Source organism: Cuculus canorus, chromosome 27 (assembly GCF_017976375.1).
Source record: "Cuculus canorus isolate bCucCan1 chromosome 27, bCucCan1.pri, whole genome shotgun sequence".
NCBI lineage: Eukaryota > Metazoa > Chordata > Aves > Cuculiformes > Cuculidae > Cuculus > Cuculus canorus.
This window is the reverse complement of record NC_071427.1, coordinates 2921996-3058460: the sequence shown is the minus strand read 5'-3', so window position 1 is coordinate 3058460 and position 136465 is coordinate 2921996. Positions and strand designations below refer to the sequence as shown.

General features: G+C 53.9%; 6 protein-coding genes and 1 non-coding gene across 16 annotated transcripts in view; 6 read left to right on the top strand and 1 right to left on the bottom strand.

Annotated features, from left to right (window-relative positions):
- WDR18 (WD repeat domain 18) overlaps positions 1-829 on the top strand; it is an 11175-nt gene extending 10346 nt beyond the window's left edge. The window contains exon 10 of the mRNA XM_054050542.1: positions 40-829. Coding sequence (XP_053906517.1) covers positions 40-171 — 132 coding nt within the window. The 3' untranslated portion in view covers positions 172-829. The remainder of the gene's footprint in view (positions 1-39) is intronic.
- A 3727-nt stretch (positions 830-4556) lies between these two features.
- GRIN3B (glutamate ionotropic receptor NMDA type subunit 3B) lies at positions 4557-14526 on the top strand. Its single transcript, XM_054050365.1, has 9 exons — positions 4557-5042; positions 6836-7434; positions 8372-9422; positions 9842-9987; positions 10505-10620; positions 11399-11550; positions 11988-12152; positions 13095-13162; positions 13266-14526. The coding sequence occupies exons 1-9, from the start codon at positions 4629-4631 to the stop codon at positions 13579-13581; spliced, it is 3027 nt and encodes a 1008-aa protein (XP_053906340.1). The 5' UTR covers positions 4557-4628; the 3' UTR covers positions 13582-14526.
- On the bottom strand, positions 14524-30430 carry TMEM259 (transmembrane protein 259). 2 transcript variants are annotated; one of them, XM_054050366.1, is made up of 11 exons: positions 29199-30430; positions 26195-26461; positions 25729-25897; positions 23558-23668; positions 21479-21601; positions 21030-21130; positions 20109-20166; positions 19402-19485; positions 18751-18883; positions 17952-18051; positions 14524-17173 (listed from the first exon to the last, which is right to left on the bottom strand). In XM_054050366.1, the coding sequence occupies exons 1-11, from the start codon at positions 29436-29438 to the stop codon at positions 16325-16327; spliced, it is 2235 nt and encodes a 744-aa protein (XP_053906341.1). In that variant the 5' UTR covers positions 29439-30430; the 3' UTR covers positions 14524-16324. The 2 variants fall into 2 exon arrangements, with proteins under 2 accessions (XP_053906341.1, XP_053906342.1); XM_054050367.1 differs by having other exon boundaries at positions 25783-25897.
- A 297-nt stretch (positions 30431-30727) lies between these two features.
- Positions 30728-30834, top strand: LOC128849302 (U6 spliceosomal RNA). Its single transcript, XR_008447313.1, has one exon. It is a non-coding gene; the product is annotated as a U6 spliceosomal RNA (small nuclear RNA).
- A 2317-nt stretch (positions 30835-33151) lies between these two features.
- On the top strand, positions 33152-41596 carry ABHD17A (abhydrolase domain containing 17A, depalmitoylase). Of its 2 annotated transcripts, none has more exons than XM_054050539.1 (5): positions 33152-33305; positions 35952-36467; positions 38621-38815; positions 39562-39741; positions 40668-41596. In XM_054050539.1, the coding sequence occupies exons 2-5, from the start codon at positions 36154-36156 to the stop codon at positions 40891-40893; spliced, it is 915 nt and encodes a 304-aa protein (XP_053906514.1). In that variant the 5' UTR covers positions 33152-33305; positions 35952-36153; the 3' UTR covers positions 40894-41596. The 2 variants fall into 2 exon arrangements, with proteins under 2 accessions (XP_053906514.1, XP_053906515.1); XM_054050540.1 differs by having other exon boundaries at positions 33176-33283.
- Positions 41597-51755: 10159 nt separating this feature from the next.
- REXO1 (RNA exonuclease 1 homolog) lies at positions 51756-95632 on the top strand. Of its 4 annotated transcripts, XR_008447262.1 has the most exons (17): positions 51761-52087; positions 63579-65353; positions 68835-68936; positions 71836-72037; positions 72670-72833; positions 75417-75554; positions 76800-76923; positions 78270-78383; positions 80241-80378; positions 82479-82592; positions 83551-83624; positions 87097-87207; positions 87866-87981; positions 88142-88280; positions 91507-91627; positions 92668-93092; positions 93194-95632. XR_008447262.1 is itself a non-coding variant. In XM_054050103.1 (16 exons), exons 1-16 carry the CDS (start codon positions 51934-51936, stop codon positions 92754-92756), a joined length of 3675 nt encoding a protein of 1224 aa, XP_053906078.1. In that variant the 5' UTR covers positions 51761-51933; the 3' UTR covers positions 92757-95632. The 4 variants fall into 4 exon arrangements, 2 of the variants coding, with proteins under 2 accessions (XP_053906078.1, XP_009568802.2); XM_054050103.1 differs by having other exon boundaries at positions 92668-95632; XM_009570507.2 differs by lacking the exon at positions 51761-52087 and adding an exon at positions 57845-57995 and having other exon boundaries at positions 92668-95632.
- Positions 95633-102254: 6622 nt separating this feature from the next.
- Positions 102255-128125, top strand: ATP8B3 (ATPase phospholipid transporting 8B3). Of its 5 annotated transcripts, XM_054050532.1 has the most exons (29): positions 102297-102336; positions 108019-108075; positions 108237-108311; positions 109262-109353; positions 109997-110110; positions 110982-111080; positions 111631-111692; positions 112333-112405; positions 112502-112572; positions 113107-113189; positions 113806-113964; positions 114713-114801; positions 115622-115815; positions 116822-117030; positions 119082-119116; positions 119988-120144; positions 120517-120705; positions 121116-121228; positions 121601-121765; positions 122066-122177; positions 122462-122537; positions 122985-123126; positions 123656-123923; positions 124404-124627; positions 125740-125823; positions 126120-126359; positions 126572-126710; positions 126980-127110; positions 127734-128125. In XM_054050532.1, the coding sequence occupies exons 3-29, from the start codon at positions 108257-108259 to the stop codon at positions 127968-127970; spliced, it is 3612 nt and encodes a 1203-aa protein (XP_053906507.1). In that variant the 5' UTR covers positions 102297-102336; positions 108019-108075; positions 108237-108256; the 3' UTR covers positions 127971-128125. The 5 variants fall into 5 exon arrangements, with proteins under 5 accessions (XP_053906506.1, XP_053906510.1, XP_053906509.1 ...); XM_054050531.1 differs by lacking the exon at positions 108019-108075 and having other exon boundaries at positions 102255-102336; XM_054050533.1 differs by lacking the exons at positions 102297-102336; positions 108019-108075 and adding an exon at positions 105427-105505.
- The last annotated feature ends 8340 nt before the right edge of the window (positions 128126-136465 follow it).

Genomic DNA, 136465 nt, shown 5'->3' with positions numbered 1-136465 from the left:
AGGTTCCTGATGCTTTTCCATCACATTTTTCTGTCACAGAACCTGGTGGGTGACCAGGAGCACCTGACGATCCAGGTGAGCGAGCTGGAAGAGGAAGTGAGCACCCTCCGGAAAATCAACAAGAACCTCTTTGACTTCTCTGCTCGCATCATCACCAAACCAGCCAAATGAAGAGGCACCCCCTGCCCTCACACCCCTCCGCCTCTCCCTGCCCAGCTCCTGGGGAAGAACCCAGCCCACCCTTGGGCTCCTGCGCACGCAGATGTGCCAGCGCGCCTGGCTCGCCTCCTCACCGGCACCGGCCACGCGGCACACACCGGAGCCTTTGCCCGCTCCGTCTGACATCCGTTCAATGACACAGGACTGAGAGAAGCGTGGGGGCTGCGGGGCTGCTGCGTGCAGGGCAACACAGGGACTGTTTTCACCCCAATTCGCTGCTCGGTGCCGGCGGGGGAAGACTCGGAGCGGCCGACAGCGGGAGGAGCGTCACCGGCTCTGAGGAAGGGGTTCAGGACGCAGCTCCTGCTCTTTCCTCCTCTCTTCCCTCGCCCTTATTTTTGTTTCTTTTTGTTACTTGACCCTGCAGTGCAGACAGAAAAGTGGTTTTGGTTTTTTTTTTTCCTCTTACTACATTTGAGATTGGATTTTAGAGACCCCTTCCACCCATCCCACCCTGGGAAACACTACTTGGTGTCACCGGACCCCTCACCGCTGGGGGCTTTTTCGGGGGGCTTAAACACCTCCTGCCCTCCAGGGACACCCAGGGGCAGGGTGGATGCTGCCCCCCAGGAACAGGCTTCCGCACTGCCCCATTCCTCCCAGTCCAGCGGGCAGGGGGCTCTGGGGGGAGTTGGGGGGCTCAGGGGGTGAGTGCTGGTTTTGGGGCACAGGGCTGTCTCCTTTGGGGGAGGGCGGGGGGGGCCAGCAAGGTGCTATTTCCAATCTCGTTAAGTTGACGATTTATATATATATTTGGATCCAGCTACTCTGTTTTCACCGTGTTCTGGGGAATCGGCCTTTTGTATCGTCACGAGCATGGCAGCGGGGGTTGTGGGTTTTGTTTAGGTTTATTTTTTACATAAAAGATTTGTTTTTTATAGTGAAAGATGCCTGAAGGTTTTCTCTTTAGCGCCTTGCTGCCGACCACGGAGCTCGGTAACTCAGCACCGCTTCCTCGGCGGGGAATCCTTGTCCGAGGGAAATGATGCTGCTCGCTTGCCTTTTTCCCTGCAGGTCCCTCCTTATCCCCTCGGTGCTGACAGGGGCTCCCCTGGATCTCGGGAATCCTTCACCCACGGCACTGCCTGTTTAATAACCCAGAAGAAAGCGCAGTTGATTTAAAGTGCACTTTAATAACGCAGGCGTCCGTGCGGACCGCGCTCCTGCCAGCTCGCTTAGATAATGCTTTTAGCTTAATAAGTGGTGTTGCGCTCCTCTTTTGCTCCTCTCCTTCCTCCTGACGGTTTGGATCAGCGTTAAGCGGCTGTCTCAGGAACACCAGGGGCTGCGGTGGGTGCGTGTCCCTGCCTTGGGGACACCAGATGGAAGCAGAGGCTGTGATGGGAGCGTGTCCCTGTCTTGGGGAGAGCCCTGAGCCCCCAAGGAAGGCACAGCCCTCCCTCTCGCCCGGCTCCCCAGTGGGGTTTGTGATGGGGGTTGCACTTGGGGGGACGATGGGGCTTCTCTGCGAGGCCCCTCCTGTGCTGCATTTGGGGTTTTGGGGGGGCTATTTTGTGCCAAGAGCCTGCCAGCCCCCCCCAAAGCTCCTCCGAGTGCTGTGCTGCATTTATCCCTGGTGGAAGGAGCTACCGAGGGCCCCATGGGCAGGATCCTCCTCCAGGGTGAGACCAGCACCCCTCAGCAAAGGGACCCCCCCCTATTCCCTGGCAGGATTTGCTCTGACGGCCTCCCCCCTCCGGGCCCATTTCCGCAGGGGGAATTCATTAGCTGTGAGTCATTAAATTTGTCTGGTGATCAATATTTTTTCTTTTTGCCAGCTGGTATTCGGCTTCGGCGCTCGCTTTCTTCTTCGGATTAATTTGGTGGTGGCTTCAGTCTCCCTGGCACCTGATGTTTACGCTCCGTGGCTGTGCCTCAGTTTCCCTGCTGTGGCTGAGGAGGGGGGGGACCCCCACTTTCTCTTGCTGCAAAGCTGCTGTGGAGTGGGGGGTGGGGGGCTGTTTGCCCCTGCCCCACGCAGCAGGATGGACCCCGGGACCTCCTGATTTTGGGGGCTGGGTGGAGTTGGGGGTACAGTTGGTGGCGCTGAGCCTGGCTCAGCACCCACTCTAAGGGGCTCCTCCCAGCCTGGGCTATGGCAGGGAGTGCTGACGTTGCTGCCTGGGAGGAGGAGGAGGAGGAGGAGGAAGATCCAGGTGGTCCAAAGGCAGCTGGGACCCCCAATTTTGAGGCTGTGTCTCTAATTGGGAAGGGGTGGAGGGACCTGGGCAGGGGGAGGATTGACTGCTCTGAGCCTGGCCGGGAGCACTAACATCACTATCCAGGAGGAGGAGGAAGGTCCTGGTGGTCCAAAGACCGCCAGAACCCCCAGATTTTGAGGCTACATCATTGATTGTGGAAGGATGGAGGATGTTGGGATGGGAGGGCAGTTGATGGCTCAGCACCAATCCTGAGGGGCTTCTCCCAAGCGTTGCCATCCAGGAGGAGGAAGGTCCTGTTGGTCCAAAGGCAGCCAAGACACCCCCCCCACCCCAGATTTTGGGGCTGCGTCTCTCATCGTGATGGGATGAAGGGCTTCTAAGGTGGGGTGGGTGGCAGTTGGTGGCTCCAAGCCTGGCTCAGCACCGAACCTCAGCTGGGGGGGAGAGCGTTGGCATCGCCGTCTGGGAGGAGGATGAGGAGGGTCCTGGTGGTCCAAAGCCCAATTTTGAGGCTGCACCTCTGATTGTGGAGGGATGGAGGGGCCGGTGGGGAAGGGTAGGTGACAGCTCTGAACCTGGCTCAGCACCAACCCTGAGGGGCTTCTCCCTGGCATCACCATCCAGGAGGAGGAGGAGGAGGAAGGTTGCAGTGGTCCAAAAGCAGTCAGGACCCTCGATTTCAAGGCTGTGTCTGATCATGATGGGACAGAGGGATTTGGAGTGCCATGAGGGGCAGTTGCCAACTGCAAATCCAGCTCAGCACCCACCCTGAGGGGCTCCATCCAGCCCGGGCTGGGGGGCACTGGCATCGCCGTCTGCCAAGAGGACGAAGGTTCCAGTGGTCCAAAAGCCGCCGGGACCCCCGATTTTGAGTCTGTGTCTGATGGTGATGGGATGAAGGGATCCGGGGCGGGGTTGGGGGGCAGCTGATGGCTCCAAGCCTGGCTCAGCACCGAGCCCGGATTGTGGCAGGGAGCGCTAGCATCGCCTTCCAGGAGGAGGAGGAGGAAGATCCCGGCGGTCCAAAGGCTGCAGGGACACCTGGAAGCCGCGGGGACCCCAAAATCCATCCCTCCACGGCAACACCGGGCGGGGAAGGAGGGGCTGAGGGGGAGGAGGGAGCTGCGGGAACCGGGATAGGGGCTGGATCCGGAGCGGAGCCGGATCTCGTGTGGGACCGCGGTGCGGGATGTGCGTGACCGGGAGGCGCCGGTGCGGGGCGGGGAGGTGACGGAGCCGGGAGCGTGTCTGGACGGAGCCGGGGCGGTGTCAGGAGGCGGCGGGTGCGGGTCCGGGTGTTGGATTGGTGCGGGGAGCGGGTCCAGGAGGCGGCGGGTGCGGGTGCGGATCCGGTGCGGGGAGGGGACGGGACCGGTGCGGGGTTGGGGGCGGATCCGGTGCGGGGTTTGGGGTGCGGGGACGGATCCGGTGCGGAGTTTGGGGTGTGGAGGCTGATCCGATGCGGAGTTTGGGGTGCAGAGGCAGAGCTGGTGCGGGGTTTGGGCTGCGGGGGAGGATCCGTTGCGGATTTAGGGTGCGGGGTTTGGGGTGCGGGGTTTAGGGCGTGGGGTTTGGGGTGGGGGGGAACACCCGGTGCGGGGTTTGGGGTACAGAGGCGGATCCTGTGCGGGGTTTGGGGTGCAGAGGTGGATCCAGAGTAGGGTTTGGGGTGCAGAGAAGGATCCGGTGAGAGGTTTAGGGTACAGAGGCAGATCCTGTGCAGGATTTGGGGTGCAGAGGCGGATCTAGAACAGGTTTTGGGGTGCAGAGAAGGATCCGGAGCGGGATTTGGGGTACAGAGGTGGATCCAGAGCAGGGTTTGGGGTGCAGAGAAGGATCCGGTGCGAGATTTGGGGTATAGAGGCAGATCCTGTGCGGGGTTTGGGGTACAGAGGCGGATCCGGAGGGGGTTTGGGGTACAGAGGCGGATCCGGAGGGGGTTTGGGGTACAGAGGCAGATCCTGTGCGGGGTTTGGGGTGCAAAGGCGGATCCGGAGCCGGATTTGGGGTACAGAGGTGGATCCAGAGTAGGGTTTGGGGTGCAGAGAAGGATCCGGTGAGAGGTTTAGGGTACAGAGGCAGATCCTGTGCAGGATTTGGGGTGCAGAGGCAGATCCGGAGGGGGTTTGGGGTACAGAGGCGGATCCGGAGGGGGTTTCGGGGTGCAGAGGCGGATCCGGAGGGGGTTTGGGGCGCAGAGGCGGATCCGGAGCGGGTTTCGGGGTGCGGGTTCCGGGGTGCGGTGCGATGCCGTGGCTGCAGACGCTGTGTCTGCTGGCGGCGGCTCTGGGAGCTGCGGGGGGACACCCGCATCCCTGCCGCATCCCGCAGACCCTCCCCGGTCCCTCCGTTCGCCTCGGGGCTCTGCTGCCCCCCGGCCGCTCCCGGCTCCGAGCCGCTCTGACCGGGACGGGTCTCGGGGGACCGGGGTTACCCCAAAACCTCAGCCTGGAGGTGGCGGGGGGCGGCCCTGCGGCGCGGGACCCCGTTTCTCTGGCGCGGTGGCTGTGCGGGGCGCTGGCGGGGCGCGGGGCGGCGGCGGTGCTGGGGGTGCCCCGGTCCCGGCGGGAGCTGCTGCAGCTCCACTTCTTCGCCTCCGCCCTCCGCATCCCCTTCCTCAGCCTCCTGGACAGCCGCGGGCCCCTGCCCTGCCCGGCGCAGGTAAGACCGGCAGTGAACCCCAACACGCACCCCAGAACCTTTATCCGTGCTGAACCCGCATCCCCGAACCCGCACCCGAACGTACAGCCCTGCCCCGACCCGCACCCGCAGCCAAACCCGCACCTGCGCCCCAACCCGCCCCTCAACCCGAATCCGAGCCTGCACACACAGCCCAGCCCAAACTCACCCCCAGAACCTCGACCCGCACCCCAGAACCAGAACCCACCCCGAACCCGCTCCCGGGATGCTCCGGTGCGGCTGCAGAGACCGACGGGACACAGAGCTCCCTCCCTCCTTCCCTTCCTCCTTCTCTTCCTCCCTCCTTCTCTACCTCTCTCCTTCCCTCCCTCCCTCCCTCCCTTCTTCCTTCCCTCCTTCCCTCTCTCCTTCCCTCTCCCCTTCCCTCTCTCCTTCCCTCTCCCCTTCCCTCTCCCCTTCCCTCTTTCCTTCCCTCCCTCCTTTTCTCCCTCCCTCCCTCCCTCCCTCCCTCCCTCCCTCCCTCCCTCTTCCTTCTCCCCTCCCTCCCTCCTTCCCTCCCTCTCCCTCCCTCCCTCCCTCCCTCCTTCCTTCTCTCCTTTCCTCTCTCTTCCTTCTCCCCCTCCCTCCTTCTCTCCCACCCTCCTTCTCCCATTCCCACTCCACCCCCCCTGCTCGTTCCGCTCCAATCCCTGTTTTATCCCGGGGGTCCCTCTCCCGGCTGCATGCCTGCTCCAATCCAGGCCCCCCTCCCAGCTCCAATCCCGGCTCCATCCTGACTCGTATCCCAGCTTTATCCCAGCGTCTCCCCTCTGGGCTCCATCCTGGCTCCATCCTGACTCCCATCCCAATCACCTTCTGTCTCCAATCCCGGCTCTGTCCCAGCCCTCCATCCTCGCTGCATTCCGACTCCCCTCCAGCTCCCATCTCACCCCCATTCCCACCGTCATCCTGTCTCTATCCTGACCCCCATCCCGGATTAATCCCAGCCTCACCCTGGCTTTATCCCGGCCCCTATCGTAATTCCACCGCAGCCCCATTCCAGCCCCATCCTGGCTCAATTCCCACCTCCATACCAGCTCCATCCTGGCTGCATCCCAGATTCATCCAAGATCCAGTCTTGTCTCTCTCCGGGCCCCCTGCCTGGCTCTATCCCAGCTCCCACTTGGAGGCAGCTTCCCCGGCTCCCCTGGCAGCCCTTCCCAATCCCAGTCCAACCCTGGATCCCCCCAGTCCTTCCCAGTTGTCCTGGGAAGGGCATCTATTTGCCCCAGTGCCACCTTTCCCAGCCCAAACCCTGCCAAGCCGAGATCTCTCCCAGCTCCGTGTCCTTGGGGTGGATTTGTCCCTCTCCCTTCCCTCACCGGGTCCCACTTGGGGACGAACCCCTCTGCCCAGGTCCCATTTGGGGCGATGCTGGAGTGGAGGTGACCGGTGTCCCAGCACAGGGCAGGACCGCGGTCCCCGTGTCCCTCCAGCCTCTCCGAAGGTGCGCAGGCTGTGCCGTCTCCACACGTGCTCGTCTGCTGCCTGGCGAGCGGCGCGTCCTTGGAGCGTGCCGGCTGCACGGCGCTGGGGTGGGAACGCGTGGGGATGCACAACACGCTGCCAAGAAGAGTCACCCACCCAACTGGGGGATCCCATGGGAGGTCTCCTCCCTTGGCTCTCCCTCTGGGCATCCCTCCGGCTCGTGGGTGCAGCACCATCTCCTCGGGGTGGATGGGGTGGCTCTGGGCCGGGAGGGATCCTGCCTGCTGCTGCCCCCCGCGCTCTTCCCTCGGGGAAGGGTGGCAGCCACAACCCCCGTATGTTGGCAGAGCCCTTTCCACTTCCACATGGAGCTGCAGGGCTCGCTGGAGATGCTGGTGGACGTGCTGGTGAGCATCTTGCAGGCCAACAACTGGCAGGAGACCAGCGCGGTGCTCTGCCACCCCTGGGACATCTCCATCTTCCTTGACCTTTGGGCTCACCGCTCTCAGCTCTTCCTCCATGCCATCCTGGACCTCGGCTACCTGGACAAGCCTGGGGCTACCAGCTACCTCCAGCAGCACCGGGAGCGCTTCCAGGCTCTCTCCAGCCCCGTGCTGGTGCTCGGCTGTGGCTTGCGGCACGCTCGGCTCATCTTCCAGGCGGCCGAGGAGTCAGGGCTGCTGCTGCAGGATTTCCACTGGGTGCTGGGCTCCCCGCTCAGTGCCAGCGAGCTGCAGACCGACGGGCTGCCCCTGGGGCTGCTGGCCTTCGGGGAGGTCAACCGGCCACCGCTGGAGGTCTTCATCCAAGACGCGGTGCAACTGGTGTCCCACGCCGTCGCCAGTGCTGCCCGCGTCCACCCGGACTTGGCTCTCCTGCAGGCAATGGCGAACTGCAGCGATAGGCAGCGAGCGCGCGGCGAGACCTCGGGGGTTCTGCTTTCCCGGTAAGGAAGGGGTTGGGGGGGCTCCATCGTATCGGGGTGCACAACGGGGGGCTGTTCCCCAGCCTTGGGATGGGGCGAGGGCAGAGCTGGGGGAGCCCAGAGCGCAGCGTGGTCCCCGCTGTGTGCGGCCGCTGCCGTGGGGCTCAGCTCCGCTCCCGTTCCCGCTGCGTCCCCTGGACACGATTTGTGCCTGATGCACGGGGGGAGGACGGACACATGTCACTTCGCATCTCCTGAACGCTGCCCGAGTGGAGTTGCTCTATAAATATTAATAACACTTGGCCCTGCCAGCGTGGAGAGGGCAACAGGGCCGCATCCTGCTCCTCCTCCCTGCCTTTGTCTGTGCCAGAGCAAATGCTGCTCCTGGTCCTGAGCTCCATCCCTCGGTCCTGAGCTCCTCCTGGCTGTGGTCCAGGAGCCAGTGATGCCAGAGCTGTGACAGCCTCCTCCTCCTCCTTGCACCACCAGGTTCCTGACCAACACATCCATCCATGGCCAGGCAGCAGGGTTGCATCCTCCTCCTCCTCCTTGCACCACCAGCTTCTTGGCCAACACGTCCATCCATGGCCAGGCAGCAGGGTTGCATCCTCCTCCTCCTCCTTGCACCACCAGCTTCTTGGCCAACACGTCCATCCATGGCCAGGCAGCAGGGTTGTATCCTCCTCCTCCTCCTTGCACCACCAGGTTCTTGGCCAACACGTCCATCCATGGCCAGGCAGCAGGGTTGTATCCTCCTCCTCCTCCTTGCACCACCAGGTTCTTGGCCAACACGTCCATCCATGGCCAGGCAGCAGGGTTGCATCCTCCTCCTCCTCCCTGCCCTTGTCTGTGCCACTTCGCCCAGTCCCAAACTCTATCCCTCACTCCTCCCGGCCGTGGCCCTGGAACCACTGATGCTGGAGCTACGACACCCTCCTCATCCTCTTCCCACCACCAGGTTCTTGGCCAACACGTCCTTCCATGGCCGGACGGGACCTTTGCAGGTGAAGAACGGGATGGTGGTGAGGCCGGAGCAGCAGTTCCACATCTGGAGCCTGCAGCTGGACTCACGCGGAGACCCCACCTGGGTGACGGTGGGCACCTGGCAGCACGGCAAGCTGGAGCTGGAGGAAGGCGCCTGGCAGAGCCACCGCCAGCGCAAGAGCCCCAGCGACGGGGCCAGTGGGACCCGCATGAGGCTGCGGGTGGTGACGCTGGTGGAGCACCCCTTCGTCTTCACCAGGGAGGCGGACGAGGACGGGAGCTGCCCGGCCGGCCAGCTCTGCTTGGACCCCGGCACCAACGACTCCGCCGTGTTGGATGCTCTCTTTGAGGAATTGAGTGCCGAGAACGGCTCGGTGCCGCGGGCGTACAAGAAGTGCTGCTACGGGTACTGCATCGACCTTCTGGAGAAGCTGGCGGAGGATGTGCCCTTCGACTTTGAGCTCTACATCGTTGGAGATGGGAAATACGGAGCCTGGAAGAACGGGCGGTGGACGGGGCTGGTGGGAGACCTGCTCAGCGGCACGGCCCACATGGCCGTCACCTCTTTCAGCATCAACTCGGCACGGAGTAAAGTCATTGACTTCACCAGTCCCTTCTTTTCCACCAGCCTGGGAATTCTGGTGAGGACCAAGGACACGGCGTCGCCTATCGGGGCCTTCATGTGGCCCTTGCACTGGACTATGTGGGTGGGCATCTTCGTAGCCCTGCACATGACCGCGCTCTTCCTCACCCTGTATGAGTGGAAGAGCCCCTACGGCATGACACCCCACGGCCGCAATCGCATGAAGATCTTCTCCTACTCCTCAGCCCTCAACCTCTGCTATGCCATCCTCTTTGGGCGCACCGTGTCCAGTAAGACACCCAAGTGCTGCACTGGGCGCTTCCTCATGAACCTTTGGGCCATCTTCTGCCTCCTGGTGCTCTCCAGCTACACGGCCAACCTCGCGGCCGTCATGGTGGGGGACAAGACCTTCGAGGAGCTCTCGGGTATCCATGACCCAAAGGTAGGAGAGCATCTGCGCTGCTTCAGGTGGGGTGAGATGGGGCTGAAGTCCAGGGAAGGGGTGGTGTGTGGGGACATCTGTCCTTTCTGCTGCACCTTCCCTGCTGGGATGAACATGTAAGGTCTCTCCAGCCCTGGTTGTGCAGCACAACCCCTCCTGAAGATGTGAGGGGTCTTCCCACGCCCACCAGGGAGCTTTGTCTCCTCCAATCCCGGCCTCAGCTCCAGGGTGAGGGAGAAGTGGATTAATCCTGAGGCTGCTCTTGGTGATGGGGGCTCCTTACCAGCCACCCCACAAGAACTGCATCTCCACAGCTGCCCAGATCCCAGTGTCCAGGGCTTGGGGACATGTCCCCAGGGAGCCGGGGAGGCTGTTCCCACCTGGGCTGGAGGTACTGATGCTCTGGTACCTCCTTCCAGCTCCATCACCCCTCGCAGGGCTTCCGCTTCGGCACGGTGTGGGAGAGCAGCGCCGAGGAGTACATCAAGAAGAGCTTCCCTGAGATGCACGAGTACATGCGGCGCTACAACGTCCCCACCACCCCCGCCGGCGTCACCATGCTCAAGTGAGGGCCAGGAGGGGCATGGCAGGGTGTCTCCCCTCCTTTTACCTCTCCTAGGGCAGACGTGATCATGGAATCATAGAATCATTGAGGTTGGAAAAGATCTCTAAGCTCACTCAGTCCAATACCTCCATCCCTACTAAACCCGGTCTTGAGGTGCAACATCTACACATGCTTTGAACCCCTCCAGGGGTGGTGACTCCGCTGCCAGGGCTTCACCAAGCTTTCAGTGAAGGAATTTTCCCTAATATCCAGTCTAACCCTTCCCTGGTGGAACTTGAGGCTGTTTTCTTTCATCCTATCACCCATCCCTTGGGAGAAGAGCCCAACACTCACCTGTCTCCAACCTCCTTTCCAGGAGCTGCAGAGAGCGATGAGGTCTCCCCTCAGCTATCCGCACCCCCTCAGCCATTGCCCCACACCCCTTATCTTCATTGAGGGCTGTCAGGTTGGGGGGGGACACACCTCAAGGAAGGTGGGGAGCAGCTCCATCCCTGAGGGTCCCCCCGTGTTGGTGCAGGACGGAACCCCCCAAGCTCAACGCCTTCATCATGGACAAGTCGCTGCTGGACTACGAGGTCACCATCGACTCCGACTGCAAATTGCTGACTGTGGGCAAACCCTTCGCCATTGAAGGTTTGGGGGGGGGGTTGTGGCAGGTGGGGGGGTCTGTGTGTGTGCACAGTGTATGCACAGGCTGCAGGGGCTCTGTGTGTGTGTGCGTTAACATGCGTGTGCTGCTGCAGGAGCTCTGTGTGTGTGCACACACCTGTGCTGGCTGAGGGGACCCTGTGCGTGTGTGCACAGGCGTGCAAAGGCTGCAGAGATTCTGTGTGTGTTTGCATTCACATGCGTGAGTGCTCTGTGTGTGTGCACACGTGCACAGGCTGCAGGGGCTCTGTGTGTGTGTGCATTAACATGCGTGTGCTGCTGCAGGAGTTCTGTGTGTGTGCACACGCCTGTGCTGGATTAGGGGACCCTGTGTGTGCACACAGGCGTGCAAAGGCTGCAGAGATTCTGTGTGTGTTTGCATTCACATGCGTGAGTGCTCTGTGTGTGTGCACACGCCTGTGGTGGCTTAGGGAATTCTCTGTGTACACACGTGTGCACACAGGCTGCAGAGTGTGTGCGTATATGTGCACGTGCACACGTACGAGATGGATGGGGGGACTCTGTGTGTGTGCACACGCATGTGCACAGGCTGCAGGGGCTGTGTGTGAGCACACACACACACACATATGCTCTGCAGGGGCTGTGTGTGAGCACACACACACACACACACATGCTCTGTGTGCGCACACGCGCGTGTTCGCTGGCTGTGGCTGGGATGTGCCCATGCTCTGCCATGGCCATGCAGGGTCCCCGCTCCGCGTTCCCCACACCGGGGCGTTTGCTCTTTCTCCTTCTTCCCCAGGTTACGGCATTGGGCTCCCCCAGAACTCGCCGCTGACGTCCAACATCTCCGAGTTCATCAGCCGCTACAAATCGGCCGGATTCATGGACCTCCTGCACGACAAGTGGTACAAGATGGTGCCCTGTGGCAAGCGTGTCTTCGCCGTCACAGAGGTTTGGGTCTCAGGGGGAGCTCTGGGGTGCGTTATCCATCGGGGAGTGGGTCAGGAGCTGAGCTGTGCCCCGACTCCCCCAATCCGGCTGCCCCTGTAGGCTCAGAATCCGGCAAGCGGCCACCATCACCCACAGCACCAGCGCACGTGGCCCTGCTGGGGAGCACAGCCCCAAACAGCCCCGGCACAGGGGGGGTTATCCGCCAGCGAGCGGGTCAGGAGCTGAGCTGGGAGCTGCTCCCCCACATCTGCCTTCCCTCGCGGCTCAGAATTTGGCTGGTGGCCGCCCCTCTCTGTGGCCCACTCGGAGAGCAGAGCATCCCCCCCTGCCCTGGGAGCGGCCCCCAGCCCCACACAGGGGGGATTATCCACCAAGGAGCGGGGCAGGAGCTGCGCCCCAACGCCAACCTGGCCAACACCCCCTCGCTTTGCCCGCAGACCCTGCAGATGGGCATCTACCATTTCTCGGGGCTCTTCGTGCTGCTCTGCATCGGGCTCAGCGGGTCGCTGCTCACCTCGTTGGGCGAACACGTCTTCTACCGTCTCGTCCTGCCCCGCATTAAGCGCAAGAAGAAATTCAACTACTGGCTGCACACCAGCCAGGTGGGGACTGGTGGGAAGGGGCTCAACCGGAGCCCCAGAGACCTCTCTGCCACTGCCCCTTTGCTCTCGAACCACCTCTGCCCTCCTCCAGCCCCGCACCATCACCCCGATTAACCCCAGACCACCACCCCCTGGTTAACTCCCAGACCATCAACTCCCTCTTAGCCTCCGGACCATCATTTCCCAGCTAACCTCTAGACCACCCCACGTTGGTTAACTCCCCAGACTATCACTCTCTGGTTAACTCTTAGATCATCACCCCCTGGTTTAGCTCCCAGATTACCGTTCCCTCTTTAACCCCCCAGACCATCACTCTCTGGTTAACCTCTGGTTCACCAGTCCCAGTTAATCCCTAGATTATTATCCCCCAGATCATCACCCTCTAGTTAAACCCTGGACTGTCATCCCCTGGTTAACCCCCAGACCATCATCCCCTGGTTCACCACTCCCTAGTTAACCCCCAGATGACCATCCTCTGGTTAATAAGCCCCTGATTGTCATCCCCTCGTTAACTCTCAGACCATCATCCCCTGGATAACCCCCGGTTCACCACTCCCTAGTTAACCCCCAGACCACCATTCCCTGGTTAACCCTCAGACCACCACCTTCTGCTTAGCCTCCAGACCATCATCGCCTGATTAACTCCCACACTATGACAACGCTTAGACATCATCTCTCAGTTAACCCCCAGACCACCACCACCCCTTGGTTGATTCCCCAGATCATCACCCTCTGGTTCAATTCTGAACCATCATCTCCCAGTTAATCTCCAGACCATCACTCCATGGTTGATTCCTCAGATCATCACCCTCCGGTTCAATCCTGAACCATCATCTCCCAGTTAATCTCCAGACCATCACCCCTGGTTAACCCCTAGAACACCATTCCTTGGTTAACCCCCAGACCATCACCTCCATCTCACTCTCCCCTTGTGCCCCACAGAAGATCCACCGGGCTCTGAACACGGGCACGGAGGAGCAGAGGAGCCAGCGGCTGAGCCTGGAGCAGAGGTAACTGCCCTGCTCTCCTCCTCCCCATGGGCACCCACCATCCTGGGGGACACCGATGGACCTTCAAGCACCATCTCAACCCTTCTCCTCCTTCTCCAAAAAGATGTGACCTCCAGCCCAGGCAGGCGCCAATGGCAGAACAGCCCTGGAGTGTCCTGCGGAAGGAGGCACGACGGGTGCGCTTCCAGCTGGACAAAGCCGAGGAGCCCCCCTGGCATCCTGGGAATGGACAGGCACCGCAGCCTCCGGACAGGGCGGCCAGCGAGAGTGAGCTGCGGGAGCTGGAGGAGAAGATCCAGGAGATGAGGGACCAGTTGCGTGCAGCCCTGGTGAGGAAGAGCGAGTTGGTGGCCGTGCTGGGCACGGCGAAGAGCAACCGGGCACTGTCGGCACCGGAGGAACCCCGGGAGGAGAGGTGATGTGGGGTGGGGGGCTGGGATAGCCCCCAAAACACCCTGCAGGGAAGGTGGGTAGGGCAGAACGCACCCACTGCCCTTGCTCGGAGCAGGAAGAGGAGCAAGGGAAGGAAAAAGGCCCTTGGAGGGGGTGTCCTGCGGCTCACTCCCTTCCCCAAGTCCATCTCTCCCACAGCTCCCGTCCCACCAGCGATGGGGGCTTCGAAGTGCAGGGAGCAGCCTTGGATGGAGGGTTCAGTTTTGGGGAAGGGGAGAGGAGATGGGAGGAAAGAAGAGGTCCCTGCAGCCCCCAAAGTGCAGCCCAGCTGCCAGCAGAGCCTTCGGCAGCGCCGTGTTTTTAACCCATGTAAATAAAGATGATGGAGGAAAAATGAAGTCTGCTTTTTCTCTCATCCCAGCAAAGCATGGGGCCAGGGTAACCCTTCTCCTCCCTCCTCCGCAGGCCCAGCCCAGCCCCGCTGCAGGACAGCGGGCAGGAGGAGGGCAAGTAGCCCTGATGGGACAGCAGGAGAGACCAAAACTCCAACCTTCCCTCTGGGAGAGGCAGCCCCAGCACAGCAAAGCCAGGCTGAGCTCCACCTCAAACCAGAAATAGAGCCTCACTGGAGCAGATGGTGAGCTGGATGGCACCAGGGTGGCCAGTTTCCCAGCTCACACAGAGTGCAGAGAGGCTGCAGGCTCAGCACGCTCCCCTCGCCTCTGCCAGGGAAGGGGGTTCAATAACTGTGGGCATCCAGGGTGACAGCACAGCCAGAGAACTTCCCAACCCATATCTCCACCTGCACAGAGGCTGCTGAGCTCCATCTCCACTCCGAGCCATGCTGGGAAGGATGACGGCACTCTGGAGTACTTCGTGTGCTGCACTCGCACCACAAGGATGCTCCTTGCACCTCAACTTCCAGCAGGAGCTCAGCACAACTGCTCCCAGGACGCCACAGGCGCTGTTAGATACCGTATTTATTATTATATACAAACACATTTTGTACATTAATTAAATAGAATGAACTCTACTCTTCATTCATCAAATCATTTGGTTTGTTTCCCTCCCCTTTCCTCTTAGAAGCCCACGATCATTCCTTGCTCTCTGGCACATCCACGCTGGAAGCAGGGAGCCAGTCTCCATCCAGGCCCCTTCCTGGGAAGGCTGGTGGCAGGAAGATCGGCTCTGCTGGTCCGAGCAGGCTTCTGTGTTCCCCAGAGCAACACCCAGGGCTTGAGAGACAAAATGAAGACCAAAAAGAGGGGGGCATCTAGATGGGAAATGCAGAAAAAGAAGCGGGGGGGCTCCAAGCCCCCAGAGTGCCAACAGGAAACCCTTTCCTGGTGGAAGACAAGGAAACGCACACAAGAGCCCTCCAAGGGAGATGGACTCCACGGATGCTCCTCGGCTATGGAGAGATGAGGATGAACTCAGGGACCCTTCTACAGTGACCTACAAAGAGCAGAGGCCCCTGGTGCCACCTCCCAGCGCTGCCCTGGCCATGTCACTCCCCAGGCTCCTCTCAGCCCTATAGATACACCATACTCCTGCGTCGCTCCGCTTTTCCTACCATTTGTATCCTTGTGTGGGTCCAGCCGGAGCCCGTCCTGGGCCCCCCAGCTCAGCCAGCCGCATTGCAGAGGGGTCAGGCACTGCCAGCTCCATCTCCGCTGCCAGGGAAAGGAGGGAAAATGAGCTGAAGTGTCTTGGCTTTAGTGTTTTGGTTCTTTGCTAAATCATCTCGCACACCAGTCAGTTCAGTCAGCAAAAAGCCGATCTCTGCTCTGAGATGGGGCTGATCTGAAACACAAACGTGTCCCGCGGAAAGGACAAGGCACTGAAAAGCAAACTACACCACCCGCTCTGGAAGCAGAGACATCCCTAGACACTCACATGCACAACAGCTCCCAGCAGGCAACGCCTGGGATCGTTTCCTTCTGCTGGGAGCTCCCACTTCAAGCTGGCCACATACACCTAAGAGAGGCCAAACTCCCCAAGCCCTCCCAGAGGCCACCAGCACTTCTCCAGGGAATCGATCCCGCTGCGGCCAAGCCCAGCCAAAAGCATCTCTGCCGGGATGGAAGCTCAAACCTGAGCATAGCAGCTTCTACCCCCAAACCCACTGACCAAGACGGAAGGACAGAAAAAAATGGGGCTGAAATGCAATTTTTGCTTTGGTTACCGCCCAGCTTTGCCCTGGCATGGGCAGATCTAGCGTCTGAGGAAACGTTTATGCTTCTTTTCCCTCCAGGAGAAGGAACATTCACCAGGTTTCTCCTCTGCCTTCCGTGGCTCTCCCAAGAAGGTCTGAAGACGCTCTCTCCATCCACACGCGGCTGCTGTTCTCACCAGAATGCGGCAACACACCCAGGCGTGGGCTGTCACAAACCCGGTCACACTCGTGAGCAGCACTCAGACCGCAAATACACCCGCACGGGGCAAAGCTGGAGCAATCAGGGGCACAAAAGCTGCAGCACGGAGCCAAGTGCAGGGCTCCAGTGGGCAGTCTGCTCGCCTGCAGCCATGCACGAGGCGACGGAGCTGCGCAGGCCGTGGGAGGAAACACCTCATCCCTCCCTCAGCCTCTCAGACATAAGCACACACGCGCTTCTCCCAGGGAAGTTCACTGCAGCACCTTTTCTCTGTCCCAGCTGCTCTGCCTCCGCTAAGAGGAATTCATGGGTTAAGGATGATGGTGAAGTGAGAAATAGTAACAAACAAAATCCAAATGCCTTCTTGGCAGTCCAGAATCACAGCAAGAAGGACTCACAACAGGTTCCTCGAGTCTGGCTCTGAGCACAGTCTAGAGCTTGGTGTGCTATCCGCTGGCACTGCGCACAGGCCGCTTTCCCCCCGGTCCCCAGGAGCCTGGCCCAACGGTCTGTCAGGATCAGCGTCCTCCCTAGAGGCCAGAGGGGTTTCTGCCACGCTGCTGTGCGCAACGCAGTTCTTGCCACCAGGTTCTGCTCGGCTGTGGGGGCCCTCGACAGCCTCAGTCTGCTCAGGGAGGGAAAGGCTGGGGATAGAGGCCTCCTCCTCCCACAGTGGGACAGGGGGTACGGCCGGGGCCGCCTCTGCGGCAGGGGAAACATCCGCTGCAGCCATCACCGATGTCGAAGTGACTTCTATGGTGATGGAGCCCATCGCCGTCTCTGGGTGGTCGCTGCTGACTCTGATGCGGGCAACCAAACCAGAGGCGGCAGCAGCATCCTGAGGGTTCCCGTTGGCCATGGTTTCGTGCACCACGTTTGGCTCCAGCAGAGTGGTGCTCAGGTCAGAGAGAAACGAGGCTTCGGTAACGATGGCGGCTGTCTCGGCCACCCAGTTCAGATCGCTGCCGACCGAAGCTGCTGTGGCGGCGGCGATGACGCTGGAGGCCTCGCTGGGAGTCAGGGCAGCGGGGCTGTTGCCCTCTCCAGAGGGCCCAGCGGCCAGCGGGGGCCGGCGGCTCCCCACATCGACAGCAGCGGCTGTAGTGTTGTTGTTGAGGTTGTCCTGGAGTGTCGTCTGTGTCCCCTGGCCCACCTGCTGATTCTGCAGCAGCATCTCCTGGATCCTGATCTGCTGGAGAATGGCTGGCAGCTCGTAGTGGTGGAAGAAGTAAATCATTGAATGCTAGGGAAGACAAAGGGAAAGGAGTCACTCCCTGGATCCTAGATACACCTTGGGAAAACTACTCCTTCCTTCTACTGTAAAGTCAGTGACTGCAGAATTCAGCTGCTCCGACTGCCAAGAGGCTATCTGAAATTTTGGAAGGATTTATTCCTTCTACTACAATCCCTGCAAGCTGCTTTGATGGTTTCTCTCCGAGGACAGGCAATGGAGTAAAACCACTTTAGCCTGGAGAAGCGGGCCAGGCCAACAGCCAGAGACACACAAAAGGTTTGCTTGAAGCAGGATATCGGAGACATCAATTTGGAGCTGGTCTCACCAGCACCTTCCCCGCACAGACCTGACCCTCCCCTCAGCCTCCACACAGGACATCCTGAGAGGGATTTCTTCCAGAAAGACAGGATAGAAATCTTTCCCTAACACCTTCCAAAACTCGCCAGCGAACAGCCTCTTGTCAGCCACGTGGCTGGATTTGAGCCAGCAAACAACCAAAAAGTCCTGCTGTTCAATCACCTCCTTCTGCTGTTCCATCTCCAAACCAGGGACAGTTTGGAGTTATTGGACAGATGGACAGTTAGACAGTTATTTGGATACAAATAACTCAGCTCGACAAGAAGTCTGATAAAGCCCAAAATGCAGATGATTTTCTTTCACTTTGCTCCCACTGGCTTTGCGGTTAACACCAACCATGCGACAATTTAACCAGCCCGACCCTCTGAGTGAGAAGACTGGGACCAACTCCACAGCCTGGCTCCAGTGTCCGAGCGCTGATGTCACTCACCTGGATAAAGAGCCAGGAGGTGACAAGCGCCAGGCTGCTGTACTGCCCGTTGAATCGATAATGGTAAGCGTAGAAGGCAAAGTGGTACAGATAGAAGAACCTGGACAGAAAGGCAATAAATATCAGGATATGCCAACGGATAGGACAAACACAAGTTCCTTTCTACTCCTGACTCCGCTCTGAGCTGGGGTGTTTTGTGCAGGCTGGTGCAGCCTCCGATTAACTGCTAATTAAAACTGTCTCACTCTGAACAGGTCTTCAGCAGGGCAAAACAAAGGGCTAAGGTGATTCTTGAGACCCAGAGTGGAAGGGATTGCACTCTAGACCCTAGGACATAGAACATCTTAAGTTGGAAAGGACCTGCAGGTCTGCAGGAGATGAACAGAAGCTCCCAATGATGGAAGCCTTCCTGCCTGTGAGGGCTGGAAAGGACCTGAAGCAGCCAAGTAGTCTTCTCCCCCCAGAAAACAGGACACGCTGTGAGAACCATGGAACGGTTTGGGTTGGAAGGGACATTCCCAAATGGCAAACTCCAAATCCCTGCCCACAAGCAGGGACACCTCCCACTGGATCAGGTGCTCCAAGCCCCATCCAACCTGGCCTTGAACCCCTCCAGGGATGGGGCAGCCACCACTGCTCTGGGCAACCTGTTCCAGGGCCTCCCCACCCTCACAGGAAAACATTTCTCCCTAAGATCTCACCCCAATCTCCCATCTTTCATCTGGAAACCGTTCTCCTCGTCCTGTCCCTGGACTCCCTTGATGTGCAACAGGGGAATGAGGTCCCAACCAGCTCTCACCTGAGCCAATGCCTCTTGCTCGTATTGGTGTGACAACAGATGGCATCGTACTGGTCCGCCAGCCACACGATAAGGATGATGTAGAAGGCAGTGGTGGTGTCATTGAAGAACTCAGACATTATGGCCTCCATACCTTTGGGACAGAGGGTGTGAGGCATCAGCACACTGCAGGCAGACACAGCTCAGGGCAGGTGAAGGAATCCTCTGCCTTTTCCAAGCTGGGGCTGTATGACTGCACAGCGCAGAGCACGTCAGGATAGATCAGCTCTGTTTAGAGCAGCAGCTGAGGGCAAACGTGTTCCACTGCTGACTGCAGTCATTGCACAGGCCAGGGGATCAGCTGCCTCCAGACAGTGAACATTTCAGGCTTTTTTGTTGTTGTTTTTTAAATTCAAATGGTGCTATTGCAATGTGATTTACAGAAAGTGAGAGTCTGAAATAACTGAAGTGACTGACACAGCTCCAGTTTATGTGATTTCCAAATGAATTGCTTTTCCAGGGGACTGAGAAGGACAATGCAGCTCACTGTGCTGTCAAATTCCAGAGCCTTCCACCTTGTGATGAGCGGGCACATGAACCATCTGCTATGGTCAGGTCATTAGATTTCCTACAGATCTCAAAGGGACACAAGAAGGGAGCTCACGTCCTTACCTACGAGTGCCAGAATGACAGTGAGGAGGGGAGCTGCAGGGAAAGCAATTGTCATGTTCATTTCCAGCATCTGTAACAGGTCAACTGCAAAAGGAAAACAAGCTGTAATACAAAGTGATGTGGGGGCAAGGAACCCTCCCACCCCATGTCCTATTCAGTGCACTGCAGCATGCAGTGAAGGACAGTGTTCCCAACACTCACAGAATCATGGAATGGTTTGGGTTGGAAGGGACCTCAACGCCCATCCAGTTCCACCCCCTACGGTGGGGAGGGACACCTCCCACTCGATCAGGAGCTCCAAGCCCCATCCAACCTGGCCTGGAACCCCTCCAGGGATGGGGCAGCCACCACTGCTCTGGGCAACCTGTTCCAGGGCCTCCCCACCCTCACAGCAAAACATTTCTTCCCAAGATCTCACCCCAAACTCCCCTCTTTCAGCCTAAAACTGTTCCCCCTCATCCTGTCTCTGCATCCCTTGATAAAGAACACCTCCCCAGCTCTCCTATAGGCTTCTGGAAGGAACTGCACTGTCCCTGACGCTCAGCAAGAGACAGAACAGCTCTTGCAAGCTGTGACCAGGGTAGAGGGGGATTTATTTATAGGCATGACCCTTCTCAACAATGACATTCGAGAGCGCCTACACGATGCACTGTACTGTAGCAGGCACAGTGTCCAGGACCCCCTAAATCCCTTAGAAAAATCCTTACCAATGAAGACAAAGATCTGATGGTGCGAATAGCGCAACAGCATCGAAACGGACAGAGTCTGGAACAGAACAGAAGCCAGCGTTAGAGCCGCACAGGCAAGTCTGGACTTGTAATGCTGCCCAGTGCGCTGCGCATATCCCATGTTCATTAGTTTGAGCTATGCAAACCCATTTCCCAAAGAGTAATTAGGACTTCACAAACAGCAATTAATCTTTGTATTCCTGCAGTGAAATAGGCAGTAAGTAATTTGTTTGTAAAGAGACCAAATTTTAATGTTTGGGCAGGGATCAAACCAAACAGCAGCAGCAGAACGGGAGCAAAAGCTTCTTCCCACCCCACATCTCTTCTCCTTCCAGCAGCTCCTAATGCCTCTCTGTCACCCAGCTCTCATTTTCTCCTCTCGCTGGCCACAACATCATTGTACTGGGAGCTGCATCAGCAGACAGAGAGCCACAAAGGGAGGCTGTCACCCAGGACTATGAGCACAGGCTTAGTTTCCACTTGCGATCCTGTCTGATACCTCCCTGTAATCACCTCCTCTCACACGATCTCAGGAAACTCTGTTCTGTCTTGATCACTCCCAGCAAATTAGCGAGACCTATTCTAAGTCTCAGGGGACAAACTTCTGCACCTCATGCCTCGGCAGCCCAAATGTTTGGACTATGCTTAGCGGTTCTCAAACATGAGTCTTCCTTTTGACAACAAAACCATTCCTTCATTCTACTTTAGCTTCTCTGTTCGTGTCACTGTTAGGACTTTAGGAATGCACACTAAAACAACCCAGCCCAAACAAGCAGAACCTCATACTCTATCTGCTGAGTTTTACAAGTAGACGAGAGCTCAGGCCTGTGCTGTTACATTAACCCATGCTGACCAGCTCAGGGCTCAGGTTCAGGCAATGCCCAGCTCCTGTCGACTTACAAAGATGACCATGATGACAAAGGCCGCCAGATAGGAAGTCCTGGCCATCCACATGCTGACAAAGCGATAGTGCTCCCCAGACACCACGTTGCGAAGGAAACCTGAAGAAAAACCAAACACAAACACACAAGCTTATCCCACAAACTAAGAACCAACTTCTAGTGCCTTCTAAAGGAACAGGATTTAAAGCAAATCAATGGCAACACCTCCTTGTGGCAGCATTCTTATTGTTATGCAGTGCAATAAGGCAGCAGGAAATCATGTTTGCATGAATTTCTCCCCTTCTGCTCGTTTCATTTTGTCCTTGACAATAACATCTCTACATAACACTGGGAACAGCTCCCTGCATTAGAGATTAATCAACACTCAGAAGATGGTATTCATGCATCCATACAGAAAGACATCAACCACTCTGTGCAGCTGTTGAAAGCTATTTCTCCAAGCCTTACCTTTGTTTTCTTCATTTTCAGCTAAAGCTTTGACACTTGACATCAGGATGTCATCATAACCCAGGAACTCGTCCAGCAAGAGGCGGCTAAACCTGTCCCCAAAGCACTGATCCCTGGTAGGATCTAAAAAGAAGACAAACCCAGCCATTTAGATCATTCATACCCTAAGTCACAAGGGCAGCAATGCAGGCACAGCAACTTCTCATCGAACCATGGAACGGTTCAGGTTGGAAGGGATCTTAAAACCCATTCAGTTCCATGCCCTGCCATGGGCAAGGACACCTCCAAGTCCCATCCAACCTGGCCTTGAACACCTCCAGGGATGGGGCAGCCATGACTTCTCTGAGCAGCCTGGGCCAGGGCCTCCCTAACCTCGCATGAAAACATTTCTTCCTAAGATCTCATCTCAATCTCCCCTCTTCCAGCTCCAAAACCTATCCGTGCACTCCCTGATCCAGAGCCCCTCTCCAGCTTTCCTGGAGCCCCTTTCAGGAAGCTGCTCTAAGGTCTCCCTGCAGCCTTCTCTTCTCCAGGCTGAACAACCCCAACTCTCTCAGCATGTCCTCACATGGGAGGTGCTCCAGCCCTTGGATCATCTCCGTGGCCTTCTCTGGACTCTCTCCAACAGCTCCATGTCCTGAGGACTCCAGAACTGAATGCAGGACTCCTGGTGGAGCAGAGGGGCAGAATCCCCTCCCTTGGTCTCCTGGCCCCGACACTTTGGATGCAGCACAGGACACAGTTGGTTTCTGGGCTGTGAGCGCACATTGCCATCTCATATTGAGCTTGTTAACCACCCACACCCCCAGGTCCCACCCACCCACTCTTCAGGGCTGCTCCCAATCCATCCTCCGCCCAGCCTGGATTTGTGCTTGGGATCGCTCTGGCCCAGGTGCAATCACACCAAAAGACACATCTCTCAGCAGCACTGCGTCTGCACACAAGCCTTTGGCAGGGATGATGTCACACCCTAACAAACCTCGCCACGTTGTCAAAGCGCTAACATCCCGCAGCCCTTAGGAATTACATCACAGCTGTCACACTCTCTTGGCACAGGCATAAAGGGAATTTACCTTCTAAGCTTGGACTGCCTCTTTAGGCTCACCCCAACTAATGGCCCAAAGAAACAAGTTCTGGTAAGAGTCAGAGGGCCAGGATGAGACATTTTAACCACCAGCTGGCCCCAGCACGACACGGCTGGGCCACCATCCCCATCTGCCTCCCCACAGCTCTGGGCACTAACGAAGGCAGTTTGGTTCCAAGTCACAATGCTGGTACCACATTCTACTGTACGAACACTGCTCAGCTTGTAAAACTAACCCGAACCTGAGCAGAACAGGAAGCATGAACAGAGGTAATAGTTCAGTAAATTACTAGGTTTTATAAAGGAATTTGTCCAGCTGAACTGGAAAACCCAGGCCAGTAAAGAGATATTAAATGTGGAAACTGCCCATGACTGATATGGGATCATTGCTTAACGCTCCAGCCTAGCTGTATGTCAGTTTAATTAGGAGTAAGGAATAGAATCTTAGCTAATTGCTGCACTAACAGTGCACTATAGATCAATTAAGTTCATAGGTACGAGAAGGTTTGAGACTATACTCCTGATCTGGACAGGTTTTAACGGAGAGGAGAAGGTTGTTCCAGGCAAACAGCCTGCCTGTGCTAACAGGGACACAGGTGTACACTGGGACAGCGCCCCGCAGATCTGCTCAGCATCGTCCCTGACACAGACACAACTGCTCTTGTCCCTGGGCTCTAACACTGTGCTGCTGCTGCTCCACATGGAGCTTGGAACTTCCATTACCACCAGGCTCTTCCTTCCTCGGCGAGAAAACTGTGCTGGACAGAATGTTAAGGCTCACTGAAACGGGTTCCACCATTTCAAACCGCTCCTCCCAGAGAGGTGTGACCTACTAAAGCAATAAAGACTCCATAAAGCAGCTCCCCTACATGGAAAATGAGCGCCATCAACTGTTATAAATAGTTTCCACAAGATGAAAGAGAAATCGGTGCGTAGGTATCTCTGCAGAGCGCCACCCCACCCCTGCACCAGCGCGGGCTGGCTCCTTTACTCACCCAAAGTCACCACCATGACGGGGATGCTGAGGCGCTGCCGAGTGCTCTGGGACAGGCGTAAAAATCCATACTCCAGCGAGTACTCCACAATGTACTCCTCCTGCGGCCACACTGCAAGACAGGGTGGGAAGGAAGACTCAACAGCAGGGTTTGCAAACGGTTACCAAAAAGAAATAGCACCGCTGGGTTCCCTCCCTCCACGTTTCTGGAAAAGAGAAGCAGTTGCAAACACAGGCTCCAGGCTTCCTTCAACAAGTCAATTCCTTGCAATTCCAGCCCATTCCCCTGACTCTAGTCCTTAACAGGAAACTCCTGGGAAAGCCTCAGGGCAGTGGTTCCAAGCTCTGCATCATCCAGAGTGTGCCCACATCCCTGCCCAGTGCACCCTGCACACTGAGTATTGCTCTGTTTAATTCCTGCTTTTTATGCTGTTTAGGGAAGGACAGGAAAACACACTTTACATTTGCTCAACACCAAGTAAATGCTCCACAGGACAAGAGCACAGCACTTCTCAGGAGAGAGAGCTCATTGCCACAATTACAGATTTCAAACTGAAGGCAGGAACAACCACAGCTTTCCAAAAACACTCTAGTGCCTGAGGTTTCCTTGATTTTTCACGTATTTATTTTCTTTCTAAATAGATGCTTTTTGCTCCATCAGCTCTGAAAGGACAAAACTTCCTGCTTAAGTCAGAACCAAGCAGTTTAACCCCTGATCTTTCAAACCATCACAGCGAATCCAGTCACAGTGAGGGCAGGTGGCTGCCAGGCACTTCAGTACCTCAGCAACACAGTTAAAAGGCAACAGTGACTTAAAAGAAATGTACTTGCCTCCTCTGACTTACAGCAACCCATCACTGACAGAAACACCCATTGCCCTGCCTCTGATCCCACTTGTTGGGCAGCAAACACAGCTGGTGTGTTTGCTTTAGCTTTTGTTTCCAGTATAAAAGTTTTAAGCTCAAACGGAAACAAAATATTTATCAACAAAAGAATTACTTCCTTTGTAGCATAAAATATTTTCCCATGGTAAAATATTCTGTCTAAACATCAAATCTGATGTACATAAAGCACAAGAAATCTGGAAAAAAACCCAATAAAACCAGGTATTTGGGACCCAGTTGAAAAGATGAATTTTTGAGCTATGTAGGGAAGCAGCAGAATTCTCTCTCCCACCATACTGTGGGATCATTCCCCACCAGGCGTTCAGCCCATTAGCACACACTGTGCTGTGCAACGAGACTCCTACAGAACTCAGGCAGCTACTGATGAAGGTACAACACCAAAAATATCTACTGCTTTCTTGTCTTATGCAGCTTAATGATCTTAAATTCGGGACTAACAAGTCCTCGATCAGCACTGAGCAAAACCACTGCAATGCCAAGGGAGCATCACCACTGCAGTGTCCGGTCTCACAATCCTCCGCACCCAGTACTTCTGAAGAGCAAACAATTCCAGTCTTTCCAAGGATAAAATTTTAGGTGAAAAAGATCAATCAAATAAGAATTCAATTGCCATGTTTCTAGTTTAACATCAATATTTTTTTGACAGATTTTCTCCCTTAACCACTCGAAATGGAAGCTTTCTAACACTGGATTTCCATTTTCAATAATAGAGAGCCACTAAATCTCCCTCTAGAGTTTACGAGGCATTAGCAGCTTAAGTCGTGCTGGAACAAGAGGAGGGATAAAGCAGGATCACATCCTGAACAACACAGAGCAGCAATGCTGCATTTTAGGATTAATTAGCTATTCCAAGTACCGGTGTTGACTCTGGGACCCAAAACCCAGCCCAAATCCCGTTAATATGAAGAAGAATGTGCACCACCAGTGGGATCCCTGATCTCAAGAGGATGGCAAACTGCTCGGAAAAGGCAAGTTCACGTTCAACTGAGAGATCTGGTCCCGAGCACTGCAGAACCGCAGTGCCAGACCATCAGGCTTCAGTGAATTTTATATCCCAGGTGACCCTCACCTCCCAGCCTCCCTCCAGCCGAAGGAAAGGTATTGGTGTGGATCTGTTAGTACTGACAGGATTAACCGCAGCTGAATGCATCAGGGAAGAGATTGAAGGTTACGAGGCGCATGCCTGGAGAAGCGAGAGGCAAGAAGACATGCAGGAAAGACGTGCAGGGAAAGAGGGAGCACAGATAGCAGCGGAAGGTGTCTTTACCTGCTCTGGCTAGCATCTCAAACTCGGACACAGTCTCCCTCAGAGGCTGCATACCTTTAGTGGCCGCTTCACTAAATGAGAACTCCTGGCTCTCGTTGCGGGTCAGCGCCTCGGTGCTGCTCACCCGGGACGGCTTGAGGAACACCTTGGGCTCGATATCCAGCTCAAACTGTTGGAAAACCATGGCAGGGAAAGGCACGTTAGCAGTCACTTCATCTCTCATTTCCCATGCTCCCTCTGTACTCACAGCAACACCAAAAAGGACAGAAAAGGCCACTTTCTCAGGCTTTAATTTCTATCTTAAACCATAAGAGGTCAACGTGGAGATTCAGGAAGGACTATACTGCTCCCAGGTGACCACCGGACCACAGAAGGACAGGATAGGACCACACTAACCAACCAGTTCTTCCCAAACCAACAACCAGGCTCTCATCCCCTTCTAGGTAAACAAGGAATACATCCTTACCTTGATAGAGCTGTTTTCAAACATATCCACAGTCATTTCTTCCTCTTCCTCCTCCTCTTCCTCAGCCATGGGTTCAACTACCATTCCTGGGAACTTCTCAACGCCACAGAATTGCAGGAAGATGGGGGCTCGGCTTGAGTTGCGCTGTATCTCCACCCGCAAGATGCCATCGCGGGGCCATTTGTCTCGCACGTGCTCCAAGCAGTTAATGGGTGAGCGGGAAAAGGCAATGTGAATGTAGGCCAGGATGAAGAGCACAAAGAGAGCCTACACACAGCGAGAAAGAAAGCAGAGACCATCAGCCCAAGTAATACCCGTGGCTTTCAACCATTCCCTCCACAGCATAAGCGCTTCCTCTTCAAGCCCAGAGCAGACTGCCTAACTTTATAAAGGCAGAATAAAGCAAACCTCAACAAAATACAACCCAAACCCAAAGCAGAACCACCAGCTCCACATTCGGATCCGCCACTCGCTGCTGCAAGATGTGAACTCTGGTCTCGCAGAGCATCACCACTCCCTTACCTTGGCCTGATCCAAGGAACTGCTATAAAGCCACAGTAGAACAAAGTAAACTAATAAAATTCATTTCCAGTAGTGACGATAATAAATCACAGAATGGTGGAATGGGTTGGGTAGAAAGGGACCTCAAAGCACATCCAGTTCCACTCCCTGCCATGGGCAGGGACACCTCCCACTGGATCAGGGGCTCCAAGCCCCATCCAACCTGGCCTGGAACACTTTCAGGGATGGGGCAGCCACCACTGCTCTGGGCAACCTGTTCCAGGGCCTCCCCACCCTCACAGGAAAACATTTCTTCCTAAGATCTGATCTCAATCTTCCCTCTTTCAGCTCCAAACCGTTCCCCCTCATCCTATCCCTGCACTCCCTGATCAAGAACCCCTCCCTAGCTTCCCTGGAGCTCCTTTCTCTACTGGAAGCTGCTCCAAGTTCTCTCTGGGTCAGCACAATGCTACCAAATGCTGTCCAAAGTCCACAGAAGAAGACTCCAAGCAATGCTGGTACAGTGTGCGGTACAGCTGAGCTTCATACACCCACCTTCCAACTGAGTTAAGATGCTCATTCCTAATTAAATGCGCCGTCCTTGCTAGATATTGTTCTTGACCTATTTGCTACGAATAAACAGGCTGGTAAACATCCTGCAGAGGCTGCACAGAGAGATGCTAGGGAAGGTAAAGCAGTACCACCTCCCTCATTGCAGGAGGAGCCGTGAGCATTTCCACGGGGCTGCTGGAACAGTAGCGTCCTGGATCATGGTCTCTGACTTCACCTTCTACCAGTACACAGAACAAGCCAGGCTGGAGTCTGGCTGACTCCCAGGCCCGTGGATACTCGTATTTCCTTGGAAGGGCTTTGATATAAAACACACAGCAGCAAGAACTGCTGCTTGCCAGATCACTCGCTCTGCCTGACAGCCTTGCTGTTAGCACCACCCCTGTGACAGCCTCCCAGTCTGCCTGAATCCAGTTATACAACGGGGAAGAAGAAAGGGAGCAATGTTAAAACGCTCAACACTTCTCAGGAGGGGAGAAAATGCATCCGTACAGTATAAGACGAGTTGTCCCAAATGCTGTCTTGTTTTAAGTGGCTGAATTTTAGAAATATGGAGTAGAAGCGCACTGTTGTCACAGAATCATAGAATAGTTTGGGTTGGAAGGGACCTTAAAGATCATCTACTTCCAATGCCCCCGCCATGGGCAGGGACATCCCACTGGCTCAGGCTGCCCAAGGCCCATCCAACCTGGCCTTGAACACCTCCAGGGATGGGGCAGCCACAACTTCCCTGGGAAACCTGATCCAGGGCCTTCCCACTCTCATGGTGAAGAAATGCTTCCTTATGTCTAGTCTAAATCCACCCCTTTCCAGTTTATACCCACTCCCCCTCATCCTATCACTACAAGCCTTTGTGAACAGTCCCTTCCCAGCAGGTATGATGCTCTAAAGTCTCCAGGCTGAACAACCCCAACTCTCTCAGCCTGTCCTTGTATGGAAGGTGCTCCAGCCTTCTGATCATCTTTGTAGCCTCCTCTGGACCCATTCCAACAGTTCCATCTCTTTCTTATGTTAAGGAACCCAGAACTGGACACAATACTCCAGCTGAGGTCTCCCAAGAGAGGAATAGAGAGGCAGAATCCTCTCCCTCCCCTGCTGGCCACACTTTTTTTGGTGCAGCCCAGGACACAGTTGGTTTCTGGGCTGTGAGCGCACGTTGCCAGCTCATGTTAAGCTTCTCATCCCCCAGCACCCCCAAGTCCTTCTCTGCAGGGCTGCTCTCAATAACATCACCTGGCAAGCTCCTCTCTCTCCTTCCCCTTACTCTAATTTCCCATACGGGTGCTGGTGAAAGTGCCAGCATGTACCCTGCAAGCCACAGTGCAAGATTTAACCTGTGGGCAGTTCGTTCTGTGGATGCTGACAAGCCCCTCTGGTGTCCACCCCTGCACCCACACCAACCAGAAAGCAGGGGGGTTATACCCTGGGAGGTAGGTACGATATGTGCAGGCACAGCTGAAGGTGCTGCTGCTAAAAAGAAACAAGGCTAAAACAAGGTTGTGCATTTAGATGAGATCTTAGGAAGAAATGTTTTCCTGTGAGGGTGGGGAGGCCCTGACACAGGTTGCCCAGAGAAGTCACAGCTGTCCCATCTTTCAGCTTCAAACCTTTCCCCCTTGTCCTCTCCCTGCACTCCCTGATCAAGAGCCCCTTCCGAGCTTTCCTGGAGCCCCTTTCAGCACTGGATGATACTCTAAGGTCTCCCCAGAGCCTTCTATTCTCCAGGGTGAACTCAACTCTCTCAGCCTGGCCTCTCATGTTCTGATGGAACTCTGAAGAGAGGCACAGTAGAGCACAGTGCACAGCTTGATGCAGGTGGCCCAAACACAGGCTGTGACCTCCAGTAGAATCAAGCTTTTATGTGGCTCTAAGGAAATGTATGCCTTAGCAAGAGGAATATCCACTCCTTGGCCCCTGTAAAGCTGTCCCTCACCTTGAGGAGGACGAAGAACTCAAAGACACGGCGGAAGGAGGGTGGGAAGAGGCGAGCGTAGGTCACTGCCATCTTGAAGAAGAGTGCATGGAAGAGGCGGTCACGCACATTGATCAAAGGGTTTTGGTTGAGGTTGGGGTTGCGGCCTCCGCGGTTGTTGCCCCCGGCAGCCCCACCGGCCCCGTTATTGTTGTTGTTGGCCGGGTGGTGGTTGTTGGCGTTGGGCTGGTTCTCTGACATTCTGACAGCTGCGAGCAGGAGATGAAGGGTGCTGACCTGGCCTGGAGGAGCCGTTCCTTATGCTGTGTGGGGCAGACTCGGGGTGAGGCAGGGGTCCCGGGGCCAAGTGTTGGTAGTAGGAGGGTGGGGGCTGCTAAGTGCAGGCGCTGCCCCGGTTCTGCTCCCCTCAGTGTTGCTCAGGCCCAGCGAAGTGAGGCAGTGGGCCCAGGGATGCTCAGTGCAGGCACTGCTCTCCTCAGGGCTGGCTCCTGAGTGCAGGACTAGTCAGGCTCAGCAGGTCGAGGCAGAGATCCTGGGTCTTAGCGCTGCCTCTCTGTGGCTGGGACAAAGCCAAGCACCAGGGTTGCTCAGTGCAGGTGCTGCCCAGGTCCTGCTCGCCTCAAGGTGGGTGAGGCCTGACAGGGCCCAGGCGAGGCCTCAGGGCTCAGTGATGCCTCTGTGAGCTCAGGACAAAGCCCAGTACCGGGACTGCTCAGCGCGGGCGCTGTCCTGGTCCCACTCGCCTCAGGGCAGGGTCGGTCAGATCTGGTGGGGTGAGGCTGGAGTCCCGGGGCTCAGCACTTCCTGCTGGCACCTGGAGCGAAGTCCTGTGGTGGGGGCTGCTCGTTGCAGGCGCTACCCCGGAGCCGCTATCCTCTGGGCAGGTCTCTGTGGAGCCGAGATGAAGCCCAACAAAAGGACTGCTCGTTGCAGGCGCTGACCCGGTGCCGCTCTCCTCAGGGCCGGTGTCTGTGTGCCCGGGACGAGGCGCCGCAGTCGCTCTGCCCAGGCCCAGCGCGTCGAGACGGGAGTCCTGGCGCTCAGCGCTGCCCTCGAGTTCCCGAAGCGGCGGTTCCCGAGTGGTCCCAGCGCGGTGGCGGCTCCCAGGCCGTCACCGCGGCCATGGAGACTGCGAGGAGCGAGGCGGAGGGCGCGGCGCGGTCCCAGCCCCTCAGCGCGACACCGCCATCTTCCTGCGCCGGCAACGACCGGGGAGGCGCGCTGCGCATGCCCCGGCGCCGCGGGGCACGCTGGGACGGTGGAGGACCCAGTCTCGGCATAGCCCCGCCTCGGAATGCAAATTAGATTTATTCCCAGCATGCACCGCGAGGAGTGACGCGGCGATTTTTAGTTAGAAAAGCAAAATTTCTGAGAAAAATGAGAATTTTAAATTACGACTTAAATGGGAATTTCTTAGAAGTTTGATTTCGTGAGAAAAAGTGCAAAAATTTAAAAGGAAGACACGCACCATGACAGTAATATTATGAGATTCTGGAGGTTTAAATAGCTTACTGGAAACACGGCACATCGTGCTCGCTTCGGCAGCACATATACTAAAATTGGAACGATACAGAGAAGATTAGCATGGCCCCTGCGCAAGGATGACACGCAAATTCGTGAAGCGTTCCATATTTTTCCTCACCGTGCTCAAGGGGGACCCTCTTTTTCCCACCTTTTGGTGCCCGGGGCACCCCGAGACCCAAGGGCATCAGGTCTACCCCCAAACCAGGGCTTGGAGAGCTCTGGGGGCCACCAGCAGTCCCAGAGCTGTGGAGGTCTTGTGGGTCCTAGAGGGGTCTTGGATTGCATTAAAGAGGTCCCAGTGCACATTAGAAGGGCCCTGGGGAGTCTTAGAGTGATCCTGCAGGTCCTAGAAGGCCCTAAAAGGAGTTCCAGACAGCTCTCTAGGGGTCTTGGGGGTACCAGAATGCTTCTAGGGGACTCTACAAGGGTGCTGGAGGTCCCTACAGTGGTCCTGAGTGTCCTTGATGGGTACTGGGGGGGCTCTAGGTAGGCCTAGGGACCTTTAGAACAGTCTTGCTCATCTCTAGAGGGGTCCTGGGAGTCTCTAGAGAGGTCCTGGGGATCTTGAAAGGTTCCTGGAGGTCTCTAGAGGGGTCCAGAGGGTCCTAGAGGGGTCCTGGAAGACATTAAATGAATCCCAGGTGGCTTTCAAGGGGTCTTGGAAGTCCTAGAAGGGTCTTGGGTAGCTCTAGAGGGGTCCATAGGATCCTAGAGGGGTCCTGTGGGGATCTAGAAAGGTCCTGCAGGTCCTAGAGTGCTCCTGGAAGGCCTTAAAGGGTTCCCAGGTTGCTGTAGATTGGCCTTAGGGGTTTTAGAGGGGTCCTGGAATGCTTTAAAAAGTTCCATAAGGCTCTAGAGGGGTCCAGATGGTCATAGAGCAGACCTAGAAGACCCTAAGGGTGTCCCAGGGGGCTCTACAGAGGTTCTGGATGTCTTTAGAGGGGTCCCGGGAGTCTCTAGAGAGGTCCTGGAGATCCTGAATGGGTCCTGGGCTCTCTAGAGGTGTCCAGAAGGTCCTAGAGGTGTCCTGCAAGGCCTTTAAGGGGTTCCATGGGGCTCTAGAAGGGCCCTGCATGTCTTAGAGGGGTTCTAGAAGGACTTTAATGGGTCCCAGAACGCTTTCGAGGGGTCCTGGAGGTCTTAGAGGGGTCTTGGAAGGCTTTACAGGGGTCCCATGGAGCTCTAGAGTGGTCGAGAGTGTCCTAGAGGGGTCCTGTGTGTCTCTAACAGGGTCCTGCAGGTCCAAGACTGGCCCTAGAAGGCCCTAATCAGGTCCCAGGGGGCTCTAGAGGGGTCCCGTGGATCCTAGAGTGCTTCTAGGAGACTCTAGGGGGGTGTTGGGGGTCCCTACAGGGGTTCTGAGGACTCTAAATGGGTACGGGGGGAGGCTTTAGATAAGTTTGGGGGGATTTTGAAGGGTCCTGGGTGTCTCTAGAGGGGTCAAGAGGGTCTTAGAGAGGTCCTGTGGGCCTCGAAAGAGATCCTGCCTGTCCAAGAGGTCGCTATAAGGTCTCAGAGCCTTTTCCTCTCCAGGCTGAACAACCCCAACTCTCTCAGCCTGTCCTTGTATCGAAGGTGCTCCAGTCCTCGGATCATCTTTGTAGCCTGCTCTGGATCCATTCCAACAGCTCCATATCCTTCCCTTTCCAATTTAAAACCATTCCTCCATTTCTTCCTAAGATCTCATCTCAATCTCCCCTCTTCCAGCTCCAAACCATTCCCCTCACCCTGTCCCTGCCCTCCTTGATCCAGAGCTTTCCTGGAGCCCCTTTCAGCACTGGAAGCTGCTCTAAGGTCTCCCTGGAGCCTTCTCTTCTCCAGGCTGAACCACCCCAACTCTCTCAGCCTGTCCTCGTACAGGAGGTTCTCCAGCCCTCAGATCATCTCCATGGCCTCCTCTGGACTCCCTCCAACAGCTCCACGTCCTTCCCGTGCTGAGGGCTCCAGAACTGCACACAGGGCTCCAGGTGGGTCTTCCCAGATGGGCAGAATCCCCTCCCTCCCCTGCTGGTCCCACAGCTCTGGATGCAGCCCAGGACGCGCCTGATTTCTGGGCTCTGAGGGCCCATTGCCGCCTCATGTCGAGCTCCTCCTCCCCCCACATCCTTTTCCTCAGGGCTGCTCAGTGGGGTCGGGGGGTGGTTTGGACCTTAGGTGCCCCCGGGGCCACCAGCCCAAGCCCAACCCCCCATTTTGGGGCAGACGGGGTGTGTTTTTGTCTGTATTTGGGGACTGAACTGCTTTGGCTACACACAGACTGCACACGAGCGCATTTCGCTTCTCTCCGGGCAGGCCCCGAGCCGCCATAGCGGGCGTAAAGGCCGCGCTGTTGCCTTAGGAACAAGGACAATGCGCGCGCAAACGTCACTTCCGGTTCGCCAGACTGGCAGGAAGGCGCGTCGTCTTAGGAACAAGGTGGGGGGAAGGTAGTGCGCTGACGTCACTTCCGGTCATCGAGTGGGCGGGGCGGGACGGCCGCCGCGTCGCGTAGCGTAGCGACGCCCCCGCTCGGAGGCCGCGAGTCCCGGCGGCGGCGAAACCGGGCGAGAGGAGCGGAGGGGGTGAGCGAGCGAGCATGGGCAGGTACGGGGGGGGCAGAGTAATGGGGGGGCTTGGGCATCGGGGGGGCAGCAGTGGGGAGGGGGGAGGCCCAGGCTGGGGAGGCAGCAATGGGGGGGGAGGGGGGCGGGGGCCGCAGTGGGGGGAGGCCGCATTGGGGCAGGAGGCCCAGACTGGGGGGGGGGGGCAGCAAGGAAAGGGGGCAGCAGTGGGGAGGGAGGCCAAGGCTGTAGGGGGGGGAGCGCTAATGGGGAGGGGGCAGCAAATGGGGGGAAGGCCCAAGCTGTCGGGGGGGCAGCAAGGAGAGGGAGCAGCAGTGTGTGTGTGTGGGGCAGTAATGAGGGGGGGCAGCAATTGAGGGAGAGGCCCAAGCTGATGGGGGGGGAGACCCAGGCTGGGGGAGGGGGGCAGCAGTGGAGGGGGAGGCCCATACTGATGGTGGGTGGCAGCAGTATTGGGGGGGAATGCCTAGGCTGGAGGGGGGCAACAATAGGGCGGGAACAGAAGTGGGGGGAGGCCCACGCTGATGGGGGGACAGCAATGGAGGGGGAAGGCCTAGGCTGGGGTGGGGGCGGGGGCAGCTATGTGGGGAGGGGGCACAGCAGTAGGGAGGGGAGGCCCAGGCTGGAGGGGGAGGGGGCAGCAATGTGGGGGAGGCCCAAGCTGATGGGGTGGGGGGACGCAGCAGTGGGGGGAGGCGCCATGGGGATGGGGGGGTAAGCAATGGGAGGGCTCACGCTGGTGGGGGAGGAGGGCAGCAATGGCGGGGAGGCCCAAGCTGATTGGGGGGGGGGGCAGTGGGGGGAAGCACCATGGGGGAGGCAGCAATGGGGGGAGGCCCAAGCTGATGGGGGGGCAGTGCTGGTCGGTCTGGGGGAGGCCTGGGGATCGGGGAGGGGGGGCGGGGAGGCCTACACTGATGGGGGAGCTGTGCTCTTTGGGGGGGGGGGGGGCAGCAGTGGTGTGGGGACCGTGCTGATTGGGGTGGGAGTAATGAGGGAGGGGCACAACAGTGCTGGGGGAGGCCCACAGTGATGGTAGGGGCTGTGCTGTTTGGTTTGGGGGGGCAGGGGGCATAGCAGTCAATGCAGGGGGGGTCCAGGTAGGTTGTAGATTAACGGGGGGGTGGCAGCCCATGCAGGTCAGTCTAGGGGGGAAGGAAGGGCTCACACTGAAGGGGGGTGCAGCACTGGTTATCTTGGGGGGGCTGGTCAGTGGAGGGGGGAGGGAACACGGTATTAGGGGTGGTCCAGGCAGACTAGGGGGGAGAAGAGACTCACGTGGATTAGGGGGAGGGCAAGCAGGTCGTGAGGGGGGTAAGAGGCTCACTTTGATCAGGGGAGGGACACGGGTCAGCCTGTGTGGAGAGGAGCGCTCGCACTGATGATGGGGGAAGGTCCTGGCAGATTGAGGGGGGAAGAGGTCACTGGGGGTGGCCATGATTGGGGGTGTCCTACATGTGTCAGTGAGAGGAAAGAGGCCCCCAGCAGTTGAGGGGGGCATGCAGGTCGGGGTGGGTGAGGTGGGGGTCCCCTGTCTGTGTGTGTGGAGGGGCCCCCACTGGTCACCGGGAGGGTCCCACATTGGTCAGTGTGGGGAGGGCCCACTCGGGTCAGCAAGTGGGTGTCAGTAGACCCCCCCCTGCTGTGCTGGGGGGCAAAGCTTGTGTTTGTTGGGGGGTCAGGGGGTTGTGCAGCATGAGTGTGACACCCATGGTGTGGCTGTGTGACCCTTGACATGAGCATGACACCCATGGTGTGTCTGTGTGACCCACAGCATGAACGTCGCACCAGGGCAAGTGTGACACCCATGGCGTGGCTGTGTGACCCACAGCATGAGCGTGACACCCATGGCGTGGCTGTGTGACCCATGGCATGAGCGTGACACCAGGGCAAGTGTGGCACCCAGGGCATGGCAGCCACCTGTGCAGACCCATGCCATGCCCAGACACCCTCACCCGCCGCGGGTGCTCGTGTTCCCAGCAGGACGCAGGGTGCCAAACCCAGAAAGGGCTGTGCCCGGTGGGACGCCGGCACCACTGTGCGCAGCCACCAGCCCAAGGGAGACCCCACCCTCGCCTGCAGCGAGGCCGGGGAACTGAGCATCCCTTCCAAATCTTGCAGCATATTCGGCGCCGCATGCCTTCCCGGCTGGGAGGCCTCTTCCTTCACCCTTTCCTCCCCTTTCCCAGCCCTTAGGAAGCAGATGGAGTGAATTCCTCAGGGTGTGGGCTGGTTTGACATTCCTCAGCGGGAGCCTGTGCCCAAACTTGCAGAAAATAGTTGCTTTTTTTTTTTTTCATCCCGTATTTTCCCCCTCCTCTTTCCCTTCAGGAGCTCGGCGCTCCCACTGCATGCCTGTGCCGGCATCTGGGTGTCCCAGAGGGGCTGTGTCCTTTGTACCACGACTCTTGCGGAGCACGTGTGTGTATGTGTGTGTGCACACGTCCTCGCTCCCTAGCGTGGGCCTGTGCGTGGGGGTTGCGTTGCATGGTGTGGGCTGAGAAGTGTTAAAGGAGGGTTGGGTTTGGGGGAGCTGTGAGGGATGGGGGTGTTAGAGGAAGGAGGGGGTGTCCCTGGGCTCGTGGCACTGTGAGTTTGTCCCTAGCTGCGGGTCATGCGTGTCTGGGGGGGGTTGTGGAGCTCTCACTGCTTCCTTACTTGCCCACAGGCCAGCGCTGCTGCCCACAGACAGACGGATGGCGGCCACCCCAGCCCTGAGCAGTGCCCCGGCCCGCGGTGGACTGTGGGCAGCAGCTGTGCCGAGGGCCAGCTGAGGACAGGGCCTCTTCAGGCCATCGTTGTTCCCGGCCTCTGTCCGATTTGGATCCTCCCTCGCTCCGGGCGCGGCTGCCTCTCGCCTCGCTGCCGTCATGAATGGGCTGTCGATCAGCCAACTCTGCTGCCTCTTCTGCTGCCCTCCTTGCCCCAGCCGCATCGCTGCCAAACTGGCCTTCCTGCCTCCGGAGCCCACCTACGCCATGGTCCCCGAGCCGGAGCCCGTTGGCAGCACCAGCACCGGCTCCCTGCGCGGCGGTGCCGCGGGGCGGTGGAAACTGCACTTGAAGGACCGGGCAGATTTTCAGTACTCCCAGCGGGAACTGGACAACATCGAGGTGTTCGTCACCAAAAGCAGCCGAGGGAACCGTGTTGGCTGCATGTATGTCCGCTGCGTGCCGGGTGCCAGGTGAGTTGCACGGATGTACCAGCCTTGTGCTGCTGCCAGCGGTTGGTTTGACCCTGGCTCGTGCTGGTGGGCATGGTGCCATCCTGCCTGCTCCTGTCCCTCAGCTGAGTGCCACCTCCTTGTCCCAGCCTGACCCAGCACCATCCTGGCCCTGCCCCGGGGGATTGGATGCGTCCTGTGGGATGGGTGGGCCCGGCTGCCATGACCGGTCTGGCTTGTGGCTGCATTGGGAATGGGGTTAAATGGGTAGTGCGGGCAAAGCTGGAGGCCATAGGGACTTTGAGATTCCCACAGATCCCCCTGGATGTCATCGGGATGTTACATTCTGATTGTGAATCGAGTGTCTGTGTGAGGCTCTCGGTGAGCGCCCGAGGGGTCTGTGCCGTCCGCTCGCCCTCCGTCCCCAGCGCCGCAGTGACCACAGGGATGGGCAGGAGACGCCCACGGCAATCCGGGTCTGCACATTTAGTCTCATTTCAGGCATATTTGATTCCTCAAGGAGAAGAGTGATAGGAGTGAAAGCCAGGTGGGATTTAGGCACAACCCACCGCTGGTCATTCCCATGGGTCTGGAACTGGGAAGCTGGAGAAGGCCAGCCTGGGGTGCAGGGTGGAGACCCCTGCCAGTGGCAAGGCACGAGGGGAGGGCACAGGGACAGGAGGGGACTTGGTGGCTGCTCCTTGTGCTGGCAGCATAGCTTGGGAGTTCAGCCTCGGAGGGAGGTCAGGGCTCAAAGCCTGCAGCGCCCCGGCTGGTCCAACACACTGAAATCTTCCCCAGAGCAATGTGTCCTCCAAGGAACGGTGTCCACAGGGACATCTGTGCAGGAGAATGCAGCCTGGATCTGCCCTCAGCTTTGAAGCCATCAGGTGGGCTTGGGCATGGGAGATGGCTCTCATGGGGGCTGGAGAGCTGCCTTACAGGAGGCCTCTGCAGGCTTTCCCGGTGGGGATGTTTGCTCCATCCCTGTATGTGTCCCAGGTCCCTGGAGAGAGCAAACTGTCGGTGGAATTGCTCTGCCTGGGCATACGTCTGTGACCTGCAAAGGCTTAGCACTGGCGCCACTTCAGCCGGCCTGTGGAGCGGCTGTGGGGCTGGAGGGAAGAGCCCAGGTCGGGGGATCCAGCCCTCCCAACCCTGCCCTGGCATCAGGCCTTGCTTATCTGTTTCCCCACAGCTTGTTCTGCCACCACCTTCCAGCTGGGACATCCTCTCTGGGACACAGAGGCTCAACCTGGCCGCAGAGCTCTTGCACAGACTGGGGGGGCTCAGCAGGGAACACGCCCTGCTCGCTGCCTGTGACAGAATCATAGAACCATGGAATGGTTTGGGCTGGAAGGGATCTCAAAACCCATCCAGTTCCATCCCCTGCCATGAGCAGGGACACCTCTCACTGGATCCGGTTGCTCCAAGCCCCATCCAACCTGGCCTTGAACGCCTCCAGGGATGGGGCAGCCACCACTGCTCTGGGAACCTGTTCCAGGGCCTCCCCACCCTCACAGCAAAACATTTCTTCCCAAGATCTCATCTCAATCTCCTCTCTTTCAGCTGGAAACAGTTCCCCCTCATCCTATCCCTGCACTCCCTGATCAAGAGCCCCTCGCCAGCTTTCCTGGAGCCCCTTTAAGTCCCGGGAGGCTGAAGAGAGCCAAGCTTCCATCAATGAGCTATTAGTGTTAATTTTTATGATTAACATTGTTTTTCCCCTTATGGTGGAAATTTCTTGTGCCTTGTCACTCCCACAATTCACTTCTCTCCCAGTGTCTGGTGTCTTGCCAGGCTCAGGAGAGAAAAAAAAATACTGTCAGAATTCTTATTTGAAATCCCTGTTGGGCAAATGGCCCCAAATCCTGAGCTTTTTTTACCTAAAATAGACTCACAAACTTGAACAGAATCATCCTGCCTGTTTCTGCTGGGAGTGAAGGAGGGCCTGGGTATCTTTGGGGTTGGACTGGGGGCATCATGAGGACCTTCTGTGGTGGCTGGAGGTGTGTTAGCTCTTTGTGTTGTGGGATTTGGCTCTTGGACTCCGATGTGGACATCCTGGCTGGGGTTACCTGGGCACATCTGCCCCCAAAGTGGCCTGGGTGGCACTGGCATTGCAACTGACTCCAGGATTAACCCATCGTTCCCATTTCTCCCCGGTACTGCAGGTACACGGTGCTCTTCTCACACGGCAACGCTGTGGACCTGGGGCAGATGAGCAGCTTCTACATCGGGCTGGGCACCCGCATCAACTGCAACATCTTCTCCTACGACTACTCGGGCTATGGTGTGAGCACAGGCAAACCCTCGGAGAGGAACCTCTACTCTGACATCGACGCTGCGTGGCAGGCGCTGCGGACGCGGTGAGCGGGGATATGCAGAGAAATTCCAGAAGGAATCTTTCTGGGCAAGGGGGAAGAAGGGAGCTGCCACGTCTCACCAGTCCAGCCAGTGGTGCAAGTGGTGCTGGGGCTGAGACTGGGAAGGAGGAGAGTTCTGTTGTGTCCAAGAGGAAGCAGGCGGAAGGAAGGACATCCATCCTGCCGCCAGGAAAACCCAGCAGTCTGGAAAACAGGAAATCTCCCAGAGAGGGAACCCAGGCTGCTCGCAATGAGAAAGGGTGGCCGGAAAGCAGCTGCAGGGGCAGGGGTGCTGCAGGAGGGCTTGCACAAGCTGTGCTCCCCGTCTGGCTGCTCCCAAGCTGCTCAGCCCTGGATTCCCCACCAGGCTCAAGGTGGAGCCCCGTGAAGGGCTCTGCTCCTTCTGCCCTGCCTGCAGCCAGGCCTGGTGCAAAATGAACTGGGGGCTGCCCTGTGTGACTGCGATTTGGGGTTTGCAAATCTGCATGTAATCCTGCTCCTGGCACGGGTGAGCCTTGACATCCTCCTACATCTCGCCAGGCAGCTCAGCCCTGGCTGCTTGCTGGTCCTGCCAGAGCAGCTGCTTTGATCCCAGACGCGAGTTGCTGAGAGAGGCAGAGGGACAGAGCCCCATCCCACTCCAGGGAGCCTTGCAGTGTGCTGTGGCCGGAGCAGGGTGACCCCCCATGCTGTATCTCCTGCCGATGTGACTCTGGTGCCTGCCACTGACCTGCTTTTTCCTCTTCCAGGTATGGGATCAGCCCGGAGAACATTATTTTGTATGGCCAAAGCATCGGCACAGTGCCCACGGTTGATCTGGCCTCCCGCTACGAGTGCGCTGCCATCGTGCTCCACTCCCCACTTACCTCTGGCATGAGAGTTGCCTTCCCCGAGACCAAGAAGACCTACTGGTTCGACGCCTTCCCCAAGTGAGTGGCCTGAGGAGAAGGGACAGGGGCTGGGGGTCAGCTCTGGAGGGACGGTGCCCAGACCAGCTCTGTCCTGGATGCCAGCGTGGCCACAGAGAAGGGTTACAGTGAAAACTGGGGGCCTGTTTCCCATGGTACATGCCCATCAGGATCTCCCTGCCCTGCATTCTGTCCCCTCTGAGGTTTCATAACCCACCCTGTGCCCCCTCCTGAAGGTCATGCTGTGTGTGCACCCCGTGTTGTACAGGGCATCACCTTCTGACCATCCTGTCCTGGTATCTTTGCCCGTTAGCCTTGGGCCTGTCCCACCATCCTTTTATTGAGTATCATGAGCCCTGGGGGGTCTCCAGGACTCGTCATTCCCCCAGGAGTAATTTGTTGGGCTGTCTTTTCCGCTCTGCAGAGGGCAGGGGTAGTGGCACAGGAAGGCAGCGCTCAGGTGGTGGGATGAGCTCTGGCTTTGTCTCTCCCTTGCAGCCAGGCCAGTGGGACCCGAGGGACGATCCCTGAGCCGGAAGCCGTAGCTGGGAGCCACCAGCTCACACTCTGCATCCTGGTGGCCTCACACGGCCTTTGGGGCCGGGTTGAGAACAGCCAGGCTTCTCCACAAAACCCAGCACGGCTGATGGCGCCGCAGGGAGGGCCTGGGCTCACGCTGTCCTGCAGCAGTTTCTGTCAGCCCTGCCCCAGTCCCACAGGGCTGTTCTCACCGCTGTTTGGTCCTCATCTGTCACGCTGGGCAGGATCTTGTCCTGGAGCTCATTGATGGCAGAAGTTCGTGTCCCTATGCTCTGCTGTGATCAAAGAGCATTTCCTGGTCCCTCTCCCTGAGGGAATTTATTTTGGAGGGGCAGGAGGAATGGAGGTGCCTTGATCCCTGTACTTACCACCCTCTCTCATTTCTTTCCACCCTTCCTTCTTGGCAGCATTGAGAAGATCTCCAAAATCACCTCTCCCGTCCTCATCATCCATGGCACCGAGGATGAAGTCATTGACTTCTCCCACGGCCTTGCGCTCTTTGAACGCTGCCCCAAGGCTGTGGAGCCGCTGTGGGTGGACGGGGCCGGGCACAATGACATTGAACTCTACAGCCAGTACCTCGAGCGCCTTCGGAAATTCATCTCCCAGGAGCTGCCCAGCCAACGCAACTAGCAGCCGGGTGGTGGGACGGGCATGGGGGTTCTACCTGTTTCTCCAGTTCTCCCAGTGCCCTTCCCCAGTCATTGCTGCTAGAGGTGCAATGAGTTTGTACAGCCTCAGCTCTGGGCTCGGGAGAGCGCAGGAGGCCCTTGAATGAACGGTGCGTTATTTCCTGGACATGAGCACAACTCGCCCTCTTCTCTGCTGAGATGGTGAGATGTGGCAGCTCCTCCTTCCCCAGAAAGAAGACAGCCCACCCTCTTCATGGCGAGTCCTTAGCTTTGGACATGTCCTTCTCAAACAGCGAACTCCTCTTGAATTCCTCCTGGCCGCTCTGCTGCTCGGACTGTAGCAATAAGGCAGGTTGGAGAGGGGCTGGGGGTCCAGCCCCCTCCCCAGTGTCCCTGTGGGGTGGGATGGAGGTGACAGTTTGTGCTCTTGAAGGAGCCTTCCTGGGATCAGCACTGGTGGCGGTGGATACCTGGAGTTTGCCCCGTGGCTGGGGCAGAGCCGTGTCCACGAGGGGAATTTGGGGATGCATGGAGGGGTTCCCCCTGCCCCACAGCCCCTCCAGCCTGGGCTGGCTCGGAGTGCTCCCCGTGTTCAGGTCACCCCTGGAAAACCTTCTCCGCCTCGCTTGCTCACAGCGCGCTCGGGAAGCGGGGCGAGGAGACCAGGCACCGAATAAAGAGCAGAGGTTTAACGTTTCACCCGTCTGCACCCTTTCCCTGGGTATGCCTGGGGCTGCTTCCTTGTGACCCAGATGAGGCTGTGGCCCTTCCGTGTTCCCTGCTGGAATTCCCTGATGCCTTAGCTGAGTCACATGTGGCCAGACCCCCCAACACTTGGGGGGCAGCCCCAAGGTGCCCAGCACTGGAGAAGGAGACGTTGCCCCCTGCCCAGGACCAGGCTGCAGAGGCCTGTTGCTTTGAATTGTGCTGTGGGGACAACGGGAGCCCATTCCCCTGCCACCCCCTGCCCTGTTCCGTTTGGAGATCCCATGGGATCAAGCGTGCAGAGGAGGAGGACAGCCACAGCCTCCCTGGAGCGCTGGGATGGGGGGGGTGCTTTGCAGGGAAAGGGTGTGTCCTTTGGACCTGGAGTCATGGTCCCAAGCAGAGAGGGTGGCATGGGGGGAGCAAATGTGATTTTTGGTGTGCGGAGGCCACTGTGGTGCCGGGCAGGGAGGCAGCCAGCATTCGGAGGGTTGGAACACCCAGGTTGGGGCTTTTTGGGTCAGTGCCTGCTTGGAACTGACCACAGGAAGAGCTGTTCTCAGTGTCTGTTTGTTTTCCGGCCCCTGGGGCACCTCTTGTAAACAGCGAAGTATCATCCCCATCCCTTCCTATGCTCACGGGGACCCTCGTGGGGCTTCTGGGCATCAGTTCCGTGCTCCCTCTCCTTGCCACCCTCATGTCCCCCTCTCCCCAGTGTGAGGCTGAGGGCCCAAGCGGGCTCATGTGAGGAGCAATAATCTCCTTAGGGGCTCAGGGGCCTCGTGGTGGGGCCTTGCTGTGACCAGAGCACTCAAATGCACCCATTGTTTGGGGTTGGGCACCCTGGGGAGGGGTGAGGCAGGGGTCATGGCCCCCTGCTCCCCCCACATCCCTTAGAACTGATGCTGGCTCCTCCAGAGGAGGAGGTCGGGGGGAGTCCCTTGATGTTGGGGCTTTGTAGGAGCTGGAGGAGGATTTGGCTATTAGGGCTCTGGGTGGTCTCCCCACTCCTGGGCTGCACCCAAAGCAGTGGGACCAGCAGAGAGGGAGGGGATTCTGTCCCTCTGCTCTGCTCTGTGAGACCCACCTGGAGCCCTGTGTCCAGTTCTGGAGTCCTCAGCACAGGGAGGACATGGAGCTGTTGGAGTGAGTGCAGAGGAGACCACGGAGATGATCCGAGGGCTGGAGAACCTCCTGTACGAGGAGTTGGGGTTGTTCAGCCTGGAGAAGAGAAGGCTGCAGGGAGACCTTAGAGCAGCTTCCAGTGCTGAAAGGGGCTCCAGGAAACCTGGGGAGGGGCTCTGGATGAGGGAGTGAAGGGATAGGATGAGCGGAATGGTTTTAGGCTGAAAGAGGGGAGATTGGGATGAGATCTTGGGAAGAACGTTCTGCTGTGAGAGTGAGGAGGCCCTGGCCCAGGTTGCCCAGAGCAGTGGTGGCTGCCCCATCCCTGGAGGGGTTCCAGGCCAGGTTGGATGGGGCTTGGAGCCCCTGATCCAGTGGGAGGTGTCCCTGCCCATGGCAGGGGGTGGACTTGGATGGGCTTTGAGGTCCCTTCCAACCCAAACCATTCTGTGATCCTATGGTTTTCCAGTGGGGCTTGAGTACCAGGATGCCTGGCTTCCCCCTGAGCATCCCCCAGTGCTTCCCAGCTCACCGCACACAGCTCTTGGGTGATTGTAGAGCTCACACATGTGCTGGAAGCCAAAGCCACTGTGGTTGCCCCGATTAGCGCCCCTGCAGCTCCCTGATCCCGACACAGAGATGTTTTGTTTGCTTCGAGGGTATTTTTATCCTCTTATTGCTGCCCGTTTCCTGTTGAGCTGCCGAGGCTTTGGAGCGGCTCCGCACCACCAGTGGGATGTCTTTGGGCCAGCAGCTGTGTTTGGGGGGATGTCAGAGTGGCTGGAGTTTGGATTTCCTGGGGCTCGGTTTAAAAAACACCAAAAAGGCAAAAGGACCAAAAAATCCAGCCGAATCCCCAAAATTTAGACCCACTCAGGTATGTGGGATCCCAGTGAGCTGGGACCCATGGTGTGGGAAAGACTGTGGTCCATCGCTGGTAGGAATCGGGGCTTTTTAGGGATCACTGTTAGGAATCAGGGCTTTCATTGCGCTCCGGTGGCCAAGAAGGCCACCAGCATCTTGGCTTAGATCAGCCTTGGAGTGGCCAGCAGGAGCAGGGAAGGGATCGCCCCCCTGGACTCGGCGCTGGTGAGGCTGCACCTCGAATCCTGGGTTCAGTTCTGGGTCCCTCAGTCCAAGAATCACATCGAGGGGCTGGAGTGCGTCCAGAGAAGGGAACGGAGCTGGGGAGGGTCTGAAGAACAAGGGTTAGGGGAGGGATGTGGGAGCTCGGGTTATTTAGGCTGGAGAAGAGGAGGCTGAGGGGAGACTTCATTGTTGTCTACAACTGCCTGAAAGGAGGTTGTGGTGAGGTAGGTGCTGGGCTCTTCTCCCAAGTGACAGGCGATAGGATGACAGGAAATGGCCTTAAGCTGCGCCAGGGGAGGTTTACATTGGATATTAGGAAAGATTTCTTCACCAGAAGGGTTTTCTGGTGCTGGCAGAGGCTGCCCAGGAAGGTGATGGAGTCCCCATTGCCAGAGGTGTTTAAAAGACTGACAGATGTGATGCTCAGATATGATTTAGTAGTGGACAGGTACGGTTGGACTTGATGATCTCCAAGGTCTTTTCCAGCCTGGTGATTCTATGAGCCACCTAGGTGGCCTTGCAGCCTCCACAGCTGCTTTTGGAGCACCGGGAAGGAAAGGGGCTGGATCTGGATGGGATTTGGTGCCTGGAGGGGGACTCAGCAGGGCCCAGAAGAGGGGAAAGGCAGAGCAAAGCCTCAAGGTATCACCAAATTCCCACTGGAAATTTTCTGCACAGCAGAGAGAAGACAAGGTGGGGGTCCCGTCTCCTCCAGCTCCTCCAGGCGGCTCCTGCTCGCTGCAGGCGCACGGCTGGGCTGGGGGCACCCGCGTGTGCATGCGTGTGTGTGTGCATGCGTGTTTGCATACATGCATGTGCTGGCTGATGCCCGGTCACCCCATTTTACAGCCAGCACACGCGCACACACGCATGCACACACGCCAGCATCCGGGGCTGTCGTGGGGGACAGGAGGGGATCCCCGCTATGACGAGCCCTGCGCCCCTGCGGACAGAGCTAAGGGTGGGCACAGGGGACGTCGGGCTCCCCGAGTGACCGCCTAAGAAGGGTTTAAATCTCTTTTGGGGCATAAATAAGGCTTTTGATGACTGGAGCCTCCGTGCCACAGTCATGAGACCCCATTCACAGCCCGAGCTCAGTCATGGGATGCGGGAAACTGAATTAAAGCATCTTAAGGAGCTTTTTTCTGAGCTCCGCTCTGGTTTTTCACGTGCTCGTCATATGAACAAAGATGGTATAAAAGGGCAGAAGGGAAGGATCCCATCCGTGGTCAGGCTGGGGGAGAGGGGAGGGCACTGGAGGATGGATGCCAGGGTGAGGGGCTCTGCACGGCGCTGGCTAAGATGGAGGGAAGGGGACAGAAAGGATGAAGAGAGGAGAGGATGCGCTGGCAGCAGCCCCTGGCTCTGTCCTGCCAGGTGAGTGAGGCAGCGAGCCGGGGACGGGGCGGGGAACACCAGGGGACAGGGCTGGGGGGTCACAGCCTGTCAGCCCCAGCTCCTCAGGCAGAACCCGGTGCACCCAGAAAGCAGCCGGCACGTCCTCAGGGAGACGCGGCAAGTGGGGCATCGCATCCTGGTGAGGAGGGAGCATGGGGTGCAGGGACACACACACACCACTGCCCCCCTCCTGCCGGCAGCGCAGCGCGATGGGGGCCCAGTGGCCCCCACAGTCCCCCTGTGCCAGGCTGGATCCTGGGCAGCGCTGTGCTGCGCACATCCGTGTGTTCACACCCGCACACGCGTGCACACAGAGGGGCAGGAGCCTCCAGACATGCGTGCACACACACATTCATACTTGCACCGAGCCATCTGAGCACACAGCGATGCACACACGCTCCCCTCTGCAGCCTTGCACACGCATTTTTATCCATACATGTGTGCACACAGAGGGGCGGGAGCCTCCAGACACGCGCGCACACACACATTCATACTTGCACAAAGCCATCCAAGCACACAGTGATGCACAGATACTCCCCTCTGCAGCCTTGCACACGCGTTTCTACCTGCACACGCATTTTTATCCATACATGCGTGCACCCAGAGGGGCAGGAGCCTCCAGACACACGCACACACACATTCATACTTGCACAGAGCCATCTGAGCACATAGCGATAAACACATGCTCCCCTCTGCAGCCTTGCACACGCGTTTCTATCTGCACACGTGTGCACACAGAGGGGCAGGAGCCTCCAGACACGCGCTCACACACACATTCATACTTGCACAGAGCCATCTGAGCACACAGCGATGCACACTTGCTCCCCTTTGCAGCCTTGCACATGTATTTCTATCCACACACGTGTGCACACAGAGGGATAGGAGCCTGCAGATGCGCACACATGCATCCACACTTGCACACAGCCAAGTGTGCACAGGGATGTGCACATGCTCCCCTCCGCAGCCTTGCACACGCATTCCCATCCACACACACGTGTACACAGAGGGGTGTGTGCCCGCAGACCCACACACAGCCATCCGAGTGCACGGGGATGCGCACAGGCACAGCTTTGCACACGCATTCCCATCCACACCCACGTGCACGCAGAGATCCGTGTGCCTGCACACACGCATCCACACTTGCACGCAGCCATCTGAGCGCACAGCGATGCACAGACCCCCTTTGCAGATTTGCACACCCGTTCCTATCCACCTCCGCGTGCAAACCTCAGCGCTGGCGTGCACGTGCGCACACACACATGTGGATGTGCACACAGCCCCGCACTCCTCACCCTTCAGATGTGCACACGCAAACCCACACCTTCACCCATAACCAAAATCCAGTGCTCGGGGGGGATCCATGAGCTGGTTTTTACCTCCTGCAGGTGCCACCCAGGCTGGGGATGCCCCAGCTCTCTTCTTTTCCCTCCTCGGGGGGATCCATGGGTTGGTTTTCACCTCCTGCAGGTGCAGCACAGGTGGAAGATCTTCCCCAGTTCTTTTCCCTCCTCTCCTGGCTCATAGGGAGATCCATGGATTGGTTTTCACCTCCTGCAGGTGCAGCAGAGGCTGGGGATCCCTCAGATCCCTTCAGATGCCCTCCTGGCTCTCCGTGGGAAACAGAACATCCTCTTTGGGGTGCCAGAAGCACCCTGGGAACGGGGAGCACTCTTGGGGAGCTGGAACATCCCTTTGGGGTGCTGGAACGTCCCTTTGGGGTGTCAGAACATCCTCCTGGAGCTAGGAACACTCTTGGGGAGATGGAGCATTCCTATGGGGTGTCAGAACATCCTCTTGGAGCTAGGAGCACTCTTGGGGAGCTGGAACATCCCTTTGGGGTGTCAGAACATCCTTTTGGAGCTAGGAGCACTCTTGGGGAGCTGGAATATCCCTTTAGGGGGTCAGAACATCCTTTTGGAGCTAGGAGCACTCTTGGGGAGCTGGAACATCCCTTCCGAAGGTCAGGACATCCTCCTGGAGCTAGGAGCACTCTTGGGGAGCTGGAACATCCCTTTGGGGTGTCAGAACATCCTCCTGGAGGTAGAAGCACTCTTGGGGAGATGGAGCATTCCTTCAGAGGGTCAGAACACCCTCTTGGAGCTAGGAGCACTCTTGGGGAGATGGAGCATTCCTTTGGGGTGTCAGAACATCCTCTTGGAGCTAGGAGCACTCTTGGGGAGCTGGAACATCCCTTTGGAGGGTCAGAACATCCCCTTGGAGCTAGAAGCACTCTTGGGGAGCTGGAACATCCCTTTGGGGTGTCAGAACACCCTCTTGGAGCTAGGAGCACTCTTGGGGAGCTGGAACATCCCTTTGGAGGGTCAGAGCACCCTCTTGGAGCTAGGAGCACTCTTGGGGAGCTGGAACATCCCTTTGGAGGGTCAGAGCACCCTCTTGGAGCTAGGAGCACTCTTGGGGAGCTGGAACATCCCTTTGGGGTGTCAGAACATCCTCCTGGAGCTAGAAGCACTCCTGGGGAGCTGGAACATCCCTTCCGAAGGTCAGAACATCCTTTTGGAACTAGGAGCACTCTCGTGGAGATGGACCATGCCCTTAGGGGGCCAGGAGCTTGCTGAGGGATCCATGGACTGGTTTTCACCTTCTGCAGGTGTGGCGCAGGCTGGCTTCCCCCCCCCCAGCTCCCCTGGTTCCTTTCCCATCCCTCCTGGTTCACGTCTCTCTTCCATCCACAGGTTTGCTCGGTGGGAGAAGAGCTGGGCCGCGGCCCCCTGCCCCCTGTGAGCTTCCCTTTGTCATCCTATGCCTGAGCGATGCCTGGAGGCTGGGACGGTGAAGGGAGGCCCACGGGCTGCCACAGCCCTGCCGCGAGACGACGCCTCGACAGCCACGTGTGGGACCTCACACCCAGCAAGAACCTTGAGGGACTGGGAGCACCTTCAGGGGGGCTGGAGCATCCTCTTGGGGGGCTGTGGGGAGCCAGAGCATCCTCTTGGGGGGCGTCAGGAACACCCTGGGGAGCTGGAAGCACTCTTGGGGGTGTGTGGGGCTGGAGAATCAATGCCCTTGGGGGGCAGATCATCCCCTTGGGGGGTCAGGAGCACTTTGAGAGCTTTTTTTGGGGAGGTGGACAATCCCCCTGGGTAGACAGGAGCACCCTGAGGTGCTGGAAGCACTTTTGGGGGGTTGGAACATCCCCTCTGGGGGGACAGAGCATCCTTGAGGGGAGGTCAGGAGCACTCTGGAGGGGTTGGAAGCACTCTTGGGGAGATGGAATATGCCCTTGGGGTGGGGGGGGGGGCAGTATTTAAAAGATGTGTAGATGAGGTGCAGATGGGAGAGGGGCAGATTTAAGGAGGAATTTCTTCCCTGTGGAAGTGGGGAGGCCCTGGAACAGGTTGCCCAGGGAAGCTGTGGCTGCCCCATCCCTGGAGGGGTTCCAGGCCAGGTTGGATGGGGTTTAGAGCCCCTGATCCAGTGGGAGGTGACCCTGCCCATTGATTTGAATAATAACTTTTAGCTGGCCTGTGCCTGGACACTTACGCTTCAATAAGGACTTTTAACAAGGCTGCAGTTAGAAAGAATGGGAAAGAACGTGACTGTATCTAATGAAGCCAGATAACGAGGACTAGTGCGATGATAAGAAAAGAAGAATCAACTAGGATCAGATGCAACCTTGACTCATAGAATCAGCAGGTTGGAAAGGACCCACTGGATCATCAAGTCCAACCATTCCTAACGCTCCCTTTAACCATGTCCCCAAGAAGAGGCGCCCGAGGAGTCTAAGAGCAAGAAAGAGAGCTGAAAAGTTCAGCTGTGAGGAAGATCTACAGCCTTCATCCAGAGCCCCCTGAGGACCCCAGTGGGCAGAGCGCGGGCACCAAGGGGAGGAAACTTATGTAAATGAATTCTGGGAACAGATTATAATAGACACACTTGTTCTGGGAAGAGTGATGAATGTGCTTTGGCTCTCTATTGCCTTTGTGAGTGGTACGGGACATTGCACGGACAATAGTGGAGTGACCCCCTGAGTGCCCATTCGCATTGAAGAGTACCTTATGTAATAATCACATTGACATTGATTATTCAGTCATGGCGTCAAAGCCCATCCAGTTCCAACCTTGTGTTTAACTGGTGTTGCTGTGTGAAGCCGGCCCAGCTGTCCTCCACGACTGTCTGTGAGGCTTCATGAGGGTGTAGCTACTGTACTGAGTAGGCTCCGACCCAAGCGAGTCGTTCTGTGATGATGCTCTTGTGATGGATTGCATCCACTTTGGAAGGTCACGGAATCATGGAATGGTTTGGGTTAGAAGAGACCTCAAAGGCCATCCAGTTCCACCCCCTGCCATGGGCAGGGACACCTCCCACTGGATGAGGGGCTCCAAGCCCCATCCAACCTGGCCTGGAACCCCTCCAGGGATGGGTCAGCCACCACTGCTCTGGGCAACCTGGGCCAGAGCCTCCCCACTCTCATGGTGAAGAAATTCTTTCTTATGTTCAGTCTAAATCTGCCCCTCTCCAGCTTATAGCCATTCCCCCTCATCCCATCCCCACAAGCCTTTATGAACAGCCCCTCTCCAGCTTTCCTGTAGCCCCTTTCAGCACTGGAAGCTGCTCTAAGGTCTCCTCAGAGCCTTCTCTTCTCCAGGCTGAACAACCCCAACTCTCTCAGCCTGTCCTCATACAGGAAGTTCTCCAGCCCTTGGATCACCCCTGTAGCCTCCTCTGGACCCGTTCCAACAGCTCCATCTCCTTATGCTGAGGATTCCAGAACTGGACCCAATCCTCCAGATGAGGTCTCTCAAGAGAGGAGCAGAGGGGCAGAATCCCCTCCCTCCCTGCTGGCCACGCTGCTTTGGATGCAGCCCAGGACACGGTTGGTTTCTGGGCTGTGAGCGCACGTTCCCGCCTCATGTGGAGCTTCTCATCAATCAACACCCCAAGTCCTTCTCTGCAGGGCTGCTCTCCATCACATCATCCCCCATCCTATATTGAAACCACGAATTGCGCCGACCCAGGTGCAGGACCTTTCCTTTGGCCTTGTTGAACCTCATGAGGTTCTCCCAGACCCCACTTTTCCAGCCTGTCCAGGTCCCTCTGGATAACATCTCATCCTTCCACTGTGGCAACTGCCCCACTCAGCTTGGTGTCCTCTGCAGACTTGCTGAGGGTGCCCTCGATCTCACCGTCTGTATCATTGATGGAGATATTAAACAGCACTGGTCCCAGGATGGACCCTTGAGGTCCCTTCCAACCCCAACCATTCCTGGATTCTATGATCTCTTCTCTCTGGGGTTTCTGGCTCCTCACGGTGGGATTTCTCCTCGCAGGGCTCGTTTGCTCGCCATCCCCCTAAACCCACTGTCCCCAGAAAACCCACTGGGTGATTCCCATGGGCTGTGGATGCCCCTCACCTCATTGACCCTCCCCCACTGCGGCTGGCTCGCAGGCCAGGCAAGTGGCTGTGCCTCAGTTTCCCCACCCGTTGTCACAGATCACCCCGTAGGAATAAGGGGATGCGGGGGGAAGGCGGTAACCGAAATGAAACAGGCTTTAATTAAACAATAATGGTAAAAAGGGGCCCTCATGGAGCTCTGATATTTCCCCACAGTTGAAGCCACGCCCTCTCGTGAAGATACACAATATCCCGCCAGTTGAAGCCCCGCCCCATCCCACCTATTGAAGCCACGCCCCTCAGCACAGCCTTCCCGCCCCAGCGAGGCCACGCCCCCATACAGCCCCGCCCCTTTCACACTCTGAGATTACTTCCTTTCGCAGAGACCCGCCCTTTCCCGCTCACTGAGGCCACGCCCACGATGAGGCCACGCCCCCAGAGCAACGCCTTATACGGACCCCTACGAGGCCGCGCCCCATCATGGCGCCCGCGTTTCTCCCCGCCCATTGAAACCACGCCCCCTCGTGGAGCCCCACCTCCATCTGCCCGCTGAAGCCACGCCCCTTTCACAGAAACCCCACCCCTGCCATCAAAGCCACGTGCCCATCGTGGAGCCACGCCCTCTCCCGCCAATTGCAATCACGCCCCCTCGGGGGGGGGGAGGTTGGCTCCCTTTCCCGCCCGCTGAAGCCACGCCCCCTCGTGAAAGCCACGCTACTTCACCACCTGCTCCCAGAGCCCCGCCATTTCCCGCCCACTGAGGCCGCGCCCCTTCGCAGAGCCCCACTCTCTCCTGCCCATTGAACCCACGCCCCCTCATGGAGCCCCGCCCTTTCCCGCTCACTGAGGCCACGCCCACGATGAGGCCACGCCCCCAGAGCAACGCCCTATACGGACCCCTACGAGGCCGCGCCCCATCATGGCGCCCGCGTTTCTCCCCGCCCATTGAAGCCACGCCCCCTCGCGGAGCGCTGCATTTTCCCGCCCACTGAAGCCACGCCCCCTTATGGAAACCACGCGCACTCCTAGACCCCGCCCACACCTCACCCCTCCCGCAGCCCCGCCTCTCCCCCTTCTCGGAGCTCTGCCCACTCACCGGCCTCGCCCCGGCCTATAGCCACGCCCCCTCCCGAAGCTCCTCCCCCTTTCCCGGCGCTCCGCTCAGGCGCCTTGGGCAGCCCCGCCCATTTCCCTGCGCTCCGTTCAGGCGCGCTTTGGGCAGCTCTGCGCGAGTAGCGGCGTCGCGGGGTCCTCTCGGCGGGCCCGGCGGCCCCAAAATGGCGGCGGGGTGGGAGCTGTGAGGCGCCGTGAGGCGGGAGGGCGTCCCCGCCGCCTCCTCCTCCTCCTCGCCCCGGCCCCGCAGCTGGCGGCATGCTGAGATCCACCGGCTATTTCCGCGGCATCGACTGCCCTTTCCTGATCGCCGGGGGCCCGCGCGGGGACGCGCCCTGCCGCAGGCCCTACTGCCACTTCCGACACCCCCCGACAGCGCCGAGGGGCGAGGCCGCCGCTGGCCGCGGCGCAGGTACGGGCCCAGGTCACGAGCTTCCTCACCCCGCCTCCCGGACCCCTCTTCTCCCCATGTCTCCCTTTCTCCTCCTTCTCCTTCCCCCTCTTCTCCCCATTTTCCCCCCCTCCCCCTTCCTCCATGTCCCTCCTTCCCCTCACATTGTTCCCTGTCCCCCTCTCCTCCTCGTGTGCCCCCCGCCCCTCCTTTCCATGCCTCCCCTTTTCCCTGTCCTCCCTCCCTTTCTCTGTGCCCACCCTTCCTCTCCCCGTGTCCCCACACTCCGTGTCTGCCCCTTCCGATTGTACACCCTCCCTGTTTCCCCTCCCCGACAAGGCCAGGCCCCTCTCTCCCCTACGTTTCATGGCCTGGATCAGCCTCTCTTTTCTCTGATTCGTGCTTCTCCCCCAGCCCTGCCCGCCTGGTTTTCCCCTGGCAAGGCCAGGCCTCTATCCCCCCTCCCGCCCATGCTTCAGGGCCTGGTTCTGCCTCGTGTCATTCCTCTCCCCTCGCAGGGCTCAGGTGTCATCCCCCCCCAAGCCTCTCTTGAGTGGAATGAACCCATAGGGCTGTTGGCATCATCACATCTCAGTCCACATCCCTGAGCTCTGTTATTTGCTGCTGCTTAGCCCTGCCTGGGCTCTGCGCCCGCTATTGTTACCTCTTGTTGCTTCTGAAGGGCCTTTTCTTCCCCGCTAGGTGAGAAAGGGATAGATATGTGTCCCCAGAGCATCGTCCCATCTGGGTCTCTCCCTCATTCCTGAGCGCTTGTGGCTGCTTCTATTCAGCCCTGCAGGAGCTCTGTACCCATGATTGTCGCCTCTTGCTGCATCTGAAGGGCGTTTTCACCCTACAGCATCATCCTGTCTTGGTCTCCCTCATCCCTGAGCTCTGTATCTGCTTTTCTCAGCCCTGCCTGGGCTCTGCGCCTCTTGTTGCATTGAAGGGCGTTTTGTGCCCCACTGGGTGAGAGAGGGCTGGATGTCCACTCATCACTGTCCATCAGATCCCACAGTTGCCGTCTGGCACACGGGATTGGGCAGCAACTTTCCCCAAATGTCCCATTGCTTGAGGAAACCTGTCTTGGGGACAGAGGCTGCAGAAGGGCAGCTCTGTTCTCATCCCTTTTTTTGTCCCTCCAGGCAGCACAGCTCACGTGGCAGTGAAGTGTCAGAGCAGGCTTTCCAGCCTCTGCCAAGAACTGCTGTGCCATCCCAGCCCCTCAGAGTGGGTTTGGGGGCAGGCGGGGATATGTGCTGCGAGGCAGACCCTGCTGTGGGGCGTAGGGGGCTTGCAGTGAGCTGAGCCCATATGCTGAGGGGCATGAGCCAGGCACTGAGCACTGCCAATGCTCTCAAAGGAAGCTTAGCCACAAAAAAGACAGCGAGCTGTTGTTCTTCTCCCTTCTTTCATCAACTCGCATCGTTTTACTTACACACATGTGCTGATCTGTTTATTTGGAGAGCAAAGCCCTCATTCTTCTCCCTAGTAGAACACTGCTCACTTTCTTTTTGTTACTTTCCTTGTTATTTCCACTAGGTTGCTATTTCCACTAGGTTTACATGCTTGTCTCTCGCAGCCTGAAGCAGAAGTTGTCAAAGCAAAGCACAACTTGCCATGGTTTTTTTTTGTGTGCTTCCTGAACTTTGTGTTATTCAGATTTGGAAAAGGATTGATTTTTCCTGTCTCCCGGTTACTGGGTCAGCTCACCACGACTGTGGTTTTATTTAAAATTAAGGAAGCATACTTGGGGCTGTCAGTGGCAGACAGAGACTGTATTTGAAAGGCAAAAGTGTTTGCCTCTTTCAGTGTTTTTCTGAATTTGAAAAGCTCCCTCTAACCCTTTAGGGTGGCCCTGGAGGTGCTTGATACTATATTTATCTTTCAGCATACTAGTCCTGTTTGGCTTTAAATATCCATCGAGTTTCTGTTTTGGTACTAGAATTGCTCATTCGGCCACCTGAAACGGATGCTGCTGTGCTAAATAAATACTGGTGCTGGCTTTGATTTTTCAGAATGGAGAACCGATGGTTGAGCTGTCGTGAAAACCTGGGGCACCGAGAAAGCTCACACAGCTTCTAATCCTGGCTGAAAAGTGTTTGTGTAAGAGCTGAATGACAAGAAAGAAATGATCCCAGTGCTAATTTTGTTAGGCCTGGCTTGGATGTGGTAGTGACTGAGAAGAGAAAGCTTGCTTTGGGGAGTGAGAGCAGTTTACGTGCTGTGTTACGGCTCCTAGAGAAGCTCTGGCTTCTGTAAAACAAAAGCTATCATCATGGAGCTTGTTTTCTTAGGTGAAATGTCTACAGCTTGTGAAGGAAGCAGCGTCCTGAGGCTTAGATTCCCACTCTCCCTGGCTGGCTCAGTGCCTGCTCCTGCCCTGTTTCCCAAACTCCTGGCGTCTAAGGAACAGCGCAGCTATTGGAGCTGTGGATCTGTAAATTCTACTGCAGCTTCATGTTGGACTTGAGCCATTCTTTCTATCCAGAGATTGAGAAATGGAAAACGAGTGATAAACCTGTTGCACAACGCTTCCTGTTAGACAGGACCTCAGCAGGGCTGTGTAAAGTGAATTTTTACGAGCAGAAGATGTTTTTGCAGTTATTTTTTAAGCAGTGCTGGAGCTTGACTTTATCCAAAGGGCCCACTTAGAAGTGCTTCTGTCTTTCCCTCTGCCTGAAGCTCCTCCAGCCTGGAGGTATGTACTTAAGATTTACACTAGAGGGTGCAGTAGTTTAGCTACCAACCAGGCAACCATCTTCTTCAGAGCGGGTTCTCCATCCGGAATAAGTTGCTCCCTGTCAGTGAAACTGCCTTTCTTGTTTTAAAGTCACCTTGTAACAGTGCACTTGGATGTATTTGACCCATTTCATCATGTCACTTGATAAACAAGCTTTAAAACCCTTTTTTCTTGCCAAAGCAAGGAAGTTCCTACCCCAAGAGCTACAGTGTATTTTCTGGGATAGTGTCTAGAAAAAAGGGTAACATATAAAGAATCAGCCTGCTAAACATATTGATTCAAGGCTGACGTGGACTTTGATGTTTTTGGAACCTCAAAACTCGTAGTAGATCTTCCCTACCCTTAAAAGTAGCTTTTGAAAAGTGAGGACTGGAGCTGGCCTTGCCAGCTGTGGTGAATGGAGGCTGCGGACATGTGCCAAGTGGAGCAGCTCGGAAGTTGAGAGAGGAGAGAGAGGAACTAATGGGATGTAGCACTGTTCCGTTTTTCTTTACCTTCTTTACTGTTCCAGACTTCCTGAGTAGTGTTCCTTTCTTTTCCTACAGTTCTCTCATGGTTCCAGCCACTGGGAGACATGGGTGAGGAGGCCTCCATGGGGGATCGGCAGCAGCTGGAGGACTGAGGTTTCTTTTTCTGTGGTTGTTTCCATGCGGCGTTCCCATTTCTTCCGCTCTGAAAGCAGCTCAGTAAATACAGACACGTCAGCTGAGGAGGCAACCAGTGTGGTGTGTCTGGTCTGTAGGGCACGTTGGAGCTGGGTTCAGAGATGTCTCGCGTGGGAAATATATTCCAGTGTCTTTACTGTGTGGTAAAAGAGTGTGGCTCCCTGGAGGCTTGTGGAAATTCAGGGCTTGGTAGAAGCTGAAGACAGTGCTGGGGCACTGATGTGGTGTTTTCAAACCGGGACGTGAGGACTGTGCAGGACTGGGAATCTGGAGATGGCAAATTCTCATCCTGACTTGGCTGAAGTGCTTTTTTTCCATCTACAGAAAGACTAAAACCCACCTGCTTCAGAGCAGGATGAAAAGATTATTGAATGCGTGTGAAGTGCTTTGAAAGCATGCTGTGTAAGTAGGAGGGAAGAACTGCCTTCAGTCCTAAAAGCATCTCTTCAAGAGCTGTAGAGGGGAAAAATAGGTCTAGCTTTAAAGTCCAGGTCCTGAGCATGCTGAAAGACATAAAAGAAGCGTAATACATCTCTTCATAAATACCTGAAGAAAACCAGCTCTTTGCTTTGCTGGGTTTGACAGTGGCTGTCAGGAGATGCTTGACAAGTGGATGATTTTGAAGCCGGAGCAGAAAGCTGCGTCCAGGTCTGCCAGTCTGAGTTCCTCTGTCTGCTCTGATCCTGGTGTGATGGGCAGAGCCAGACATTCAGCTTCCCTGCCTCAAAATGCTTTATTCCAGAGTCGTGTGTACTGGTAATTGCTCAGCAGTTTTTTGGTACGGTCTGAAGCTTGTAGAGTGATTTTCTTCCCGTTTGGATTTTCTATTTGGATGCACAGAGTGCATCTTGCTTGCGTCTTTGAAAGGGGACTGGAGGGGTCTGTGTGGTACTGCCCAGCAATGGTGTTTTTCCCCTCTGTGTGATTTACCCTGCTCAGCCTGTATAAACCACTCTAACGCTGCTTGGCTCCTCCTTGCCCAGGTCAGGAGCAGAGAAATCCTTGGGCCTATTTCTCAGATTCAATTCTGCTGATCCTGGTGCTGGTGCAGGAAGGCACTTCACCTGTTCCTTCTTCAAAGTCGTTAGCTGAAAAGCAGCCACGTGGGATCGCTGACGGTTGGACTGGATGAGCTTAGAGGTCTCTTCCAACCTTAATGATTCTGTGAGTTTCTTGTGGGAAAGAGCTTTTATTTCTGTATTTGCTGTGAGCAGAAATGAAGACTTATAAACTGCAGCTGCTCTTTCCTCACAGAGAGGGCCACTTGGATGGTATGGTGTCAGGTGGTTTTGGCCATGCATTATGTGTGGGGGCATTGGCCAGACTACTTTTTTTAACTCCCACATCTGTCTTTGGGACAGTAATAACTGAAACATCACTGGTGGATGGGTTTTTTTTAACTGAGTTTTGAAATGAAAAATAGAAAGCCTGCTTGGTGGTAAGATCGGTATGTGCCTTTTCATGCAAATCGATGTGGTGTCTTTCCAGCAGTCAGGGATTTCTGTCGGTAGTGGCAGGTTTTCTGTGGTGGGCAGGTGCAGCTGCCCTGTGGCTTGGGATTTTGGAGGGGACTGGCACAGAGTTTGATTGTAGAGCCTTCTGCAAGCACAGCATGGATGAGGGGAAACCTGGCCTGAGTTTGCATGCAGCTCTGCCTTGCTGTGGTTACAGACCTGTGGAAAGCAGGAGGTGGGAGTAAATCCCTGTCAAGACGGATGGATTTTGAAGGCTGAAGGTGCTGCAACCTGCTTGGCTCTCAAAGGCACTAACTTTGTGCTGGCATTTATGAGCTGCCGGGGCTCCACTTTGCCATGGGAACCCGTTGGCTGTTCTTTCAGGATTTCTCTAGTCAAACACAAGTGCCAGGTTAGCGCTGGAGAAGCAGAAAGCACAATTCCCTAGCGCAGGCTTTCCCAAACCACTCTCCTGGGCTGCCCTGTGCTGGGTTGGAGGTGCTGAGGCAGCGTGTTGGCTCATGTCACACCAGCAGGGCTGCAGGCAGCGACAGGCAGGAATGGGGCTTCTCCCCGCTCTGCAGCCTTCTTCCCTGCTGGGATTGAGCGTGGGATGGTGCGTGGCTCTGGGTGAGGAGTGGGCTGCTGGGAGGGACTTCTTAGCATCACCCGGGGCATTGCTGCTTGGGAAACCACTCCACTTCCCAACTTGCGTTGCTCAAATTAAGTCAAAAGCAACACGTACAGCTGGGGAGTGGGGGAAGTACGATGTCAAAAAAGTCCCCCGAGGTGACAGCAGGAAAGCAGAAACCACTCAAAAAGCTCCTCAACACTCAACTAAAACCCAGTCTGACCTGGGAGTAAATGGGGGTGAAGGCGGGACTTGGGGTTGGGAAGTCCTGCCCTAATTATCTCTGTAGCCCACAAAATGCTGTGTCAGCACGTGGCCAGCCGTCCTGTGCCACAAGCCTTTGCCGGAGTCTCTTGGCTCTACCAAGCAGATAATGAAAGCCTTGAGTACAGCATGAACAAATATCTGCAATATTTGTTAACCGCGGAGAGCTCAGGTAATTCTTTTTTGGTCTTGCTGTGGAGTTAACTCGTGTCTGCGTGGGTTGTGGTACAAGGAGAAGCTGCTGGAGAGAGGCTTTCACGTGGGAGCCATTCATTTAACAGGAGGCTTCAGTCCGCAGAGTTTCATCTGTCCCTGAAATACAAGGACTACGCCAAAACTCAGCTCTGCTTCTGAGGATTTAATTGCACAAGGATTGTTGTTTCTCTGTGAGATTGAGTGGTTTTTTATTAAAGGGGATCTGTGTGTGCTGGGTGTGCTGGTTTGGAGCCTGCTGAGCTGCAGGTGTCGTAAAGGAGCTCAAAGAGTTAAATCTGACTTCTAAGTTACCTGAAGCCCGACTGGTTTTAAAACCAGTTTTAAGTTTTGCTTTTAGTCTTCTTAAGCCACAGCTGAAGTTTTTCAACGTAATATCGCTGGAAAGGTGCTTTTCTTTAGCTTTTAACTTTCTCAAAGTGCCCACTTGTATTGAAATTTTGATGGGTTTGGTTTTTTTCACCATAAATTGGAAATCTTCACCCGAAATAGTTAAAGAAATATCACCTCACGACCTGTCTTATCTTGAGCAAGCCAGAGCAAGGCTGAATATTAAGGGAATGGTGGGTGAGGAGCAGCTACAGTGCTGCTCAAAGAAAGTTTTCAAGGCTGAACAGAGAAAGGAAAACACCAGTCTTTTAAAGTACTTAGTTTTGTTCTGCTGTTTCTTCGACTAGGTTTGCTCTGCTATTTAAGTTCAGGAGTACATCCTTAGTTTTAACTAGCACTTGAAGAGACCAGAATGTTTTCTGATCTGTCTTCTTCTCGGGAACAGAAAAAATAAGTCTTGATTCTTGGTTTTTTTTCCCCTAACAGAATTTCAGCTTTTCTTGTATGTTGATGAGTAACTTTAAAGATAAAATGAGAGAGAGGAAATCCAAAGAATCCGAACATTGAGTATCCAGGTTATTATATCGTGGCGTTTAAAATGGTGAGATGCCTTCTAGCCCCTGGTGGTGACAAGCGGTGGGGCCGGGGCAGCAGCCTAGGGAGCAGTCATGATGTTTGGAGTGGCAGCCTTTGCTTTCTTCTCCTCTCCGGTGATGTTCCTTGTGTCCCTTCCTAGGGGATGGGTGAAAGGTGCCAATGGTGCGATTTCCCTTTAGGAAAACATTACATTTAGCACAGATTTTGACAGCCTCGGCTGGTCTTTGCCCACCATGGTTGCTTTAGCACCAGAGTGACAGGACTGTAAATTGCTGTGGTGATAGAGGAATGGAAATGATGGTTTTGCATGGACCAGACTGTCTGGTTTTGGCTTTTGCATCTTTGTGTTTAACTAGTGTTGCTGTGTGAAGCCGTCCCAGCTGTCCTCTGCGACTGTCTATGAGGCTTCATGAGGGTGTAGCTACCGTACTGAGTAGGCTTGAGGACCTTTGAGATGCTGCTTCTGCTGTGTCGGGGGCAAAACTGCCCAAGTTGTATTTTCCTGAATGAAATGAGGTCTGTGATGTTTGCCTGGACATTGCTTTGAGGGCTGTGCCCTAACGTATTCTGGCCAAAATGAGTTTCCTACCCAAGCGAGTCGTTCTGTGATGACACTGCTTGCTCGAGAGTGTCACGGCCCGCAATAGAGCTGCTTCTGTGCTGGATTATGTCCACTTGGGAAGGTCACGGAATGATGGAATGATGGAATGATTTGGGTTGGAAGGGACCCCAAAGTCCACCCCCTGCCATGGACAGGGACACCTCCTACTGGATCTGGTTGCTCCAAGCCCCGTCCAACCTGGCCTTCAACACCTCCAGGGATGGGGCAGCCACCACTGCTCTGGGCAACCTGGGCCAGGGCCTCCCCACCCTCATGCCGGAAGGTCTCTTCTCTCTGTCCACAGTCTTGGGTGGCTGAACTGAGGAAATGGCTTAGGCTCGTGCAACTGGTGGCTGTCTGCTCTTGTTCCTTGGCGTGATCCATCTGTCCTCCTGCCAGCTGGGACACTCTCTGGTGAAGAACAGCTGTGGAGAGAGCATTAGGGCAGCCCTGAGAGCTTGCGTTGGCTGACAACACCTGGAGAAACCGTACCCTAACATGAACAGCCTTTCTCACAGCAGGCTTAAAAATACCACAGCGGGAGGGATGACTGTCAGACTGTTCTCAGCCTTGCTAATATAAGACTTTCTTGTCTCGTATTTGCTTCCTTTTTTCCACTGAAGAAATGACCATGTGGGTTCATGATGTGCTCTGATGCTGTGGCATCAGGTGCCTCTGATGGACTTTAATATGCAGGGAGAGGCCAGCTTGGCAGTAGTACCTCTCAGACCTTGCTTCCCAGATCAGAACAAGGTTCTCGATGCTTTTAATACTTAATTTTAATAATTAAATTTAGTATTTAAAAAGGGAAAGAAGGAGCAAAAAAAAAAAAAGAACACTGGCTCTAATGATTCTACTTAAAGTGGGTGAACCATTTCTCTCAGCTCCTCTTCCTTGCCCTCCTAACCCGTTTACCCTGGATAATTATGAAATGTACTATTTTGAATCTCAGTGTTAATTATTTCTAAGTAATAATTGTGTTAATAATTTCCAAGGATATTATCATTTAAGTTGGAAATTTGCTCTAGGTGCTCAGAAATGAGGTCTGCGCCAAACCCTGCCATTTCTTGCACACTGTTTAATTCTGAAGAGGAGCAAAGCCCATCCTGCCGGCAGAACCTTTACAAAACAGTTTGTTCTTTAGAAACTGCTGTCTCTTCCATGAAGCATTAACTGAAAAGCTCCAAAAAAATTTTCCAGGGGTGATAATTTTTCTGCAATCGCAGAGGTTTCCCATTTGCCGAGTACTGGCACAGCAAACACAGGCAAGCTGTTAAGCTAACAAAGCTGTTCTGATGATGTTCAAATAAAAATGCCTTTTTTTTTCCTTCTCTAAAAAGGTCTCCCAACAGCTTTCACCTTTCTCACCTCTGGTTGAATGCGTCTTTTATAGCTGGCTCCAAGTGACCCAGGAGAATGGGTGACTTTGGCAGCAGTGGGTCCTTCCCGTTTGGCGAGCAGATCTTTCCGTTTTGACATCCTCATTGCCATTGGCTTGAGAGCTTTTCATTTTTGCCTCCCTTTTAGCAGCAGTTCCTCCTTGGCATCTCTGTCTTATCTGGAAGAAGGTGGTTGACCTCCATATCCCAAGAGCTTCCAACAGCTTGGCTCTTCTTCCCAAACCCGCAGGTTCACAGCGACCAGTACCTGTCATATTTTGGGCTTTTCTCTGTTTAAAGCATCTGAAATATGTGTTCTGGTAGGGAGCCTGAGAAAAGACCTCTCTTTCTCCAGAATGATTCACTGTAAAGTAAGTTCTAACATCAAACAGGTGACCTTGTCCTCACATTATTCATTCAATGTCAGCGTTTGTTTGCTGTTGTTGCCTGTTGCACAAACTGGAAGGACCAGTGTACAGCAAGGAGTTGCTGGCTTATAGAAGCTCTATAATACACTAGCTCTGCCTCCGAACCAAGGCCTTGTTTCCCAGAACCGATATCATCAGGAAAACAAAGAAAAAGCCAGGAAAAAAAATAATCAACCTTGGTTTATTTGAAAAATCTTGGTTTGTGTTTCTCTGTGCTGAAACGGCCGGTTTAAGCGCAGTTCATTTTGGTGTGTTCTGAAGTGTTCTTGGTTAAATAAATTGTTCGCTGAAATCCTACGTAAGTTTATCACTTGTGTTGTGTAGTGTTGCTATTAACTTCTCCTTTTTGTGTCTTAGAAGGACTGTTTGATACCTCTGAGGTAGATAAGGAAGTGTGGTCATCAGAGCGAGGGAGGGGATTCTTACCCTTTACTCCATTCTCATGAGACCCCACCTGGAGCCCTGTGTCCACTTCTGAAATCCCGAATGTAAGAAGGGACATGGAAATGTTGGAATGGGTCCAGAGGAGTCCCCGGAGATGATCGAAGGGGTGGAGCACCTCTGCTCTGAGGACAGGCTGAGAGAGTTGGGGTTGTTTAGCCTGGAGAGGAGAAGGCTCCAGGGAGACCTTAGAGCAGCTTCCAGTCCTGAAAGGGGCTCAAGGAAAGCTGGGGAGGGACTTTTTCTAAGGGCTTGGAAGTGATAAGAGGGAATTAAATTGGAAGAGGGAAGATTTGCGTTAGACATTAGGAAGAAATTCTTAACGATGAGGGTGGGGAGGCTCTGGCCTAGGTTGCCCAGAGCAATGGTGGCTGCCCCATGCCTGGAGGTGTTGAAGGCCAGGTTGGATGGGGCTTGGAGCAACCTAATCCAGGTGTGAGACTCTCCAGTTGTAGGTTGCGTTGTGGATGGGTTCTTTTGGCATTTCTGTATGGTTCCATAGCGTGGGCTGTCACTCACCAAGAGCTCTCCTGTAGAGCTGTGGTCAGAAGAGCTGTGCAGCACGGTCCAAGTGTGTCCTGTTGTCCTGGAACTGCCTGTGTGTGAGAGGCTGCCAGAAGGACTAGGCTGGAAAGAGAAATGTCCAGTTGGAGTTCTGGTCTGGTGTTCCTGTCCCGGTTGCTGTTCTGTGTGCTCGGGTTCCCTTTGTACGGGTAAGTTTTTCCTATTAGCAGCACTCGGGTTGTCAGGCCAAATAAAACTGGTTTTTCTGCAGCTGAAACATGGAGCTTTGAGGGATATTGGAGGCTTTCAGAGGGCTTTGGGCATTGGCACCGATAAATGAGAACCTAATCCACAGTTTTCGTACCGGAATCCTCTTTCTTTCCTTCTCACTTCATTGAATTAAGCAGCTAATTCTGTGCATACTCAACTCCTCCTGATACAGTGATTATTCTTTAGTACCCTGAAGAACATTTAATTTATAGAGCTTTTCTGTGATTAATAAAAGCGTTTTGTTAACAGATCTTTAGTCCTGAAGGCCCAGGAATACCCTGTAAAATCCAGCCTAGCCACATGCTTGCTGCTGAATCATAGAATCATGGAATGGTTTGGGTTGGAAAGGACCTCAAAGCCCATCCAGTTCCACCCCCTGCCATGGGCAGGGACACCTCCCACTGGATCAGGGGCTCCAAGCCCCATCCAACCTGGCCTTGAACCCCTCCAGGGATGAGGCAGCCACCACTGCTCTGGGCAACCTGTTCCACGGCCTCCCCACCCTCACAGAAAAACATTTCTCCCTAAGATTTCCTCTCAATCTCCCCTCTTGCAGCTCAAAACTGTTTCCCCTCATCCTATCCCTTCCCTCCCTGATCCAGAGCCCCTCCCCAGCTTTCCTGGAGCCCCTTTCAGCACTGGAAGCTGCTCTAAGGTCTCCCCAGGGCCTTCTCTTCTCCAGGCTGAACAACCCCAACTCTCTCAGTCTGTCCTCGTACGGGAGGTTCTCCAGCCCTTGGATCATCTCCGTGGCCTCCTCTGGACTCGGTCCAACAGCTCCACGTCCTTTCTGAGAATGCCAGGCAATGTCACTGATGGGTTTTGGTACCAAACTCTTGATCTGTGATGATGAGAGTCTGTTTTTTGGTAGTGTCTTTCAGTACTGGTTTTTCATGACAGCAGGCCTTAAAAAGAGCTTTTTCAAATTTTACTCCAGAGAATGTGTTACCTCAGTTGTGGGCTGTAAATTATTTTTTGCTTTTCTTTTACAGAACGAGGCTATGATCCCTACAATCCAGAGCTTCCGAGGCACTCGCTGGAGACGGAGGATGGTGCCTTATCTGACATTAGAGATGTAGCACCCGGTATTCTGGAGCTGGAGCTGGTCAACAAGGCCATCGAGGCAGTCAAAAACGAAGTGGAGAGAGAGCAGAAAAAGTATGAGGAGCTGCTAGAAACGACAAAGGAGTTGAGTGCTTCAGAGGCCTCCTCACTCATTTCAAATACGTCTGTTGCTGGGACAGAAAATGATTCGTTTGCCTCCTTAGAATATAATCCAGGTAGCTACAACTTTAATAATAACTCTGACTACAACCCTACTCCTCTCGCTGCTGCTAGCCGGTCAAGTAAATACACTTTGGATGCTTCCCGATCGAAAGGAAGCTCACTAGAATATGTTCCCAAGGCTGTAGTACAGAATAAAAAATACAGTAGCACTGTCACTAATAATAAATACGTAATTGATGACTCTAAGCCTTCTACAGACTTGGAATATGACCCGCTTTCAAATTACTCAGCCAGGCTTTTGAGCAAAGCCACAACAAAGGAGTCAAAGGGGTCTAAGAGGGGTAGGGTGCCTAGTTATGAGGAATCCTATTCTCCGTCGCGAAAGAAGCTCTGTGAAGCACCCGATGACGATGAAGTGTGTGCCAGGTTCTCTTCCTCCGAAGATGAGGCTGATGCGGAATATAAGCCGCCTTCTGTTAGCTCACGGTCAAGAGGCGGTTCGGAAAGTGAATCAAACGACGGGTTATCCAGTAAAGAACAGAGCACCAAACTGGATGATTTTCCTTCCCAGGATAGCAAAGAAGTGGCAGCGCAACGTGACGTGGAAGACCTTCCAAGTTCATTGAAAAATCTTGAAAGAAACATAGCAGCCAAGAATGCAAAAATGGTGAAAATGTGTTCTGGGAAGAAGGACCAGGAAATTGAAAATAAAAACAAAGACTCAAAAGACAAAACGAAAAGGAAGAAATCCGATGTTATTAAAGCACCTGGTCTTGGCGAGGGTGGTAAGAAGGAGAAAAGTAAAAGTACAGAAAAAGACAAAGTGTTCAAGAAAGAAGAAAAAGTAAAAGCCAAGAATGAAGAGAAAAGCAGCAAAGATAAAAGTGGCAAAGTGAAAAGTGATGGGAGTTTAAAGAAACCTGAAAAACACAAATCAGAAAAAGTAGATGAGCTTAAGAAGGAAAAATCCAAGTCCAGCAGCAGTGGTTCAGGGAAAAGCAAGAGTGAGAGTGTCGGCAAAGGCTCTGGTGTGGAGAAGCTGGGGAGCAACAAGAAAGACTCCAAGGTGAAAACGGCTGAGGTGAAAAATGGCAAGGAAACCTCTGGTCATAAAAGCAAAGACAAAGGGACCAAGACACCAGCACTGGAGCGAAAGAAAGAAAAGGTCGGTTCTACAGACAAAGATCCAAAGGAGGGTCGGAAGCAGCGGAGTTTGAGTCACGTTGACCTGTTTGGTGATGAGAGTGGAGATGACAATGACAAAGGCCGGCCTTTGCCATCCACATTACTTGATGTGAGCTCCGACTCAGACGATGATGACTCTAGTTCAGACTCTGAAAGTGAAAATGAAGGGGCAAAGAAAGTGAAGCGCTCTAAATTGTCAAAGTCGTCATCATCTTCCTCAACATCTGATGACATTGATTATTCCATCCTTGAGAAAGACTTGGACTTTGAGTCCGATCCAATGGAAGAGTGTCTCAGGATTTTTAATGAATCTACAGATGTGAAAACTGAAGACAAGGGAAGGCTGGGGAAACAGGTAATGCTGGTTTGGGTTGGCTGTTTCTTTCACATCTAAATCTGAAAGGATTCTGGTTTAGTTTAGCAATGTTGTGTATTTCAAGTAGCTGAAGAGGGAGATTCCGTATGCTGGAAGAATCTCATCCTTGTCATGACTGAGTGGTTTGAAGCGCTTACACCTGAATCTAGCTTCTGGGTTGAAAGTTGCTGTGAGATATAAGGATTCAGTGACCTTTTGTGTGGAAGGCCTTTAGCTTTCGAGGTTGTCAATTCTGTCTCCATCTGGCCTAAGAACCATGGAACCTGGAGAAAAGACTTCAGAGCGTATGCGGTGGGTGTTCACAGCTTATCCAACTTTGCTAACCTGGGCGATGCCTTCTTGTTGCAGCTTACCTTTAGGAACGTAGTGGCAAGTAGAACCAGGACAATGTGTTGGCACAAGTAAGTCTACAGGAAAGTTGGGGAGGGGCTCTTGTTGAGGGAGGGCAGGGATAGGAGGGAATGGTTTGCAGCTGAAAGAGGGGAGGTTGAGATGAGATTTTTAGGAAGAAATGTTTTGCTGTGAGGGTGGGGAGGCCATGGAACAGGTTGCCCAGAGCAGTGGTGGCTGCCTCATACGAGGATAGAGGGGGTGACACAAGTGGCTGGAGGAAAGCTCTGTTTCCCTACCGTCTTCTTTCCTTTCTGCTGTAGACTCTAAATCATATTGGTCGTGTACATTTAATTGCTCTTTTTCAGGGAGTGCAGGGATAGGACGAGGGGGAATGGTTTTAAGCTGCAAGAGGAGAGATTGAGATGAGCTCTTGGGAAGAAATGCTTTTCTGTGAGGGTGGGGAGGCCCTGGAACAGGTTGCCCAGAGCAGTGGTGGCTGTGCCATCCTTGGAGGGGTTCCAGGCCAGGTTGGATGGGGCTTGGAGCCCCTGATCCAGTGGGAGGTGTCCCTGCCCATGGCAGGGGGTTGGAACTGGATGGGCTTTGAGGTCCCTTCCAACTTTTATGATTATTAATTGAAGAGAGGGGCACGATGAGCGCAGCAGGAACCACGTGACTGCGTGGTGGAAAGGCTGTTTCTCCTGGTAGGTTTGGTGGTTGACTTTTGTTCCAAAAACAGCATCAGGAATTGGTGCTGGGTTTCAGGCTTTTGTTAGCTGGGTGGGCCGTGAACAAAGTTGTTCCACGCATGACTGTGTCTGTGGAGGACAGAGTGGGCACCGGGAGCAGAGCTCATCTTTTGTAAAGAATAATGGAACTATTTAGAGGTTTCTGCTGACCTTCCCGTTGCCATGATGTCCTCAATGTGTTCTGAGAGGAGTCTATGCTGCTGGCAAGACCCTTTCCACACTTGTATGAAATACCTGGATAGAAGAAACTCTATAAAGCAGTTGAGTGTAATGATTTTCTTCTGAACTATTAAGCATTACTTGATTTTTGTTTGTTTAAAATTCAGCTTTCTTTTCTCAGTATTTAGTATAATTCCTAGCAAGGAACAAGTGCTTTATTTTTGGCTCTGTTTCATCAAATTGCTTGTTTTAACTGAAAATACTTTAAAGGCACACAAATTATAGTGGAATAAATGAATCTGTTTGGAGCTTTCAAAATACGGGATGATTCCAAATGGGTAGAAAGCGCTTAACCAGGGGCTGCAAACAGTGAACTCGGATGTGGAGCGAGCGGGGATGTTCTGCTCTCAGCAGCCCAGGGTGTTCCCTTCGCTCCTCTTTTACCTTTTGCACCTGCACTAAAACTCCTGCTCTGGTGGGTGGGTGTTTGTAAGCAGGGTCCTGCTTCCCTGCTGTGTTTCTGCTGTGTGGGATCGGTCACGGGACATCGGGGTTATTCAGGCTGGGGAGGAGAAGGCTGCAGGGAGACCTTAGAGCAGCTTCCAGTGCTGAAAGGGGCTCCAGGAAAGCTGGGGAGGGGCTCTTGGTCAGGTAGGGCAGGGATGGGACAAGGGGGAACAGTTTGGAGCTGGAAGAGGGGAGATTGAGATGAGATTTTTAGGAAGAAATGTTTTTCTGTGAGGGTGGTGAGGCCCTGGCCCAGGTTGCCCAGAGCAGCGGTGGCTGCCCCATCCCTGGAGGTGTTCAAGGCCAGGTTGGATGGGGCTTGGAGGCCCTGATCCATGGCAGGGGCTGGAACTGGATGGGCTTTGAGATCCCTTCCAACCCAAACCATTCCATGATGCTATTTGTTTATGGAAGCTGTAGCTGGAACCGGTGTAGTTTGGTCTCTGGGATGCATGAGTCTGGAGGAAAGATTTGTGTGGGCAGCGTGGTGTTATTTCATCGGGAAGGATTGGTCTGTGGGCAAGTTTATTAGGGATGTAACTGAATTAACAGAGTTACCGAGTTCCTAGAGAGCGAAGTAATTGAGGGTGAAGTGCTCATCCCAAATGCCCTGGTGGTGAGGAACAGGAGCTCAGCCTAAGCAGAGTTTGAACTCATCCCCAAATCCAGCCCCCAGCAGGTTCATCTCTGCTTAGAGCTTTGCCAGGAGTTGTGTTGGAAAACTGAAAGCCAGATTGACTGGAGAGCAACTAGAATAAACTACTGAAGGATGTTTTGTATGAATGCAGCCAAGTCAAATTCCAGGAAGAGTTTAAAGTGGTCCCTTTGGCCCAGGAGTGAGTCCTAGACGCTTGCTATGTCGCAGTTGTAGTTTAGAGGTGCTGTTATCCCTCCTGGGTTTCTGGTCGTCCAAGTGTGAGACCTGGGGATTTGTCAGTGCAATCTTTCTGCGGATGCGGCTGTGGAAAAAACTGCAGAGAAACATTTCCCTTCTTCTCCCAAGTAACAAGCGATGGGAGGAGAGGAAATCGCCTCAAGTTGCACCAGGGGAGGCTTAAGTTGGATTTTTTCCTGACAGAGTAGTGAAGCCCTGGCAGAGGCTGCCCAGGGCACTGGGGGTGTCTCCATCCCTGGAGGGGTTAAAATAACATGTGGCTGTGGCACTTCAGGACGTGGTTTAGTAGAGATGGGGGTGTTGGGTTGACAGTTGGACTTGGAGGTTTTTTCCAACCTTAACGATTCTGTGATTCTACGTGGAGCAGGGGCAGTGGGCTTGGGAGTTGAGCAGGGTTTCAGGCCCTGCTCTGGCAGCACATTGTACAGAGGCAGAAAATGAGTCAGCTCCCACGTTCCTACCAAAAAATACCTCATCCCCCTGCGATTTTAAGAGTGCTATGACAGGGGAGGGGTGGGAGTGGCTAGAGAAGGGCGTTCAGGGCTCTTGTGGTGGGTAGGGGCTGTCTCCAGTTATGCCAGTGGTGCTGAGTGCCCAGCTCAGGGTGGGAACCCTAACGCTACTGTTCATCGGTGTCATTGGTGGCCCCTGGGTTCGAAAAAAGGTTTGTTTCGGAAGTTCAGCAGCTGAGCACATGTTCTCACCTGTCACCTGCAGGGCCTTTCTTGTTAACCCAAAAGGAGCCTTTCCAGATCTCCTCTTTGAGAGGGATCTTCAAGTCTATTCAGTTTTGGAAGCTTGTTCTTTTGTTTTCCAGCCATCCAAAGAGGAAGGAAATGAAGAAAAGACAGAAGAGAATTTAACTACCTTGTTTCCTGGCCAAAAAAGAAGGATCTCTCATCTTGTCAAACAAGGAAATGTAAGTGCAGCTTTAGAAGCAAAACATTAAATTCTTTAAAGTGAGGATTCTCTGCCGTGTTAATGACACTGGAAAATGATGCAGCCTTGGGTTCAGATGTAAGGGTTGTTTGCGTTGGAATCAGTCTGTTTTGGATTTCTTCCCTACCTTTTCTGATTTCAAAGCTTACCAAGGGTCAGCTGTGGAAGAGTAAATGGATTCTGCACCTTGTAACTCACTGGGATAGATGGAGATGTTAATTTTTCTACAGAATAACTTCATTCAATCGCTCAGATAAAAATTAGCTGGACACGAGGTCAGTCAGTGTCTGATGGTGCTTTTCTTTGTCTTGTGCACCTAAAAGCTGTTTAAAACCATCCCCTTGGATCTATTCTGTCTGAGCCGAGATAGCAGCAGCATCTTGTTCGATCCTTTTCTTCCACAATTGTGAAAATACTTTAAATACAGAGGAGAAAAATAGAGGGAAAAAAAAAAGCAAGAAAGACATTCTGATTTTTTTATTTCTTTCTCACAGGGATTTTAATTCATGTTTTCTCTGAGGGTTTAATGTGTTTCCCTCCAGGTGCCACGCGCAGATTAGTCAGTTTTTATGTTCTATTCTAGCAGGATAAGAATGGAGACTTAAGCACTGATCTGAGCTGTGTAGTCCAAATTAATTGTTCTTCCTTTCCTCTCTGCTGGAAAAGGTTTCTTTGCTTTTAATAATTTGAAGCCCTGAGGTCAATACAACGTTTTTTATTTAACTACATATCTTCAGCCAGTTCATGTGCTTTGATAAGAGCCCTTTCTTCCAAAGTGAAGAGATAAGAGACTGAAGCAAATGGGTTGGAAATTCACTAACTCAAATATTTATTGTAAATAGTTGCCTTTTAGATGCGTACAAATCTTTAAATACGTTTTCTTAATGTGACAACTGATCCCAAAATGCTTTCCAAAGATGGGAGCCTCCCTCGCATGGGCAAACAGAGATGACCTGGTGTGCTCAGCAGCAGCTGCTGTGCGTCCGCACTGGGACGTGCCTTCCCGGGAATATCTCGGCTCTGCGCTGCTGCCAGATCTGTTCAGGAAGTGCTTTAAGACCCAAACTGCTGCTTTTATGTGCAGAGTTAAGGCTTGTGCTCTCCTTCCAAGTGGAATATTTGCTCAATCTTGCTTGTGATTTATAGCTCAGGGACTGAGCAAAGCAGAAGGGGAGGGAGCTGAGTTCTGCGTTGATTGTTGGGGGCCAAAGGAATGGAAGGTGAGGCAGAAAATGAGTGTCCGGTCCTGCATGGGAGTCTGTAATTATTGTCTAATGGCCGACTGCACTCACTTTGGTATCCAGAAACTGGTGTCACCATCAGAGACCAGGAATGCAGGAGGTGCCAGCTTGCCCCCAATTTGCGGTCTCCAAAACGCTGTGTATCACATGGGCTGCGCGAGCGCGCCTGGCTCAGAGGCATTTCAGGTGGGGAGGCCTCTTTCTCAGATTTCAAAGGTTGTTGCGAGTGTAGCAAAGTTTATACGACTGCTGCTTCTCTTGTACTTCTGCTGCTACAAAACTTCTCTCTTTGCTGACATAATTTCTGGCACCTTTCCTGCAACCTGAATTTGGACATCAAAGGAAATGCATGTGTAACTTGTTTGTGCTGGTAACGGCTGTGGTAGTGAAATGCCTCCAGAAGCAGGCAGGGACAGAGCCTGTTTCAAATTCAGAGCTCAGTTTAGGTAATGCTCTAATCCCATGTGTACAAATATGTGAGACTTTTAAGTAGTTATAGGAATGAGAGACCTGAGCCAAGGTTACTAAGAGGTGGGGAGCGGCCGTAATGCGAGGGGAAGAAAAGAAAAAGCCAACTGTATCCTGGGCTACCTCAAAAGCAGTGTGAGCTGCTCGAGGGAGAGGATTCTGCCTCTCTGCTCCGCTCTGGTGAGACCCCACCTGGAGCCTGTGTCCAGTTCTGGAGTCCGCAGCACAGGAAGGACATGGAGTTGTTGGAGCGAGTGCAAAGGAGACCATGGAGGTGATCTGAGGGCTGGAGAACCTCCTGTATGAGGCCACACTGGGAGAGTTGGGGTTGTTCAGCCTGGAGAAGAGAAGGCTCCAGGGAGACCTTAGAGCAGCTTCCAGTGCTGAAAGGGGCTCCAGGAAAGCTGGGAAGGGGCCCTTGATCAGGAGGTCAGGGATAGGACGAGGGGGAACGGTTTGGAGCTGCAAGAGGGGAGATGGAGATGAGATCTCAGGAAGAAATGTTTTGCTGTGAGGATGGGGAGGCCCTGGCCCAGGTTGCCCAGAGCAGTGGTGGCTGCCCCATCCTTGGAGGGGTTCCAGGCCAGGTTGGATGGGGCTTGGAGCCCCTGATCCAGTGGGAGATGTCCCTGCCCATGGCAGGGGGTGGAACTGGATGGGCTTTAAGATCCATTCTAACCCAAACCTTTCCATGACTGATTCTAAGGGTAGATGGCACTGGTTCTTCAGCAAAGGAAAGGCGGGGAGAAAGAGGCTTGTAAAACTCAGCAAAGTGGTATAGGGGAAAGTTGGTTGTTTTTTCGTTGCGATATAAACTGAAGAAGTATGCAGTAGGCAGATTAATTTTCTAGTGCAAGACTGTAGAACTGAGCGTATCGAGTTCGGAGGTAGGTTAGGTACAGGGCACATCATGTCGTTAAACAAGCAGTTTAGATGCCACCTACCAATTTAGGAATGTGCCAGAGTGCAGGGAGGCCTTGTCAGAGGGTGAATCATTATGGGTGACAAATATTTTGTTCTGGATGATGGTTGGCATCTTCCTTCAAAACCCTGTATTTGCTAACAGAGAGGAGTTGAGGACAAAGGACCTTTCTTGGGTGAGTGGAAGCCAGAAAGTGGGGATTGAGCAGGTGAGTCTGCTGGCTCTAAAACCTTTTTGTGTCTGTGCAGGCAGAGGTCCCGAGCAAGCCCGTAGTGCGGCCGTACCGCCCGCCCACCGCACAGGAGGTCTGTTACCAGAGGATCCAGCTGGCTCAGCAGCAGGCGGCACAGCTGGCTGTGGCCGTTCAAAAGGCCTCTCTTTCTTTGCCAGGAGAAAAGAAGAGGATTGCACATGTGCCAAATGCAGCCTTTTCTGCAGCAGCCAAGCAAAGTAAGCCAGCGGCGTTGTTTGTCAGTGCTGTCCTGTCCTTCCCCCTGTTAAAAGACGCTGTCTTCTGTTTAGGCTTCTCCCTAGCAGGTGTGAAGCTATCAGAAGTTGTGTAGCATTGGCCGTGGCTTGAATCTTTGCCGAGAGTGGCCATTGGAAGAGCTTTTGCCTGAGAAGCTCCATCCTGGTCTTAAAGGCCAGACTTGCGTATCACCTTGTTCTCCTGTCTCTCTCACCTTGCTTCCCTCACTTCAGCCTCTTCTTTTTTCATTTCTTCCTTGGACCCTGTTTGCTTCTCACTTGCTCTTCGCTTCAACCCTTCAGAGGTGGCACAAACAGGAGGGAAGTGCTAATTATCGCTAATTGGTGTCCCTTTGTGGTTGGGAGGACTCAGAGCTGACATTATTGGCACTTAGTGCGTTGTAGCTGACAGGGTTAACTTTTTAAACTGCTGACTCAGTTCCCCCAAACCAAACAGAAACAAGGCAAGTTTTCTGGCGGAAGGTTCCTTCGTCCTTGCCTGGAAGGTGGTAAAATCACAGCTTACAGCATGGACCTGTCATAGTAAGTTCATTCTGGGAACTTGCAGCCAAGTGACAGGATTTCTACCTCAAAATATTTTCTGTTTCTTGCAGGCCTCGCTAGTAGCAAGATGTCTGTTCCTGGCAAGAGTGTCCCACCCTCCAATGACTCTGAAGCACCCACCCTGTCTCTGAAGGCTTGCACCTTAGCTGGGATGGCTTCAAAGACCACCAGCACCGTCGTGCAGAAAAGGATAGCGCATGTTCCCTCCTTACAGGTAAGAGAAACTGGAAACCTCTCCAGTCATTCCCTATTGAGAGGGTTGTGTTTAATCACACTGCTCCAAACTTTACTCTCTCTGAAGAGCAGTGTTTTGATTAGGTTGATTAAATGAGTTTGGTTCTTCCTGTGGTTTCCCTCGATAGCATTGTATAAAAAATTAAACACTTGAGGGGTAGAAGCTTAAAAAGATAGAAATACTTAAGTGCTGCTCTGATCTCTTTGAATATTGATCACTTGTCTTTGGTTTGAGCCTTCCGTTGTGCTGGCTGCCTGGGCGGGTGGCTGTTGTGTCAGGGACTGGGAGCCTCTCGTGTTCAAAAGGCTGGATTAATGGCCAGCCTGGGCCGTACAGACGAAGGTGGTTATGGGTACTGTCCCACAGTGACTCTGTCCTCTTCTCCCCCTCTCTTCTTTCTCCCCCTCTCTTCTTTCTCCCCCTCTCTTCTTTCTCCCCCTCTCTTCTTTCTCCCCCTCTCTTCTTTCTCCCCCTCTCTTCTTTCTCCCCCTCTCTTCTTTCTCCCCCTCTCTTCTTTCTCCCCCTCTCTTCTTTCTCCCCCTCTCTTCTTTCTCCCCCTCTCTTCTTTCTCCCCCTCTCTTCTTTCTCCCCCTCTCTTCTTTCTCCCCCTCTCTTCTTTCTCCCCCTCTCTTCTTTCTCCCCCTCTCTTCTTTCTCCCCCTCTCTTCTTTCTCCCCCTCTCTTCTTTCTCCCCCTCTCTTCTTTCTCCCCCTCTCTTCTTTCTCCCCCTCTCTTCTTTCTCCCCCTCTCTTCTTTCTCCCCCTCTCTTCTTTCTCCCCCTCTCTTCTTTCTCCCCCTCTCTTCTTTCTCCCCCTCTCTTCTTTCTCCCCCTCTCTTCTTTCTCCCCCTCTCTTCTTTCTCCCCCTCTCTTCTTTCTCCCCCTCTCTTCTTTCTCCCCCTCTCTTCTTTCTCCCCCTCTCTTCTTTCTCCCCCTCTCTTCTTTCTCCCCATCTCTTCTTTCTCCCCCTCTCTTCTTTCTCCCCCTCTCTTCTTTCTCCCCCTCTCTTCTTTCTCCCCCTCTCTTCTTTCTCCCCCTCTCTTCTTTCTCCCCCTCTCTTCTTTCTCCCCCTCTCTTCTTTCTCCCCCTCTCTTCTTTCTCCCCCTCTCTTCTTTCTCCCCCCTCTCTTCTTTCTCCCCCTCTCTTCTTTCTCCCCCTCTCTTCTTTCTCCCCCTCTCTTCTTTCTCCCCCTCTCTTCTTTCTCCCCCTCTCTTCTTTCTCCCCCTCTCTTCTTTCTCCCCCTCTCTTCTTTCTCCCCCTCTCTTCTTTCTCCCCCTCTCTTCTTTCTCCCCCTCTCTTCTTTCTCCCCCTCTCTTCTTTCTCCCCCTCTCTTCTTTCTCCCCCTCTCTTCTTTCTCCCCCTCTCTTCTTTCTCCCCCTCTCTTCTTTCTCCCCCTCTCTTCTTTCTCCCCCCTGGGGGAGGTATCTTTATTATATCTTTATTGATATGTCATAGCATGCTCTGATTATTTCTGTAGGAGTGAAAAGTCGTTTTCTTCCTTCTCCACCCACAAAACCACCATAGTAACATAGAACTTGAAGCTGATTAAAAATAAACAAAATAAGTGGAAGGATGAAATATTTACCAGTATTATAGAGGTGCTTAAGGAGTATCGCATCAGAAGTTGAGTATATATGTGCAATGAAAAGGACCAAATCCCCTTGAGCAGGGCATCAAAATAGAAGTCTTGTGAGGAAAACAAGCGCTCTTCCTATTGAGGCAGGACCAGTTGCTCCACTTTGAACGCACCCATGTTTTCAGTCGAGCTGTTTCTATGATGGGTTGCAGCAGAGTTTTGGTTTATGGACATCTCTCGGGTGGGATGGAGAAATACAGACTGACAAAACAGTTGGGTGCTTCAGAGGTGAACGTAGAGGTTCTTCTCCGATAAAGAGGCAAATGCTGTGATTTGGTGTTAAACCAAAACTGTAGGTTTCCTAGGTCAGATGAAACTGGGTCCAACATGCAGTTTTTGTGTATGAAGACCATGTTGTTGCATTTAAGGGGGAAATCCTTTCAGGAGCACCCCACTTTGTGTTACAGAAGGAAGAAAAAAACCCCATCCAGACAAGTTAGAGGATTCCCACAAGGTGTGATGCTTTAGCTGGCTGCCAGCCTGGCAGGACCGGGCCTTCTGTTCTCTCTTCACAGCCAGAGTACTCAAAAGAAAACTACGTCTGTCCTGCACTGTACTGGGGTCGTGTGTTTGTCTCCAGTTCAATGCGCGGTGCTTAGTACTGTCCTGATCTTGAGTCTCTTAATGTAAACGTCATCATTTCCGTGGTCGGGAATGCTTTATGTGTAAATGTAGCTTTGTGACTAATGCCACTGGGAGGCCTGGGCTGCTGGGCGAGTTGCGTAAGGAGACGTGGTTGGGTTTTTGGAGTAGTTAAAATACTGAGGGTGACATAAAAGCTTCAAGTGGCATTTTTAGTACCAAAAGCAGCGTTTAGCTCTGGGCAGATTTTCGGAAAGGAAGTCGTGCCACTATTAATAACAGAGTATATGTGAGAGTCTCACTCTGAAACCCTCAATAGCCTCTTTCTCTCTCTGTCTCATCTCTAGAGCACCAGCTTACAGAGGCCTGTTATTCCCACAGAATTTGGTGCTAAAGTCCCAACAAACATTCGTCAAAGATATCTCAATCTCTTCATCGATGAGTGCCTGAAGTTCTGCTCCTCCTCCCAGGAAGCGTTTGACAAGGTCTGTGCCGGTGCTTGCTTCTTGCGAATAAACTCCGCAACAGGGAATAATGCGGCTGAGACCTAAAGTGGCAACAAATGCAGAAATCTCTCCTATCCATGTACTGTTCTGACAGTCATTGAGTAGTTCCAGGTTGGACAACAGAAAATGTAATTCCATGGGGGTTTCCAGTAGGAAATCCCATCTTTCCCTGCATTCAGGAAGCAAAAGGAACTTAGGGGAGAGTGTGTTAGCAAAGTTGAGAAAGTTGTGCTATTTATTGGAAAACTTTGGCCACTAATGTTAGTTGGGCAAATATGGGCCATTGTGTGGTGTGTTTTTATAACCAAAACTGATGCCACAAGGATTTCTTTGGTGGGATTTTACCTTCACAGCTCCCTAGAGGGAATGTGCCTGTTGCATCCAAGGAGTGACCACTTGCCAGACTTCCTTTTCTAGCCAGTTAAGATCTGGCGCTGCCACAGAAGTAGGGAAAATGGCCTTTCTTGGGCAGTTCCAGAGCTGCATTGTTACTCTGTCAGGGAAGGTTTCACACGAAAATGCTTCTCCCAGCACTTTGTTTCAAATACAATTAGTTTTTTCCTAGCTTGCCTAAACTGGCCCCACGACCATTATGTATTTGTGCCATGTTCCACTTCATTACTCAGTTTCTTGACAGGCAATTTTTTTGCTATCATACTTCGATTCTGTATTTTAAGAGCCAAACATTTCTTTTTTTTCCAAAAGCAATAGGTGATGTGAGGGCTGGAGCACCTCCCAACAAGGAGGGAAATGCTGGAAAGGTTCGGGTTATTCAGCCTGGAGAAGAGAAGGCTTTGGGGAGACCTTAGAGCAGCTCCCAGCACTGAAAGGGGCTCCAGGAATCCTCAGGAGGGGCTTGTGATCCGGAGGTGCAGGGATAAGATGAGGGGGAACGATTTGGAGCTGAAAGAGGGGATATTGAGATGAGATCTTAGGGAGAAATGTTTTTCTGTGAGGGTGGGGAGGCTCTGGCCCAGGTTGCCCAGAGCAGTGGTGGCTGCCCTATCCCTGGAGGGGTTCAAGACCAGATTGGATGGGGCTTGGAGCCCCTGATCCAGTGGGAAATGTCCCTGCCCGTGACAGGGGGTGGAACTAGCTGGGCTTTGAGGTCCCTTCCAACGAAAAGCGTTCTAAGAATCATAGAATCATAGAATGATTCTACGGTTCTATGATTCCATGAATAGTGGAAACAGAGCATATAGTAATGAATTTTCTTGTTTGCAGGCTCTGTCAGAAGAGAAGGTGGCTTATGAACGTAGCACCAGTCGCAATATCTACCTGAATGTGGCAGTGAACACCTTAAAGAAGCTCCGAAGCCTTGTGCCCAATTCCCCGTCCAGTACGAACAGTACGTACCACGTTTGTGGTTTAATAAGCCGAGCCCTGCTTGGATTAGAAGTCACAGAGAGGAACTTGTTGAAAAGACAGACCCATTTCTCAGAAGCATTATGCTGAAAGGCAAACAACTCCAGTTAGCTTTTTATAGCCTGGCAAGCTTTAATGGGCCTTCAAGAGGCGAGTCCTGCAATGCTTTGTTGGCTGTCTGAACCTAAATGGAGATAATGCCACATGGATTTTTTTTTTAGCACAAGTTCTTTAAAATGAAAAGCCCCGCTAATGGAGTAACTTTCACATGATGCCTTCAAAGTGATAGACTCGTCCATCACCGCAGAAATCTGTTACACACATTAAGCTTCAAGAGAGAAACGAAGAGGGTTAAGACATTTCATTATTGGCTCTCGAGAGGGTACATTAAACAATCAATTTGTGCTGTTCTTGTGAATTTTTTTTTTCTCCCCGGTCTCTTCCCTTTTCTCCCCTCTGTCTTCATTACCTTCATGGCCATTAGTCAGAGCGGCTGAACTTGGGAGGCTGGCCTTCAGGAGAGGGCTGCCAGATAATGATTAGTAAAAAGCACCTATCTGCCATTAGCTGATGTGCTGAGCATATTCTAGAGCTCTGAAGCTCCTTTCTAAAGGAAGTTGAAAGATTCGATGGGGGAGTCTGGTCTGCGGGGACCTAACAACAAAGCCACTTGCTGTGGGTAGGTGATCCCACCAAGCAGCACGTGACTGGGTTGAGTGGCTGAGTCCTCTCTTGCTTTTGATCAGGAGGAAAGCTTGTTGTGCCGAGGAAGCAGGTAGAGCTACTAGAACTCTGCCTGCTTGCTGCCCTTAAAAAAGGTTGCTGTGGGCCAACGGTGTGAAAAGACAGCTCCTCATAGTGCTGAGCTATCACCTCACTTGTGCCCATGTCAGGAGCAGAGCAGGGATTTAGGAAGATAAATGCAGTCCCCCTTTGGCTGATGTGTGGTGACCCAGAGTCTAGGACTGGGGGCTTGCAAGAAAGCTGGGAAGAGACATTTTAGAAGGGCAGGTAGTGATAGCACGAGGGCGAATGGCTTTAGATTGGAAGGGGGAAGATTTAGATTAGAGATTACAAAGAAATTGTCATAATGGTGGGGAGGCCCTGGCCCAGGTTGCCCAGAGCAGTGGTGGCTGCACCATCCCTGGAGGTGTTCAAGGCCAGGTTGGATGGGGCTTGGAGCAACCGGATCCAGTGGGAGGTGTCCCTGCTCATGGCAGTGGGTGGAACTGGATGGGCTTGAAGTTCCCTTTGAACCCAAATCATTCTGTAACTCAGCTGGGTGTCTGATGTCTGTCCTGTTCTGCTTCTTCCTTCTTATCTCTGCAGAGATGAGTAACAAGAAAGTGGTGTCCCATGAAGCTGTGCTGGGAGGGAAGCTTGCTGCTAAGACAAGCTTTACTCTAAACCGGTCAGGGAGCTTGAGATCAGAGGATTTAACAGGTAAGACCCTGCTCCTGCGAGGCCATAAGCTGTGAATTATAGCTGGAGGTGTTAATGTTGCGACTGGGGAGAGCGGGATCCTGCTGATGCATGAAGTGCTGGGATTTATCTGCGAGCTGGTGTGATGATTTATCACGGAACTGCAGCAGAGTGCTGCAGACTCTCTCGGAGGACGGCACGCCATTTGGATCAGCACCTTCCTTAATGGGATGAGGTTCAACAAGGCCAAGTTGAGTCTTGCACTTAGGACACAACAACCCCACGCAGCGTTCCAGGCTTGGGGCAAAGCTGCCTGGCAGAAAAGGACCCTGGGGTGTTGATTGACTGAGGGCAGATATGAGCCAGGGATGGCCCAGGCGGCCAAGAAGGCCAACAGCATCTTGGCCTGTGTCAAACAGTGTGGCCACCAGGACCAGGGATGTCATTGTGCCCCTCTACTTGGCATTGGTGAGGCTGCACTTCGAATCCTGGGCTGGAGCACGTCCAGAGAAGAGAAATGGGGTTGGTGAAGGGGCTGGAGAACAAGTCTTATCAGAGGCAACTGAGAGAGCTGGGATTGTTTAGCCTGGTGAAAAGGAGGCTGAGAGGAGTCCTCATTGCTGTCTACAACTGCCTGAAAAGAGATTGGGGTGAGGTGAGTGTTGGTCTCTTTCCCCAAGTAATAAGTGACAGGATGAGAGGAAAGGGCCTCAAGTTGCAGCAGGGGAGGTTTAGATTGGATATTAGGAAAAATTTCTTCACCGAAAGAGTGTTGAGTCCTCATCCTGGGATGCATTTAAAAGACAGGCAGATGGGGTGCTCAGGGATCTGGGTTTAGTAGTGGACAGGTACGGTTGGACTCAAAGATCTCAAACGTCTTTTCCAACCAAACTATCCTATGATTCCATGCTTCCTTCTCCACTTTGCTCTGTGAGTTCATTCATGTAGCCCATGTGGCTTTGATGTAGCATCAGTAACTGTTTAGAGCCTCCTCTTGTGTTTTGGGTATTGCTGACTTTTGGGCTTTTGTTTCTGTCTGGATTTTACTTGAACTTTCTTGCCCTGAAGCTGTGCTTTACAACGTCCCTCTCGGATTAAAAGGCAAACCCTTAGATATCTCCGTCTGCTCTGTAGGCCTCACTTTCACAGTTAGGAATGTCATAGTAAGGTCGTATCGCAGCCAAAGGATTGTGCCACAAGCGTTATCCACATTGGCCCAAATCGGTTATGGGTATTTTGGTTGCCAAGAGATGTAGGGAAATTGTTGAGGAGATCAGAGAAGAGATGGGGAGACCACAGAGCAGAAGGAATTGACCTGGAGGAAGCTTAAAAGGCCCTGTATAGCTCAGCTAAGCAACATCAAAGGGTTGGACAATATTGGAAGGGTTTAACGTCGCAGTGAAAGGAGAGATATTGAGCAGAGCAGGAGAAGTTATAATTATTCTTTGAAATGAAGTGAGCGCCTTGAAATCAACAGCAGGAAGAAAGCTTTGTGTAATGAATTTTTAGGTAGCTCTGGGTGGTCTTTGAGGGGCATTCTTTGGGCTGTGTTACCAGTTATCGGTTAATGCTTTTACAACGTTAAAGTGGGAGAAGTCTCACGTTGGTAACAACAAAGCCTGAATACGGGCCCTTTTGGAGGAATTCTGTTTCCAGAGTTAATGCTGTTTTTTGAAGAGGTTAAAAATATACTTGTGTGCCAGTGACCAGATTTTTTTGGTGCTCTGGTACCTATTTCCCTGTCAACCCTGAACAAAGGCAGTGGGAGCAAGTTTGGAACAGTGAGAATCCCTGCCAGGAGGCCTGGTAAAGCAAAAAGCAGTAAGAGAAACAGCTCCTGCATAAGCAATCCGACTTCAGCATTGCCTTTGTGTTCAGGAGCTGCCTTGTACCGGCGCCTAAAGGAGTATCTGATGACTGAGGAGCAGCTCAAGGAAAATGGTTACCCAATGCCTCACCCAGAGAAGCCCGGTCGTGCCGTCCTCTTCACTGCAGAGGAGAAGAAAACGCTTGACTGTAAGCTCTGCTGGCTCTTTCATTCTACAAGGTTTGCTAGATGCGTTACAACTGGAGGTGCCTATCCTGCTTTCCAGCTGGTCTTTTTGCAGAGAGATGTTCTTGATCTCAGCATGGAGCCGTAGGCTCCTGTTGTGGTGGGTCTCCTTGGCTGTGACCTCTGTGTCGGCAGAGGAGAGGAGTGTGGATGCAGAACTCTGCTGCCTTTGTAGAGGATGAGTTTCTTCAGCTTGTGCCACAAGAATGTTATTTTTGATGCAGGGCTTATAGTTTGTGGTGTTTGTGGCCTCGGAGATGGTCCGAGGGCTGGAGCACCTCCCGTATGAGGACAGGCTGAGGGAGTTCGGTTGTTTAGCCTGGAGAAGAGAAGGCTCCGAGGAGACCTTAGAGCAGCTTCTAGCACTGAAAGGCGCTCCAGGAAAGCTGGGGAGGGGTTCTTGATCAGGGAGTGCAGGGATAGGATGAAGAGAAGTGATTTTCAGCTGCAAGAGGGGAGATTGAGATGAGATTTTAGGATTAAATGTTTTTCTGTGAGGGTGGGGAGGCCCAGGTTGCCCAGAGCAGTGATGGCTGCCCCATCCCTGGAGGTGTTCAAGGCCAGGTTGGATGGGGCTTGAAGCCCCTGATCCAGTGGGAGGTGTTCCTTCCCATGGCAGAGGGTGGAACTGGATGGGCTTTGAGGTCCCTTCCAACCCAAACCATTCCATGATATCAGGCCAGGCAAGTTTCGCAGAGGGTCACACCTTGCTGGGTTGAATCGTACACTTCTCTGCTTGATTCCTTCACAATGCTGGGCCAGATAATTCCCAAACACCCTTTTTTCAATGACACAACACGATCCCTCATTTTCTCATGGTGGGGTCCTCCTCCGTATGAATTTTCCAGACTCCTGTAGCAAGCTTTACACTTGGAAGAGACAGAAGTGGCCAAAGACTAGACGAGGTGCTCAGGGACATGGTTTAGTAGCAGATAGGAATGGTTGGACTCAGTCATCCAAGAGATCCCTTCCAACCTAGTGATTCTATGATTCTTAGGCTGCTTAGAGCAGTGCCACGGGGGTAAAACACAGGATATACTGGAGGTGCCGTGCCACACTTCTCTGAGCAGCAGTTTGGAGAGACCTAGCTAAAGTGTGCTAAGTGCTCACTCATATTAACACCTTGTGTCTACATGTGTTATGTGGTTACTGAAGCTACCTGTACGAAAGCTTTCTTGCATTAACGCTGTTAAGAACTGCGTTTGTTAGAGCCCTTTTCTCCAGGCGGCTCCTTTGTATGACTCCAAGATCATGTTCTGGTTCTGTAGTTTCCTTTAGATGTTGCAGGATCTGAGAGTTTGTTCTTATTTGGCTAAAGCTACTCTGTTAGTGCTGTGACCGTGGTCAGTGGGTGGAAGTGGTTTAGACTGGGGTTATGCGGAGCTGGGAATGTGTTAGCAGCTTAAATGCTCAAGCTAGAACTTAGGGAGTTGAATGGATGTCAAAAGCATGACAGTCAGCTTCTTTACTGTCGGTTTTTGCATCCCTTTTTTGAGTTGTGGGCAGTACAAGCGTGGACAACAGGAGGGAAAAGTCCATGACTGCCCCTTCAATGTGCCAGGCTGGGCTGTAAGCATTCCTGTTTTCAGATGCCGGAGAATCCTTACAGACTAGCTCTGCTCAGGAGGAGCTCGAGTGTCATTTGGAAGTAACAAGGCACAGATCCCTTGGAAACCAGACTTCATTAGCTCTCATGACCAAATAATGACTTATTTATCCTGCTTCTTAAAATAACCGTGTTAAAGTACAATATAATTTGCTGTGGATGGAGAAACAATGCAGCAAATGTTGATGTGAATTGTGTTGGAGCTGATGTTGGACATCAGAACCACTAGGGAGTCTGACAATTGCCTCTGGGAAGCGTTTGGGGGAGGTAAATGCTACAGGGGAGCTGCTATGTCTTTCTGGGAGTTTGAAACAATGCTTGGAATCCTTTTTACCCATAAAGATTGTTTCCTTGATGCTTGGAGCTTGAGTGATTCTGATTTACTTGTGTTTTGGCCGTGTTTGAGAGGGGAAGGATTTCTAGTTGACCTGACTATTGCTTCTTTCTTCTTTTCAAGCCTCTTGCAGGATTTGTTGTCGCTGTGGCACCGAGTACATGGTCTCGGCCTCTGGAAACTGCGTTCGCAAAGAGGAATGTGTCCATCACTGGGGACGGCTGCGCAAGCAGAGAGGTATTAGAGGGCTCAGTCGCGTGCCAGCTGTGCTCAAGCCCCGAACACTGACCCTGCCTCGGGATTAAGTTGCTGTGGAACATTTTTGGGGCTCATCACACTCGCACATTGTGACAGTTCCCAGTTCTGTCACTGTGTGGCCCTGCTGCTGCTGCAATCGCCTTGCAAAGAGCTGCTGCGAGTAGCTATAGGTCCCAAAAATGTGAATCTGGGAAAAAGTTCAATTTAAAAGAAACCCTCCGGTGCCTTTTGAAACAACCAGTGTTTGGGAGGCTGACTGGGGAGCACCAGACGCCTGTCACTGCCCAGGAGTGTTTACTGGTCTGGATTGAGTTCATTTGCAGCAAGACCCTAACCTCGTTTGAGCTCTGCTGTGGTTTTCCATCACAGCACTCTGGCTTCTGGAGTTTGTCTGCCTGAGCACAAGAGATTTAAACTCTTCAGATTGCTGCATGCAAGTCATACTTTATTTACCCTCTTTGTTTGTTCAGCCTGGAGAAGAGAAGCCTCTGGGGAGAACTTCGAGCAGCTTTCAGTACGGAAAGGGGCTTCAGGGAGGCTGGGGAGAGGCTCTTGATCGGGGAGTACAGGGACAGGACAAGGGGGAATGGCTTTAAATTAGAAAGGTGAAGATTTAGATTAGATATTAGGAAGAAATTCTTCACGATGAGGGTGGTGAGGCCCTAGCTCAGGTTGCTCAGAGCAGCGGTGGCTGCCCCATCCCTGGAGGGGTTCCAGGCCAGGTTGGATGGGGCTTGGAGCCCCTGATCCAGTGGGAGGTGTCCCTGCCCATGGCAGGGGGTGGGACTGGATGGGCTTTGAGGTCCCTTCCAACTCAAAGTATCCTATGATTCTGTGGTCATGGTTGATCATCCAGGCTGTCTTTTAATGTGAGAGCTCAAGTTTAGCTCTTGTTAACAGGACTCTTGTCTTTGACTCTTATCTCTTGCTCTTCCAGTGCCAGGTGGATGGGAAACTCATTACAGCTGCTGCTCAGGAGCTGTGGGTTCACCAGGCTGCCAGGTTGCTAAAGTAAGTTATTGAGCAACACCTTTTTATTCTCAGTGACATTTGTCCTCTACTTACAGTGACGATGCCTGTGTAATTGTTGCTTTAGCCTTTAGAAGAATGGTGGCTTCCCTTAAGGGGAAAACCAAATATTTCTTAAACATGCAAAGGTATCAAAATTCAGTGTTTGGCAGGAAGGAGGAGACTCAGCTGTCGGGAGTGATGTGGATTCATTTGTTCTAAGCAAATTTTGGTTTGTTAAGCTGCTTAGAAAAAGCTCAAGTAAAGACTTGTTTAGGGAAACATTGAAAAAGTGAGAAATAAGGAATTTCTTTTTAAGAAGCAGTCTCAGGGCTTTTACAGCAGTGTCCCAAAATCTCTTTCCATTTTTTTTTGCTTTCCCAGGTGCTCGTGCTAAGGGAACTTTCTGCTGTAGACCAAATCTGTTCTTAGTTTCCTGTTTACTTTGTGAAAGGGAGGAACCTTCCCAAGAAGCCTGTTGTAGCTCCTTAATATTACTTCTCTTGAGGAGGATGTTGGGGAGGGATCGCGGCATGAGAAAACACAAATCTTATGAGGAGCAGCTGAGGGACCTGAGGCTGTTTAGTCTGGAGAAAAGGAGGCTGAGGGGAGACCTCATTTTGCTCTGCAACTCCCAAAAAGGAGATTGGAGGGAGGTGGGTGCTGGGCTCTTCTCCCAAGTAACAAGTGATAGGACAAGAGGGAATGGCCTCAACTTGTGCCAGGGGAGGTTTAGACTGGAAAAATATCTTTCCTGACAGAGTGGTGAAGCAGAGGCTGCCCCGGGCAGTGGTGGAGTCTCCGTCTCTGGAGGGCTTCAAATAGTGTGCAGATGTGCACTTGGGGACATGGATTAGTAGGGATGGTGGTGGTGGGCTGACAGTTGGACTGGATGAGCTTAGAAGTCTTTCCCCACCTTAATGTTTCTATGATAAGAAGGTTATGTCCAGTGGAAGGGGCTCCCAGAGCACCTCTGGTGTAAGTAAGGCATCTTCCTGTCCCACCGTTTGAAAGACTGCAGGCGATACAGGGCCACCAAAGCCACCTGTAGGTTCTGGAGAAGGACGTGCCCTTCTGGTTCTGGCCAAAAGCTGGAGCTAGAAGTGAGTTCTAGTGCAAACCTCAAGGCTTGTCCAAATAGGGAGAATTGTCCCTAGGGGCACCAAGAAGCTGCCCTGCGCAGCCTGAAGCATGGATGATACCAGGCAGGCTGCTACTTCTCCTCTTTCGTTTTTTCATGTGAAATTAGGATCCCTTTTTAATCAGTGTTCCAAAACCATCGTGAAATTGATGTGGCTATAAAACCATGAATTCTCTGCATGTTTTTACGTGGCTGTTGTCGACTATAAAACCTCATAGCCTTTTAAGAAACACAGTCTCTCTAATAGGCTCCTACTCAATGAAGCATGCCACCAGCGCTTCAGGCCTCCGGCATCCTTTCGCATCTGCCTCCGAGTTGTTGTGCTGCTACAGATCACTGTGTTGTGCCTTCCTTGGTTTTCTCATCCTGGTGTGTGAGTTTTGCAGTGTCTTTTAGTAGATTGAAGGTTGGAGCCCCCAGTCTGCTCAGGATGAGAGCACACAGTGAGCTACGGCGATGTCTGGGCTACTGGGGAGCGCAGGATCTTGGAACTTTGAAGGAAAGTGTTGAAAATAGCAAATATTTGTAATAAGAAACTATTCTAAGTAATCAGGCATGTAGCTAGGTAGAAAAGCCAATGTCTTTTCCTTCCTTTCACCTGTCTGGGTGATGCTGCAGTTGGCCAGTGCGACAGGAGATGGCAGGATGGAGCTGCGCTCACACCAGCTGCTCCCTTGGAGCAGAGGAGCCTGAGCTGCTGTTCTTTGTAGTAGCAAAGTCTGCTTCTTTCACTGGTCTGTAAATCAGAAGCAACTTTTCTGCCCTCCCCTCAGCAAGGAAGAACTAGGCAGTTGCAGAGCATCGACTCAGTGTATAAAAACACCTCGACTTTTGTTTTTCCTTTCCTTAACCACCTGGTTGCATTGCATTACAGAGGGAGGGGAGGGATTAAGCTGTAAGGGAGAGAAGTGTTTCCTATGTGTTGGTCTGGTAATCCGCTTTACCCATTTCTTCAGCAAAACAATCAGGTTTATGGGCATAGATTCAGAATGGACAAGTGTGGCCTCTTGCTCCTGGGAGGTGACGAATCGTGCAGGCTTTGAGCAGTGCTGGCTTTGGATACAGGGAGAGATGGAACTTGGTGTTGGCCCAGCTGCCTCATTAACATCAAACTATGTGGCTCTTTGTCTACCCCTGCCTACCTGTGCAGGAAAATACACAAATCCTTGCTTTGCTTATCCCTCTGCTACAGGTTCCAGCTTTCCAAGTGCCTCATTCCTCATCTCTCCAGTCTCTTTATCCTGAGATGTGCAAGCACAGTCCGATTCCTTGCAGGGTGGGATCTGTGAGCAGCACGATGAAGGGGGCTGTGCACAAGCACACTGAGATTTAGGAATAGGCAAAACTTAAAACAAAATACCCCGCTGGGGAATAAGGGGGAGAGAGTCACTTCTAGGGGTGGAGCAGGGTTTAATTTGACCTGAAACCATGTTAGTGGGCAGCAGGGCGGTTGCAGCTTCTGCCTTGCCCTCGGTTACATGTTCCTGCCTCCTCAGCGGTGCAGGTAACTGGGTCAGTGCAATCATCCTGTTTCAGACTCCCTGTGCGAGGGAGGCTTTCAGGCAGACCGAGTTTGGTGGGATCTGTGGCTGCGGAGGAGGGGAGAGAGTGGGAGTTCCTGTTGCAACAGCAGCTTAGTCTTGCATTGCCTTAAGCCACTTGTGAAATCACCCTGAGTTTTCCTAATCGCTTGGGGAGCTCTTCTCTGCTGGATCTTGTTGACCCTGGAGCTTTAGGCGGGGTAAGTGAAGAGTGGTTGGAAGCACTCATGTGTTGCCTCAAGTGCAGGTAGGCAGTAGCTCCTGTCTGTCTGCGAACTGCCTGGTTTTGGAACACAGTGGCTTTTATTTATATGCACACATTGACATTTTCTGATCCTTCATTACTCCCGTTTCTCATGCTGATACTCCTGATGCTAATGCTTCAGCAGGCATGTCTGGGATTGAGTTCATGCCTCGGCCACAAGCCGAACCTGGAACCAGCAGCTGGAGTAAGATCAATGTCACACCTCAGTGTGATCCTTCCTGAGTAACTCTACTCCGAATCAAAAGTTGAAAGCTGCTGGTTCTTGGCTGGGTGGGGCATTGCTCCTCTGTCAGCTCTCGGTATGACACCACTAGCCCTGATCTGGCTTTGGGATTGGGGTTGCACATGGCTATGTTTATTCTTGCCCTGACCTTCTCGGACCAACTGGTCAGCAAAACCTGTTCCTCATTAAACTTCAGAAGTGATTACAAAAAATAGTTTTTGTTGAAGTGGGAGGTTCTGTTGATGTGACCATTTTGGATTCTTGATCCTGCCATCCACGGTTGTCACTTTGTTTTTTCCTTTAAGCAACACGTCCACGACGGGCGGAAGGAGAGCCTTGATGGCTTTGTGAAGACTTTTGAGAAGTTGCCTACGACTGATGGCTACCCTGGAATCTACGCGTTGGACTGTGAGATGGTGGGTCAGTGCGCAAGCAACATGGAACGAGGGTAGGGGGTGTGACGCAAGTGGCTGGAGGAAAGCTCTGTTTCCCTACCGTCTTCTTTCCTTTCTGCTGTAGACTCTAAATCATATTGGTCGTGTACATTTAATTGCTCTTTTTCAGGGAGTGCAGGGATAGGACAAGGGGGAATGGTTTTAAGCTGCAAGAGGAGAGATTGAGATGAGCTCTTGGGAAGAAATGCTTTTCTGTGAGGGTGGGGAAGCTCTGGCCCAGGTTGCCCAGAGCAGTGGTGGCTGCGCGATCCCTGGAGGTGTTCCAGGCCGGGTTGGATGGGACTTGGAGCCCCTGATCCAGTGGGAGGTGTCCCTGCCCATGGCAGTGGATGGAACTGAATGGGCTTTGAGGTCCCTTCCAACTCAAACCATTCTGTGACTCTATGATTCTATGAAATTAGCTCTTATTAATTAGTTGTGGCAATGTGTGCTTCATTTGAGGATTACTTGCACCCTTGAAAAGCTGTAGCCAGCTCTCTGACATTGAGCAGTGTTTGCTGGCTGGCCGTGCTGTGCTAAGTGTTCTACCTTTTGGGTGTAGCATGCCAGTGCCTGGCTCCGTTGACACCACGCTGTGGTCGGTGTGCTCCTGTCTTCATGTCTGCTCTGTTGCTTGCAGTGCTACACGAAGCAAGGACTGGAGCTGACACGAGTAACTGTGATCAACTCTGACCTTAAAGTGGTATATGACACCTTCGTCAAACCGGACTCCAAGGTGGTGGACTACAACACCAGGTAAGGACAGTCTTCTTGGGTCGGAGATCTGCGTTCAGAATCAAGAACTTACTGGGAGCACTTGTTAAGTCTGACCACCACTTCCTAAAGGCTGGAACACTTTGGATCTTGAGGTGTTTCCTTAGTTGAGGAAGCCCTCCTTTCTGCTCTTGCTCTACAGATTCTCAGGTGTGACAGAAGAAGACCTGAAGAACACTAGTATCACCCTGCGGGATGTCCAAGCCGTCCTACTGAACATGTTCAGTGCAGATACCATATTGATAGGGCACAGCTTGGAAAGCGACTTATTTGCACTAAAGGTAAGTCTTGCGTTTCTATCTCTCTCATGTTTTTTCCCACCCTGACGTGTTAGGTGTCTCCTTTAAAGTTAGGAACTGTTTCCCAGAACCAGGAGGGCACAGATCATCTGGCTCACCTATGAGCCAGTGGGAAGCTGTCTGTGGTGGAAGAGCGAGGGTGTGTGGGCTTTTTGTGTGGTGTCACCCCCGTTTTCAGTGACTGGTGCTGCCTGGGATGACAGAGGTGACTGCAAGAGGGCGAGTAGAGCAGGGTTGGTTCGAAGGACTGATCTCAAATCGTTTGCTTTTCACCCTTGTTATAGAGTTGATCCTCTGTTGGTGTCAGCATCCTTTGACTGGCTTGTAGATCTGCTCAGCCAGGGTCAGGGTGAGAACAGGGGAGGCTCTGGGGTGCCCTGTGCCCTGTGGATGTCCACAATGTGTTTTAGAAAGAAGACAAGCCTCTGTTGTTTTTGCACAGGAGATAATTCTCATGGTTTCCTCTTCTAATGCTAAGATCCAATATGAGAAGGATATGGAACTGTTGGAATGGATCCAGAGGAGGCCACAAAGATGATCTGAGGGCTGGAGCATCTCTGCTATGAGGACAGGATGAGAGAACTGAGGTTGTTCAGCCTGGAGGGGAGAAGGTTTCAGAGAGACCTTAGAGCAGCTTCCAAGGCTGAAAGGGGCTCCAGGAAAGCTGGGGAGGGACTTTTTTCAAGGGCATGGAGTGATAGGATGAGGGGGGATGGCTTTAAATTGAAAAGGGGAAGATTTAGGTGAAGATATTAGGAAGAAATTCTTCACGATGAGGGTGGGGAGGCCCTGTCCCAGGTTGCCCAGAGCAGTGGTGGCTGCCCCATCCCTGGAGGTGTTCAAGGCCAGGTTGGATGGCGCTTGGAACAACCGGATCCAGTGGGAGGTGTCCCTTCCCATGGCCGTGGGTTGAAACTGGATGATCTTTAAAGTCCCTTCCAACACAAATCATTCCATGATTCTATATCTGTTTTCTCTGAGTTAGATTCTCAGCCTGGTTTGCTGTGATTCCTGGTGCTACTTTCGTCTTTCATCTCTTGCTTCCTGCCTGCCCCTCACCAGTCTGGCCTGAACATCTCTGTGCCATGACTGCTGTCCTCTCCCCTTGTGCTCTGAACAGAGATCCCTGGGGGCTTGTCCAGGGTCACCGTGAAAGCGTGTGGCAGGTAGGAGCTGAATCTTTAGCCTGTGCCTCCAAGCCAGAGCTTCCTCCAGCCGTTCTTTATCATCAGCTTCTTTGATGAAGAAGCTGGGGTTGCCAACTCATGACGGTGGTTTGGAAACAGGAGGTTTTAATGCCTGCAAAGCGTTTTACCTCTCCATGGCACTCTTTATCCCAGCCTCTGAGAGAGTTCATCATCATCATAAAAACATTATTTACGGTTTTATCAGCACAAGATGACTGAGTTGGCCTCTTAGAGGCAGGATTTTCTCTCAGCGTCGCAGCTGCTGCCAAGAGAACGAACCCAAGAGCCATATAGCAGAGCGTGACAGGCAGCGGCGTGTCAAGTCGTAATGTCTGAAGGCTGTGGCAGTAAAGTCGACATCTCGCTAATGGCCCCGGCAAACTCCAAATGGTGATAGCATTTCCATTTTTATTTAAAGCTATATTATCCTGTTTCCTCACTCTTCCTGATCTACATAAGTAATTATCATTGTGCCTGGGTGGGTGCCAAACTTGACTGCGGTCTAGGAGAGTTTATCCATAACGTTGGCAGTTTTATAGTCAGAAGAGCGAAGCAGGTTGTTTCTGTTAAACCGCAGCTGTGTGCAGGCAGTTACGAAGCCGCACTATGAAACCATTAATACTGAAGGTACAGATTGTCATGCAACATTAGCTGGTGCCTGGGAAGAGTCGCAGCCGAGGAGCTGGGATTACCAGGGTCCTGTCTTGAGTCATCCTGTGTTGAGTCTCGGAGATGTCTTTTGGTCAGGGCTACAGGCTTATGTCTTAGACCTTGCATTTTATTCCCGTACTCGGGATGTGGGGCTGCCTTCATCCACGTTCCTTTAGCTCTCGCTGAACACATATTAGAATCACCGATTCACTTGGTTGGAAAAGACCTCTGAGGTCAAGTCCAGCCATACCTGTCCATTACTAAACCATATCCTTCAGCACCTCATCTCCCTGTCTTTTAAGCCCCTCCAGGAATGGGGACTCCACCACCTTCCTGGGCAGCCTTTCCAGTGCCCGAGAACCCTTTCAGTGAAGAAATTGTTCCTGGTGTCTAATTGAACCTGCTCTGGCGCAACTTGAGCCCATTAAACTTGTTGACCATATTCTTGGCCATGTTCTTGGCCAACAGAGAGCTAATCTTGTCTTAGCCTGAGAGTGAAAAATTGCTATTTAAAAAGAGCCAGGTTACCCTCGGCTTACGAACTCTGTCAGAGGTGGCTTTTGGTCCTCCTTTGTGCAGGGTACGCAGTGTGTTGATCTGCTCAGCATCCTCAGTTCCTCCAGCATGACCACACTTCATACCGAGAGGACAGCAAACCTTTTGCCTCTCCTGTGTGCCCAGGCACTTTGACCTGGATGTGGGGCCAGCCAGGGCCTCACTCTCACCCACCATGTAGTCCCATACGCCAAGAAGTCCAAGATTTCCCATTTCATCCTTGTCCCATTTCATCCTTGCTAAGCAGTGCTGGTTCAAAACTTCCTGTTGACTCATTGCTGACAGGCTGGAGGTTTTCAGGCTGGTTTACACCTTGAAGGTCAGGCCTTTTCTGTCGGGGCAGTGTGCTGTGCAGTGGGTCAGGTGCAGTTTTGACTTGTACATCCTTCCCACCTTTGTCTGCATCTTGAGAAGCAGCTAAAAGGCTCAGTATTTCATTGTGAAAGCCACTCTGAGAGGAATCCTAGCTTCTCCAGGCCAGGGTTTTCAGGATTGACCCGTCCTGTTGTTTGAGTGACACAAACTGAACTAGCCCTGGCTTTCTGCTCCTTTGGATGTGCACTCAGGCAGGGCTTTGGGAGCAGGTCTGTTGGCTGGCAGAGTGTTGAGAAGCCTGTATGCACGTGCTCTTGAAGGGGGAGTCATCTTTGATTCAGAGCCTCTTGCAAGACTGGTTGGGTTGGAGCTTAGCAGCACATGACACAGAGCCCGACAGGCTGACCGGAAGATTGCTTTAGTGTGATTAATCCTAAGGAGTGTCCGTCCCTGTGGAAGGGGGATAATAAGCATCTTTCTTTCCTGCTTCCTTCATCCAGCTTATCCATGGCACAGTGGTGGATACTGCGATTGTCTTTCCCCACCGGCTGGGATTGCCTTACAAGCGGGCTCTCCGGACGCTGATGGCTGACTACCTCAAGCGCATCATCCAGGACAATGGTGAGACCAAGGAGGAGCCGAGAGCGAGGGTTTTGTGTCCCGTCCCACCCGGATTGGGGCTCTCTGGACCTGCCTTCCTGTGCTCCATCCTCTTGCTCGTAATCTATCTTTCCCCATGGAGCATCTGGCAGTAGCTGTGAGTGGGCCAGCAAACTGCCGCAGTTTCAGTTTAACCCTGTTCTGAGGGCCACAGAACTTGCTTCTTGCCTCTCTGTGCTAAGTAGGGACCAGAGGAGAGGAGGCCAAGAGGTAACTCTGTTGAGGCCATGTCATGCCCTCCTTTCTCTCTCTGGCAAACTGAGGTTAACTTTTCTCTTTGAAGCATCATGTGTTCCTTTCTGCCCTCCTTGAGCATGTTGAAAACACACTGCTGGGGAAACTGAGGCCTGTCGGACCAGGTACTCCGTAGCCTGAAGTCCTACAGACCAGCAGGACTTCAGTCCTTAATTGAAACAAAGGAACGGCGTCAGGCTGAACAGCGAACATGTGTTTAGTGGAATTTTGGTTTTGCTGAACTTCAGTGTGAATTGATGGAATTGTCTACAGGAAAGCTGGGAAGGGGGGTATTTGTCAGGGAGTGCAGGGATAGGACGAGGGGGAACAGTTTTGAGCTGAAAGAGGGGAAGTTGAGATGAGATCTTGGGAAGAAACGTTTTGCTGTAAGAGTGGGGAGGCCCTGGCCCAGGTTGCCCAGAGCAGTGGTGGCTGCCCCATCCCTGGAGGTGTTCAGGGCCAGGTTGGATGAGGCTTGGAGCAACCGGATCCAGTGGGAAGTGTCCCTGCCCATGGCAGGGGGGTTGGAACTGGCTTTGAGATCCCTTCGAGCCCAAACCATTCCCTGATTCTATGAAATTCCTCTACTTTAAATGCATCACTGATTCACGGTGGTCATAGATGGTGCTGTGTTTGCTGTGGCAGAGAGCAGGAGCAGCTGTGCCAGCAGAGTCCGGCAGGACCTCAGCTGGGAAAGCCTCTGGGTGCTTTGTGCGGCGTGCACGCACCCCTCGTGGTAACTGCTGTCCTTGATCTTCTGTCCCCAGTGGAAGGGCACGACTCCAGTGAGGATGCCAGAGCTTGCATGGAGCTGATGGTCTGGAAGATCAAAGAAGATGCTAAAGTGAAACGATGACTTGCGCTTTCTCTCTCTCCCGTTCCTCCTCCACCTCTTTGAAGCAGTGCAATAAATGCTCAGAGTAACACTGTCCACCCGTACGCAGCAGCATGCTACCCCAGACTCCCCGTGCACTCGCAGGTACCTATGGGACTTCAGGACTGCTGCTGGCGCAACTGAACGGCACCGGCTCACCGCTTGCAGGTCCCTGTGTCCAGGTAGTGGCTCTTGGATCCTCTTTACTTCACCTGAGGGATACTCTGTGGTACAACAATTGCCTCGAGGGCATGACAAGGTGGTTTTGAGTAGCACAACCAGAGAGAACTTCTTGGTTCCTAGGAGAAGCTTTTAGAGGTAGGTTGGATACGTGCAGATGGATCTTTCTGGTTCAGTTAAAGGTAGATCTTTTTCTTTTTGTTTTCAAATGTAACTTAAATTGCCTCTGTACTCCAAAGCAGGTGGATTCCTGCAGTGTTTGGAGAGGAGGGAAGTGGAAAGAAGTTGGGCAGGAAGCTGTAAAGTGAGTGGATTGTGTAGCTGGTGTGTGAACGGCAAGCAAGGGTGGTGAGAGCCAAGGACAGAACCATCTGGGAGGAGATTCTAATGTGGTCCCGCTGTGGAGGAGACAGCCAGAGCTGCGAGAGAGGGAGACCATCTCTGAGACCGCCTGGTGGGAGCAGCAGGCCACAGAGGGATGGGAAGGCGTCGGGGGAACTACGAGGTGATCCCTCCATTGAGGGCTGGTACCCTGGCTCTGCAACGGCTGGAAAAGGGAGAAGCCGCATGTGTCAGACCTCGCCCAGACCTCAGGGAGCTGTGTGTGTAGTAGCGAGGCAAGGGACAGCGGTGCTGAGATGAAATGGGCTCCCAGAGCCAAGCGGCAGCTTGCAGCCTGTCCAGGGAGGACAGGGGTAAGAGCAGGCATCGTGTCTTTGTGAGTTAGGACAAGCTGTTCTGACCCTGAACTTCCAGCATGTCTCCAGCGAGCTCTTATGTAGGGATCAAGAGTTTTTGGGGGATCTGGGTGCAGCTAAGATTGCACCTAAGAGTGTCCCCTCTTAGACTCCCCACCAGTCTGTCCCTGAGAGCAGGGACTCGATGCAGCTAAAAGCAATAGTTGAAAATTACTCTTCAACTAGTTTATGTCTTGGGTGTTTTACAAAGAACAAAAGACCCAGTTATTGTCTGTGTGGACCCTGGACAAAAGCAACTGTTGAGAGCTGTGCTTGTGGCAGCCGGGGCAGAAGCACAGGTGCCAGCAGTCTCTCTCCACTTTGGTTCCGTTGCTGTCAGGGGAAAACAGAGCTGGTGGAAATAATCCCTGGTAGATGAGGTCTTTCAGCTGAGGTCCAGGGACAGCCTGGCCGTGTTACAGCTGGATATTTGAGCCAGGGGGACAGACATCGCTTCCCAGCAGTGGCTGGGGTGCTCCCAGCTTCTCATCCCTGCGTGAGTGGCCGGTGGCAGCGGGACAGGGGCGCTGCTGGGTTTTGGTTTCTGTTGGAGCTGGGTCTGGCTTGTACCCCAACTGGTGGCAGCGGCCTCAGAGCTGGGGGACACACAGCACGAACCCCAACACGTCCCACTGCCCTGACTCCTCGCTGGAAAGCGTGGCAGTGGGCTTGGAACTGGGGGGGACGTGCTCTGCGTCCCTTGGCACATTCTGACTCCGTGGCCAGCGTGGCGGTGGGCTTGGAGCTGGGGGATGTGCTGTGTCCCCCCTGGCACATCCTGATTCTGTGGCCAGCGTGGTGGTGGGCTGGGCCACGTGCCACAGGCAGGGCTATCCTGCTTGGGCCCCTCTCCGTGGGCTGGAGGGTGCTGGTACATCCACAAGCCTCAGCAGGCTCTGCCCATCCCACTGCTGTCCGCAGAGGCAAGGATGTGGCTTCCAGAACCTGACCTCCGCCAGGTTCTGAAGCCACCAGGAGAAGCAGGGGCTGTAGAGGCTCCTGTTAGTGCCGAGCCTGTCTGGTGGGCAGTGGCAGGGGGCTCCCAGCCTGGTCCCTACCCCACATCTGCAGCCGCGCAGCTCCTTGCCGCTCCCCCATGCTCTGTAGGGCACCTCACATCCAGCTCTCCCTGCAGCCCACCTTTGCCAAAAATGCAGCCCCTTCCCAGCTGTGGCACTTCCATGTGAAGCAGCCTCTGGACACCTTATCTTAATCCCCCTCTCCCATTGCCTGCAGGTAATGATGCTGTTCTTCCCAGGCTGTGGGAGAGCTGGAGAGAACATCCAGTGCTTCCTAAGCAGGGAAGGAAGGTTTGGTTTCACTTCTTCTTTCCCTTGTTTATTCCTGGCTGCAGTGATGGAGCAGACCTGGAGCCGCCTGCTGATCCACCCACCGTGCAGCCAGATCTGATTCCAAAAGCGGCTCTTGCTCGATGTTCCCCCATTACTCAGCAGGCGTTCCCAGCCCTCTGCCACAGCTCTGCCTTCCCTGGAAAAGCCGGCACATTCCTAACACACATGTGGCGTCTCATTTGGGGAGTGGGTGGCTTGGCTTGTTCCCATGGCGCACATTGGGGAAGGCAGAGCAAGGCCACAGGGTGCTTTCTTCCCAGCACGGGTCCTGCTGGGCCAGGGGACCTTTCTTTCTCCCATGGAGCAGCCGAGACCCCCTAAAATGAGGCATTTGGAGTGGGGTTGCCTCTCTTCTGGGATCAGTGGGGCAGCGGGACCGCTTCCACCCACACTGTCGCTGTGGGTCAGAGCAAAGGTCAGACCCCCCGGGCTGCCTTCGCCTCCACCCCCGGGCACTGACACACTTGTAAAGCCAGAGGTTGTGGTTGTAAGAGGGTTTGGGTTGTACAGAACTCTTGTAACCTGTAACCTTTTGTACTTTTTTGTTTTTAATAAAAGAGTGTTGATTAGACGCACTCTCCTGACTCTGGCTCTGCTCTGCCTGCGGCCGGACCGGGCAGGATGGGTGCTGGAGCCCACCTGAAGGCAGGAGGCTCCTCTGGAGCATCCCCTCAGCTCCCAGTCACTCTTATTTCCTCCGTGATGCCTGGGCCTTATCCTGGCTGTGTGCAAACCTCTTGTGCCCTGAGGTGCTGGGCAGCGGCCGGGCAGATCCCGGCTCTTCTTGCCTTCGTCCTGGAGCCGTAGCGAGATCCCGCGTGTGCCGGTGCCCACCTCGGCATCCTCCCACTGCCTGGCCAGGCTCCCCAGAGCCCCTATCAATCTCACAAATGGGGCAGGAATTAAAGTGCCAAGCGAAGGAGCTGATTCAACACGGAGGAAGAGGTGAAGGTAAAAAGTTCAAATACAAAAATAATAGGCTATTAGATGACCTCACTGGCAATGTGTTTTATTTAACGTGCCGGTGATGGCTTGGCGATGGCAGCGTTTACTTAGGATGCTATAAAATTCACGGCTGACCTGTCTTCTCAGTCGCCTCCGTGGGTCTGGGAGGTGCTGGATGTGCCGAGCTCTGGCGTGAGCTTCCTGGGATGCCTTTGAGATGCTTGGCTCCTCTCCTCCTGCCTTGTCCCCATCCTGCAGGTCACCCGTGTGTTGGGTCATGCCAGAAGCGGACTGACACCCCGAGGTGACTCCGGCTGGCGGAGAACCCCTGGAGTGCTCTAAGTGTTTGTTTCACTGCTTTTTCAGAGCCTGGAGAGTAGAAGGGACCCTCTGTGTCCCCGCTGGGGACTCCCACTCAGGTGGGGATTGTAGCATTGCAAAACTCCTGGTCCCTGGCGAGCACCGGTTACCCAGCCTCAAGTGTGCAGACGGACATGTGGATGGACAGACAGACACAAGTGCTACGGGTTTTATCCCAGGGGCACTGCTGGAGTGGGAGCATCACCAACAGACCCTGCAGCGAGGGGCTTGCTCACTTGCTGAAGTCTTTGCCCCTTCAGGATGCTTCACCCAAAAGCCACCTGCTCGGCTTTTGTGCGCTGCAGCTGAATAGGGGGAAGGAATCGAGCAAAGAGACCCCCTGAGCTGTGACCTTGCTCCCTTCCTTCCCCAAACTCCCATGGCGAGGCCAGAGTGGTGCATCTGGCTCCTTCAGGGTGAGCTGGAACTCAGGGAGGTGAAATGAAGCTTGTTCAGCCTGGAGAAGGCTCTGAGGACCTAAGAGCAGCTTCCAGTGCTGAAAGGGGCTCCAGGAAAGCTGGGGAGGGGCTCTGGATCAGGGAGGGCAGGGATAGGGTGAGGGGGAATGGTTTTGAGCTGCAAGAAGGGAGATTGAGATGCGATCTTGGGAAGAAATGTTTTGCTGTGAGGGTGGGGAGGCCCTGGCCCAGGTTGCCCAGAGCAGTGGTGGCTGCCCCATCCCTGGAGGGGTTCAAGGCCAGGTTGGATGGGGCTTGGAGCCCCTGATCCAGTGGGAGGTGTCCCTGGTTGGAACTGGATAGGGTTTAAGGTCCTTTCCAACCCAAACCATTCCATGGTTCTATAAAAGGCTCCATTTCCATCCCCGTTCAGAGGTGCTGGGCTGTCACAAATCTCCCCCTCCGCCTCCCCTCGCTGGGCTCTGGCCCCATCCTGCACTCTCTGCTCGCATCGATCAGCGGAAACAGCCTCTGGCTCCCATCCCGGTTGGAGCTCTTCACCGGTGAATCGGTGCCACTGCGCTGGCCGTGTCCTCGGAGCTGTCAGGGATGCAGTGCCCCGCTGGGTCCCTGATGGTGCTGCCGGAGCTCATTTTGGCCCCACACAAGGGCAGTGAGGAGAGGGGGTCCCTGCCCTTGCCCTGCTCCTGCCTCCGCTCTGCTTTGCTTTCTCAAGCACGGAGGGAATTTCCAAACCCGAATCGAAGGCGCCTCCACCCCAAACCTGCTCTTTGCAAAGAGGGGAGGGGTTTTGGGCAGCTGCTTGGGCACGTGGTGGTCATTCCATGTCCCTTTTCCACAGCCGCTGCTGAGACCGGGCAGCTCATCACACGCAACTCTGCAGCTGCTACCAGGGATCGCGCCAGGATCCATCTCATCCTGCAGCATCTTTTCCTGGTGAGGGGCATCTCAGGGGTGTCTGTGTGTCACTGAATCATCCCACGTGGGCCAGAGGTGACCACAGTCATCGATCTTCCCCTTAAAAAGCTTTTCACCACGGTTTGTTCGGGTTTTCCAGGCAGGTGAGGGCTGGAGGTGAGGATCCATTGTGCACCAAGGATCTCCTGGCTTGTGCATGCGGGCAGGAAACTCTTCACGTGGTGACATCACTGTCATGAGACCCTTTCTGCCACGGTGGATGGGGACAGGGACCTCATGGCATCCTCCTCTCCCTTTGCACTCCTCCTGAAGTCGCTTGCTTGGCCAGACTCGCAGTCGCTCCTCAGCTGTAGCGCTGAGCTCGGACACCTTGGCCACTCTGCCTCAGTTTCCCCTGGAGCGGCAGCAGGAGATGCCTGTTTCCCCCCATGGTCTCAGACCCCCAAAATGCCCCACAGAGCAGAGGGACTGTGGCGCTCCCCAAACATTGGGATCTCTGTTTCCAGCCCTGAACCTGCAGTGGGGTGAGGTGGGTGACAACAGTGTCACCATGGGGACCACTGGGACCTCCTCCAGCCCCCAGTGAGAGAAGGGAACCGGCCAGCCTGGAGGGCAGGGGTGGCGGTGGGCGAGAAGCTGGGTCACCACCAGGAAGGACATGGAGATGTTGGAGCGAGTCCAGAGGAGGCCATGGACATGATCCAAGGGCTGGAGAACCTCCCGTATGACGATGGGCTGAGAGAGTTGGGGTTGTTCAGCCTGGAGAAGAGAAGGCTCTGGGGAGACCTTAGAGCAGCTTCCAGTGCTGAAAGGGGCTCCAGGAAAGCTGGGGAGGGGCTCTGGATCAGGGAATGAAGGGATTGGATGAGGGAAAATGGTTTTGAGCTGCAAGAGGGGAGATTGAGATGAGATCTTAGGACAAAATGTTTTGCTGTGAGGGTGGAGAGGCCCTGGCCCAGGTTGCCCAGAGCAGTGGTGGCTGCCCCATCCCTGGAGGGGTTCCAGGCCAGGTTGGATGGGGCTTGGAGCCCCTGATCCAGTGGGAGGTGTCCCTGCCCATGGCAGGGGGTGGAACTGGCTGGGCTTTGAGGTCCCTTCCAACCCAACCCATTCCATGACTCTCTGACCAGTGCTGTCCCAGGGTGGCTGCAGGGTGGCCGGGAGCAGAGGGTGGATGCAGGCAGGAAGGATGGCAGCTGCCAACTGGTTATGCAGCTTTGGGAAGGGGGTGCTTTTTTGGGGTCTTGGAGGTGGGTGCTGAGTGCCAAGGGCATCTCTCTCTCTCCTTCCACCACCCCTGCGTGCTGCAGTTTTGGTCTCGGGGTGCGTGGAGGCAGCTCCATCATCCACCACCCGTCGCATCCTGATGGCCCCGTGGTGGCAGCTGAGCCAGGACCAAAGTGTGGAGCATTAACAGGAGCCTGGGAAGGTGCCGGCTCGAGGCTGGAGACTGTGTGGGGTTCCCCCCAGCCTGAGCTACTGCCCATGTCCTGCAGGGAAATGCTTCTAAATAATAATAATAATAATAATAATAATAATAATAATAATAATAAGGATAAAAAATAGGATAAATAGGATAAAAAATAGGATAATAATAATAATAATAATAATAATAATAATAATAATTGGAACAGGGCACCTACAGCTGCTCAGTCCACGAGGGAAGGCAAAAACCAGGCTCGTAGGCTTAAATCTACCCTGCAAGCGTGGATCTGTCTGCTGTGGTGGAGCTGCATCACCGGGGGCTTCTCTGCCAGGAGAAGGCGATGTGCCGGGACGGTTATCGTGGTGCCTGGAGCGGTATCCTCCATCCCGGCACTGGGATGTGCGTGGCATCCCATTGCTCGCTTAATTGCACTGGATGGAGGGTGTCAGCTAATTGCAAGAGGCGATTGATTGGTAAAAATGTCATCTTCGCCATCCGCGGTTGCCAGGGTGACCTCAGCCGCTCTCCACCAGCGCCATCGGTTCCTCGGTGCCTGAAGCCACCCACCACGTGTCCCTGTTGGGTGATGCCGAGTTGGGATGTGGAAATCTCTTTCCTTCCTCCGGCTCCAGTCGGCGACCGGCTGCGAAAGCTGGGGAGACGTGGAGGTTTGGGGTTGGGGTTTGGCTTCCTTCCATGCCCGAGTGGCCACCGGTCCTTGCCGGTGGTTCTGCATTTATCCGAAGGTCTTTGAGGAGCTCAAAGTCTCTCTGAGACTCTAAGGTTTGACACAGAGAGAGCGTCCAGGCTGGGGCAGTGGGTAGGAGATGGCAGTTGAGGGCCAAAACGCCAAAGTTCCTCTTGGATGCTGCTCCAGGGCCGGGCACCAGCCCTGCAGGAGCTGCCGAGGATCCCTGCTGCGGCGTGGGAGCTGCTGGGGGACAGCAGGCACGACAGGCAGGTGATGGGCTCGGGGAGGGAGAAACTTTGCTTGTCTTCGGAGAGAGGGGTTGGGTTGATGTTCCTGGTGGTGATCCAGGGCTGTGAAAATGCAAGGGTCGCTCCCAGCGGGGTCGGCGGGACCTCACCATGGTCAAGGATGGAGGTTCCTCTTCCCTGGTCCTGCGCCCCAAGAGCTGAGCCCCTCTCTGCAGCCACTGTCTTGGTCTGAAATGGCATATGATGCTCTTCACCCTCTTTGGGTGACAATTAACCAGAACTCGTTAGTTTGGGTTAATCCACTGCACTGGGGGACGTTTCTCCTTCTGTTTCAGGAGGTGAAGAGCAGCCCCTGGAATCGGGGTGCAGCCAAATGCGCCCCCAGTGCGGCAGGTTGGGTGTCACCCAGCACCCTGTGGGGATGAGGGACGTGGGGACATGGGAATATGGGGGTACAGGGACATGGGGACATGTGGGGGTACAGGAATGTGAGGAAATGGGGACACAGGGACATGAGGCGTTGGGGACACAGATATACAGGGACACAGGGACATGAGGATATGGGGACGTGGATATACAGGGACACAGACATGAGGATATAGGGACACAGATATATGGGGACACAGGGACATGAGGATATGGGGATACGGATATAAAGGGGGACAGACGTGAGGATATGGGGGCATGGATGTATGTGGACATGGATATATGGGGACACAGGGACATCAGGATATGGAGACACGGATATACAGGGACACAGGCACATGAGGATATGGGGACACAGATATTATAGGGACACAGGGACATGAGGATATGGGGACAGGGATATATAGGGACATAAGGACATGAGGCATTGGGGACATGGATATATAGGGACACAGGGACCTGGGGATATGGTTATATAGGGACACAGACATGAGGATATGGGGACATGTATATATGTGGACATGGATATATAGGGACATGGGGACATGAGGATATGTGGACATGGATATGGGGACACGGATATATAGGGACACAGACATGAGGATATGGGGGCATGGATATATGGGGACATGGATATGGAGACATGGATATACAGGGACACAGGCACATGAGGATGTGGGGACACAGATATTATAGGGACACAGGGACCTGAGGATATGCAGATATGGATATATAGGGACACAGACATGAGGATATGGGGAGACATGGATATATAGGGACACAGGGACATGAGGATGTGGAGACGGATATATAGGGACACAGGGACATGAGGATATGGGGACATGGATATATGTGGACATGGATATGTAGGGATGCCAGGACATCAGGATATGGGGACATGAGGATATGGGGATATGGATATATAGGGACACAGGGACACGAGGATACGGGGAGACGATCCATGGTTTATGGACCTGAAGGGAGTTATTCATGACTGCGCAGTAAATGCTTTATGGACTGCCAGGCCAGCGCTTGGTTAATTGCCTCCGGGTTTCTGTGGTTAATTGCAGGGAGCAATTAATCTCCCGATGGCTAAAGCAGGACCACTGCGGCGGAGCCTCGCTGCGGGCGGGCGGGATGCGTGCGGGGCAGGATGGGAGGGTTGGGAGATCCCGGGCTGGCTCTTATCTCGTTAGCTGCCATCGCTAACGAGGTGGCCTCTGTCCCCAGGTGGGTTTGCGGTCCCAGCACTGTCACCTCGGGGCTGCTCGGAGGCGGCACAGTTCATTGGTGCCTTTGGCCTCCTCTTCCTCAGCTGGTGACCACTTCCATCTTCTTTGCTCTTCAAGGTTGAGCCCCTCCAAGCTGCTGCCGGACCTTGGGGGCTCTGGAGGGGACTGAATGGTCCCCCGTTAAACCAGTTCAGCCCTGGAACTGCCCAAATCTACCTGCTCTCTGCCTGAACCCCACCCTGGAGATGCTCGTGCCCACCTTGAACCCAACCTGGGACCACCTCCTTCTCCCCAAGGATGCTCCAGCCACGATACCGCATCCCCATCCCCTGGCAGATCCCACGGGAACGGCTCCCGCAGCAGCAGCTCTGGGTTGTTTTGAACCAAACCTCACCGAGACGATAAATCAGGGCAGGTTTTGAGCTGCCAGCACGGAGCGGGAGCCTTGGGGGTGCCCAGCCAGGGATCTCCGGCAGCGGGCAGGGTGCCAGGCTGGGCAGCGGGCAGGGCTGGAGGTGCGGTGTGGGCTGTCCCCACGGTCTCTGCGTGGGGCAGGATGGGTGGCACCAGTTCCACTCGGTGGCAGGAGCTGGGCGGCCCTCTGGAGCTGCAGGCAGGATCCGTGCAGGTACGGGGAGCAAAGGGAGAGGGTGTTCACAGCATCCCACCCCAGCTCAGAGCAGCAAGAGCTGCCGCCGTCCTCCTCCTGCTCGCTTTGGGGCACCCATGGGTGCTGATGGGGTCCTGAGTGGGTCTGGGGTGGGGGTGTCATTCCTGGTGGGTGCTTCAAGGCTCTCCTGGGAGCTCCATCGCTCCCTGAGGACAAGCAGAGAGTCCCCCTCAACAGCTGCATTGGGTGTTGGGCATGGAGGAGCATTTTGGAGCTGCAGGAGCTGCCTTTTCACCCGGATTCGAAGGAAAAATAGGGCGAGCGGAGGGAAACTCATGGCTCGGGCACGTCCTTAGAGCTGGGGGAAAAGCCCTGAGAGGCTTTAATGAGCTGTGATCCACCCGGCTGGGGCGCGGGGGTGTTTCCGGCATGCCAAGGGCAGGAGGAGGCAAGAACCAGCTTCTGCTGCACCCACCCACCCGCTCGTTGCCCATCCTCACGTCACCCATGGGTTGGCGTCGCGATGGGGCTGAGCCTGGGGTGATGGGGGGCTCTCTAAGGTGATGATGAGGGGGTCCCCAGGGTGATGGGGTGTCCCTAGGGTAGTGGGAAGGTCTCTAAGGTGGTGGGGGGTCCCCAGGGTGGTGGTGGACCCCCAGGGTGGTGGTGGACCCCCCAGGATGCTGGGAGTGTCTCTAAGGTGATTGGGGGGTCCCCACGGTGGTTGGAGGATCCCCAGAGTGGTGGTGGACCCCCAGGGTACTGGGAGTGTCTCTAAGGTGATGGGGGGTCCCCAGGGTGGTGGTGGACCCCCAGGATGCTGGGAGTGTCTCTAAGGTGATGGGGGGGTCCCCAGGGTGGTGGTGGACCCCCAGGGTACTGGGAGTGTCTCTAAGGTGATGGGGGGGTGTCCCCAGGGTGGTAGGAGGGTCCCCAGGGTGGTGGTTGGCCCCAGGGTAGTGGAAGGGTCTCTACGGTGATGGGTTGTCCTCAGGGTGGTGGTGGTTCCCCAGTGTAGTGGGAAGGTCCCCAGGGTGGTTGGGGGGTCCCCAGGGTGGTCGGAGGGTCCTAAGGGTGGTGGTGGGTCTCTAGAGTGATGGGGGGGCCCCCAGGGTAGTGGGAGGATCCCCAGGGTGGTTGGAGGGTCTCTAGAGTGATAGGGGGTCCCCAAGGTGGTTGGAGGGTCCCCAGGGTGGTGGGAGGGTCTCTAGAGTGATGGAGGGGTCCCCAGGGTAGTGGGAGGATCCCCAGGGTGGTTGGAGGGTCTCTAGAGTGATAGGGGGTCCCCAAGGTGGTTGGAGGGTCCCCAGGGTGGTGGGAGGGTCTCTAGAGTGATGGAGGGGTCCCCAGGGTGGTTGGAGGGTTCCCAGGGTGGTGGTTGGAGGGTCTCTAGAGTGATGGGGAGTCCCCAAGGTGGTTGGAGGGTCCCCAGGGTGGTGGGAGGGTCTCTAGAGTGATGGAGGGGTCCCCAGGGTAGTGGGAGGATCCCCAGGGTGGTTGGAGGGTCTCTAGGATGATAGGGAGTCCCCAGGGTGGTGGTGGGTCCCCAGGGTAGTGGCAGTGTCCCTAGGGTGATGTGGGATCCCAAGGGTGGTTGGAGGGTCCTGAGGGTGGTTGGGGGGTCCCCAGGGTGATGGGGTGATCCCCAGAGTGGTGGGGCACAGCTGGGGTCCCACGGGGATGCTGCGAGCAGGTAAACAAACAGCAGTACCCACCAGGTCCAGGCAAGGAACCAGGGGTCAAGGTGGTCCCGTTCCCTCCTCTTTTTGGTCTGGAAGGGAGCAGAAAGGCACCCAGAACCCCCAGCCGTGGGCACTGGCTCTGCTGGGAGCTCACGTTGATCCTTGTACTGAACAACAACTCCACATTTATCCGGAGATTTCAGAAACAAAACCACCACAGAAATCCCACCGCATGGCATAAATCCCTTCGTGCTTCACCAACCCCGGCCAAACCCTTGTGGCACAGTGCCCGTTCCTCCTTAGACCCGGTTTATTTGTGTTCAGCCACGCAGAGCTCTGCTTCACCTAAAGCCATCAGGTTTTTTTTTGGGTGAGAAAGCCCCGCTTTGGGTCTTGCTCACACCCAGTTTTTCAGCCCTCGGGGACAGGACGGGACATTCCCTCCTGGGTGGACCAACCAGTTCATCCCAAGCATTGAGCTGGAGGAACATCCCGTGGGTTAATAAATCATTGTGGGTCTAAAGAAGGTGTGGAGCAGCGGGCAGAGGATGTCTTGTGCCTTTGGCCACCGCTGGCCCGTTCTGGCCCCGGGGAGGCGCAGGGTTTGGCCGGGCGCCCGTCTGCGTAGCTGGGACTGGCAGGAAGCCCTGGCACCCACATCCAGCCTCTTCTCGCCCGCCCGAAGCGGTGATGAGGGTGGGGAGGCCCTGGAACAGGTCACCCAGAGCAGTGGGGGCTGCTCCATCCCTGGAGGGGTTCAAGGCCAGGTTGGATGGGGCTTGGAGCCCCTGACCCAGTGGGAGGTGATGGAACTGGATGGGTTTTGAGGTCCCTTCCAACCCAAATCGTTCCATGTCTCTATGAAAGTGCAATTTTGATTTCTAATTATTGTGGAGTTCATTGTTTCTTGGAACGGAGGTTTTTTGGATACCTCCTTAAAACTATTCTTCCAGCGCTTTGAATTGCTTTTTCCCCCACCTTGTTTTCCCTTTCCCCGCTGCTCCCGGGCTCTGGCATGGAGCTATTTTCCCAGTTGCCTTTGCCCAGCACTCAGCTCCACAGAGGGGGATGAATCATAGAATCACCAGGTTGGAAAGGACCCACTGGATCATCGAGTCCAACCATTCCTAACACTCCCTAAACCATGTCCCTCAGCACTTCATCCACCCGTTCCTTAAACACCTCCAGGGAAGACGACTCGACCCCCTCCCTGGGCAGCTGTTCCAGTGCCCCATGACTCTTTCCATGAAGAATTTTTTTCTGATATCCACCCTGACCCTCCCCTGGTGCAGCTTGAGGCCATTCCCTCTTGTCCTGTCCCCTGTCCCTTGGGAGAAGAGCCCAGCTCCCTCCTCTCCACAACCTCCTTTCAGGCAGTTGTAGAGAGCAATAAGTTGGCAGAGGTCGCACATCTGCCAACTGTAGGTGCTTTATTGGTTGTTCTTTCATCTGGCGTCGCCCAGGAGCGAAGGTGCTTTGGAGCAGACGAGCGGCACACGGAGCAGGTAATGGGATTGCTGTTGAGGACAACGGGGCTCGGAGATGCCAAGCGCGGTGGGGACAGGATGCAGAGCCAAGTTCAGGCCTCATCCTGAGCGCAAGAGGGACCTTCTGAAAGGACAACCGCAGATCACAGCCAAAAGTGAGGTCTGACTGTTCAGCCTGGAGAAGAGGAGGCTGAGGGGAGACCTCATCGCTCTCTGCAGCTCCTGGAAATGAGGTTGTATCCAGGTGGGTGCTGGGCTCTGCTCCCGAATAACAAGGGATAGGAGAAGAGGGAATGGCCTCAAGTTGCACCAGCGGAGGTTTAGATTGGATATTAGGAAGAAATTGTTCACTAACAGAGCAGCGAAGCCCTGGCAGAGGCTGCCCCGGGCTGTGGAGGAATCTCCATCCCTGGAGGGGTTCAAATAGTGTGCGGATGCGGTGTTTTGGGACACGGTTTAGTAGGGATGGTGGTGTTGGGCTGACGGTTGGGATGGATGAGCTTAGAGGGCTTTTCCAACCTTAACACTTCCGTGAGGTCTTCTTGGGGAGACTCAGGGCAGGGCGGATTTAGTCCTTTTGGTTAAAGCGATTGCACTATTTGCTGGTTTGGAAGCAGCGAGGTCAAGCAAATATCTTAGCACACATCCCTGTTGGCCTCAGCTGTGAGATTAATGTCCCGGAGCAAGGAGCAAAGTCAGAAGATGCTGTGAGCAAGGGGTCTAAGGGCACTGACAGGAATCAATGGCCATGAGCCTTCTCACCTGGCGCTTCTCCCACTCCCACCATGGGGACGGGGCTCTATCTAAGCTCGAACTGAAGATGGGACATTTGTATTTCTCTGTGTCAAATCCTTTGCCACCGTATTTTGCCCAAATAAAGTGGGAACAGCCAGGCTGGGCACCAAGCGGCTTCTGTGGGTGTGGAAGAACTCTCGTCCCTTCAGGTATCCCTGCTCTTCTCGCTTCCTCTTACCTGTGGGACAAATGGCAGCTGGAGCCATGGAATGTAGCACGAGTGTCCCAGCAGCTCCTTGCAACCCTTCTTTCCTTCTCAGCCATTCCGTGAAAATAGAGATGGGGCCCAAACGTGCTGCGTTCATGGATGACATTTAGGATCCGAGCACAGTGAGGGGTGTTGAGTCCCCAGTGGTAAAGAAGGAGGACGTTGTGGAGGACATCATGGATTTTGAGCAGGATCTTGGACACAGGGGTTGAGGTGCTGCCCTCATTGCTGCTCAGGACCTCTTTGACCTTGGATGAGGTGACAGCTCTGGCCCATCTGGTGGCATCCGCGTCTCAGGGCAGCGTTGTGTGTTGGGGAAAACCAGTGCGGAATTGGCCATGATGAGGAGCAACAGGGAGAGAAGGAGACGCTTTGGTGAAAGGATGGAGAAAAAGAAGTGATCAAAGGAGTGAGATAAAAACTAATGGCAAGGACAGACTTGTAGGGGGGTTATTTAGTAATGAGGTAATTATTGCTTTATCCCTCACTGACTCCTTTCATGTAAGGATCACAAAGCGCTTCACAAACATTAATTAATCTTCCCTACCGTACCTCCAAGGAAGGTCACTGAGCTACTGAGCGTAAGGGAAATCTTGTCATTGATGAAGGCGGCTGCTCTTGAGGCATGACGGATGCTTGGGTGTGATGGGAGGACAGGGAGAGCTGCTCTCCCTCGCTGATGGCTTCAAAGGATTTCCCATAACATCCTCAGAGGGGAAAATGTCTTTGAGTTGTCATGGGAATGGGTGGAGTTGGCTTGGAAAGGTGACCCACGCCAAAGATGTTGAGCACCCCTGAGGACATGGAGAAGGCAACGGTCTTTGAGTTGTCATGGGCAGCAGGAATGGGTGGGGACGGGTCTGAAAGATGGACCATGTCAAAGCCGTTGAGCATCCCTGAGGACACAGAGAAGGGGTCTATCCAGGCAACCTCCACCACCAATGCCCACACAAGGCTTGAGTAAGGTGCCCATGGAGGGAAAAACTGTGATTGTTGGAAAGAAATGCCGGGGTGAAGCGGGTTTCGGTTCAGATCTGAGTTGTGTCTCATCCTGCAAAAGGCAGAACATCAGGTGTCAAAGAGAAGAGGACATCTGATGGCACCACTCTGTGATGTTCACTTGGCCACAGAGGACCATTGAGTGTCATTGTGGGGTTTTACATTTCTGGCATCACAGAATCATAGAATGGTTTGGGTTGGAAGGGACCTCAAAGCCCATCCAGTTCCACCCTCTGCCATGGACAGGGACACCTCCCACTGGATCAGGGGCTCCAAGCCCCATCCAACCTGGCCTGGAACACCTCCAGGGATGGGGCAACCACTACTCTGGGCCAGGGCCTCCCCACCCTCACAGCAAAACATTTCTTCCTGAGATCTCATCTCAATCTCCCCTCTTTCAGCTGGAAACCGTTCTCCCTCATCCTATCCCTGCCCTCTCCCTGATCCAGAGCCCCTCCCCAGCTTTCCTGGAGCCCCTTTCCATACTGGAAGATCCTCTAAGGTCTCCCTGGCACCTTCTCTTCTCCAGGCTGAAGAAGCCTTTCCTCTTATGGGATATTAAAAAGGTCTACGTTTACTGCTGCACGTAAGACATCCATCCCCAGCTGTGCTCACCAAGTGTCCCTTCTGCTCGACGTCCTGCCCTGGAGAGGCGGAGGGCCGAGCTTTGGGATGTTGGAGCATCCTGGTAGGATCACGCTCTTGTTGTTCATTGTTGCAAATATCTTTGGTTGTCCTTGTTCCCAGATCCTGGTCGTGGTACCAGAATGACTGCGCAAGACCCAGCCTCGGGCTTCCCGCAAGGAAAGAAGCAGCTGCCAGGTTGGTGTCCAATGAGTGTATTTTGGGTCTTTTTTTCCCCCTCTTTTTAGATAGTTTGTGAGGAGGTTGGATGTGGGATGGGGTTGTGAGATGGGGAGGAAGCAGATTTGGGGTGAAACGGTCTGGAAGAACTGACTGTCAGCTGGGATGGAGGAGTTGTGGAAAATGTTTGGATGTCCCTTGCTCAGTGGTATCTGCGCTGGGATAGCAAAAATGAAATCAGGAGAGGAACAACCAGCCTCTAGGGTAGGAAAGGCTGCGCTTGGAGGAGTCATGTACTTCACCTGGCCTGGTCATACTCTTAAATCAAAACCTGAGCCCAGATGGTTGGCCTGAGGATCAGAGAAGAAATGCGCACAGCAGTCCTGTATCTCTGGAAGCTTCTGGTCTCCCGCTCCCTCTGTCCACTCTTTGACCTAGTTGACCTCAAAGATCCAACTCTGTCCCAGTGGTACCACCAGCTGCTCTCAAGGTATAGGTGCACTATGGAAAGCCCATCTGGGCAGCAATGGGTCACCATGTGCCTGGTTTCACCATCATCGATCTCTACAACTATCTGAATTGAGGTTGGAGCGAGGTGGGTTCTGCTCTTCTCCCAAGTAACAAGGAACAGGACGAGAGGAAACGGCCTCAAGTTGTGCCAGCGGAGGTTTAGATTGAACAGTAGGAAATTCATGGAAAGGGCTGTTGAGCATCGGCAGAGGATGCCCAGGGCAGTGGTGGAGTCTCCATCGCTGAAGGACTTAAAAAACCTGTGTAAACATGGCATTTTGGGACGTGGTTTAGTAGAGATGGTGGTGTTGGGCTGATGGTTGGACTGGATGAGTTTAGAGGTTTTTTCCAACCTTAATGAGTCTATGATCACTGGTCCTTGTGTCCTTGGAGGCCAGAGGTTGATGGCCAGGGCTTCGCTCTGATGACAGCTGGTGGATATCCACTTGTTTTTCCAGCTTTCACTTGGGAGGTGAGGGCCAATGACCGAAACTACCACATGCAGTTCAAGAAGAAATTTGCTTTCTGTCTCACCAAGAAGAAATATGCGGTGAGTCAGCCCAGGCCACTTCTTTACCAGGCTCTGGACATCTTTAGCTGGTGGTGGTTGAGCGTGATAGGACAGGGGTGCTGCAGGTGAAGAGTGACCTATGTAATCCTCAATGAAAAGGAAGGCCCAGACGCCCTCTGAAGCTGTCAGACAAGGAGCAGAACGGTGTGAAGGACACTTTGTAGTCCGAAGGTCAAAGCAAAAGAAAGAATGTTTTGATTGAACAAGATCTTTACTCCCAGCTGAATAATGACCATCTGAATGGGGGTCGACTGGGTATGCTTTAGATGATCAGAAGCAACATATTTTGTTTGAATTTTAAGTCATATTTTTGTTTTAAATCATGATTTGTTTAGACCTTTGCTCTAAACGAATTGTCTTGACGTGGCACTTTGGGACATGTTTAGGAGGGATGGTGGTGTTGGGATGATGGTTGGACTGGATGAGCTTAGAGGGCTTTTCTAATCTTAATGATTCCACAATTCATTTTCTTCGTAGCTTTTGTTAATTTTAAAGGCATCCCAAGCCACAAAACGTTGAGAAGTCCTAAAACCACCAGAATGTTCTTGGCATTTTCAAAACACATCCTTGGTTTCATGTGGCTGAAATCCCACTGTGGCTTTGACCTGCCTTTCTTCTGTAGGTCAACGCCATTAAGACAGCCAAGTACAACATCTTCACCTTCCTGCCACTGAACCTCTACGAGCAGTTCCATCGAATGGCCAACGTCTACTTCGTCTTTGTCATTCTTTTACAGGTGAGATGGACAGCAAGGTAAGAGAAAGTGTTTATGAGACTGCCGAGCAAAAGGGGATGACCTCCTCTTTAGAGTAGGGGAACCTGGTGTAAAATGATGTTTCTTTCTGGTGGTCATTGTCATAGAATCACGGAATGGTTATGATTGGAATGCACATCAAAGCCCATCCAGTTCCATCCCCTGACATGGGCAGGGTCACCTCCCACTGGATCAGGGGCTCCAAGCCCCATCCAACCTGGCCTGGAACCCCTCCAGGGATGGGGCAGCCACCACTGCTCTGGGCAACCTGTTCCAGGGCCTCCCCACCCTCACAGCAAAACATTTCTCCCTAAGATCTCACCTCAATCTCCCCTCTTGCAGCTCAAAACCATTCCCCCTCATCCTATCCCTGCCCTCTCCCTGATCCAGAGCCCCTCCCCAGCTTTCCTGGAGCCCCTTTCAGCACTGGAAGCTGCTCTAAGGTCTCCCCATAGCCTTCTCTTCTCCAGGCTGCACAACCCCAACTCTCTCAGCCTGTCCTCATACAGGAGGTTCTCCAGCCTTCAGATCATCTCCGTGGCCTCCTCTGGACTTGCTCCAACAGCTCCATGTCCTTCCTGTACTGAGGACTCCAGAGCTGAACACTGGGCTCCTACCCTCCAAATTCAGTGACCCACGCACATTTCACACATCCAGTTCAAAAAGAGGTGGAAATTCAACAAACAATTCCCTGCAGATAGAGATGTTGGTTTGATTCTCTTAGGTGGGTTCCTGCCCTCCTTAGGCACTGGTTGGGGAGCGGAGCTGGGAGCGAGGGCAGTTACTCAGTCACCTAAAGTGTCCCAACGTGGGATGAAAGTTGTGTCAGTGGTGTAAAATTCTCCTGCTCTAGACCTTCCCTGAGATCTCCACACTGCCCTGGTACACACTGCTGTTCCCCCTGAGCTGCCTTCTCACCATCCGGGGTCTACGAGACCTGATTGATGACATTGTGAGTATGGGTTGGAGAGAAAGGCTGTGGTAGGTGGGGGTTGGACAGCAGAAAGGACCCTTTCACTGTGGGGTGAACTGAAAAGCTTTGGAGCTCCTGTGATTTCTTGTTCCTGAGGTACTATCAACTCTACTATATCCAAAACACTTTGTATTTTCCTTTGGGAAGGATGTTACTGTCTGGTTGCTTTCCTTGAGGTCTAGACCCCCATCTTAATATCTTAATCAACATTCCCAAGTTGATCCCCAGAAGTACCTGGGGGAATTTTGCCTCTTTATTCATCAGAATACGTCTTCTGATTCCTTCGGAAAGAAGATGGTAGCATTAAGAGGGTTGTTTTCATAGAATCATAGAATCACCAGGTTGGAAAGGACCCATTGGATCATTGAGTCCAACCATTCCTAATGCTTCCTTAAACCATGTCCCTAAGCACTTCATCCACCCGTTCCTTAAACACCTCCAGGGAACGCGACTCGACTTCATGTGTCAAAGAAGTCTGGCACGGACCATTCATTTCTTCTGGCCTCTTTTTCTTCTCTCCTCTGCGCAGGGCCGTCACCAAAGTGACAGAAAGATCAACAGCAGACCATGTGAAATCCTATCTGGGAAGAGGTGAGGGGCTTGGGAAGCCGTATCCTTGTTTTCCAGGCCTGCGTGGAACGATGGATTATCAAGCGCTGAGCATTCTTGAGCACTGAAAGGAGTTTTGTTGGGAATGTTCCTGACTCTGCAAACTACCATCACCTCCCAAAATCTGCTGCGAGTCCAGTTGGTCCCCCGAAGGAATGATCCCACCCCAGGTGCAGACAACAGGTCTAAAAACGCCCTGGTGGACTGTGATATGCTCCAAGGAGACCTCAGAGCAGCTTCCAGTCCTGAAAGGGGCTCCAGGAAAGCTGGAGAGAGGCTCTGGATCAGGGAGTGCAGGGATAGGATGAGGGAGAATGGTTTTGAGCTGCAAGAGGGGATGATATCTTGGGAAGAAATGTTTTGCTGTGAGGGTGGGGAGGCCCTGGCCCAGGTTGCCCAGAGCAGTGGTGGCTGCCCCATCCCTGGAGGGGTTCCAGGCCAGGTTGGATGGTGCTTGGAGCCCCTGATCCTTCAGTCGTGTGGATGGTACCACGGTGGCAGAGGAACCAACAATGCAGAGACTCCATTCACGCAAGAAGCCGGGACAGAGGATAGAAACAGCCATCATCGCTGTTCCCCCTGCTCTGCAAGGATTAAACTTTCCCTCCTAATTCCTCTGCAGCTTCTGCTGGCAGAAATGGCACAACATCTGCGTTGGGGACATCATCCGCCTGCGTAAGGACAGCTTTGTCCCGGTGAGTGGGGCTGGCTGCGTGCCAAGGGCAGCAGAGGGGGGAATTGTGGTGAGGAGGAGCTCATCCCGGTGTCTCTCCTCCTTTTCGCTCTCCAAGGCCGACATGCTCTTGCTGTGCAGCTCGGAGCCCAGCAGCCTGTGCTACGTGGAGACTGCTGACATCGATGGGTGAGGAGAGGGGTAGAAGACCACTCTTGCCAGGAGAAGAGAGGGGCAGAGACATCCCAGCCAACGGCTGAAGCCTCCAGTCTTGAGGAACCCCCAGCAACTGGGGAGTGAGGCACACTGGGAGGGCTGCAAGTCCAGTAGAAACCACGGGGTGTGGGCGATCCTCCGAAAGCTAAACCTGCAGACACCCCAGAAATGGAATTTGAGCCCCAAATTTTGAAAATGGGGAGCCAAACCCACCTTTGAGGCTTCCACAGAGCAGCCGGTGACCTCAGGCATCTCCATCTCTCAGCTCCTTCCTGCCTGCGCCTGCAGGGTGATTTAATGGCAAGGTCTCCGGGCCAGAGCTTCGTCCCTGCATGAGTGCTCCATGTCTGGCATGATAGGTCCCTATCTCGCTTTTCATTGCCATCACTCATGTAATCACCCAATAATTAATGGCCATCTCTGTCCCTACAGGTCTGACAGCAGAATTAACGGCTCTGTCACCCTGCAGCGTTGTTTTATTTTTCCCTTTCTGGCTCTTCTTCACAGGGAAACGAACCTGAAGTTCAGACAAGCCCTTCTGGTCACCCACCAGGAGTTGGTGAGCGAGGAGAGCATGGCCAACTTTGACGGTGAGTCTCCTGGATGGGCGAGGATGCAGCTGTCCCTTGGAGATAGGATTGGGTCAGCCTTGGGGTGTCTCTGTTCCGTTGGCTACCAAGTCCCACCGACCTAACTGGAGATCGCCTGTGAGGCTGGAGGGTGATTCATGCCAAAAGACTTTGAGTGGAGGCCTTTCCCAGCAGAGAAGCTCTGTGATGGGTCCATCAGGGTTGTGCCCCTCACTCCTGCCCTGGATCTTGGTTTTCCCACTGGTATCAAGTGCTTGGCTCCCAAATCTGAGCTCAGATCCTGGATTTTTTTTCCTGCTGGTCCTCTATAGGATGGCGACTCCCCTCTCAGAGGCTCTGGAGATGAAGGAGGTTGTCTTTGTGCCTTGTCCAGCTGTGTGGTTCCTGGACCAAGCGCCTTCCCAGAGCCGCAGGGTGGCTGCTCAGCTTAATCTGACCTTAACTTGAGCCATCCATACCCCAAGTGCATCTGCAGGTGTCCTGGAAAATCTGATCTCCCCTGAAAAGCCCTCAGCATCCTTCTTCGGAAGGGGCAAGCATGGTGGTGGCGGTGGCTGGGGAGAAGGACCTCTCGTTTCCCCAAAGGCTGTTACCCGAATCGTGCCTTTTGCTCAAGGGAGAGTGACCTGTGAGGAGCCCAACAGCCGCATGCACAGCTTCACCGGCACGCTGGAGTGGAGAGGAGAGACCTACTCGCTCGACAGTGAAAAGATTTTGCTGCGAGGCTGCAAGATTCGCAACACCGACGTTTGCTACGGCTTGGTCATCTACGCGGGTGGGTGCCCAGGCCCAGAAAGGGCAGAAAACAGACAGGTCCCTGGGGTTTTTCAGATGTCCAAATGTTTCCAGCATCAGCAGGTCCAACTCTCAGCTGATGCAGAGTCCGAAGACCTGCTGCTCTACCCAAGCCCCCCAAAGTCTGTTCCAAACTTTGCTGGTGTTGGGCTTGCTGGCAAGTAGATGATGTGGTGGCACCAAACATCTTCCCCCAGAGGGTTGTGGAGCACTGGAAGAGCTCCCAGGGAAGCAGTCACGGCACCAAGCCTGACGATATTCCAGAAGCGTTTGGCCAACGCCCTCAGCCACACGGTGTGAATGTTGGGGTGTCCTGTGCAGGGACAGGAGTTGGACTAAACGATCCTGGTGGGTTCTTTCCAACTCAGGACATTCTATGATCCTACGATCTGCTTATCCCAGGTTGTATTTCAGCTGCATCATGTCCCAGGTCACTTTCACTTCGTGGCCTCCTGCATGGATGGCTCAGTGCAGCTGAGAGCTTGGCCATGAGTAGCTGTGGGTAGAGGGGTGGGGTAAGATCTGTTGTGGGCAAGGTCTGGTGTAAGCAGCCATTCTCTGAGCATGCAACCATGGCTCAATTAATCACTGACAAAGGGTTGCAGTCCTCTGCAGACCTCAGAGTTTGGGAGATGTTGTTCTGGAGGAAACCAACATTACTTCCCTTCAAGTAAACCTTCCGGGGGCTGTGGGCTTGCATTTTTACTTCTAAAATGTTTCTCATCCAGGATTTGATTCCAAAATTATGAGGAGCTGTGGTAAGATCAAGCTGAAGAAAACCAAGCTGGACCGCATGATGGACCGGCTGGTGATCATAGTGAGTGTGGTGCAAACACCTCCTGCCCTGGTCCACTGCTCTCCTGGGGTTGCTCACAAGTCTTCTCATGAGAGGCTTCTTGCTCGGGTGATGCTGAATTTCTTAACGCTTGTAATATTTAGCTCAAAATATCATGGGTTCCACATCTTATGGGCAAATACCAAGTGATGTTCCTACAAAGTGGCAGTTGCTGCGTTTGGAGCTGCCTGCCTGGTGGTTGTGTTGCTTAAACCCTCTCAGCTGTAGAGCAGCCCCCCTTGGACCAGGGAGATGGAGTATTCAGGTTCTCCAGCTCTTCCTGGTCTGCTTTACTCGCTCGTGCAGGTCCGAGCAGGTGATTTGTGCTGAAGGACCTGCAGGCTGTGGCTTGGGACAGAGTAGATGGAGGATGGGGGAAGGAGGAACCTTTCCTCTGTGGGAAGCAAAGCCTCCTGGTCATAATAATGAATTGGATGGCTCTTATTCTGGTTTCTGGTGGTTGAATGTCATCACTTCTCAGGATGGCCACTAACATTCCTCTGTTTGCTGCTAACTCCAGCAGGAAGGCTGCAGGACACCCCTGGTGGTGACTGAGGTGATCAGGAGGGTGGGATAGCTAGAGTTTGCTCTGTGTGTGTTACGTTCATGTCAAGCTGAAATACATGCTGTGATCCTTCATCTCTGGCCAGGATGAGCTCTGAGAAGGAGCTTCAGGCGCAAGGATGCCTCTCTGAAGGTTTACAGCTAAATAAGACAGTCTGGAAAGGGCAATAGTTGATCCTAGAAAAGGTTTGGTGGGCTCTGTGTGATGGGACATTCTCATCCTGGCTTCCCATCTCAGATCTTCCTGATGCTGTTGGTCACATCGTTGTGCCTCGCTGTTGCCTCTGGGTTCTGGGCCAGGACATTCCAGGAGAAGCACAGCTACCTCTCTGCTCTCTACAAGCACACGACCCCCGCCCAGCAGACCTTCTTCAACTTCTGGGGCTTCACCATCCTCCTGAGCATCATCATACCCATGTCCATGTATATAATGTAAGGAAACCAGAGCTTGCGAGGGATCAGAGATCGGTACTCCACTCCCTGCCCTTGGCCACCATCTCACACCTTGGTTTGCAGCCACAAAACGAGGTTGCACAAAAGATCCAGCTGTGACACTAAGCAAGGCATTCTGATATGTTCCCTTAGCCATGAGAAGGTAAGGATGGATGGGAGTTGTTGATGATGATGTACTTTGAGATCTCGGAGGAAAGCCAGAGAAGAGGTGCAAAGACACGTCTTCATGTTGGAAATTGTAGATATGATGATAGAAATTGAGGATGATGAAGGTGGTGCTTCCCCACTGAGCAGCAGCAAGGGCGGGGAAGAGATGGACATGACCACTATACTTTCCAGTACCTGAAGGGGGCTACAAGAAAGCTGGGGAAGGACTTTTTCCAAGGGTATGGAGTGATAGGATGAAAGGGGATGGCTCTAAATTGAAAGATCAGACATTAAGAAGAAATTCTTCATGATGAGGGTGGGGAGGCCCTGGCCCAGGTTGCCCAGAGCAATGGTGACTGCCTCATCCCTGGAGGGGTTCCAGGCCAGGTTGGATGGGGCTTGGAGCCCCTGATCCAGTGGGAGGTGTCCCTGCCCATGGCAGGAGGTGGAACTGGATGATTTTTAAGATCCTTTCCAACCCAAACCATTCCATGACTCTGTGATTGCGAGCAGGCAATAATCACAATTTGGGCTGGAAGAAGCAGTTTCCAAACTTTTTGGCCCCTCACTGAACCTCCAGATCTAGGCATTTTGTCCTCAAGGGCCAGATTTCCAGAGGGGAGCCCAGTTACCTGGGACCCAGTGGGCTCTCAGGCCAGCGTGACGAGCCTTCTGGAAACCTGGCCATGAACCATGAAAGCTCCCTTCCTTCCCCCAAGCTCAGAGCAATAGGATGGGGAGTTCCCCTCTGCCCCTTCCTCCTTGCGTCGGCTCCCCAAGTGCCCCTGGGTGGAGAGTTAACAACCCGGTGTTAAGTCTTCTTCTACCTGACCCCTAGGTTTGAATTCATCTATCTGGTGAACAGCTTTTTTATCAACTGGGATCTGGAAATGTATTATGCTGCCAAGGACATGCCAGCAAAAGCCAGAAGCACCAGCCTCAATGACCAGCTTGGCCAGATCGAGTATATCTTCTCAGACAAGACTGGCACCTTGACACAAAACGTCATGACCTTCAAGAAATGCTGCGTCAACGGGACCATCTATGGTAACTTTGGGTGGATGCGAGTTTGTAGGGACTCATGAGTTAGGGAAACCTTGAACTGGTACCTTCCACTCCTCCTGGCTTGCTGAGAAGCTCGGGGCATATGGGCTGATCTTGGTGTTCCAGCGTGTTGACAGATGATGTTGGATGTTGTTGATGTTCAGTTAGCCGACTGAACATGAGCCAGCAGTGTGCCCAGGTGGCCAAGAAGGCCAACGGCATCTTGGCTTGGATCAGAAATGGGGTCACCAGCAGGGCCAGGGAGGTTATTCTCCCTCTGTACTCAGCACTGGTGAGACCGCACCTCGAATACTGTGTTCAGTTCTGGACCCCTCACCACAAGAAGGATGTTGAGGCTCTGGAGTGTGTCCAGAGAAGAGCAACGAAGCTGGTGAGGGGCTGGAGAACGTCTGACGAGGAGCGGCTGAGAGAGCTGGGGTTGTTTAGCCTGGAGAAGAGGAGGCTGAGGGGAGACCTTATTGCTCTCTACAACTCCCTGAAAGGAGGTTGTGGAGAGGAGGGAGCTGGGCTCTTCTCCCAAGGGACAGAGGACAGGACAAGAGGGAATGGCCTCAAGCTCCATCAGGGGAGGTTCAGGTTGGACATCAGAAAAAAATTCTTCACAGCAAGAGTCATCGGGCACTGGAACAGCTGCCCAGGGAGGTGGTCGAGTCGCCTTCCCTGGAGGTGTTTAAGGAACGGGTGGATGAAGTGCTGAGGGACATGGTTTAGGGAGTGTTAGGAATGGTTGGACTTGATGATCCAATGGGTCTTTTCCAACCTTGTGATTCTGTGATTCTGTGTGAATTCAGCTTGTTCTCATCTCCCGTACTAGCAGGAGCCATCGTGCTTGTGGTTGCACTTGTCTCGTGTTCCCACGGGTGCCTACCTTTCAGGAGATGTATCATGCCCCAAACTCAACTGAGACCATCTAGATTTGCCCTGAAAAAAAAAGGGAGCCTGGGGTTAGGAGCCCAACACAGCTACACAGCAAACACATAGTCCGAGTGAGTATTACTATTATTCCACCTGGAATAATGAGCGGACGCTGGCCCAGGTGACCAGGACAGAGCAGGTAGAGGAGCCACAGGGTGATGAGCCAGAGAAGTCCATGGATTTTTATTTTCTATGAAGGTCTTGGTGATTCTTCACCTTGGTTTCCAAATCTGGGCTCTTTGAGGCTTTCAGATGACCTGTGGAAGAAGCAAAGAAATGATCCCCTTACGTTGCTGCTTTACAGTGAATGCATGTAAATGCTCTTTGCTACTTTTTTTTCATGATTCTGCTTTTCTTCCCCTTAGAAACCCCAGAATTGCCGGTTCTTTCCACTTATTCCTACTCTCACTTGGGACCTTGGCTGTGTTCTGGGAGCTCCCTCAGTGCTTCGTTAGGGAAATCAGTGAGCAGAGCAGGGCTTTGGCACGGAGCTCCTTTTTCCTGAGACAAACAGACACAGGAGGGGAAAAAAAACCCCAATCCTGTTTTTAAGCAGGAATACCCCCAATTTTCCCCTTCCTGATGTATCAAGTTGCACCTCTGTGACAGCACCATCTCCATAGTCCCTGGCCGACTTCTTCCAGGACACAAGGGTGAACACTAGACCAGAATTTTTGACATTAAATACGTGTCCACAGTCGGAACGGTCCGAGAGCCGAGTAAGTCCAACCCTGACATCCTAACACGCTGACACCGAGCAGATGCTGAAAACCAAACCTAATCCTTTTCTGCCAGGCTTTTGGCCAGCAGACCCAGTGGTTCTTGCAAGAGAAACTTCTTGAAGCCCCTGTTAATGATCATAGAATCGTAGACTCATAGAATAGTCTGGGTTGGAAGGGACCTTAAAGATCATGTAGTTCCAACCCCCCTGTGATGGGCAGGGACATCCCACTGGCTCAGGCTGCCCAAGGCTCATCCAACCTGGCCTTGAACCCCTCCAGGGATGGGGCAACCACAACTTCCCTGGGCAATCTGGGCCAGGACCTCCCCACTCTCATGGTGAAGAAATTCTTCGTTATGTCAGCTTGCTATTAATGGAACTGGTTTTGTTTTGGCAGGTACAGGCACAGGGCACGAGAACAAACAGCCATCGGTGCGTAACTCCCCTCTCCTGCATAAAACAAGGCCAGATACTGCTCTTCACCGCGGCCAAAGCCGTAGTAGTTATGGATTACACCACAGCGGGCTCAGCTTTCTGGTTTGGGGCACAGCTTCTTTACAGTCATAGAATCATGGAATGGTTTGGGTTGGAAGTGACCTCAAAGCCCATCCAGTCCCACCCCCTGCCATGGGCAGGGACACCTCCCACTGGATCAGGGGCTCCAAGCCCCATCCAACCTGGCCTGGAACCCCTCCAGGGATGGGGCAGCCACCACGGCTGTGGGCAACCTGGGCCAGGGCCTCCCCACCCTCACAGAAAAACATTTTGTTCTAAGATCTCATCTCAACCTCCTCTCTTTCAGCTGAAAACCATTCACCCTTGTCCTGTGGGGGTAATGGTTTTGGGACAACCCATGGGACAGCATGGAGTCCCATGCTGTAAAACAGTGGCGTGTGTTTCCTTGGGCTGGAGAGTTTTCAGGTCCTCAGCTGCCAGCGAAGGACAGGGGAACTGAACAAACCCGTTCTGATTTCTACTATTTTTTATTCCCAACCTTTTTATACTCACTCCCTTGGATGTGGTGGAGTCCCCATCCTTGGAGACATTCAGAGAATGTGCAGCTGTGGCACTTCGGGACATGGTTTAGTAGGCATGGTGATGTTGGGCTAGAGGTTGGATTGGATGACCTTGGAGGTCTTTTCCAACCTTAATGATTCCATGATTCTGTGATTGGTGTAGGCAACGCAGAGCTTGGCTTACAGACTCTGATCTGGATGGGACCCTCTGCTGCAACCCAGCAGCATCCATCGCTGGTGCAGAGCCATGTGCTCAGATGCCTACAGCCCACCTGTGCCTCTTGCAGGGCTCGGGGTTGAGCTGGAACCGGCTTGGGGAGAAGAAGTTGGACTTTTGCGACACCAAGCTGCTGGAAGCCGCCTGGAGGGACAGCGATCCCGTGCTGAGGGAGTTCCTGAGGCTGCTGGCCCTCTGCCACACCGTCATGGTGGAGGAGAAGGGCGGTGGGTTGGCCATGGTGGATGATGTGCTCAGAGCGGGGTTGAGCTGCTGTTCAAGGCCATGAGTCTGTGATGGCTTTTCCATTGCCCAGAAGGGAGGGAATGCTTTGGGCCACCGTTTTAGCATCGTGGATTTGTACATTTGGGGTTGTTTAAAAACTAATTAATTGGAATAGAAGCACAGGGGGGATAACCCATCCTTGTGTGGGACAATGAGTAGAAGAGACAAATACAACTGAGTTTCCCTTGCCTGGTGGCTTGGATTTTAAGGTCTCCATAGATAATGTTGGTGTAGGGCAAAAATAAGCTGTTTCAGATCTACAAGAGCTGCGTGGCCAGGAGTCTCCTTGTCTAACCCTTGCTGCTCTTCTGCAGACCAGCTGGTTTACCAGGCAGCTTCACCGGATGAAGAAGCACTGGTGTTGGCTGCCAGGAACTTGGGGTATGTCTTTCTGGCCAGAACACAAGACACCATCACCATCAGTGAGTTGGGGATGAAGAGGACCTACAAAGTGCTGGCCATGCTGGACTTCAACAGTGATCGCAAGAGGATGTCTGTCCTGGGTGAGCGGGATGGGATGTCTCAGGGGGCTCCTCCAGGAACACGGAGGGTCCCTTCCGTACTCAGCTCTCTGAGGGATGGCACTGGGATGGCTGTGATTGGAACAAGGGCTCCTAAGGATCACCCTTGTCATCCGTGTCATTTTGCTCATCCTGATATCTTGGTGGAGGCAGCTGGGAAGGGCTTGAGCAGCCGAGAGAGAGCAAACAAATCGGGGTTTCAGAGGAGTTGCGTTAGGAACTGACAGCCCTTGAGACCTCATCCTGCCTCGTGGTGTTGTGGATGTGGGGAAATCCCTGTGCCTCCTACAGACGAGCACCCGTGTCCCCTGTGGTGCCCTCTGCAACACGGCCAAGCGATGAGTGGGAATCATCTCTCTGAGTACCTAAGCTGTTCTTCCCCTCCCTCCCAGTGCGAGACCCCCAGGGCACGATCCGGCTCTACACCAAGGGGGCGGATACGGTTATCCTGGAGAGACTTCGGAGGCGAGGACCCAATGAGAACTTCACCCAGATGGCGCTGGATGTGAGTCCCACACCAGCCCGGGGTACAAAGGGCTGATCTCGCTTCTGTTGGCTTTGGGCTGGGTGTCCTGGAGTCCCCTACTGCTCTTTGTCTCTCTGGCTTCAGGATTTTGGTCCTTCTTTCTTCCTACTGCTCTAGGAGCTTCACCTGCATATGGGACAGGGTCTAAGATGGCATCAAATCCACCTTTGGTGTCTGCGTGGACTTCTTGCATTGCAAGGATGGGAATGCTGTAGGATGGGGGAGGGAGTCAATGCCCAGAGGAGACCCTCAGATCCTGGAGGGTCTCTGGCTCTGCCCATCGTGGCTGACACCCTGGTCCACCATGAGAGTCATCCTGGTTGAGGGAAGGGAGATGTCTCATCTCCACAGCGCTTTGCAGAGGAGACACTGAGGACTTTGTGCCTGGCCAGCAAGGAAGTGAGCGAGGCTGAGTACAGCGTGTGGAGCAGGAGGCACCATGAGGCCAGTGTCCTGCTGCAGGACCGCGCACGGGAGCTGGACAAGCTGTACGAGGAGATGGAGCAGAACCTGCAGGTGAGATGAGGCCAGGGTTTAGGGAGAACTGGCTGCAATGATCCCGCAGTGGGCAGGAATGTGGGGTTCATCTCTTGGGCTGAGGGTGTGAAGTGTCCAACCCAACACTCATTCCATGGATAGGAGGGCGGGTGATGTTTCCCTCCCAGGGAACATCGCGACTTGACAGTAGACACTGGCTTAGATATCTGTCAGGTGGTGTCCACCCTTGAGCCAGGACCCTTGGCTGGATCTGGGGACAATTCCGACCTCCATATCTTGCCTTACCTCATGTCATGACACCCACTCACCTCCTTCCAGCTGCTTGGGGCCACAGCCATTGAGGACAAGTTGCAAGATGGAGTCCCCGAGACCATCCAGCTGCTGAAACTGGGAAACATTAAAGTGTGGGTGCTGACGGGTGACAAACAAGGTCAGTGGAGGCAACCCCAGACCCAGCATCTTCTCCCCTGAACAGGACCAGAGAAGAGACGTGAGGCCCTGGGAGTGGGCAACAACCAGGTTCTGCTCTTCCCTTTAATATAAAATGCCCCACAGATCATGTTTCTCATGGGGAAACTGAGGCAGAGGGAGCCCTCTGTGCAATGGCACAGAGCTGCAGCTGCTGCCCACCAAGGGCTGTTGGGTCTGAGGGCTGCACTGGGGTGGGTGGGCAGCACCACGTGGCCACCAGATGTTGACACCTGTGTGTTGCAGAGACTGCAATGAACATTGGCTACGCGTGCAAGTTGCTGACGGATGACATGGAGATCCTGGAGGAGAAGGAGATCAGGTAAGGAATCGTGACCTCCTGGGCATTGTCCCTGCTGAAGACCCCCATGGGCATAGGAACCTATGCATAGCGGGTAGAGCTCGGCTCTGCCAGAGATGCTTCTACTTCTCTGTCCCATCCCGGATGTCCATAATCCTCATCGGCTGATGCTTTTCCAAGCCTTCCCATCATTTTCTTCTCCTGCAATGTTCTCCATCTTGGCAGGCTTTGACCAGAAAGTGCTTAAGCTGTTTCTTCAGCTTCTGAAGCACAGGGACGGAGGTTGACTTTTGATATCATTGAGCCCTTGGGGCCTCTTCTCTGTCCCCCCACTCCCACAATTGGGTACCAACCCCATTTCCCTGCAGCCGGGTTCGCGACGGCAAAGGCCAGCTGGAGGTCTCAGTCGAAGCCAGGCAGGGCGCCCAGTGTCCTCAACTCAGCTCTAACCACCCCTTCCTCACCCAGCGAGATCCTCCAGGCTTACTGGGTGAGCACCGACCACCTCGGTGGCAGCGGGGACACCCTGTGCAGTGGCTGCCTCTCCCGGCAACGCCCAGAGGCTTTGCGCCACAAGAAGAGAGCTCTCATCATCAGTGGGGACCTCCTGGTAAGGTGGCACTAGGATGGTCTTCTCTGCTCTCTTCCTGAGCTGGCAGATCACTGTTCCTGCCCTGGTGCTGTCAAAGTCCTGGGTGGCACCAGCACATAGATGAAGTGGTGTTGCTCCCACCCGATGGGTTGGAAAAGCACAATTTTGGGCTGGGGAACGAAGACTGGAGAAGGGGACAACTTTCTGCCGGTCATTTGGTATTTGGGGACATTGACCACACCTGCCTGACCAGTCCTTTCATCCAGTCTGGTTGGACTTGATGATCTTAGAGGTCTTTTCCAACCTCAACGCTCCCACAATTCTTCTGGGAAGACAAAGGCTGACGAGTAATCGCGTGCTCTTCTGGTCATACTGGGACAAACTGGTCTCATGGTCACCGCGCCTGCTGTGTGGTGAACTTGGAGAAAACTGGGCTCGCTTTTCTTTTGTAACACCTACGAGATTTAAGAGCATTGTTGAGGACCTGGGGGCCCTCATGCTATGAAGGCTACGGGTGAGGTTCCAACTGCATGTGTTCTTCCCTAAGGACAAAATCCTCCACACGAGAGAGGTCCTGAAGGAGAAGAAGGGGCAGCTGTGGCGGTGGCTGGCTTTCTACAGGGCTACGGGCTCGCAGGAGCAGGGCAGTCTGGTGGAGAAGGCCTTTGTGGACTTGGCCACTAGCTGCCAGGCGGTGATCTGCTGTAGGGTGACCCCCAAGCAGAAAGCCCTCATCGTGCAGCTGGTGAAGAAGCACAAGAAAGCCATCACGCTGGCCATCGGGGATGGGGCCAACGATGTCAACATGATCAAAAGTGAGGCTCGGGGTAGGGGGGAGTGTGGGTTTTTAGCTGGCACGTTCTGCTGGTGGGGAGTGGTGGTGCCACCTCCACCACCTCACCTTTGAGGTGAGGAGCTGGGAGGTGAACCCCTAACCCAGTTCCCCACGTTGCTGTGCTGAAAGGGGAACAAATGGCACGGGACCAGGACAGGCCTGGGACAGGAGCAGGATGGACCAGTTGCTTTAGCAAGAGGGATGAAATCTGGTGAAACTTCAGGCCCCAACCTGGGCAGCTGGCAGAGACCTTCGTGCCCCTCTCCAGCAGCTCTGACGTCAGGCTGTGCTCTTTGCATGCCCAACCATGCCTGACATGTCACTCCCACAGGCACAGCGTGTGATAGAGGGAGCTTCTTCTCTTTGCCCATCACTCCTGGAGGCGATCCACTGGAAAACCAAGCACCTGGCTCCCCAAAAACCTCCCCACCCATGTTTCACACCTTCCTGTCCTCTGCAGCTGCCGACATCGGTGTGGGCATCAGTGGGCTGGAGGGCATGCAAGCTGTGCAGTGCAGTGACTACGCCCTGGCCCAGTTCTCCTACCTCCAGCGCCTCCTGCTCATCCACGGACGCTGGGCCTATCTGCGGATCTGCAAGTTCCTCCGCTACTTCTTCTACAAGACCTTTGCTGGCCTCATGGCCCAGGTCTGGTTCGCTTTCCACAGCGGATTCACGGCTCAGGTGAGTGAAGCTGCCGTTAGCAGGGGTCACATCCATCCCATGGAGATTTGCCCACCAGTGTTGCATCTCCTGCTTGAGGACTCCATGTATGTCTCATGTTCTGCATGATGGGCATGTGTCCCCACCACTGCCCTGGTGCCCTTTCTTCCTTGCCCTGGTATTGGGCTGTCCAAGTTTTTGGGAATGCCTGGCTGAGATGCAACTGGTTGTCTGGTTGGACTGGGAAAAGCCCCCTGGGGTGATCTGGGATGTCCTTGTGAGCTGCAACTCAGTCTCAGACAGATGCAGGGAAAGGTCCCACGTGCATTAAGCTGTCTTCCTCCAAGATGGAAGCTTTTATCCCAAGGACAATCAGTCTGACTTGACCACCACTACGTGGCTCCAGCCCTCCATCTCCATCACAGCCCCACAGCCTACTGGCTGCTGCAGGCAATGAGGGGCTGATGCAGAGCTGAGGGCAAATCCATGAGAACCTCCCCAGAGTCTGGATGTGAGTCTCTTGGACTCACCCCTGGTGCCTGGGCATCCTTTTTGAGTCTTTCTGAAGCACCATGGAGCTCACATAGAATCATGTGGTTGGAAAAGACCTTTGAGATCATTGAGTCCAACCCTACCTGTCCACTACTAAACCATCCCTGAGCACCTCCTCTGCCTGTCTTTCCAACCCCTCCAGGGATGAGGACTCCACCACCTCCCTGGGCAGCCTCTGCCAGTGCCCGAGAACCCTTTCAGTAAAGAGATTTTTCCCAATACCCAATTTAAACCTCCCCTGGTGCAACTTGAGGCCATTCCCTCTCATCCTACCCGTTGCCACTTGGGAGAAGAGCCCAACACCCACCTCACTCCAACCTCCTTTCTGGGAGCGGCAGAGAGTGATGAGGTCTCCCCTCAGCCTCATCTTCTCCAGGCTAAACAGCCCCAGGTCCCTCAGCTGCTCTTCACAACCCCTGTTCTCCAACCCCTTCCCCAGTTTTGTTCCCTTCTCTGGATGCGCTCCAGCCCCTCGATGTCCTTCTTGGAGTGAGGGGCCCAAAACTGAACCCAGGATTCAAGGTGCAGCCTCACCAGAGTCCGGGGGAACGTACTCACAACTGCTTTCTTCTCCCTTCTAGCCTCTGTACGAGGGCTGGTTCCTTGCACTCTACAACATTTTCTACACTGCCTACCCCGTGCTGTCCATGGGCCTTCTGGAGCAGGTATGGGTTCTCTTGGCTGCATCCAGCCCCTGCGCCTGGAAGTTCCATCCTTGGTGGGTGTGAATCAGCCCGGTAGTCGTTGTACCCGGTCTGTGTGGCTCTTTGCGCGGGGAGTTGGTACCAAGCAGCTCAATGGGCATCCGTAGGTCACCACTGGTTCCTCTGTTCCCCATCACCCCAGAGCAAGTGGGTGGAGGGACTTGCTGCAGCTCACCTGAAGAGCGTGTTGGGTGGAGCGGCCCAATCCTGCTCCTCAGTGCAGGTGGGGAGGGTGATGCTCAGTCCCCTCCTGGTAGGACGTGAGTGCCAAGAAGAGCCTGGAGTTCCCTGAGCTCTACGTGATCGGGCAGCAAGACGAACTCTTCAACTACCGTGTTTTTGGCATCACCCTCCTGCATGGGGTCAGCACCTCGCTCGCCAGCTTCTACATCGCACTCTGGGCCTTCGAGGACCACGTTGGCAGCAAGGTTGTTGGTGACTACGAGTCCTTTGCTGTCACAGTGGCCACATCAGCGTTGCTGTCGGTCCTCATGGAGGTGGGTGCTGGTCTGTCCTTCCCCATCCTGGACCTGGAGAAGATATTTAGGGACCACAGCCAGGCTTATCCCTGGTTGGGCTCTCTGACATGATCCCCAGCAGCTTTGTGGCTGGGGACATTCTCCCTTGGGGCAGAGGAGGAATTAGAGATGAGTGGTTGTGTTGAAGAGGGTCCCCACAACCTCTGTGCGCTCTCCATTTGCCCGCGCAGATCATCCTGGACACCAAGTTCTGGACAGCGTTGTCCTTCCTGATGGTCACAGCCAGCCTGCTGCTCTTCTGCCTCTTCTCCTTCCTCACCCAAAGCATCGATGCCTTCAGGATAGCCCCTGCTGTCTTCCGCTTCCCAGGTGAGATGCCCCAGGGCACCTCATGGTCCTTCTCTTCCCCAAGCCAGGGAAGCCCAGCCTGGACTCGGCGCTACGAGTTGTTTCCCACCTTGTAGATCATCTCTTCATTGCCATTTCTTGATCATGCTGTCTTGATTTTATACTCCAATTTAGGACGTATCCCTTTAGAACCCTCAACACCTTTATGGGTGGGGGCGTCTCCCCCAACGGTTGTTCCCTGTGTCCTCTCCACCTTCCCTACATCGCCCACTGATTTCTTGCATTGACAGATGCCAGCTGGAACGCCCTGACCGACCCTTACATCCTACTCGTGATCCTGCTGTCCCTGGTGGTGAACACCATCCCTTCGCTCACCGTCCGCTTGTACTGCACCATCACGGGTAAAACCACCATCCAGCAGGTGCGGACTTTGAAGGGATTGGTGTAGGGAGGGGTCTGCCTCCTGCTGGCATCTGTGTCTGGGGCTGCTGGTGGTGGGAATGGTGAGGTTCCCCAGGAAAGCCACTGCATGGGCTGTAGTGGTGGGATGTCACCTCCTCTTGATGGCACCACTCAGCTGGTGGTCATCTCTCATGACATTGGTGACCAAGTCTGGCTTCAGGGCCCTCTCCACAAGTCATGGCCCGGCAGGAGACCCTGAAGCAAGCGACCTGCTTCAGCTCTTGGAGGGGCTCTGCTTTGGCTGCTGTAAGGAACAGTCCTCCAGGACTCCCTGGAGCTGCTGCTTAGGAGGCACCGGGGTCTGGTGTACCTCTTGGTACCACCCCAGCTTTGGTAGAGCTCACCGCCGTCGAGGCGGTGGGTCATACCAGCCAGTGGTATAAAGAGGTCCCAGATGAGAGCAGGGGTTGAGATTGCATTCCAGAATTCCAAGAGCTTTGAAGACCCTCATGAGGGTCCCCATGTAACTCAGGTCATAGTGGAGCTGGGAGCCAAATTGTGCCTCGGTGGCAGGCGTCTCTGCATGGGGTGAGGGCTTGCCTGGGTGGTGGCCACAGCCTTAATTTCCCCATCTCCTTGCAGAAGATCCACCTGAAGGCCAGGAAGGAGCTGGAGCACCCAGTGGAGCTGCGTGCCCATGTCCGTCGCAGGTCCTTCCACCGCCGCTCCAGCTACGCCTTCTCCCACCAGGAGGGTTACGCTGGCCTCATCACCCGTGGGGCCAGCCTGCGCTCTGGGGGCACCCGTGGGGCCACCCTGGGTCTGCTGTGCCCAGAGACGACCCCAGCTTTGTCCTCCCTCCCCAGCCCCTCAGTGTAGCTGCCCCGGCCAGCATCAACCTCTCTCCGTGGTGGGACAGGGAAGGTGCCATCAAGACCCAGAACTGGCTGGGTCCCTCTTTTTATGGACATTTTCTTAACCTGGTTTGGATGGGTTTGAGGTTTGGGCAGTGCCGGTGGCTACAGAAGGGCTGGCCCAGCCTAGAGAGCTGTTGTGTCATGGGATGTGTCCCACCATGTGTCCCACCATGTGTCCCACCACTACGTGCGTGGGCTTTGCAGGAGCCTGTGAAGCTGTGAAACCCACCAACCTCTGCTCTCACTGTGACTCCTTAGCTCCCCTTTCTTCTGCTGAGCCTCGGAGGTGGGATTTCCTCTGCCTGAGGCTGATCCTACTCCAGGCTGCACCCACAGACAGCAACTTTGCTGCCCCAGGCTCGTTATTCCACCTCTTAATTAATAAGATGGCCTGATGGGAGACCAGAGGTTGGGCTTGGTGGCGGGTGCAGCCCTTCGCCCCTAATTGCCCCCTTCTTCTTCATGAAGACCCCTGTCTGGATCTCCCACAGCTTCAAGGAGCCCAGGGCAGAGCTGGACACCGTCTCCATGCAGGGCTGGATCCGCTGCCTGTGGCTTTCACACGCATCGACCCAGTTTTCTGGAGGAGGAGGAGGACTTAGGGATGATTGATCACCTACAGGGTTTTCTTCTCCAGCCAAACCAGCCCAGCTTCTTGCAGGCTCTCCTTGTCACTCACCACCTCCACCTCCTTGTCTTTGCCATCCCTGCACGAGGTGCATACGGCAGTGGTGTCTCTGTGCTGTGTCCCACTCCATCAGGACTGATGTCCCCATCTTTGGGGACAGCTTGTGGCTGCAGAGCCCTGGAGAGGACTTTTTGGGGGAGGGTGAGCCATTGGGGTGCTCCGTATCACCTCTGCCCATGGGAGCACGTGTACCGCAGAGCCACGCTGTGGAGACATCAACAGTGCCTCCTCGAGAAGTTGTGTGTGAACATCTGGCTGGTGACCAGATCACCCTTTTAATCATTTTTATTCTTTAATTAAAGGGACTTTAGCCTTTCTCTCTGCTCCTGTAAATCTCTGCTACGCCACAAAGGGAGAAAGCTGAACTGAAAGGTCCTTTGGTGTGTCCCACCAGCTCTTTGCTTCCTGCCGCCGCTCGTGCCATGGTGATGACAGAAATATTTGGGTAAAAAGCTAAATAATTCAATCAGTCAGGGGGGCTTGGACCTGCCCGCAGCACATGTGACTTGATGAGTTTGTTTAACAAGTGCTTTGGCCTCATCTGCACCGGGTTTGTGAGAATTTAAGTGTTTTCTTTGGGCTCTGGCCAGAAGCGCATTGGATGGTGCCAAGAACTGAAAGTATCTGAGGCTCCCTTGGGAAAGCTCTCACCCCAGGTGGAAAACTGGGTGGAGAAACCTTTCCCAGATGCCTGGGCACGACCCCCAAGTGTCCTTGTGAAGCTCTCAGGTCAGGTCTAGGGAGAGGTGTTAGAATCACAGAATCACCAGGTTGGAAAGGACACACCGGATCATCGAGTCCAACCATTCCTAACACTCCCTAAACCATGTCCCCAAGCACTTCATCCACCCGTTCCTTAAACACCTCCAGGGAAGGTGACTCGAACCCCTCCCTGGGCAGCTGTTCCAGTACCCAATGACTCCTTCCGTGAAAAAAATTTTTCTGATATCCAACCTGAACGTCCCCTGGTGGAGCTTCAGGACATTCCCCCTTGTCCTGTCCTCTGTCACTTGGGAGAAGTGGCCAGTGCTGACATGGTTAAAACAGGGTTTCCCCTCCCAAGCTGCCCTCCTCCTGCCTGAGCAGCTCCTGGAGCCGGGAAGGAACCAACCCACCAGCATCCCCACGGGATGCAGAATTGGCTGAGTGTTCACACTCAAAGAGTTGTGGTCAAGGGCTCAATGTCCAAGTGGAGACTGGTAATAAGCTGTGTTCCTCAGGGGTAGTTATTGGGACAGGTGTTGTTTAACATCTTTGTCTCAGATGTGGACAGTGGGGTTGAAGTCACCCTCAGTGAGTTTGCTGGTGACACCAAGCTGTGTGGCATAGTTGACACACTGGAGGGAAGGGAAGTCATCCAGAGAGACCTGGATAGGTTGGAGAGGTGAGGATGGGCGAACATCATGGAGTTCAACAAGGCTAAGTGCAAGGTCCTGCACCTGGGACGGGGCAATCCCAAGCACATATCCAGGCTGGGTGGAGAATGGATTGAGAACAGCCCTGGAGAGAAAGACTTGGGGTGCTGGGGGAGGAGAAGCTCGACATGAGGCGGCAACGTAGGCTCACAGCCCAGAAACCAACCGTGTCCTGAGCTGCATCCAGAGCAGAGGGACCAGCAGGGAGGGAGGGGATTCTGCCCCTCTGGTGAGACCCACCTGGAGCTCTGGGTCTGGTCCTGGAGTCCTCAGCACAGGGAGGACATGGAGCTGTTGGAGCGAGTCCAGAGGAGGCCACGGAGATGATCCAAGGGCTGGAGAACCTCCTGTATGAGAACAGGCTGAGAGAGTTGGGGTTGTTCAGCCTGGAGAAGAGAAGGCTGTGGGGAGACCTTAGAGCAGCTTCCAGTGCTGAAAGGGGCTCCAAGAAGGCTCGGGAGAGGCTCTGGATCAGGGAGGACAGGGATAGGATGAGGGGAACGGTTTTGAGCTGCAAGAGGGGAGATTGAGGTGAGATCTTAGGAAGAAATGTTTTGCTGTGAGGGTGGGGAGGCCCTGGCCCAGGTTGCCCAGAGCAGTGGTGGCTGCCCCATCCCTGGAGGGGTTCCAGGCCAGGTTGGATGGGGTTTGGAGCCCCTGATCCAGTGGGAGGTGTCCCTGCCCATGGCAGGGGGTGGAACTGGATGGGCTTTGAGGTCCCTTCCAACCCAAACCATTCCATGACACACACACACGCCGGGGTGAATGACTAGAAAATAATTTATTGAAGAAACAGAAAGCTGCAGAAATACAACACAGTCATGACCAGTAGAGGATGAGCAAATAGAGATTCATTTTCTTCTCTCTTTTCAAACCTGTTGACAGGCTGGAGTTAAGTTTCCTGGTAACTGCCCCTGCGTGAATCTTTGCAAAGAACAAGGACCAAACTCCAGAGCACACAGCACAGTTTGGATAAAGTGCCTGACACATAAGACTCTTTTTTATTCATTTTTTTTCTTTTTAAACGTTTGTAAATAGCTTAAACAAATATCGTTGCAAGACACAGAGGAGTAACAATTGCATTTCGCTGTAGAGTAAAACCTATCCCATGAGAGTAACAATGAAGCAGCAGCAAAAAAAAAAAGAGAAATTCAATTTAATTAGAAGGAAAAAGGAATTTCAGAAGGTAGAGATGCCGCCGTCGGACCGTGCGGGACGAGGGCCAAGCATCACCTATTGCTGTACAGAAAAATGAGTGATGTTTGCTGGAGGTGGCTTGATGGCAAAGCCGAGGCTGCAGGTTCTTCCTGGCCAGGGTTAATCCTGGCCAACGTCTTTTTTTCCTTTAGAAACGTAAGGGTAAAAAGAAAAAAACCACAACTCCCCCCCCATAAAAAAAGAAAAAAAATCTGAATTTTGTTCTTTGTATTTTTAATTTCTTCTCTTTGAAAAGCCCAAAGAAAGAAAGATGCGAGAGGAACCGGGTTCTGCGCAGCAGCACCTGTGGGTCCAGCCCCATCGTGGCTGCCGGCGCCGCCTCTGCTGCGGGTGCCTCTGAGACAAGGGAAAAGGAGATGATTTAACGTCAGGGACACGGGGTGGTGGTGAGAAGGTTCTGCAAGAGTGGTGCCAGCAGCCAACCCATCCCTGCAGCATCTTCATGATGCTGATTTAACCCTGTGGAGGAAGGGCAGTGGTGAGGGTGCCCTGCAGCCAACCCAGCCCAGAAGGATATTCACGGACCTGATTTAACCCCAGGGATGTGGAGCAGTGATGATGGTGTTCAGAAGCCAACACAGCCCAGAAGCATCTTTGTGGTGCTGATTTAACTCCAGGGATGTGAGGTGATGAGGGGAGTCTTTGGTTGGCAGCCAACCCAACCCAACAGTGCCCAAAGCATGCTGGGAGAGAGAGGTACCGAGGAGGTGATCATCTTCCCCACCCAGATGATAGATGCTCAGGACAAGGGATGAGTGGTGATTCGGTCTTGCAAAGCCATTTCTGGGCTTCCAGCCCACTCTGTGCCGATGTCCTGTCGGCAGAGCCATCAGAGCAGGAAAAGCTCAGGTTGACAATGGCTAAAATGCAGCCGGGCATCCTCGGCAGTCCACGCTCCTTCTGCTCATCTGGTGGGACAGGGAGAACGCTGTCTCATTGCTGATGGTGGGTTCCAAATTACAAAAGCCATCAGTGGAAAACATCCACCCAAGGTAGGAGAGTCTGGAGGACATCACGGGTAACAAAATGACCCAAATCCCTGAACACTTCCACAGCTGAGGGATGGACACGGTGGCCAGGCTGAACCAGTGGATCTCAGTGGGAAATCCTGGGTCTTCTCCTCTTCCTCAACCTCCAACCATCAACCTCAGAGATGCCCCGGTTTGGCTTCCCACAGCACAAAAAAGCCCTTTGGGGGCAACCCTACTCAAGAGAAATGTCTTTAGGACAGAGCTCGGATTGTCATTACCTGCAGGGAACAAAAAATCTTTGGTATGGTGGCAAGTTGCTCCTCAAGGCATTTCAGTTGATGTGGGCAGCAGGCGTGGCCAGGTCTGGCGTGGGGCAGGATGATCCAAGTGGTTGATCCAGCGAGTCCTGGTGGGCTGAAGGACAGAGGAGAGCACTCGGCTCTTGGATTCTCTAGGGATTCCCACGCTACTCGGTTCATGGCCCTGAATGGAAACCATCTGGTCTCTGTGAGGTCCAAGGACTTGTGACTGTGGGTTGCATCCAAGCCTGGTGAGACCTTCTTGCAGTTGGAAATGAGGTCTTAGCCTCCCAATACCAAAGCTTCTCATGCTGGAAAAGGACTTGGAGGAGGAAATGGGACACTGGGGAGGATGCAGAGGTTGCCGGAGGACAGGAGGGTTAGTTAATGCATAAATGGTGTTGCCGGAATAAACATTGTCTTTTCCTAAAACTCAGGTCCTCAGCCAGTGGGTCCCATGTCTCCCACCACCACCTGGTTCTGAGCACCTCAGTGCTGGCCACAAGAGGGCAAAGGCTGCAGGGACTCCACATTGTCACTTCAAGACATAGAAGAAGAAAACCCTACTCTGCTTTTGGGGACAACTTCGGTAGGGCCTGAAGAAGCTGAGATGTCTTTCCTCACAGCAGACTGTGCTTTGGGGCCACCTCTAGTGGTGGAGGTGTAGGACGGAGTGGGGAAAAGGGATGAGGAATCAGCATTTTAAGGTAAATACTCTGGTAATGGCAGGGAAGCAGAAAGAAGTAGACACCACTGTCTCCTCTGGGTCCCGATCACCTTCCCAACCTCCAAAGATGTGACTCCTTACTGCTGCTCTCCTCATGTCTTTAAAAGGGAGAGGAGGAGGAAGGAGCAAGGGATGAAGTTCTCCTCTATGGGGGCTCTATGGACATAGCAGAACCCCCCTGGCTGCCTAGGGTGGATATGGAGACCTTCCAAATTCCCCTAAGATCTGCCAGTGGGCTGAGGTCCTCCAGAAGCTCTTCCAGCCTGCTAGACTCTTCTTCTTACCCCTTCAAACACAGTGGGAGCCTCCATACAGGGCGAGGGCTGGGCCGGGCAGCATGGGAAAACCTGGCGGGGCAAACGCTGGGTGCTGGGTGGTGACTTTGACCCAAACCACGTTCGTGAGGAGAATAAAACCTCCAAAACAGGTCGCTCCAGTCCATTCCTGAGTCCGGTTGGGCATTGATGCAGCACCATCTTCACTGCCTCTTTCCATGAAGGGCAAGGGCAGAGGTAGATCTGGGAGGTCACCTCAAAGATGGGGACTTGGGAGCATCATCTGGAGGTGACGGAGGTTTGGTTGAGAGGTTTGGGGTGCCCAGGGTCCATTTCCCTTGTCTCAGAGCACACCTGTGGCTTAGGTTGTGGTGGCTGATTGTCTCTCCTTCTCTCATCTGCACTTGGGATTTGACCCACAGAGCTGGATAAAGCCAAAAACCAAACCCAAAACCCCAAAGCCAAAGCGTGGCGAGGAACTGGGCATGATGGGGAAGGTCCCATGCCCCACGTCCCCTGGGCACGAGGCCACGCCGTACACCCATTCCCCCTCCCAGAAGGTCCTGTGAGCACCCCACGTGATTTTCAGGGGGAGGAAAGGAAGAAAAGAGGCTAAGGAAGAACCCGAGGGGATAAACAACCACTCTCCCGTGGTTGCGTGAGTCGGAAAAAGCCATGACCCATGCAGAGAAATCCTCCTCAACCAAAAACTCATGGACAAAAAGAAAAGCACAGTTTGTCCCCTCCCGCTCCCACCCTACCGCCCTCCCCGAATAATTATTACATTACTTCAAGAAAGAGTATATTTTTTTCATGCATAAATCAAATTCTCATCTTGTCTTCTTTTTTTTTTTTTTTTCTTTTTTTCGTCTTTTTTTCGTCTTCTTTAAATTACATTTGAACACAGAACACGTATAATAAATACTCTCGTACGACATGACTCAGAGAAAAGTAACACATCGGAACGCAAAGGTATCGTCATCGGTATTAGTTTTTCTTTTTTTTTTTCTCTTTTTTTTTTTTAAAAGGACTTGTTTAAATATGAAATCTGTAAACTCCAAGGGTCCTTTTTTTTTTTTTTTACTCTTTCTCTCTCTCTTTTTTTTTTTTAATCGTGAAACTATCCAGCTTTCATTTCCTTAACATTCAATACGTCTCCCATTGAACGCGTCAAAGAAATAAGAACATGCCGTCTTCTGCAAAATTATAATTTAACAGTATAAAGCTTCAAGTCACAAATTCCAAAAACTAGCTAAGTAATTTTTTTTTTTTTATCACATAAACTATACATTAAATATTTTGAGGTATTTCAGAGAACATTGTCAAAGGCTTGTAAGGTCTGTGCTGGGTGGAAAAGAAGGCTTTCTCCTGCATAGAGAACGTCTTTGGTATCACAAGCCATGTGGGTATCGGGTAGAAGCAGGATGGCGCGGCCATGGGGTCGGGTAAGATCTGGTCAAGGCAATCATCTGGAGGGGGAATGGGAGGATGGGGAGGTGGTGGGGTCAAGGAGGCTCTGACCTGCTCCACCAGGTTGACCCATGGGATGGAGGACCTCCCAGGGGAGTTGGCCCTAAGTATGTTTGATCCAACTCAAAAGAAGCTGCTTCTGCTGGAGCCTGAATCAAGTAGGCATGATTCAACCCAAGATTTCCCTAAATTAGACATTCTGGAGCATCTTCTCCAGCAGGTCTTTTGTCGCCTTTCGGTAAAGCCAAGTGGTGGAGTGGTGGAGTAGATCTGGCTGTATCCATCTCCCCCAGTCAGCCAAAAACGCCCCTTTGGGGACTTGGAAATGGTTCCTGCTGAAAGGTCTCACAGCTCCAAGCTGTTCCCTAAAGGAGAGGGTGGAGAAAGTCCAGCTTGAAGCCTTCTACTGCTCCTGCCTTTGTCTTTCCAGACAGAAAAGCCCTCCCTGCGCTACAGAAAGAGGAAACCAAAGCCCAGGTCTGAGCTGAGCAATAAACATCCCATGATGGAACCCATATCTTCATCTTGGGGGCTTCTGAAGGTCCCAGAGCTGGGCTGGCAAAGGACATGGAGCAAAGTCCGTGAAGCAAAGCCTTGCAAGAAGGGAAACGGACACCAGGTCAGGGTGCAAGAGGGGCCGGATGGGGGGACCACGCCGGGCTGGGGGACACAGGGACAGCCGAGAGGGGGGAACATGCAAGGAAGCAACACCTTTCCCGCAGCAAGCGGCAAGGGAGCTGCTTTCTCTTCAATTAGGAGAAGGGTTGGGTTTCTTCCCTTCATCCCAACACCCAAAGACTAGAAGAGTTGCCAGGATCCGTCCCTTTGGAGAGCTGAGGTAACAGTGAGTCTTTAGGATCAAAGCAGAGGAGCAAAGAAATGGCCACACACCTTTGGTACAAGAAAAAGGCACTCATCTACCACGCTGCCATCCCGGAGTCGCTCGCTCGCTTTCTCCCTCACTCTCTGGGGACTCGACTGGGGAAGGGGGGACCTGGAGGTGGCAAGGGGCTCTCGGTTGGGGGGTTCCCCATCCGAGGGGAGCAGGGAAAGTGGTGTTTCCAGCACAGACCAGACAAGGCAACAAAATCTTTGGTATCAGACGTGATTTTCAAATCACAAAAATTGAAAACTCAAGTGAGGTAGCCTTTATTCTCGGGTTCTCACTAGAAATGTCTTTGCATCCTTGAGGGCCTGTGGCATTGACTGGTTTTTTTTTCTTTTCTTTTATTTTTTTTCCTTCCTTTTCCTTTTTTTTTTTTTTTACCCTTTTTTTTTTGTTTTGTTTTGTTTCCTGTGTGTTTTTCACTTCCCAAACCAAGGCCCCCTTTCCTGGCTTTTCAGCCCTTGAATACTACTCGATGGGGTTCAGGAATCCACCACCATCATCACCA

What these genes read in the sequence shown, in the direction of transcription:
- GRIN3B (XM_054050365.1), top strand. Translation starts at nt 4,629, where the DNA reads ATGCCGTGGCTGCAGACGCTGTGTCTGCTGGCGGCGGCTCTGGGAGCT. An exon ending in TCGGGGGTTCTGCTTTCCCG is followed by an intron (nt 7,435 to 8,371) that starts GTAAGGAAGGGG and finishes TCCCACCACCAG; the next exon opens with GTTCTTGGCCAACACGTCCT. An exon ending in GTGTCTTCGCCGTCACAGAG is followed by an intron (nt 11,551 to 11,987) that starts GTTTGGGTCTCA and finishes CTTTGCCCGCAG; the next exon opens with ACCCTGCAGATGGGCATCTA.
- TMEM259 (XM_054050366.1), bottom strand. Translation starts at nt 29,438, where the DNA reads ATGTCAGAGAACCAGCCCAACGCCAACAACCACCACCCGGCCAACAAC. An exon ending in TTGAAAACAGCTCTATCAAG is followed by an intron (nt 25,898 to 26,194) that starts GTAAGGATGTAT and finishes GTTTTCCAACAG; the next exon opens with TTTGAGCTGGATATCGAGCC. An exon ending in TGAAAATGAAGAAAACAAAG is followed by an intron (nt 21,131 to 21,478) that starts GTAAGGCTTGGA and finishes GTTTTTCTTCAG; the next exon opens with GTTTCCTTCGCAACGTGGTG.
- ABHD17A (XM_054050539.1), top strand. Translation starts at nt 36,154, where the DNA reads ATGAATGGGCTGTCGATCAGCCAACTCTGCTGCCTCTTCTGCTGCCCT. An exon ending in CGCTGCGTGCCGGGTGCCAG is followed by an intron (nt 36,468 to 38,620) that starts GTGAGTTGCACG and finishes CCGGTACTGCAG; the next exon opens with GTACACGGTGCTCTTCTCAC. An exon ending in TGGTTCGACGCCTTCCCCAA is followed by an intron (nt 39,742 to 40,667) that starts GTGAGTGGCCTG and finishes CCTTCTTGGCAG; the next exon opens with CATTGAGAAGATCTCCAAAA.
- REXO1 (XM_054050103.1), top strand. Translation starts at nt 51,934, where the DNA reads ATGCTGAGATCCACCGGCTATTTCCGCGGCATCGACTGCCCTTTCCTG. An exon ending in TTCTGCAGCAGCCAAGCAAA is followed by an intron (nt 72,038 to 72,669) that starts GTAAGCCAGCGG and finishes TGTTTCTTGCAG; the next exon opens with GCCTCGCTAGTAGCAAGATG. An exon ending in GGAGAAGAAAACGCTTGACT is followed by an intron (nt 80,379 to 82,478) that starts GTAAGCTCTGCT and finishes CTTCTTTTCAAG; the next exon opens with CCTCTTGCAGGATTTGTTGT.
- ATP8B3 (XM_054050531.1), top strand. Translation starts at nt 108,257, where the DNA reads ATGACTGCGCAAGACCCAGCCTCGGGCTTCCCGCAAGGAAAGAAGCAG. An exon ending in AGGAAAGAAGCAGCTGCCAG is followed by an intron (nt 108,312 to 109,261) that starts GTTGGTGTCCAA and finishes TTGTTTTTCCAG; the next exon opens with CTTTCACTTGGGAGGTGAGG. An exon ending in GAAATCCTATCTGGGAAGAG is followed by an intron (nt 111,693 to 112,332) that starts GTGAGGGGCTTG and finishes ATTCCTCTGCAG; the next exon opens with CTTCTGCTGGCAGAAATGGC.